Source organism: Cupressus sempervirens, chromosome 9 (genome assembly GCF_028749045.1).
Source record: "Cupressus sempervirens isolate cs-2001-9-10 chromosome 9, ASM2874904v1, whole genome shotgun sequence".
In the NCBI taxonomy this organism is placed as follows: domain Eukaryota; kingdom Viridiplantae; phylum Streptophyta; class Pinopsida; order Cupressales; family Cupressaceae; genus Cupressus; species Cupressus sempervirens.
The window spans coordinates 726089709-726233887 of NC_143126.1; positions in this window are offsets into that span (position 1 = coordinate 726089709).

Consider the following 144179-nt stretch of genomic DNA (forward strand, 5'->3'; position numbering starts at 1 on the left):
AGATAAGATAAGGATTGACAACTAAGCACCTTATCGAACATTCTAGATGAATGGATAAGAATGACAAAGTGTCATGTGTGTAGAAGATTCCTATGTTGTAGACAACATGCACTTAAAGAGGTGCAAACCCATGTGATGTCATCATGACAACTCACAAGAGTGCACATACTCCTAGGTGACTAATAAAGAAATAATAATAAAATGAATTAACCTAAGTAAACTTAAGTAAGTGTAAATAGTAAATACTTATTTACACCAATAGAACTTAAGAAATAGTACAAAATCTTCTTTTATAGTATAAGCATAACTTAGATAGCTTCCACCCTAAGATAAAATTCAACCACTGCATTCAAATTTATAAAGAATAATTATTGGAAAAAATGGAAAAGATCTGATCATAGTACAAATCTAGACATGAGAAGATCACTTATCCACCAAAAAATCTTTGGGAGGACAAGAACAATGGGCATTAACCTTCTAATTGAGTAGATGGATCAACAGGCAGTTATGGAGTATTCTTTTGCACTTATCAGGCTTGGGGAATGATGAAAGTAGTTACAAGAGATTGAAAAGATCATATCTATAATTAAAGAGTTGCTTCCTCTATCATCAACTTGCCAAATTAGATGAAAAACATAGGTCAACTGTATTCAACTATCATTTTGTACATTTCTTGCTACCTGATTGGTTGGGAGTTCCTCTTTATCTAGCTTGTTGGGTGAACTCTTTACATGTTTTGGTAAATACTGAACTAATGATCCTACGAGGAACAATTATGGTCAAAACATTTTATATCACCTTTTGTTCATAACCTTGACTTCTACAATCTTATGATATCTAATACCTCATAGCATCAAGCCCATCCTTCATTCTCTTTATAATCCTTTAAAAGTAAAAAGATCCTATGATCTCATGATAGAATGTGGACCCTTAACACCCTTGGCATAAGGCTATGGTACCATTATTCTCCCCTTGTGATGTTACAGGCATGGTTGATTTGACCTTTATGATCTTACAATCATAGTCCATTGTGATACTGGTAGTTGTGGCAATAACCCTTGCAATCCTATGATCATAATTTGACTATCTTTTGTTGTGACTTTAGGAGGCATCCTTTTTTGTTCTTGTGACTATACGAATCTAAAATCATACAACCAACCTTTCCCTTCGTAACATCAACAACTTGGGAAGTCAATGTCATGATCCTAGAATCATTGACCCTTATGGTATTGGGAGACATCCTTGCGATACCTATGATCTTGTGATCACTTACTATTGTAACATTAGGCTAGACCTTTCTTTGGTTTATGATCTATCGACTATCTGCGATGTCATGACAACTTGGGCATTTGACCAATAGGAGACTAACAACATCTTATCATTGCTTGATTTTCCCAATGATCCTATGATACATGAGCTATCATAAGATTAGGACCATACCATCTTGTTAGACTCTGGAATTTAAAATATAATATGAAATTGAATCTTGTGACCATTGGGTGGGTTTAAAATGTTTTGAAATCAATCCTTGGAAGGAGGGAACTTTTTACCAATAATAATAGCTTGGTGAATATGTTTGAAATATATTCTTTTGTATTCACATATTCCAATTTTACTTCCTTGTCTTGCACCAATTCTCTCAAGAAATGTTACTTAATTGTAATGTACTTGGTTTTAGTATACATCATAATATTCTTGGAAATGTTAATTTCATTGGCCTTATCACATAAAATAATGACTCGATCCTTGATCTCTTCCTCCATACTTGCTAGCAAGTGTTTGAACCAAATAATATTTGAACAGTTGATTACTATAACAACATATTCTACTTCTACTATTGAATTAGAGATACACTTATTCTTCTTGCTTGTCCAAGATACTAGCCTCTTTCCAAGAAAGAATGCTCCATTATTAGTGCTCTTTCTATCATCAATGCTTCTTGCCCAATCAACATCAGTGAATGCTTTAAATTCAAAATTTACTCCTTTATTATACCATAATCCATAATCTTCAATACCTTTAGATACCTCATGATTCTTTTTATTGCCATCATGTTCTTTTCTTTTGGATTAGCAGAAAATCTTACCACCATTCCAATTGCTAATGCTACATCCGGTCTTGTATGCACCACATACTAAAGTTTACCAATAATTTATCTATATGTAGTCTTTTTACCTCTTTTGAATCATAATCTTTGGAAAGCTTATGTCTAGTAGACATAGGTAGTCCAACTAGTCTAGAATCTTCCATTCCAAACTTCTTTAGTATCTCCTTGATGTACTTTGATTGAGCAATATAGATACCATCCTTTTTCTATTGGATCTATAGGCCAACAAATAATTTTATTTCTCCAAACATTGACATCAAAAATTCATTACTCATTTCCTTTGAAAAAGATTTGCATAAATCATCATTTCTAGTAAATAATGTATCATCCACAAAAAATTATGCCAACACAATCTTCTTATCTAGTCCTTCTTTGATGTATAGGCTTCTTTTATCATTAGTTCTTCAAAAACCAATCTTTATGAGATTCTTATACAATCTCTCATACCAGGCTATTGGGGCTTGTTTGAGACCATACAAAGCTTTGTGTGGTCTTTAAACTATGTACCTTTTATAGCATATGCAAGGAATGTTCTAACACTTTCAAGTCTAGCAATAGCAGAAAAAGTTTATCCATAGCCAATACCTTCCTCTTGAGCATAACCCTTGCAAACTAGACTTGGCTTGTTCCTTGAGACTTCTCCATTCTCATTCAACTTATTTATGAATACCCATTTTGTGCCAATTACATTTTTATCCTTGGGTCTAGGAATAAGAGTCCAAGCCTTATTCCTTTCTATTTGATCAATTTCTTCATTCACAGCTTTAATCCAACTTTCATTTTCTAATGCATCTTTAACTATTTTAGGTTCAAATTTAGTAAGAAAATATGTACCTTTTAGTTTATTCCTTGTCATTGTACCAACTAACTAACCTCTAATGATTTTCTTAGGTGCATGATTCCTTATAACATATCCAACTAGTCTAGCCTCCTTCTTCTTGGATTCACTAGGTTCAACATGATTTTCTAAATCATGATCAGGTCCCACTAATTTTGACTCGAGTCTGTCAAACTGTGACTTGGTTTTTACTTGATGAAACTTGGGTATTTTTGACTATGAATCAGGTCTTTCTGATGACTCAAGTTGCACTCGCTACAACTCAGGCTAAACTAGAGATTTTGGGAACTTGGGTGGTGAATAATGCCGACTTCCAATTTTTTAATTTCAGGCTCATAGTAAACAAAGTTTCTATAGTCTTCAAGTTCTCTTCTACTTTTTTCTTCACTCTTTTCTACAAACTCATCAATCTTCACATATGTACTTTCTATAACTTTATGAGTAGATAGATTCAAACATTTGTATGCTTTACTCTTATCAGAATATCCAAAAAATATGCCTTCACCACTTTTCACATCAAATTTTCCTTTTCTTGACTCCTTTAGAATATAAAATTTACTTCAAAATACTTTGAAGTAACACACATTAGGTTTATAACCATATCATAATTCAAAAGGTGATTGATTGGAATCTTTTTTCAACTAAACTCGGTTGAAGGTATGAAATATAGTGCTGATTTCTTCCTTCCATTATTTGAGAGAAATGTTCTTTTCTATCATTAGGACCCTTGCACAATCCATGATTGATCTATTTCTTATTTCAACTATGACATTCCAATGAGGTGTACTAGGTGCAAATAACTATCTTTTAATTCCTCTTTCATTGTAAAATCCATTAGAAATAAATTATCCTCCTCTGTCTGATCTCAAACATTTTAGTTTCTTCCCTGTTTCTTTCCCCACTCTTGCCAGATACCATTTGAACTTTTGAAAAGTTTCAAATTTATCACTCAGGTACATAACAATCATCATTCTAGAATAATCATCAAAGAATAAAATAAAATACATATCTCCTATGTAGCTTTCTATGGAAATAGCTCCATAAAGGTTTGTATGAAACATCTTTAGAATGGTAGTTCTTTCTTTTAAAACATGTCTTTCCCATCTTCCAAATTTAATAGTTCTTGCACATGCGCATGTTAGGTTTCTTGAGTTTTGGAATGCCTCTAACCATTTTTTTCTTGCTTATGTTGACAGGATTATCAAATTTCACATGACATAACCTTTTATGCCTTAACCAACTTTCTTATACTTGAGATAGGAAACATGAAATTTCATTTAGATCTAGGTATAATAAGTTACCTTTTTTTTGTTTTCCAGTCCCAACTAGATTATCATCTCCTCCATAGATGGCTTTCATCTAGATCCACATCTCATAAGCAGTATTGTAGTTTGACTTCATCAAATATAGCATAGTTGAGAGTTGAAGCAATATCAATCATGATGATGTTATGATTCTTCTTTTCTGTAATTTATTTAATAGTCCTAGTTCTAGTAGGTACAACATACTTGGTGTTGAGATAGTTTAGACTTGAATCACCAATTTTTTCCAAATAAAATTTCACAAGTTCTTGCCATGCATTGAAGTTATCTCTATTCAGCTTAGGAATCTCCCTTCTGTAAGACATCTTGATGTTTAGCTTAGGTCATTGAAACCTTCTCTACAAGCACCAAAAGCTCCAATAACAATTGTTGGAAATATAAGAGGAGTAATTGAGAGGGCAAGGGTAAATCAGTTACCAAAAAATAAATTCTAAATCCCTTAGATGTCAATGCAAACAAAACCAAACTCTACTGAAATTGAAAATACTGCTATAACTCAGTTAGTATTGAATCACTTGGAAAACACTAAGAATTATTGTAACTTAGTAAGAAATGGAATATTACTTTTAAAAATGTTTAATGTGATTAAGGTTAATTAAATTAGTTGCAAAAACATAAAACTAATAACATGAACACATATGGCACCATGATTTAACATGGAAACCCAAACTGGGAAAAACCACCAATTGCAACTAGTTACTATTTTTTACTGTTTTGAAGTGAGCGTTGTTAGGAGACAATCTTGTTAAAAGGTTACAAAAAAAACTATTAGGTGTGATCCTATTAAAGGATTTAATCACCCTATTAGGAGTGGCCTTGGTAGAGGTCTTAGACACTTCAATTAGAAATGCCACCTTGTTAGAGGATTTGGAAAATAGCTATTAAGATAACTCTATTAAGAGATTTGATACATTGCTACAATTGTTAGATAGTAACAATGATATGACCTGATTGTTGATGCAACTGTATTTCTGATCTTGGATCTTTGTTTTGGCTCAAATACTTGATCCTCCTTGATCAAAATGTTAAATGTAGCTTGGTAGACTTAGGATACTCTTCCAATTTTCTTCCTTGGTTTATCTTTTCATTCCCATACCTCTCTCTTTCAAATCCATAGCTTGACCTTATATCTTTTTCCTTGTCAAGTCAGCTTGAATATACCTTCAAATATTCAATATTCATCCCTTAATTTGGATATAATTACCAAATAAATCCATCAAACTAAATATGATGATTCAAGAAAGCCCTTCATTAGTTGACCCATCTCAGTCAACACTAACTTAGAAAATACTTTCTTTATACTTCCTTTGGTAACTGAGTGAGTCCAGTTAACATTGGTTCCATGCCAACTTCTCTTTGGTGCCTGAGTGAACTTAGTAGATACTATCTTCCTGCAAACTTCCTTTTTTTTCCTGAGTGAAGGTCAACACATACTATCTCTAAACTTGGTTTACTCTAGAATTATCAACAGACACTAGAAACTATCTTCATCACCCGAGTGAGCTCGACAGACATTGACTAGCAAAGACTTGACATTTTGTGTAATAGACACTGACTAGCAAAGAATTGACATTTTTTGTAACTTAAACACATCAATTTTCCACAATCCATCATGTATAGAAACAATTTATGGAAGAGATTGTGATAGAGTTTTTGTGTCAATGTTTTAGATCACACTTTATGATCCCTGATTAGGACAAAAGAGAGCTAAAGGATGAGTAAGAATAGATTGCAGACCATGGTGGGGGTGAAGGGGTCAAAAAGAAGGGGGATGACCAAGGGTTCAAAGATTAAGGTCAAGGAGGGAGGAGATGACAAAAATGATAGAGAAAATAGATCTAAAGTACCAAAGACAATATACATTTGAAAAATTATTTTCAACAATCCCATAGGGAAATATCCTTGAAAAATTCACATTGAAAAATAAAAATTGCACTACAATAATGTTGCCGGTGAATAATCTCATAATTTTCTTTTATTAATAGTCAAAATATGCTCTAACGAATTCTTTCTTGTGTGAAGTCACAAAATTAGGACAATGCTACTTCAATATTCAAGAAATTGTGAGATCAGATTGCTAAAAAATGATGAGCTTTGAAATTGCGAAATCAAACAAGTGAAACTATGGTTGATGTGGAATCAGAAAGCTAACATTTGATAGTTAGGAAAATTTTCAAATTGGTCAAGCATGATTATTTTGCTTCTAAAATTGCAAAATTAGAACCTTTATTTTACCACTTGTCTAATACTCTAAAATTTTGGATCTTTGCTATCTTGCAAATTTCTCTTATTTGAAACAACAAAAAAAATATTAAATAACAACTCTGCCTATTCCAAATATTTGAAAATGAGAAATGGCTTATTTTGAAGAATATTTTTTTTGAATGTCCATCATAGGGAACATGAACAAGAAGCCAAAGACTTGGTGCAAGAAAAATAACTTCTCACTAGGACCCTTTCAAAGATGAGAGTTGGGAAAGTGGACATGACATATAGGTATATGATAGATGAAATAGGCTACTACATAGTCCTCTTGAGTAGCATCATGGGGCTCTCGATGGAAAGACATTTGGAGACTTGGAGGGTCCACTTTATAGAGACTATTAAGAATAGGGGCCTATAGATTGACTGGGGTACCGTTATTAGCAACTCCATGTATGAGAAAATTATCTCAATGAAATTAGACACCCAGTTCTACATGACCTCCTATGTGGTCTAGGTTTTGGTAGCTTGGAAAAAAATATGTCTAGGATTGGAAAAGAGGGGCTATCTTATGTGGTGTACCCCTAGCTAGTATGAAAGAATATTCTTGATAAGTGCCTAGAATATAGAATGGTAAATGATACTTTATTTTCACCATAATTTAGTTCTTAGAAGGGGATTATTCCAAGAGAATATCAGTGGAGGGTGCCTCAACAATAAAATATATGGGTGCATGCTTTATTTAGTTCAATACAATAACAAATTATCGAGTAGGTGGGACCCTTTTGTACCTAAAGAAGCTTCTACCATATTTTTTTGGATATACTCATATTTTTGGAGATTGCTAGACAATTGGCTTCAACCTATGATTGTATACATATGATACACAAGAAGACATGGGTATGGCCCATCACATAGGGCCCTTTGAGGTGAAGAGAAAAAAATACATTGCCACCTACAAAATTGAATGAGACCAATACCCTTTAGATGATTATCTGATGCCCCACCCATACTTTAACAACATTGGGATGATCAAAATTTTTTTGGGAAAGGAGTTCATTCTTGATGTAATTTTGAAGATCATTGGATCAACTATGCAGATGACTATGATGTTTGAATCAAGAACTATAGTAGGAGGAGTCTGTCACCAATAGAAAGGGCACTCAACTTGATTATACCATTAAAGGTATGGGATAAAGAAAGAACTAATGTACTAGACCCCCTTGTTGCTGTAAATACATATTTACTAGTTATACTTACTTAAGTTTACTTAGGTTAATGCATATATTTTATTATTTGTTACTCACCTAGGAGTATGCGTACTCTTGTGAGTTGTCATGTTGACAACACAAGAGTTTGCACTCTAATTATGCACATGTTGTCTATGCTTAGGAGTTAGCACATTAATTTGAGCACATAGTGTCTACAACATTCTAGACAACTCATCATGCTTATCTTCTTATTGTGGAAGATATGTGCTTAGTTGTCATGCTTATCTCCTAGTTCCTTCTAGACACATTTTAGATGCATCTAAGAGGCCTTTATATATAGGCTCTCCTAGTGTGTATGTACATGCTTATATTCTTCTGATAATAGTGAGCATTATCATATTGATCATACTCTTTGGTTTGCTATGTGCTTGTGCTTGTGCTCCTTGATCTTCGATGAATTTTGCTGTGAGGTAAATTCTTACATGGTATCAGAGCTTGGGGAGATTATCATCACTAGTCATTTGATACCATAGTTGCTTCCACACCTTGACCTAAATTTGGAGAATCTGCAAAAATTGGGAGCATCTAGAGCCAGATCTAACCTCACTATTGTATTTGAAATGTTGATTCGGTCAAGATCGACTATAAATTTGCCTATGTTGGGTTGATTGTGAGGCAAATTTTCTTTTTGCAAACTTGCATCTGAAGGCATCGATTTGCAAACTGGGTATGATCTAATTTGATCTACAAATTTATTTCATATCTCAATTTAATTTTCTCTCTACAATTTATGTTTTGAATTGGGTATTTTTAGATTTTGTTTCAATTTTTTTTTTTTGCAGAACTGGGCTATCAGATCTTGGCCCTACAATTTGGGCGAATATATTTCCATGGGCTTTGTACAAATTTTAGGTAACTTTTTAGTCAAGGTCAACATCATAAACTGATAGCATGAATTATCGGTGAGCCCACCAATCCACTAGCAGGTAGCTCACTCAATATTGGTGAGCTCACTTTTGGTTTATACCAAGTAGGAGTTTATTTTTAAATAGCACTTGAAGCACTCACCCATGCATGTGGGATTTTATTTGTAAAAAATGACATCATCAAAAAGGATTTCAGCTACACTATCAAAGTCTAGCACCCAAATTTTTTTTACCACCAACAATTGATAAGAAAAAAATTGGCACATGCAAAGTTTCGCATGGAAAATATAAATTCTTGCTCACTATTTCTCTCCGGCATCACAGTTAAGAGTTTTTTGGCTATGTGACAAATCTCTAATCCAACGTAGTACTTTCGATCACATGCTTTTACATTTCAAAAAACCTTTGACAGTCACTATAGCTCATCTATGTAACAATAAATCCCAGACACATGGTTAGATACTTGCCTCCATGTGACCAAATTCAATGACAACACATGGAAAAAGTCTGTATTAGTTAGCATAGCCATACTCCCTGCTGTTAGCCATGTTAGATCCAACATCAACCCTAAATGGTTAGCACCATATCAAACACATAGGTGGACACATATTTTTTACTATACCTGTCCATACATTTTGGTCGTATGATTCCATACTGATGACATCATGTTGAAATCATCACAGGCTTGGAGGATGCTAATGTCATCAATTTACATGCCTAAATTTGATGGCCATCTGACCATCATTCTAGGGAAAATTTGAACTACTATTATGGCTGTATGACTGTCAAATTTAACCTCATCTTTTGCTGATGCAACTCGTCTCTAGATTGATTTTTGGTTTTTGTAGTCCAACTTTGGGAGCCCATATCTCACTCATCCAGACTCCAAATTAGGTGCATTTTTTTTAAATTTTGGCTTGAATTTCCCAAAAATTTTAGTGGTACAATTTTTTTTTTGGTTTTGGTGCATGGATTTGTCAGAAATTGCATCTTTTGGTGACTAAACCTATCCAATCCTACATATTGCAACTTCAATTGCTCAGTACGGGCACCTATGGACTCAAAATTAGGTTCTATTTTTTTGAAAGTGCATTATTTTTTGTCTACTTTCTAGATCTGCAACTATATTGTAGGGTTATTTGACAAAAGTATCACTTTCAAAAATAGGGCATTTATTTTCTTTGTATTGCTTCAAAATTTTATCTCATTGTAAAGTTCCATAATTTTAATCTTTCAAGAAGTTGTAACAAGAAAAATTAAAAGTCCAAGAAGGCCAAAACTGGCAAGTGGCCATTATGATCACACTACTTATAAAGTGCCAAAAGCATCTCTTTTGGGGGAGGGGGTTCTTGATTTAGTGAAAAGAGGTGATGTTCTTGGTGTTGTGTTTCTTCTTTTCTACATCATGGAGAATTTTAAATTTCCTAAATTAACTCCACATAACTATGCTACATGGTCCATCAAAATGTGGCATCATTTAATGCACAATGGAGTTTCTCAATATGTAGATGGTACCCTTCCTAAACTAATAGGTGCTAATGTATCAAAAAGTGAAATTTTAGATTGGGTGACTATGGATAGGAAAGCCCTAGGTGATATATGTTTTGGGGTTGATGACAAGATCATGTATCAAATCAAGAAGTCTTCTACATCCAAGGAAGCTTGGGATACCCTTAAGAACCTATATGATAAAGTGTCTGAAGAGGATATTTTCAAAATTGAATATGAGCTATCTCCTTAGATCATAAGTCATCTAATTCTATACAAGATTTCATCATCAAGGTGAATGAACTAAGGAAAAAGCTTACTGATTGTGGAAATCCTATCAAAGATGACAGGTTGATCTATCTGATTCATAATAAGCTGCAATTGGAGTATTTCACATTTGTTTCTTCTTATATAACCTCAAAGACTGCATTAGGGTCTACCTATTAGAAAGTCTCCTTTGAATGCTATGCTATACTATTGGATGCTGAAGAAAATAAGTTGAAATCAATGGGTATTCTCTCTTCACCTAAGTCTAAAGAATTGATGGCCAACAATGAGGGTTCTTCAAATTCAACTAGTTAGCCTTCGAACAAAGGAAAGGGTAAGAATCAGAAGTGGAAGAAGAACAAATTAGAGGATGAAAAAAAGACAACACCACAATCCAATCAATAAGGAAAATCTTCCTCAAATTCCAACAAGAAGGGGGACAATAATAAGGAGAAAAAAAAGTGTGCCTATTGTAAGAAATTGGGTCATGAAGAACATGAGTGTTATCTTAAAAAGATTGATGAGTTGAACAACATCATGAATAAACATAATGTTCCATTACCTATTACTTATAAGGATAAAGGGTCCTCTTCAAATTCAAAGGGCAAAGGAAAGCACTCATGGCTAATTCAAATTCTTCTAAGGAATGGATACTTGATTTAGGTACCTCATATCACATGGGTTCTTCAAGAGAGGATTTTTCTTCATTGAACTAGTCAAAGGTACCACACATCTTCATAGGAGATAATACCAAAATGGAAGGTTAAGGAAAAGGAAATATTTAAATGGAAAATGGAGAGTTCCAAGATGTTCTCTATATTCGAAACCTAAGTTCTAATCTCCTTTCAATCTACCAAATCACTCACCTCAGAGATGGACATAGAGTTGAGTTCCTTCCAGACTCAGTACAAGTGCACAGTCTAAAAGATGACTCCTTGGTTGTAGTGGGTAAAGTGAATGATGAAAAAGGGTTTTAATCTTTCTCCCATTTTGTGCCCAAGTCTTCTTCAAAGGCATTCTTATCACAATCCAATTCCAACATCAAATTATGGCATGAGCAATATGGACATCTTTCCTTCTACTACCTTCAAAAACTCAACACAAGTAGAATGGTCAAAGGTCTACCCCAAATCAACTTTTCCCATGGTGAATGTTCAATAGGAATAGTGGATATTCATCAAAAGGGAAGTTACAAAAAGGGAAGTCTTCAAGAGAACTAGTTGTTCTACAGATGGTTCACATGGTATCAACAGGACCTTTTGTAGTTACAATAGTCAGCCAGGGTTGCTACATACTTGCTTTCATCGATGACTTTTCCAAATACACTTGGGTCTATTTTCTACATCATAAGAATGAAGTGTTGGACATGTTTCTAGCCTTCAAGACTCATGTAGAATACAAATCCCAAAAATCCATCAAAGTTCTCCACATGGATAATGAGAGTAGATATGTGAACAAAAGACTAAAAGACTTTTGCAAACTCGAGGGCATTAATCTTCATAATCTAGCACCATTCATTCTCATAAGATAGATGTTGCAAATTTGAGGATTCACTCTCTTAAGTCTATGGCAAGTTGCATGATAAAGGCCAAGTCTCTAGATCCATCATTAGAATTTGAAGCAATCTTCAGTGCCACTCACATTCTTAATCAATCTCCACATCTAGCCTTAGATTGAAAGCCTCCTTTTGAGGCATGGTGCAGTAAAAAAGCAAATGTGACACACTTTAGAGGCTTCAGTTGTCTTGCATGGGAAAATAGATCTTCCAGCGGATGCAAGGCACACTCACCTCAGCCTTGTACTTTCATTGGTTATGAAGACAGTGTGAAGGCATATAGACTCATGGATCCCAAGACACATTAGATTTTTATGGAGAAGGATGTGCACTTTGAGGAAAATTCACCCAGCTTGTCCTCTAATCCTCTCCACACATCATATCATGTGGAAATTAATAGTGACACCGATGATTATGCCTCAACAAATTTAGATGCATGGGTTTCTATCGACAATTACAGCAAGAGGTCACTACATCAGTATTCTCCACATTTATATATTACCTTGGCGATAGGTCTAGCATAGAAGGGTACATCCACTCTTCCAAGTCCAGTTTTAGTGACAGATTTGGGGAACAATATTGATGATCTTCCTCTTCTTAATGTAGCAACAACTTCTTTAGTTGTCATGAGGGCCCCATTTGACCCTCTTGTTCATTCTCTACATGATCAATCATCACAAGTTGAAGTGAGTGTGGATACTTATGATCAATAGTCGTAGAAGGCTTCTTCATCAGTTGCAGAGATAGATAGCTCTTTGAGATAGGTTCTTCAGCTAGTTGAGTAGGTTTTAGAGACATCACTTATCCATGAGATTCTTTCCATGAATAGTGGAAGTGTCTCATTTGTATCTTTGGAATTGTTTCTTCCTAAGGGGAGGAACACTATTTTGTAGTATTGGATCAACTTCTTCATCAGAGCTATCACTTGTTGACATTCTTCTTTGGGCAGAGCCTTTCCTATCTCTTTTCCTCTTCTTATCATTCTCTTATCTATATACTAGATGTTTTTTGTAATGGGGGGGTCTTGATTAATCCATCCATCCATAAATCATGTGTGTTTCATCTCTCTTTTTTGGGGGAGAGTTTTTCCAATGACGTTTTCCCTCTTTCTCTGCTTTATGAGAGATTTGCATTTGCATTATGTACATGGGTACCTAACATGGCCTAGTAGCTGAGACCAATTTTGCATTTTATCCTAGATCATGTAAATTTAAGGACATTCCCCTAAGTTGCACATGGGGGTGTGGGGTGTTGGTGTAAATAAGAATTTACTATTTACACTTTATTAAGTTTACTTAGAGTAATGCATATATTTTATTATTTATTACTCACCTAGGAGTATGCATACTCTTGTGATTGTCATGTTGACAACACAAGAGTTTGAACTCTAATTATGCACATGTTGTATACACTTAGGAGTTAGCACATTATTTGTGCAAATGGTGTCTACAACATTCTAGACACCTCATCATGCTTATCTTCTTATTATGGAAGATATGTGCTTAGTTGTCATGCTTATCTCCTACTTCCTTCTAGACACATTCTAGATGCATCTTAGAGGCCTTTATATATAGGCTCTCCTAGTGTGTATGTACATGATTATATGCTTTTGATAATATTTAGCATTATCATATTGATCATACTCTTTGGTCTATTGTGTGCTTGTGCTTGTGCACCTTTATCTTGGGTGAATTTTTCTCTAAGGAAAATTCTTACACCCCTTTACAATAGGGATAGGATCTTTGGGCACCCCATAATGAATGAAAAGATTGGTAGATGAGAGAATTATGACATCTTACATCATGCAAGGAATTTTATTCAGCTTACAAAAGACTAGATTAAGATGACTTTCTACTTGGAGCTAGTACCTAATGTGCTAACTCTATTGACACCGGATTCAATACAAGCCAATATTTTTTAAAAAAAAGTATGGATGTACATTTCACACAACATATGAGGATCACAAAGATCACAATGGAAGACAACTACAATCTTGGCAAGCAATGAATCTCCACACCCTACTACCAAACTAACACACACAAATGGAAACAAAGACCAAATATGATAATTGAACAAAGAATCTTAGATCTATCAAAACATAGAAAATTAAGCAACCCAAAGGGTACTTAAAAGAAAAAATTGCATTCCTAAAAAACTAGTATAGATGCCTCCTATTTTTCATGCGAGGACAACAAATGACATAATTTTTCCTAAGGAAGTACAATGCACCACATGAGAATCGAACTTTCATGCAAGGACATGCACCAAACAGTGCAAGGAAGTACTTGGCTTAGTAGACCAAACACCCATAACTAGTGTGGAGTTTCACATGAGGAAGTATTAAGAACTACATGAGAAAACTTAGCACACCATATGAAATTTTGTATTTTGATGTGAGAAAGTACAATTTCATGCAAGCGTACAAATTAGCAAGCCAGGAAACATTAAGGTAAAAAGGTAGGCAATGAATTTCCACCACATTGGGGAGTACCAGATCCACAAATCAAGGCTTAGACACTCAAATAACTTAACTACCGTAGACACCTAAAATTGTCCAAATCCCTTTTCCTAACCAATTAAATAAATATTTATTATTTATTTAATTTCCCTACCTTTAATTAAATAAAGTTACATTTATTTAATTACATTTTTGTTACCTTGATTTAAATAAACTAAGGTTTATTTAAATCCTAACCCATTCACTTTAATTAAGTATTTTGTTTACTTAATTCATCCTTTCCTAATCCCACTTGGAATTAAATATTAAATTTAATCTTATTTGAGCACATGGCTCCTAACTTTAACCCTCACCTAACCTCACTTTCCTAAACTAACCCATCTTTCTAACATAGGTCAATCCACTTACCCACCAATTAATCCTAGTTTCTCATCTAATCACATCCTTAATCATTTGCACAATCCTAATCAAAGGATTAGCAAAGCCTAGTCACATGTGACATGTGACTCTTACACACTTGTCTCCCTTCACATGTAAACCAAATGTGTCTCACATGTGTGAGGAAACATGATCTTCCACACCTCTTACACATGTCATTGAACCATCACTTTCAAAGATGTCTCACACATGTCTGAAAAAATTTGAGTCTCCAACCCTCTTACACCTATCATAGACATGTCACATCAAAGGTTGCTCACACATGTGTGAGCATCTTTCTCCCTTTTGAATTGGTCAAAAACCCTAATCCACATGGAGTGTACTTGGCCTCCACCTCATGGACACCTCATTGATCCTGAGAGATCCTAGCCATTCATCTTGCATTGAATCTCAACCATCCATTGCATCTCTCTTCCTATTAAAGGAGAGCCCTCTCCTCATTTCCTAAAGCACCATCTACCTCATTATTATGCTGCTGAATTTGTGAGCAACCACATCCCATAATGTGAAATCATCAATCACTTGGTGATTTCATGAGTTTTGCATTAGTAGTTTGTGTCATTGTGATTTCATGTTATGTTTTTTATATGTTTATCTTGCATATTTTGAGGTTTGCATGATCATGTAGGAATATGCATTAGTTGCTTAGTGTTATTTCCTTGATTACATTTTTATGCAATACAACTACAAGATGAAAACTACATCTTACCATTTGAAATATAGTAGTAAAAGAACATACTCAAAGCAACATCGTAATGTACATAAGAAAAATCATAATGTACAAGAATAAAAAAACTCATGCATGGTTCTTCCCAATCATAATAGCATCATGAGTCCTTGAAGTTCCTAGCCATCCCCTATGCATTACATCCCAAACTTTTGACTAGATTGTTGGAGCTATCTTATGAGGACGTCACTACTAAAACATATTGCATCATAAGAATAAGGAAACATATCATGCTAAAAAGTAAAGCATTAGATATTCCAACTAATAAAAATCATCATCAAATCATATGCTAAACATCATAATACTAGAATGCGTCAAATAAAATAACATCATCTAAACATGATATCTAATCACTCCAATGAAAACATAAATCACAAGATAACATAGTCCAAAACCCAAAGTACTAAGTGAAACAACAAGCAATGGTAACATTGGGATAATAGACCTCTGTACACCAATTCTCAGTAGTGGTGAAGGTAGCTATGCCTCCCAACCACATGGAACCTATAGGTCCACTCCTACCATGCCGATGGAGATAATGATCTAACAACAAACACACAAAAAGAAAATGTCCATGGCTAACACTTGTACTAGACAATAATGATGACTCAAACCAAGAATATGAGAGAATGCAAGTACAATAGGTCCTGGTTAGACAGCCTATGGGTAACTATGTAGGGACTCTAGTAGAGAGGTGGTGAACATGCTAACAAACCATACCCTTTAGTACTCTCATGGGAGGCTAACATGTTGTTTCCCCGACTAAAATACAAGGACTATGAATCATTGACCATACCCCTTGACATGAATTTCTTATCTTATTTAATTTTTTATTAATTAATTAAGATATTACTTATTAGAAACTCCTTAATGCCAACCTAGGCTAGGAAACCATGGTTGCAAGAGAAGCCCCTCCACCTTCCTTACCTTACATACCCATACTCATCACACGATGAGTGCCCATAAGAATACATATTTCCAACCCAACCCCACATGAACATAACTCCATCGAAATAGAAATGGGAGATCGGGGCTCATAAGTCACTTGACAAATGCACAAGTACATGCTCATGTGTGGTGCACCACCATCACAAAGATAAAAAAAAATGTCTGGATGAAAATACAATGCAAAGAAAACATTCAACCAAAAATAGACTTGGGAGGAAAGATGTGAAACACATCCTAATGCAACATAAAGTGCAACACTAATCTGACTGAGATCCTACAGATGATCCAAGTCCATAATCAATAACATGCCAAGAAAACCTAAGAAAATTGGATGACACAAAAATTGAGGTAAAAAATCCAAAACTCAAAAACATAAAAAATAAAACCCATTTGGTCTTTGCACACAAAAGCCATCAAAATCAAACAAAATTTAAATTCAAATACTGTATGTAAAAATGTCTAGCATAATGGTGCAAAACCCAAACCTTCATCTCAAAAATAATAAAAATCTTCATACCTGACCAACTGGGTAGAACTAGCAAATAGAAATAGAGGGGAACACTAGTTCTCAGCCTCGTAACAAACAACTACCAGAAACATAACTAGAAATTGAGTTAAAACATGAAAATGGGAGAGCCCTACTTGACAAAAAAAGGGGCAGATATAGGAAACAACATAATAAAATAAATAACCTATAGAAGATGCCAAAAATCACAACACAATAAGGTCTCCCTAAGGTGGATCCAACAAGACTAACCTCACGATGATCCCACACCCATAGCTCTCACAAGAAACAAAAATGTAATCCTCCAGAAGAGGATTTGGAAAAAGCTCTAAAATTCTCAATTTTAATAAGTAAGAAGTGAGGAATTAATTTCCTCTTTCAATACTTATTTATTTTTTGAGTGAATAATCAATTAGATCAAAAAACCAGAAGGACTAGTTAGACCCTGAGTCAACCCAAAAAAAAAAGGCTATTGCTAGTAATAGGAATTCATCTATAGAAAAGCTACCAAAAAAAATAAAAATAAAAATTAAAGCCCAAAAACCCAAAAATCATAGAATTTCCTCAACAAGCTTCATGACAATGCGAACCTCTAAATGCACAGATACATTCATGGGTCTAGTCATATAATAAAAATGATTTTGGATCTAATCAAATCTTTGGAAGGTTTAATTAAATAATTAAATAAGATACATTGACCATACATGGATGACATTGGTAAAACATGAACAACTAAATCACTATCTCCAGGTGCCATTGCTAGGGATGTAAGTCCTCCACACTAAAACACATGATCAAGTGTAATTACATATAATAACATAGCCAAAATAATAAATGAATTAAATACCCTATTTAACCATTTATTCAATTCTACTAAAATAATCCATTTACATCACTCACTTTCGCATAGAGCATAGTGAAGAAAAAATGAGTAAATAACCATAGCATTAAATCCAACACAACAAACATAATTGGAGATATGTCCAAATGATAGATAACCATGTATCATCCTAAAATATGCTATCATCTCAAAATGGAATAAATATGTAAATATGATCAACTGCACAACATAGCAGTCTAGCATCTATGATACTAAAATCAAAGTATGTCATTCGACCATCAGGTCATTTCAAAATATAAATAACATGAGTTCAAGTATCTCTTAGATCAAAATAAACTAGCTATAGTTGTAAACATGAGAGACACTATAATCAATATTGTATACAACAATAAGCAAGAGGTGGTCTACTTTTGTAGTGATAGGGTAAAGGGGAAGAAGAAAAAAAAGTTTACAGAGGAAGATGAGGCTTAGCCTAAAGAGGACCCAATACAAAACGAGGCATCCCCATCAGTGCCAAAGAAAGCTAGAACTAAAATGGTAGTGGTGTGGGTGATGAGGTTGAAACCAAGGAAGAAAAGAACTCCTTCACCCTAGATTATAGAGACCATACATGAGGAAGAGAATGAAGAGCAGGAGGGGTGGACATAGTCCATAAAAGGGAATAGTTAAGATGTGTTTGATCTTTTAGAGTTTGATTTTATGTTTGTAGGGAAAAATTTGGAGGGATGGGTAATAAAATATACAATGCATTAAAAATCATTGGGAAAGGATTGGAATCAACTACCTCCACTACCACAAGGTCCATTAGGCATACCTCCTCAACCTTTGATGAATCCTTCATCACAAAATCCTCCACTAGAGCAAGATGACACTCCAATTCTTCCTTTGATCATAGAGTTAGCTATCCAAATAGTAGAAGGGGTTGAGATTGTGAAACTACATATGGATGAAGTTTTAGAGGAAGGGAGATTTTTTGGAGAAAGAGAGAAGACACCACCAATGGTAGAGTCAGGGCCATCTCCTCCAAGAAACACAACAAGCACCCCAATAGCGAAATGACTACAAGTAGAAAAGACCCCAAAGAGAAGAGATAAGGGTAAAGGACCAATTCTAGACATGACCTTGTCATTTGGTCCATATGTGTCTCCTAAGGGTACTACTTTGACATGGCTGAATTGAGAAGTATTGACTCATTTAAGGAGGTATGTTGAATATAGCAAAGATGATGGATTTAGAGCATTGATCAAGGTAGGAAGATCACCAAATCTATCCAAGGAAATCCTAAGCATGTGACCTTTACCATGAAGAATAAAAATGATGATTTGATAATGCATATTAACATCCCTCCTCCACTAAAAAATTTAGAATACATCACTATAAAAGATTACTAAATGCAAGATGTGGTATTGGGGAAGGCCATCAAAGACACAACTAATGTTTTGACTAGCACTAGACTCATGCAAGTATTTCAATACTTGGATCAGGATAAGGTAGAAATTTTGAAATTGAGGAAATAGAGTGATCTATTATAAGAGTACATAAATGAGATAGTATGTCCTATTGATGTTGATCATCCTAAGACCACCTTAGCAGCTACCCTTGTGAAATAAGCTCTAGCCCTGACATAAAGTGATTCATTTTTGGATGCATGAAAGAGATGGTGTCATAGCTTTGAGGATAGGGGTGTGTATATAATTGAGGAAAATATTAACCTACAACACAATATACTTAAGAATCATGAGAGGTTAGTTACTGTGGTTGACCAAGATTTTGGGTTAATGGATAGAGTGGCCACTTGGACCAATGACTTGGAAGCATTATATACCAATAAGGGTCAAAGACACTATATGTTTTTAGATATATATCATGCAAAGTTATTCGCTAAAATAGATGATTGGATATAAAAGATAAAAGCTAGCAATAGGGTCATGATCAAAGTTTATGATGATATTAAGAATATGAGGAAGAGGAATCTCAACCATTTTTGGAAGCAAACAAATATTACAACACCACCAAATTGGATATTTTTGGATTCTATTCTAGGTTACAATTTTTCTCAGCTCAAATGGTTGTACGCCAATTTTGAGTAATATTTGAAGCAATGTCCTCCGAAGATGATATTAGTCACATCTTTATGATTGAGGAGACACTAAAAGAGTTGGGATCCAAGCTATAGGATTTTGCAAAAATTAGGCAAGAGGTTAGTGAGTACCACCAGGAAGTAAGGACTAAATATGAGTCTTTATATTTTCTAGATACTCAAGAGATTAAGGCCATTATTTAAATGCTAAAAGTAGAACATCTAGACATAATTTTGGTAGAAGGGCTAGAAAGCCCAAATGCTAGAAAATGAAAATTTGAGGCTTAGACAAATTTTACCAATGTTGGTCATATCACCTGAACCACCTCACAATAGGTGTTGCATAGTCATGCACTAGACTTGGCTTAGGAATAATTGATTCAAGCTAAGGACTAATTTTTCCCTACCATGACGTGCATTTAGATTGTCAACCTAGGGATGTATACTTGAAATGGTCGGCACAGTATGTGCACTAGGTACCTTGATGAGTCATTATGCTTGTGCTGTAGGAAAGTAAAAAATGCAAAGGAAGGAAACTACACTACTACTGTAGAAAGGAAACTACTAAATCTATGAATGTTGAAAACACAATGACAAGATGACAGAGATTCCATCTTGACTCATCCATTAGACTATTCTCACAAATGCTGCAGGAACGTTCATGAAATGTGATGCTACAGGAAGGAATTAACTAGCTATGTCGTACTTAAAATACTGCTAATGCTTAGTAAAATGAATCTATTCTATCCTAATATAATCCACCTTCCAAGTGGGCCCCCTTGGTTGGCTTCTCTAATCTACCAACACAGGATAGAAACTAAAGAGAACTAATTCATTTTATTAATTAGTCATTACATAATTCGGAATTATAAAACACAACTGCAACAAACTGTGAATCAGTGTTTTCTCTTACTTGATAAAACTTATCAAAATCAAAAATTGAAAACTAAAAACTTTTACACACAGGAGTCGATCCTGACATATATAGGGAATCTACTCTTTATTACATAACAGAAAAGTAACTATCCTAAGTTAAGTCCGCAGGAGAGAATATAGGAGAACAACTGAAAGCGGAAAGGAAGGATAACAGAATTGAGGAGGGAGCAATGAAGTTGCAACATCCACTTGTTACAACGTAAATGCAGAGAAGGCAATGGCTCGTAAAAACTCCTCCTTATTCACTACCATGTTTCCTGGAGTGGTTATAACTTTCTTTTCGTGGTTGTTCCTTGATGCTCATTTCTCCTTGAATGTTGTCGGCAACCAACTTCTAGATTCTTCCACTCATCCTTTAATCCTTATCATCAGGTTAGTTATGATATAAAACATATTTGCAAATAAACATCCATCAAACTAAATTCAAGCATAAGAATGCACATTTGATTATTTATATGAAATACTGCATATTAGATATAATTTAGGCAAAGGATGACATAGTTTTTCTACCCCATAAATCATCAAAGGTTTATCAAACATAAGCTTATAAGTGTTAAAACAAGGATGAACAGAGTATCATAAAGTATCTTAAACATAACAAAATAAAGGCATTTTTTTAGACTCATCATCACCTATAAAGGTGCATAGATGCACTAGGTGTGTAGTTTGTAAGGTGTACAAGTGTGTTGATAGTTTTGGGATAGTTGTGCTAGCATCAACAATTAATTACTAGTTTCATTTTTTAGTTTTAAAAGTAGTAAAAATGTATTTTAGCGGTAGTTTAACTAGTAGAGACACACAGTGAAGCTCAAGATTGTATCTAAAGAAGTTTTAGAGACTCCTAGATCATCCCAAGTCTTCTCTTCTTATTTGGGAGTTTCTAAGTCATATAAAGGTTCATGAACCATGTAATTAATATAATAAAGAGTGCATGCCTACTTAGCATGTAGTTAGGAGTATGTTTCTACCTAATTTTCTTAAAATTAGTGTTTTTAGTATGCTTTTTGCAAGGAAAGATACCAAGATCCAAAAATTTCATTAAGGATGGGGTTTCCTATAATACATAGATGTAATATGTATTCAATGTCGATATTTTGATTCAATAAATACTATTGGTGCTCTCACTTTGTTTGTAGTGTTTCTTGCTAGAATGTGTGCTTCATTTATGAATTTTATGTTCATGGGTAGCAGTGGAGCTAATGGTTTTATTGTTTCTAAGTTCTTGTATTATTTATTAGTTCTGGTGTTTGTCATATTTTCTAAAATTTCCTCAGTTATGGAAAATTGAAGAAAGGTGTTGGAAACTACAATTGAAATAATTGTTATGTTGTCATTGATGTCAAACCTTATTGGTGAGACATTTTTCTATCTGATCTAAGTGTCATATCTATATAATTGATGAAGAGAATTTTAGAAGTTGGTTATAACAAAAATATCTAGAGGAAAGGTTGAGTTATGAAGTGGAAACTATAAATTTACACTTGATTAGTTGGACTTTGATAAGATAAAGTAATTGTCTAAATCATGTTTCAAGTAGAGAAGAGAATTACACTAAAGCCTTGAAGAAGAGATCAAAGATAGACCAAATGCATAGGCATGACCAAGAAACAAAGTATAAGATTAAGGAACTTTAAGTATATGCTGAGTGATGCTAGTATCAACTAAACCACAATAAGTTGTGAGAAAAAATAGTGTTGAACGAGCATCAATATTGACATAGTGACAATATATGTGCCAATAAAGAAATCTAGTTACAACCAAGAAACCTAGTAATGACCAAGTGTTGGAACATAGTGTTGGCCAATGAATAACATTTTGACAATTTATGAGAAATCATAATTTCTAGTTGACAGAGTTGATTTCTTGGAATATAGAAAGCATGTTGAAGATAAGGATGGATGATCGAGAACAAAAAATTCAAGGGAAACTTTGTTTGCACATTTCTAAAGGATTCAAGGAGAATTTTCTAGAATTGAAAGAAGAAATAGAATGATGCAAGGATTTGATGAATCTAACCTAAACCTAAGATCTATGGTGGCATCTAAGTGGCAAAAGATTAGAACTACCTATTTAAGGAGGTACAAGGGCTAACTTTCAATAGGATTAAAGGTTGGAGTAGTAGTTGATGCTATTGACTAGTGAACTTAACTAGAAGGTTGAGAATAGTTGAGAAGAGGAGAAGTGTGATTGCTTGAAGGGTTGCAAAGTGAATTAGAGACTAAGATGACAATGAAGGCTAGATAGTGAATCAACTTGTGAGACAATCTGAGATCAATATTTGTAAAGTGGGTTATACTTGACAAATGAAAACTTGCTATTTCTTTCTCAGCATTGTATCAGTATTTGAAATCATTTAATCAACGTTGATCTAATAGTCATATGTAATCCTTTAGTCAAGGTGTAATTCTAGTGGAATGTTTTGAAGTCCTCTAACAAGGCCCCTCCTAATAGGGTGATTAAATCCTTTAACAAGGTCAAATTTAACAATGTATTTTGTATTGAACAAACTTTCCCACTCTAACCCACTCTACAACTTCCCCACTCCCTCCTTGATTTGATCTTTAAACTACTATGGCCCTAGAGGGCCCATTCAATCTTGATGCCTTGGTGTGCCCAAACCTACACATGGTTCTAGAACTCTATAGAGAAGATTTTCCTGCATTGTTTGTAGCATTGGTTCAGGCATCCACCTCTAAACCCCCCTTATCAAGTTCTAGAGTTGACTCTACTTGTATTGATGCTAGGTCCATTGAGTCTATTACTCCCCCAAAGATGGGTGGAAGAATGTAATTATGGAGGAATAGGTGGGAAACACCAAGATTGAAACTTCCAAGGTCACCTATAGAGCTACAAGACCAAAAATCACTTTCCTAGACAGTGTTGTAGATAATGCTACTACCTCCCTCAAACATTGTATTGTGGGTAGGTTTATATCCTTTAGGCCTTTGGTTGAGATGATGAGGAATTGGTTCATCTAGAAATGGAAGGTCAAGGAAAGTGTTAGTGTTTTGGCAATGCCTAATGATCTCTTCTACTTTCATTTCACTTCTGTGGAGGACTTGGTGGTCATCCTGTCTAGGACCAAGTACTATGGTAAACACTGGTTAGCACTAGAAAAATGGCACCCTTGCTTTGATGTCACTTAGAAGCTTTAGAGCTTGGCCTTTGTTTGGGTCCACCTACCTAGACTACCACTAGAGTTCTAAAATGAAAAGATCCTAAGATATATTGGAAACACTTTTGGACATTTTGTCATTGTTGACCAGGTAACTCTTCTTAAATTTAGATTTTTTTTTCCTAGATTATGTGTGAATGTCACCATTAATTTGACTATCTTGACCACAGCCACATTGTCCACTAAATGAGGGAAAATGATCCAACTGATAGAATATGAGAGTGTAAGATTGTATTGCCAAGATTGTGGTTGCTTTGGACATGTGCTGTCAGCTTTCTTTCCATTTATTTAAATGATAAACAAAAAGTGGATTCACAAAATTTTTTTGAGGACTTTGTCTTGTTTGGGGAACCTTCATCCTCTCCTAAGAAATTAGAAGTCAAAATTATCAAAACTTCTCCTGGCAGTAAGAAAGTTGAGGAGGACAAGAGGGAAGGTAAGGTGGAAGAAACTATTAAGATGCCTAAGGTGATGATTTTGGAAGCTAAGGAAGGCGTAGAGATGGAGGAATATCCATTTAGGAGAGAGATTGAAAACCTTTTGAAATCCCTAGTAATGGGAGAAGTTAACACTAACTAGGCACTATAGGAGAGTGAAATTGGTCTCCTTAAGATGGCCACCTAGGGAGTGATACCTTTAGGTAAGGATTGTTGAGGAGGGCAAGTGATTTCAATAGTGATACTATTGGTGTCCTCAAGCTCAACCTCTAGGAGATGGACCATGATGTTGGTAAAACCTGTAAAGAACCCAATACTAGATATAAGAATAGGAGAAGTTCTAAAATAGAGAAACCTAATGAGTTGGGTCAATGGGGGATGTTTACCTTGAAGAGGCTAAAATTGAGGTCTCTAGAGGAGGTTGTAGCCAAGGCAATGAAAAGCTTTGAGGAGTTTAAGGGAAGTTTGGCCCTCTTGGCTCCTTCCCTCAAATGAGTGTTATGGGAGAATGGGAGTACCCCAAGAGGAAAACTAGGGGGGCAAGAAACTAGATGTGGGTGTGACAACTATCAAAGGCTGCCTAAACAATAGGACAAATAGGACTAAATAGGAAACATAGGAAGTGGGTAGTGGAAGACAACTTACACTAGAGACAATCAAGAAAGGTAAAAAATAAAATTCCTTTCATGGAATTTTAGGGGGCTAAACATTACCTAGAAATAGTAAAATGATTTACTGTATCCTCATCCAAGAAATAAAGATGACAAACAAAATTTTTAATAAGGTGACTTAGAAACTCTAGCTTGGGGTGAGTTTCTTCCATTTAGAAGTTGACGGGGCCTCGAGGTGCCTTGAAATCATGTGGAACCCCAGTGTCCTAATGGGTAGGAAAGTTCTTAAAGAGAAGAACTTCACGATTTTTGAGTTTAGTAATGATAGAATGGTGCAGAATCTCGTAAATATTTATGCCTTGAATACTAGGGTAGAAAGAGGTGTACTATGGGATAGGATTGGAAGAGAGATGGGAGTCCTAAAGAAAAAAAGTATTATATATATGGGAGACTTTAACACCCCCTTGTACCCCTCAAAAAAGCTTGGGGGATAACCAAATTCTAAAAAATATGCAGGAACTGTTAGTGTTCATAAACACTAATGACCTCCTAGATGTGGATCTACAAGGACATTATTTTACTTGGTCCAACAATAGGAAGGGTTAGGACTTGATTTAAGTTAGGTTGGGCTAGCTACTTGTCTTGGGAGGCCCCACATAATCCCCTCCTCCCTAATGAATCTCTCAAGGACTATTTTAGACCACTGCTCGATCTTGTTCAATTGTGTGAATGATCTGGTGAGTGGACCTAAAAACTTTAGGTATGAAATTATGTGGTAATCTCACCTAGACTTCAAAAATTAAATGGAAGAAAGGTGGAATATAAGAGTGGATGGGATAGCTATGTTCTAACTAATGCAAAAATTGGAGAATGTAAGAAATAATGCTAGGGAATGAGTTAAAAGATCCTTTCAGGATGTGTATAAAATAAAGTAGGATATTGGGGAGGATCTTTAAAGGTTGTAAACTATCATGTCAGTAGGGGGTGACACTAAAGCAACCATGCTAGAGGAAGATATCTATAGAAGGAAGTGGAAGGAAACTAATCTCAAGGAGTAGATTTTCTAGAAGCAAAGGTCCCATATTGATTGGTCGAATGAAGGTGACATAAACACCTCTTTTTTTCCATAGATGTACTTGAAAACATAAAAAATGCAACACTATTACCTCCCTGGTGGAGGATGGTATAAGGAATTTGTTAGAGTAGGAGGAAATGGGTAGGCTTGCTATGGACTTCTTCACGAATACTTATAAAAAAAAGGACAGAAGGTGCAACAATGTAATAAGGAGAAGTATGCTCAATAATATCCCAAAAGTGTTGGGGATGGAGGAAAATGATAAGTTGAGGGAGAAAGTATCATAAGAGGAAGTGAAGAATGTAGTTTTCTCTATGAAATCCTTCAAGGCCTCAGTCTTGGATGGATTCCTGCCAATCTTCTTCCAAATTTTTTGGGAAGTGATAAAAAATGAGCTAATTTGGACCATTAGAGACATCATTAGAACTAAGAAATTGCTAAAAAGGATCAATAAAACCTTCTTAGTTCTCGTGCCTAAAATTAAATCCCCCAAAACTTAAAGTGATTTTAGGTTGATCAACCTATGCAATACCATTTATAAAGTGTTTTCCAATGTGCTGGTCAACATAATTAAATCCTTCTTGGATAAGGTTATTGGCAACCCTTATAAGGGGTTCATCCTAGGTTGAAAAATTATGGATGCTATGATTTCCACCCATGGATCATCCACTCTATGGGGAAAAGTAAAATTTTGGGCATGATTCCAAAATTAGACATATCTAAAGCTTATGACAGAGTCAATTGCATCTTCCTTTATGAATTTCTAGAACAAGTTGGGTTCAAAAGGGATATTTTGAACCTAATAAAAACTATGGTGGAAACCACTCAATTTGAGGTTCTGCTCAATGGCATCCCTTGGAAAAACTATGAGGTGAGTAGAGGTTTAAGAGAGGGGGCCCATCTTTCCCCTTACCTCTTTATCATGGTGGTTGAAGTGTTAGGGAGAGTAGTCTATAGATTAGATGTGTTGGGTGACTTAAAAGGTATTTAACTTGCTACCACACTAATGCTTGAGGTTATCTAACAATTTTTGGATGATACATTCCTCTTAAGTGAGTCCTTAGTACACAAAGCTAAAGCATGGAGGAACATCCTCTCCAACTATGAGAATCACTCAGATTAGAAAAATTAGTCTAGCTAAAATAAAGATATATATTTTTTAACAACCCTAAGGTTTTGTAGGTGAAGATAAAAAAATATCCTTGGTTTTCAATTAGAGAACCTCCTAGGCACATACCTCAGGCTACCTCTAACCATGGAAGAGGTCTAAGAAAATTATAGAATGCTGTCCTTGAGAGAATGAATAAGAAGATTTTTGGGTAGAAGGGAAAGTTACTTAGCAATGCAAGAAAACTACTAATCCTAGGTGCAATAATCTAGGGAATTCCCAACTACTTTCTCTCAATTTTCAAGATCAACCAACACATGGTGGACAAACTTGAAAGAGTGCAAAGGAAATTACTTAGTATGGCATATAGGAGAAGTATAAATGGAGTCTAGTGAATTGGGGGAATATGTGCAAACCAAAGGATAAAGTGGGACTGGGTATAAGAAGAATAACTGATATGAACTAGGCTATACTCACAAAAGTTGGGTGAAGACTAGTAAAAAATGAAACTGGTTGGGGAAGAATTATGAATGCTAAGTACCTTGCCAACACTCACTTTAGATGTAACCTCCTCAATAATGATCTGCCTAGGGGGTCTAAGATCTAGAATACCATCCTCAAAAATAGGGCCCTTCTGAGAAAAGGTGTGAGATGGCTGGTTGGGAATGGGAAAAGAATAAGATTTTAGGGGGAAAATTTCTCAGTCATACAAAATTTATTGACCTTTAGGAACCTCTAAAAAGAATGACGGGTATGAGGTTGGTGGACTATATTATGATCATGGGAAATGAAAAGATCATGGGAAATGGAAAGACTTATCCTCTTTGGATATACCAAATAGTGAGGACTCCTTGATCAAAGAGTTGGAGGACCTAATTTTCCACTATGTACTTCCTATGCATGATTAAAAGGATTAGTTGGTGTGGGACAGGTGGATGAATGGTTGGTTCTTAGTCAAGTCTTCCTACTAGTTCAACTTCAAAAATGATCAGACCATGATGAATTGGAGAAAGATTTGGATTAGTTAGTTACTACAAAAAGTAAACATCTTTTGGTGGATGACGATGCATGGAAAAAACCTCAAAACTAATAACCTTCAAAAGAAAGGCTTACCAATCACCAACATATGTTATCTATGCAAGAAGGAAGAGGAATGCATAATCTACTTCTTTCTAGAATGCCCCTATATCCTTATGGTTTGGTCCTACATTTGGAAAAATTCTCAATTATTTGGGTCATGAATAGAGGACTAGAGCAATTTATGGAGAACTAGAGCTGCCCATTCTACCATCCCCACCTTAGAATCCTTTGGATTCTCCTCTGCCCAAATGTTCGCTAGGGCATTTGGAAGGAGAGAAACAACTGGGTCTTTTGTGAGGAGGAAAGGTGTGAGGAGATTATCAGAGAGATTTTGGGAAAGCTCATTATTGAGAATGTTATTGCAACTAAAGTCAGATTGCCACAAGAACCCCTGAGTAAGAAAGATGAGGATATTGCTAAGAGATGGAATATTCTTCCCAATTTCCATAAATTTGACAACTCAAAGGTGGTTGCTAAAATAAATACATATTGGAACCCCCCACTGGACCCACTGTCAAATTAAATTTTGATGGGGCAACATGTAAGGGGCTTGTGGTAATAGGTGGTGTGCTATGAGACAAAAAAGGTGATATGCTGGTTGCCTACTTAGGAAGTTTGTGTCAAGGAACCAACAATGTGGCAAAAGCCACCACCTTACTTTAGGGGCTAAAAATTGCAGTGGAAATGAAAGTCAAAAGAATTTCCATTGAGGGGGACTCTAAACTCATCATTGATTTGGTTCAAGGCCAATCTCAACTTGGTTGGACACTGAGGCATGTCCTGGGGGCATATGGCATTATCTTACAAAACTAGATTATGATTTAAAAAACACTTATAAGGAAGGCAATGTGGTGGAAGATGCCTTGGCAGGGTGTGGTTTTGATTTTATTAACAATAAAAGTTGGAAGAATACATAATCGCTACCCAAGAATGTGCATTCCCTCATTTGTATGGAAAAGACCTTGCTAAATTAGGTTAAATGACTATCCAACATTGGAAAATGGACATTTTCTATAGAATTTCTATTATTAGGATAACTGAGGTTGCCAGGTGATAAGATATCTCACAAAGGGAAATAATACTAATTACATCATGAAATGGAATGAAAAAGGTGAATTAATAAACAATATGTGCTTTAAAATTAACACCATTATTGAGTGGTGTTATGTCATTATTAAGGGGAAAGATCACATTAATACCAAGACCAAATCATTATGGTATTAAATGTAGAATCCTCACACTCCCCATAATGATACCACTAACTAGCCTATACATTGAATCCATAGGCTTGTGAAGAACAAAAAATGAAAGCTTTTATCCACCAGCTATTCTATTTTTAGGCCCACCTTGGCAATTTTCTAGGTACAAAGGAGAATTATCGAGATTCAAGAAGGAGATTTGGTTGAGGAGAAAGCTATTGGAGGACTTTCCAAGAGGTAGGCCACTTGGATTATGCTTAAAGAAGGAGGGTTTGTCCCCTACATGTAGGCCATGGTGTGGTATGATGAAAATTGTTTGCAATAGTTTGTCACAACCTAGAAGGATAGGTGGGTAACCATTAATGAAATTTATTTTTAGTTGAATGAAGAATCTATTACTATGGAAATAGGTTTAGATATGAAGGGTAGGAAATGGTAGAAAATCATAAAGGTGGTGGATGAGTTGAGCCTATCCAGTTTCTTTAGAGAGAATGAGGCTCCTAATTGGTACCAGGGAGGATTTAAGAGAGACAAACTTTTGAAGCCCTAGGATGATGTCTATTTGATGATAATGAAGTATTTGACACTGGAGGGTAGACACTATGTGTATTACTTTAATCATTTCCCTCTACTTAACCATTTTCACAATAGGGAATTTGGTAGTATTCCTTTATTCCTATTACATACCCTTGAGGACACTATCATTGATGTTAGAGAAAAGAAGAAAAAAGGGGCCAATTTCACCGTTCTCCACCAAGGGCTCATGTTCCACCTCTTCCAATTTCACTTGGTCCTCTTCCCTCCTCATGTGATTTCTATCGATAAAATCCTTCCCTCTAGCCCCCCCCATGTTTGGAATTTACTAATGGTATCCAAGGCCCTACTCCTCAGCCCTCTCCTAGCCAAACAATTGCTAAGGGAAGAATTTTTTTTTTTTGACCATTGAGTCAGAGCCTAATAAAAGAGTTAAAATGGACAAGAGGGTGGAGGTTGAATTGGTGACTCAAATGAGCAAATTTTTGGGAGTAGAAGGAGGTCAAGAAGAGTTACTAAGACCTAGGGTCGATACAAACAAATGGCTAGTCACTCTCAAGAAGAGGAGGAGGATGATACCAACTATGAGGACTGACAAGAATTTGGGGGATTTTATGGATAAGGGGAAAGAGGGGACAAATAAAGATGTTGAGAAATGGGATGATACCCTTGATGGTACCTAGGACTTTAAGGAAGACAATACTACTAAGGACCCCTCCCCTAACCCTACACATGTCTCTGATATTATCACCCTGCATTCCACTATCAACAAGGAGCACCCTAATACCACCAATGCCTCCCTTGACATTATTTCCTACCCGGTTGGTAAAGAGGGCTAGGAGAACCTAAAAGGCCATGCTAACATTTTTTATGTGCAAATTAAGTGGAACCCCTTGGAGAATTGTGTTGTGATATCTGAATAAGAGGTTTATTTGGTGTAGTTTCCCTCTCGATTATTTCTATGAGAGTTTGGGGGCAGCGCCCCCCAAGATAGGGTCAAGGGGCAACACACTTGTGGGGGATTTTGGGGGCAGCCCCCCTGAAGCAAAAAATGACCTTATATTGTAAAAGGCATTAGCTACTATTTTTTTTATTATTCTAGCCCTAATTTTGTAAGTGACAAAAAGCTTGTATAAAAAGGATTAGGGTTAGGGATTTTTATAATGTGTGTTGAAAATATTGGTTCTTGTGGCAGTATTGAAATATAAGGAATTATTGATTGTAATCACGAGATAATAATAGTATTGGAATTGTTGTTGGTTGAAATAGCCTAGGGATTAGGTGAACCACATTAAATCTTGGTGTCTTGTGTTCTCTTCTATGCAATCTATTATTTTTTTATATTGGTTATCTTTGCGTATAACTATCATTTCTATCTAAGATTAACCCTAACAAGTGGTATCAAAGCTAGAAGATAGTCATTTTATTTATTTATTTTATTTTAAATTTTTTTAGCAATACCATCATCATTTTTTTAGTGATCCTCTATAGGAGGGTCTCACAGTTAAGTGGGAGTCTCACAATTAAGTGGGAGAAATGGTAGACAAGAATAAGCTAAGGGTTGCCAAGTTTAATGGGTAGAACTTTTAGTTATGGAATATGAAAATGGAGGACTATCTCTATCAGAAGGATTTATGGAAGCCACTGGAAGGAAAAAATAAAATCCAGGGAACTATGAAAAATGAGGAATGAGAGATTTTAGATAGAAAGACACTTGGAGCCATTCGATTATGCTTGGCACCATGAGTGACATTTAACATTATAAAAGTGAAGACAATGGAAGAGTTGATCGAAACCCTAGAGATATTATATGAAAATCCCTCTACTTCAAATAAGGTATTTCTCATGAAGTTTTTATTTAGTATGAAAATGATAGAAGATAGATTTGTTGCAGATCATTTAGATGAGTTTAATACTATTACTAGTTGGTTATCTTCTGTGGGTATTAATTTTGATGAAGAAATTAGGGCTCTCTTGATTTTGTGTTCTTTGCTTGAAATCTAGAATGATTTGGTAATGACTATGAGTAATTCTATTTCTGGATCTAATACCCTAAAATATGATTATTTGATTGGTGTTATTTTGAGAGAGGAAACTCCTAGGAAATCCTTATATGGATCTACATCAAGAAGTGGTTTGAATGCATAAAGCAAAGATAGAATGACCAAGAGAGGAAATAATTCTAAAAATTATGGAAAATCAAGAGAAAAGTCAAAGGGGAAGAGGTCTCAATCCAGAGGACTAAGATATTGCTAGTACTCTAGTAAAATAGGGCATAAAAGGAAAGATTACTAGACTCAAAAGAAAAATGAAAGAAATAAACTAGAAGGGAACAAAGAGGTGAATGTGGTAAGTAAAAAATTTGAAGAGAATGCTTTGCTTTTATCTTTAGAAAGTATTGATGATTCATGGGTTTTATATTCTAGTGCTTAATTTCATGCTACACATCATAGAGGTTAATTTTAATGATTATTTCTAGGGGATTTTGGGCTTGCTTATTTGGAGGATAATGAAACTTGTCAGATTGTTGGAAAAGTAAAAGTTAAGATTAAGTTGTAGAATGAGAATAATTGGCTACTACAAGAGGTAAGACATGTTCCAAGGATGAGCATGAATTTAATTTTAGTAGGGAAACTTAGTGATGAGGGTTGTGTAATTACTTTTAATAATAAAATTTGGAAGGTAAAATGTATGAAAATAGTCACCTTATATCTTTGTACAGGTAATATTTTCCCTTCTACTTTGATTGTTTCATAGGAAAGTGAATGTTCAAGAACAATTTCTATAGTTGAGTAGGGAGAACAAATAGCTACTATAGATTCTAATATAGCACTATGGCACAATAGACTTGGGCACATGAGTGAAAAAGGTATAAAAGTACTTCATTCAAAGCAAGTATTACCAGGCCTAAAATGTGTCAATATAGATTTTTGTGAAATTTGGGTGTATAGAAAACAAAATAAAGTAAGCTTTGTGAAGATTAGGAAGGAGAATAAAAGTGAGAAATTAGAGCTTGTGCATACAAATATATGGGGACCAGATCAGATATCTTCCCTTGGTGGCTCTCATTATTATGTTACATTTATTGATGATGTAACTAGAAAAGTATGGGTTTATTTCCTTAGAAATCTGATGTATTTCAAACTTTTAAAAATGGAAATGCTTGGTTGAAAATGAGACTGGAAGGAAATTAAAATATCTCAAATCTAATAATGGTGGTGAGTATTTCAATCATGAATTTATGATTATTGGTCCACTAATGGTATTCATAGATAGAAAACCATTCCAAGGACTGTACAGGAAAATGGAGTCGCTGAACACATGAACATGACTATAATGGAGCATGCAAGAAGCATGAGGTTACATGCAAGGTTGCCTTTAAACATGTGGGTAGAGGCTATCAATACTAATATATATATTTGATTAATAGAGGCCCCTCTACTACTTTGAGCTATGGTATTCTAGAGGAAGCATGGACTGGTAAGAAGGTGAGATATTCTTTTCTCAAAACCTTCAATTGTGAAGAATTTTCTCATATAGATTTTGAAAATAGAACCAAGCTAGAAGCTAAGTCAAAGAAATGTGTATTCTTTGGATATGATATTAATAAATTTGGTTATAGGCTTTGGGATTTTGAAAATCATAAAATTGTACAAAGCATGGATGTCATATTCAATGAATTTTTTTACAAAGATTTGTTGCAGCAACATGAGAAGAAAGAAGATGATTATGTAGTCCTAGATGATACTCCAAAGTTTGGTGTTCTAACAATTTCTCATGATTTGCAACAACCACAACAATAAATACCACACACCCCAATGAATATTAGATGGTCAACAAGGATAAGTAGACCTCTAGAAATATTTTCTGCTTCCCTTTATTCTATTTTACTTACTAATGCTAGTGAACTTGAATGTTATGATGAAGCTGTACAGGTGGATACTAATATTCAGTTAGGGTTTGCAATGAAATATGAAATGGACTCTTCGTTTAAAAATAAGACTTGGGATTTATGCAATTTTCTTGCAAGTAAAAGGGCTTATAGAATAAGTGGGTTTATAGGTTGAAAGAAGAGGATGGATGTAAGCAAAGATTTAAATCTAGGTTAGTGGTAAAAGGATTTGTACAAGAAAAAAGCATTGATTTTGATGAGATAGTTTCTTCTGTTGTTAAAATGACTTCTATTCAAACTTTTTAAAGTATTGTGGCTACTGAATATTTACATTTGGAGCAGCTTGATGTTAAAACAACCTTCCTTTATAGTGATTTGGATGAAGATATATATATGACACAACCATAGGTATTTGATGTCAAAGTAAGGAGAACTTAGTGTGCAAATTAAAGAAAAGTTTATATGGCTTGAAGCAAGCACCTCGATAATGGTATTTGAAATTTGATAGGTTTGTGCATGAGCATGGATATAGTAGGTGTCACTTAGATCATTGTGTTTATTTTAAGAGGTTGGGCAATGAAAAATACATTATTTTATGTTTAAATGTTGATGATATGGTTGTAGTTGGGTCTAACATGGATTAGATTAAGGGGCTAAAATTCTAGTTAGAACATGCATTTTCTATGAAGGATTTGGGGGCAGCAAAACAAATCCTTTATATGAATATTTTTAGAGATAGAAAGAACAAGAAATTGACTTTATCTTAGGCTAATTATATTGAGAAGCTGTTGCAACTTCTCTATGGAGAATGCTAAAGCTATCAGTACAACTTTACCTAGTCATTTAAATTTGAGTAAGGATATGTGTCCAAAGACATAAGAAGAGGAGGATAAGATGTTTAAGGTACCTTATGCTTCAACTGTAGGAAGCTTGATGTATTCTATAGTATGTACAAGGCTAGATAATGCACATGCAATGGGAGTCATTAGCAAGTATATGAGTAATCCAAGAATTAAGCATTGAATGTAGTTAAATGGATTCTTAGATATTTGAAAGGAACATCTAGTAAGTATTTACACTTTGGGGGCTACTCTACTAATTTATAGAGAATTGTTGAAGCAAGGCTTATCAATACTAGATGGAATACTATAGGTTATGTATTTATTGTTGGTGGGGCAAAAATGAGCTAGGTTTCTAGGTTGTAGAAGGTTAATTCTTTATCCACTATAGATGCAGAGTATGCTACTACTACAAAGGCAGCCAAGGAGATGATATGGTTTTAGTTCTTCATAGAAGAGTTGTGATACCCATAGTGGGATAATTATATGTTTATAGATAGCCAGAGTGCTACTCATCTTGCAAAGAATTCAGCTCTATATTCCAAGTTGTGATACTATTTCATTCAGTCAATTTTGGATGATGGATAGTTAAAGCTAGACAAGATACATACAAATGATGATCTAGCAGATATGTTTACTAAGGTAGTAATAAAAGAAAAGCTAAAATCCTCTTTAGCTTTGGTTGGTCTTCTAGACTAAATAGAATAAATACATAGTAGTGTCTAGGGTGGTTTTATATATTCTAGTGAGAGCTACAGGTTTAGCAGTGCTATGATCCATCTCAAAGTGGGAGGTTATTATTGTGGAGTCTAATTAGTCTCCAAGTGGGAGATTGTTGTGATGTGAAGCCTAATTAGACTCAAAGGTTTATTCATTGTAGTTCCCCTCCAAATTATTTTTATAGGTGTATGGGGGCAACATCCCCAAGATGAGGTCAAAGGGCAATGCCCTTGCAGGGGTTTTCCTGATGTAACGCCCAGCCAAGGGATCCAAAAGAATTAACCTAAAGTTTTACTAAGTTTGCCAAACATTTTATTTTTAAACAAGAAATATAAATCATACACATCAAATACATAGTAGCAAAAGCAATAACATAGGATTAACTATAAGCATACATAATAGGTTACATTTCTTAAGGATTTCAAGATGTTTAGTCACATTTAAATTTAATTAATACTAAGTCTAAATAATACCACATCCACATGAAAGAATAATTAAAAGTTCAAAGTCCATTTAAATAATATAAATTTGTTTTGAATTCCTCTTGGAAAATGAAATTCGAAATGCTTAATCATCCAATGTATATGTCATAGGGTATGGAAGGCTAAAAGAATATACATATATAAAATAGAATTATATGAGCCTCCTCAGATCCATGATACAATTACAACACAATAAATAAAATCATCTAGCATAAAAGATATAAACATCCATTATAAAATATAACCATCGATCATAATGATACATAGATAGAATGAAAGGAAATGCAGACAACAAAGCTCCAACCATAGTATTAATGGACGAATCTCAATGGTAAGAGTGAAAAAAAAGTACTACCACTTGACCACATGGAACCTAAATGGCCCACTCCCACCATGCTGAGGAGATAGTCTCAAGTTACAAATAGGATATCAAATCACATAAAAAAAAAATTTTTTAAGTCCAAGAAATCCTAAAAGTATACTAACTCAAATGTTCCAAAATAGATCAACATCTAGAGACCTAGAGGCACACAAAGACACATGGGAAATCTACTATATAAGTGGGCAAGTGTCATCACATGAATTGCACTTGGAGTTACCAGAGCATCCTCTTAATACCTTTGGGTCCCTAGTGATTCCTATGTAGCCACTAGTATCCTCTCATATTGACAAGGCATACTATAGAATGCAAGGTTGCAACCAAGCGTTCTCTCTACTCCTATCGTAGTCTATACTAGCACTCAAGGAATGGGCAAGAACATACAAGAGTCTTATTAGGTTCATTCTAATCCTATTTAGTGTAATATTTTCACTTATTAAACAACTTACAATGAGTTACCCTGGAAACCACTTAGGGCCCCAACCCCCATTGCAAGCCACTTCCCAACACTGTATATAGGTAACCTACCCTAAGCTCCTAAATAAAAGAACAAATCAATAATCATATAAAGATCACCTCAGTCATACACAAGTGACTAGAAAGAATAAAAAGATAATTCACAATAATCACATTAGTTCTCTATGAGCAACTGGAAAGCATCCCAAGATAAATCACAATATCCATAAGTTCTCAATGAGTAACCAGAAAGTATCCCAATAATATAGATCAATGAATCATAATGGTTAAGTCAAACATGTCAGAACATGACATCACCAAGATCAAAGCAAACACTTCAGTCCCATCAAGGCAACTAGAAAGTAACCCAAGTATAAATGATTGAGACTCAAAAATGGTTAAGTCAAGTATCTCATAAACATACACCTCAACTTCACACAAGGAAAGTGGAAAACAATAACAAACAACAAATACATCCCATCATAGAGAATACTTAATCACATTACCATGGTTGGGTTTAAAAAGATTGAGATTACACATTATAACATCACAATCACATAATGATGCAGGGGCATCTGAGGGCCAAGGCTATTGACTCGGATGTGGGTTTTGGTCAAGATTTACTTCTGGGGTTCATAACTTTTGACTCAGATGTGGGTTTTAGCTGAAATTTTATAGGTAGTTTTAGTAGAAAGAGTTATTTGGATTGCCAATAGAGATCGACTTGATAGCTAGTTGTTTCGACATGTTTTTGGGAGCCTAAAAACTCATCTTGACTTCTGAAATTGGCTTTTAGTGGTTTTTCCAATTTTTTTAGAATTTTGTTTTTGTAATAAATCCAAAATCATATCTTTGATTTTGGAAATTTTTCTTGCCTTAGTTGGGGGCTTTTCCTCAAAAAAATTAGGATCCATAGGATGAGTTTTAAAAATTACCAAAAATGGAAATTTCCATTTTCTCAAAAATCTACCAAATATGGTGCTTTTTAGAATTGTAATAAGTAGGTGTTTATTTTGATTGTAGTGGTAGAGTAGAGTTGCAGAATGTTAACGAACAATTGATATTATTTTGAAACAATTTCTTTGTGTCAAATTTTGAATTTCTTTAATGATATTGGGATTAAATAATTTGGTATCAGAGTAGTAAGATGGCTGGGAGAGGAAGAGGAAAAGGAGGCGTGATGCCAATGCAAAGATTGATACTAGATATGCAAAGGGAGATTGAATGACCCAATGAGTAGCCAAATAATCAAGAAATACAAAGAGGAAATGAATCTGATGAAGAGGGAGAAAATGAAGATGAGAGACTGGGGAAAATGAGCTATGAAGATAGAGTTCTTAGAGCTTTAGAAGGAAGGAGTGAAGAAATAAATATTGATGTTTCAAACTATGCTAGTAGTCTTAAGCGAGAAGAACCAATAGACTGGCTGAACACGATGGGAATTTTTTTGAATGGAAGCCCATGACAAAAGAAAAGAAGATGAAGTTTGCATGCACAAAGCTAAAAGGGCATGCAATGATATGGTGGAATCACCTCCAAAAGGAATGAGATGGGAATTTTTTTTGAATGGAAGCCCATGACAGAAGAAAAGAAGATGAAGTTTGCATGCACAAAGCTAAAAGGGCATGCAATGATATGGTGGAATCACCTCTAATCTACCAAATAGAGTTCTTTTTTGAATTGTAATAAGTAGGTGTTTATTTTGATTGTAGTGGTAGAGTAGAGTTGTAGAATGTTAATGAAAAATTGATATTATTCTAAAACAATTTTTTTGTGTCAAATTCTGAATTTCTTGAATGATATTGGGGTTACATCATTTGGTATTAGAGTAGTAAGATGGCTGGGAGAGGAAGAGGAAGAGGAGGCATCATGCTAATGCAAAGATTGATACTAGATATGCAAAGGGAGATTGAATGACTCAATGAGTAGCTAGATAATCAAGAAATACAACTTAGAGGAAATGAATCTTATGAAGAGGGAGAAAATAAAGATGAGAGACTGGGGAAAATGAGGTACAAAGATAGAGTTCTTAGAGCTTTAGAAGGAAGGAGTGAAGAAATAAAAATTGATGTTTCAGACTATGTTGGTAGTCTTAAGCCAAAAGGACTAATAGACTGGTTGAACAAGATGGGAATTTTTTTTGAATGGAAGCCCATGACAGAAGAAAAGAAGATGAAGTTTGCATGCACAAAGCTAAAAGGGCATGCAATGATATGGTGGAATCACATCCAAAAGGAATGAGTTAGAAATAACAAGGAGAAGATTAAGACATGGATCAAGATGGAGAAAAAGTTGAGAGAAAAATTCTTACCGCTAGATTATTCACAAACCCTCTTTTGCAGATTCCAAAATTTAAAGCAAAACTTGTCTTCAGTGCAAGACTATACAAATGAGTTCTACAAGCTATCCATGCACATAAAGCATCAAGAAAGTAACGAGCAGATGGCTGCTAGATATGTTAATGGCTTGAAATTCTCTATTCAAGATTAACTAAGCATGTATCATGTTAATAGTATGGAGGAAGCCTACCAATTAGCTCTAAAGGCTGAAGAAAAGTAGAATAGGCAATATAACCAAAGGGATAGAGGTGGTCAAAGGGATACATCAACTCCATTTTCGGGAGGTTCTAATAATGGTTGGAGAGAGAGAGTTTTCAATGCTCTAATTTTTTTATAGATGCTAGGCATGATCCTCCAAATCAAGAAAGAGGAAGGGGGTTTCAGTGGGCTTGAGGCTATGGAAGTGGAAGAGGTTGGGAAAACTAGAGAAGGCCTTTTACTTATTTTAGGTGCAGAGAAGAAGGCCATAGGGCTTTTGAATGTTCTAATTTCAACATGAAAGATAGAAAACAAGAAGGGCCATCCAGAGTGAACCTAGCCCAAGCTGACAATGAATCTAAACAAGAACCACCTCCAGATATGGGAGAAAGTCTCATGATGAGAAGGAAAATTATTATTCCAGCCAAGGAGGATGTAGAGGAGAAGGGCATTGACGATTCATGGCTCAGGACCAAAATATTTTGGACAAGGTGTACCTTAGGGGAAAAGGTATGTCAAGTAATGTTGATGGAGGTAGTTGTGAGAATATGGTTTTTAAAGAAATGGTAGATAAACTAAATCTCTAGTGTGAAAAGCACCCTCGTCCTTATCAAATTGCATGGTTTAAAAAGGGAAGTAAAGTCACAGTAGATAAGAGATGCCTTTTTGAATTTTCCATAGGGAATGTCTACAAGGTTGAGGTATGGTGTGATGTGATTCCAATGGATGCATGCCATGTCCTCTTGGGTCGTCCTTAGTAGTATGAGCAGAAGGTTGTTTATAATGGGGAAAATAATACTTGCACCTTCTGGAAGGATGGATCTAAGGTAGTATTATTACCTCTCAAGGGTGATGGAAAAATAGAACATATGTTGTCTGAAAAGGAACTTGTCAAGGAGATGAAAGTGACAGGGTGTTGTCATGCATTGGTAGTATAAAAGGGGAGACTTGACTATACCACCAGAAGTAGTTACAATGTTGGAAGAATATTTAGGTGTCATTCTAGAGGAGCTACTTGATGGAATTTCCCCAAAATGAGATATCCAACATCATATTGATCTTATTCTAGGATCAAGTCTCCCCAATCAAGCGACATATAGAATGAGTCCCACACAACATGTGGAACTAGACAAACAAGTCACTAAGCTCATACAAAAGGGCTTAGTAAAAGAAAGTGTGAGCCCCTGTGCTATCCCAACATTATTAACTCCAAAGAAAGATGGAACATGGAGGATGTGCACAGATAGTAGAACTGTCAATAAAATATTCATCAGATATTATTTTCCTATCCCACATTTGGATGAAATTCTAGATGTTCTTGCTAGAGTGAAGTATTTCTCTAAGATTGATCTATGAAGTGGGTACCATCAGATCTACATCTAAGAGGGGGATAAGCAAAAAATAGCTTTCAAGACTAGGGATGGTTTGTATGAATGGAAGGTTATGCCTTTTGGTTTATCCAACAAACCTAGTACTTTTATGAGACTCATGAACACTGTGTTACGTCCCTACATTGGTAAGTTTGTAGTGGTTTATTTTGATGACATACTAATTTTTAGTAAGGGAAGGGAAGACTATCTGTAGCACTTGAGGATAATATTGGGGGTATTGAGGAGAGAAAAAATCTATGCTAATTTAAAGAAGTGTAGGTTCATGCAAGAAAGCTTGGTTTTTTTAGGATTTGTCATTTGTATAGATGGTGTCAAGATGGATCCAGAGAAAGTTTGAGCCTTTCTTGAATGGCCTAGTCCATGTAGTACCATCAAGGTGAGAAGTTTCCATGACTTGGCTACTTTCTATAGAAATTTTATTTGTAATTTCAGTAGCATTGTAGCACCTGTGATAGATTGCACTAAGGGTTGAGAGTTCTCATGGGCCAAAGAGGCTGAAGAGAGTTTCCAATACCTAAAGAAGAAGGTCACTGAAGCTCCATTACTAGTACTACCAGATTTTGACAAAGTGTTTGAAGTAGACTATGATGCCTCACATGTGGGCATCGATGTTGTACTTAGCCAAGAAGGTAAAACCATTGCATTTTTTAGTGAAAAATTGAACGATCCATGGAAGAAGTATTCTACATATGATATAGAATTCTATGCAATTGTGCAAGCTTTGAGGCACTCGAAGCATTATCTAGTACCCAAAGAATTTGTGTTGTTTATAGACTATATTGCTCTAAAATACTTGAACACACAAAAGAAATTGAACACTAGACATACAAAGTGGGTCTCTTTCCTACAAGGGTATACCTTTTTTGTAAAGCATAAATCAGGGAAACAAAATCAAGTTGTAGATGCCTTAAGTAGGCAAGTTGTTCTTCTGAATATCATGGAAATAGAGGTGGTTGGCTTTGATGCAATCAAAGACTTGTATGAATTTGATAATGACTTTTGGGAAGTTGTTGATCAGTTGAAGAATCTAGTACCTTGACATGCAGTTAGTATTCAAGGTGATTATCTACTGCAAGATGGTTATTTATTCAAGAGAAAGCAGCTATGTGTTCCTATAGGCTTAATGTGGAAAAATATTATTCAGGAATTTCATAGTAGTGGTATGGTTGGGCATTTGGGGAAGGATAAAATAATAGCTTTGGTGGAAGATAAGTACTATTGGCCAAAGATGAAGCGAGACATCACTAGGTTTGTGGAGAGGTGTTGAATTTGTCAAATAGCCAAAGGGTACTCCCAAAACATTGGATTGCACATGCCATTGCCAGTACTAGTTAGATCATGGACAGACTTGAGTATGAATTTTGTATTGGGATTGCCACATACACAGTGAGGTAATGAATCTATTTTTGTAGTTGTGGATAGATTCTCAAAAATGGTTCATTCCATCACTTGTAAGAAAACTAGTGATGCCACTAGGGTGGTTGAGTTATTCTTTTCTAAAATAGTCAGATTGCATGGGGTTCCAAAAACAATCACCTTTGACTAGGATACTAAGTTCTTGAGTCATTTTTGGTGGACGTTATGGAAGAAAATGGGAACAAAATTACAGTTTAGTAGTGCTTACCATCCATAAATAGATGGACAAACAGAAGTTGTCAGTCATAGTTTGGGTAATCTGTTGCTATGTATTATTGGAGAGAAGCCCAAACAATGGGATTTGGCATTGCCTCAAGTAGAATTTTCTTATAACAACTCAGTGAACAAGTCAACTAGTAAGTCACCATTTCAAGTTGTTTATGGACATAACCCTCAGGGTGTTCTCGATTTGGTGCAGCTTCCTTTAGGTGACAGAGTTAGTGATGATGGAGAAGCCTTTGCAAAGTAGCTCCACTAGTTGCAAGAAAATATAAGACAAAATTTGGAGGACAACAATGAGCAATACAAAGCTTTTATAGATGCTACTTGAAGGTATTAGGTTTTTAATGCGGGGGATCTAGTGATGGTTTATCTTAGAAAGGAGAGGTTTCCTACTGGGACTTATCATTAATTGAAATATAAGAAAATTGTTCCTTACAAGATTTTGAAGAAAATTAATGATAATACATATGAGGTAGAGCTCCCAAGTGGTCTTGATATAGCTCTTGTGTTTAATATTTTAGGTTTGTATACTTTCCATGGTGATGATACCTCTATTGAAAAAGAGGATGAGGTAGATTGGACACACACCATACCCATCAAAAAGAGAGAAAATGTTGCATAGATTCTAGACAAGAAGACTATTTAGACTCGCCAAGGTGACTACAACAGATATCTTGTGCAGTGGGAAGGGTTGGCACTGACAGATACCACTTGGATTACACAATGGGAGTTGCAGAAGTTGGATAAGCATAAAAGGAAGCAGTTTGAGGACTAGAACTCATAGGAGCTTCATTCTTTTCAAGTAGTAGAGAATAATGCAGGGGCATCTGAGGGTCAAGGCTGTTGACTCAAATGTGGGTTTCAGTCAAGATTTACTTTCGGGGGTCATAACTTTTGACTCGGATGTGAGTTTTGGCTAAATTTTTATAGGTAGTTGCAATAGAAGGAGTTGTTCGGATTGCTAATAGAGCTCAACTCAATAGGTGGCTGTTTCAACATTCTTTTGGGAGCCTAAAAACTCATCTTGACCTCTGAAATTGGCTTGTAGTGTTTTTTCCAATTTTTTTAGAATTTTGTTTTTGTAATAAATCCGAAATCGTATATTTGATTTCATTGATTAGTTGGCAATTCATCTTGCCTTAGCTGGGGGATTTTCCTAGGAAAAATCGAGATTCATAGGATGAGTTTTAAAAATTACCAAAAATGAAAATTTCTATTTTTCTCGAAAATCTACCAAATATGGTAATTTTCAGAATTGTAATAAGTAGGTGTTTGTTTTCATTGTAGAGGCAAAGTAGAGTTGCAGAATGTTAATGAATAATTGATATTATTCTAAAACAATTTCCTTGTGTCAAATTTTTTCTTTAATGATATTGGGGTTACATCACATAACTCCCAAGCCTCTGGTAAACATCCTAAACTGGTCAACAATCTAGTCAACCCAAACTCCAAAACATAAACAATATACAAACAACTGTGTTGGTGGTATTTTTGTTTAATCTTGAATACAAATAGTGTTAGTTCACAGTAAAGTTCCAATTTTCATTTTAGTGTGAGTTTTCAAATTTAAAGGGGTACATCTTACTCCATATAGTTTAACCCATTTTCCATATTTGAAATAAAAATCCAATTACCCAACTTGATTTAAATCAATTTTCTAAAATGATCTAAAGGCAAGTTACTTAATAAAATAAATAAGTAATTCCAATCTAAACAATATTATTAAAATAGTATTAAAATAAATCTACAATTTTCATTTAACTACATTCATCATTAATTAAATTTAATTAAACTATTTTAAAAATAAATAAATAAATTAATGATTATTAAACTAAAAACTTATATTAATATCTCAACAATTATTAGTTATTATTAATAATTAATAAAATTATCAATAATTTTATTAATTAAAATTTAACTATATTTAAATACATTATTACTTAAATTAATAAATAATAATAAAACTTATCAATATTATTAAATAATAATAAAGTTTAAATTATAAGACTTATTAATAAAATATTATTAAATAATATTAATTTAATATTAAAATCTATTATTTATACTATTAATAAAATTACCAATAATATTAAACTTTTAAATAAATATTAAAAATAATAATTGAAAATTATTTTATATATAAAAATAACTATTAGCAAATTTTAATAATTTAAAAACTTTAAAAACTTTAAATCATACACCTATATATTAATAGGCCGTTGACTTTGTAATTCTATCGTGCAGCCCACTAGCCCCACAACCCCCATCATAGTACATTGTAAATATGCAGCATAGGCATGTTGACTGATACAGGTAAGTGGGGGGGGGGGGGGGGGGGGGGGCGGGGGGTGGGTGGGGGACAAACCCCCTGCCCAGACTATTATATCATTTAAAAAAAAAAAAAAAAAAATTGTTTGTTTAAATAAAATTAAATGTTGTTTTCAAATTTATTTATTGTTTATTAAAAACTTTACAACAATCCTTTTAAATTATACAAATATATTTTATTTTATTTCTAATAAAATTTATCTTTCCAAGTTAATTTCTTTCCTTCAACTAACAAAGTTTGTTTATATATATATATATATATATAAATATATATAACAATTGCCAATTAATCTGATAGAAAAATTATAACCAACCACTTGAATTTTCAACCTAGATTTTTTTTTTTTTTTTTTTTTTTCAATTTCAAATCTTTCCCAAATTATTTGGTAGGAAGATTCAATTAACATTCAAATTTCTAAATTAAATTTTCTTTTAAATCTCAAACCCTTCCCGTTTTAATTACAATTTTCTTTTACCTACAAACGAGGGTTTCAAATTGAGTTTTCCCTTGATCTCTTTGCACACAAAAGGAATCAACATGCATATTAGGATTTTTCAAAAATTACAAGATCGAAGGATTCGTTGCAATGATATACAAACACTCAGATTCATAGTCATGAAGAAGACATAATTATTTAAATAACGTAATTAATTGTGCAATTTAAATCATAAGAATCTACCTGGATTTTGATGATAAAATTGCAATACTCAAGAGATTAATGAGAGAATTTGCTTCTATCCAAGAACTTCTCTTAAATTTTTTCTAGAATTTCCCCTTTTGAAATTCACTTCCAAAATTTACTTCCAAAATTTGCGTCCAAATTCTAGTCCCTCTCGAAAATGAACCCCCAATTGGTGATAAGGAGGTTTCTCCTCAAATCAAGGCACTAATTGTGTGTTCACCCAAGACAACTACTTGCTCACAAGACTCAACTTTAAATTAACTTTTCTTAGTCTTTCTTTTATCTTTTCCATGCATGTCAAATGAATTATTAAATAACTTTATTTAATTTCCACTTGACTTCACTTTTTAATTAATTTATTAAATTAAATCCCATGCGCACTTTATGCAATTAAAATGTCTTTATTAAATTCACTTGTTTTATCTTTTAAATTAATTTCTTATATTTTAATCTCATGTATACATCATGCAAACTTAAAACTTTTATTAAATTACTATATTTTTCACTTTTATTTATTTTTGAAACTTAACTAATAAAATATTTAGTAACTTGAATACTAATATTATTTAGCATTTAGTTAAAAATGAACTTTAAATATATTATTATTAAATTAAATAAACATTATCATGTTTTAAATTTATACTTATAACTTTTATCTTCAAATTTAATTCTTTTTGTTTAATATAATTAAATATTAAAATATCATAATAATTTTCTATTAAATTAAATCATTAATTTAATCTTTTAATTTGACTTAATTAATAGAAAATTCACCAAAGACTCATAAAAAAAAAAATGAAAACCTATCATAGAAAAACACTACAAAATCAAACTAAAGGGTTATAATCATGAATTAATGTCATTCAATGCATTCAGAGGGTACACAACTTTGATACTTGTCCTAATTTTTTAGGACAAATGGCTTAAAAGTTTAGGATTTGGACTTAAGAATTTATCTTCCCTCTCTTACCATTGAGATAATGCGATAGGGTATGCTCATCCTGGCAATTTAGGGAAGTGATACCTAGTACCTACAAACTGCATAAAATCCATGCATGTACAGAAACAATATTCTAAGCTAAATAGGCAATGAAAGGAAGTGGTGCATTGTGTAGATCCCGACTAGCAGGTGACTACAACTTCCTTCCTTAAACTACCATACATAAAGAAAAGAAACACACACACAATACACATGCAGTATGAGGTAAGTATCCATAAGAAAACACATATGATAGTCCATCTAACTAATCATCATCAATCACTAAAAAACACTATAATAATAACAATCATGCATACATGAAATATGGAGTGCCAAGTAATCTCATTATAAAATCAACTGAATCTAAAATAATAACTGATAATCTCAAAACAACACTACTAATCAGCAACATAAAACTAGCCTAAAAGAGTTTGGCAATGATAACAAAAATGCAACTTAGGGGCAAGCACTACATCCACCCCCCCAGACTTAGGCTTACTTCTGGATGCCTACAAGAATAACAACTCTAAAGGACTCACTATATGGGTCTCATTGGACCCTTCCCCTTTGTAGGAAGATATGACTCCACTGAGAACACTACATCAATAATATTTGAGATAACCAGGTGCTATAATGACCATAAAACATACTACTTTCAGTCACTTAGATCAATATGATTTTGGTTTAATAGTTAACTAAAAACCATATTGATCCAAAATTAATTCTTTTAACAAATACTAAAATAGATCCCCTAAAAGATTCTAAACAAAGGATCAAGATGCCTAATCCATCGAAACACATACAAGATGCTATAACAACCATACAACATACTACCGCAAAGCATAGATAAAAGACACATGTATTGAAAACAACATAAGTTTAATTTTCAATTTTACCTGTATTTAGGTTTACTTATAGTTTTAGTTTTGAAGTCTAAGTGTTGAAGTATGATAAATATACAACTAAAAGTTTAAGTTCTATTTTAGTTTTAACTAGTTCAAGTTTTAGTTTGAAAGAGATACACATAATAGTTTAAAATTTTCATTTTGTTCAACTAGTTAACACTAGTGACATTCTAATATACCCAAAGCTCTCAATATAGAAACTTGGGCTATGATACCAGATATAATGCCTCACCAAGGGATCCAAAAGAATTAACCTAAAGTTTTACTAAGTTTGCCAAACATTTTTTATTTTTAAGTAAGAAATATAAATCATACACATCAAACACATAGTAGTGGAAGCAATAACATGCGATCAACTATAAGCATACATAACATATTACATTTCTTAAGGATCCCAAGACATTGAGTCACATTTGAATTTAATTAATTCTAAGTCTAAAAAATACTACATCCACATGAAAGAATAATTAAAAGTCCAAAGTTCATTTAAATAATATACATTTGTTTTGAGTGCACTTGGCAAATGAATTTTGGAATGCTCAATCATCCACTGTACATGTCACAAGGTATGAAAGGCTAAAAGAATATACATATATAAAATAGAATTACATCGGCCTTCACAAATCCATGATACAAGTACAACACAAAGATAAAATCATCCACCATAAAAGATATAAACATCCATCATAAAATATAACCATCCATAATAATGATACATAGATAGAATGAAAGGAAATGTAGACAAGGAAGCTCCAACCATAGTATCAATGGATGGATCTCAAAGGTAAGAGTGAAAAAAAAGCACTACCAATCGATTGCATGGAACCTGAATGGCCCACTCCCACCATGCTAAGGAGATAGTCTCAAGTCCTAAATAGGATATCAAATCACATAACACAAATAATCTCTAAGTCCAGGAAATTCTAAAAGTATACTAACTCAAAAGTTTCAAAATAGATCAACATCTAGACCCAGAGGCACACAAAGACACGTAGAAAATTTACTATGTAAGTAGGCAAGTGTCATCGCACAAATTATGCTCGGAGTTACTTGAGCAGTCTCTTAAGACCCCTAGGTCCTTAGTGATTCCTATGTGGCCACTAGTATCCTCTTGTACTAACAAGACATACTATGGAATGCAAGGTCGCAAGCAAGTGTTCTCTCTATTCCTATCCTAGTCTGTACTAGCACTCAAGGCATGGACAAGAACACACAAGACTTTTATTAGGCTCATTTTAATCTCATTTAGTGTAATGTTTTCACTTATTAAACAACTTATAATGAGTTACCCTGAGAACCACTTAGGGCCTCGACCCCCATTATAAGCCACTTCCCAACACTACATATAGATAACCTACCCTAAGCTCAATAAAAGCACAAATCAATAATCATATAAAGATCACCTCAGTCATACACAAGCGACTAGAAAGCATCAAAAGATAATTCACAATAATCACATCAGTTCTCTATGAGCAACTAGAAAGCATCCCAAGATAAATCACAATATCCATCAGTTCTCAATGAGAAACTGGAAAGTATACCAATAATACTGATCAATGACTCATAATGGTTAAGTCAAACATGTCACAACATGACATCACCATGATCAAAGGAAACACTTCAGTCCTACTAAAGTGGTTGGAAAGTAACTCAAGTATAACTAATCGAGACTCAAAAATGGTTAAGTCAGGTATCTCATAAACACATACCTCAACTTCATACAAGGAAACTAGAAAGCAATAACAAACAATAAATATATTCCATCATAGAGCATACTTAATCACATTACCATGATTGAGTTTAAAAAGATCGAGATCAAACATTATAACATCACAATCACATAACTCCCAAGCCTATGGTAAACGTCTTAAACTGGTCAAAAATCTAGTCAACCCAAACCCTAAAACACAAACAATATACAAACTACTATTTTGGTCATATTTTGGTTTAGTCTTGAATACACATAGTCTCAGTTCACAACAAAGTTCCAATTTTCATTTCAGTGTGAGTTTTCAAATTTAAAGGGGTACATCTTATTCCATATAGTTTAACCCATTTTCCATATTTGAATAAAAGGCTAATTACCCAACTCAATTTAAATCAATTTTCTAAAATGATCTAAAGGCAAGTTATTAAAATAAACAAGTAATCTAAACAATATTATTAAAATAATATTAAAATAAATCTATAATTTTCATTTAACTACATTCATCATTAATAAATTTAATTAAACTATTTTTTAAATTAAATTAATTAATGATTATCAAACTATAAACTTATATTAATATCTCAACAATTATTAGTTATTAATAATTAATAAAATTATCAATAATTTTATTAATTAAAATTTAACTATATTTAAATACATTATTATTTAAATTAATAAATAATAATAAAACTTATCAATATTATTAGATAATAATAAAGTTTACATTATAAAACTTATTAATAAAATATTATTAAATAATATTAAAATCTATTAATTATATTATTAATAAAAATTACCAATAATATTAAACTTTTTAATAAATATTAAAAATAATAATTAAAAATTAATTTATATATAAAAATAACTATTAACAATTTTTAATAATTTAAAAACTTAAAAAACTTTAAATCATACACCTATATATTAATAGGCCGTCGACTTTATAATTCAGCCGTGCAGCCCACTGCCCCCCACCCTCATTCCAGTACACTGTGAATATGCAACACAAGCTTGTCGACAGAAACAAGTAAGTGGGGGGGGTGGGGGTGGGTTAAACCCCCTCCCCAAACTATTATGTATTTTTATATATTTTTATTCTTTAAATTTTTTTTGATTAAATAAAATTAAATGTTGTTTTAAAATTTTATTTATTGTTTATTAAAAACTTTAAAACAATCCTTTTAAATAATAAAAATATATTTTAATTTTTTTTCTAATAAAATTTATCTTTCCAAGTCAATTTCTTTCCTTCCACTAACAAAGTTAATTTTTACATTAAATTTTCTTTTAAATCTCAAACCCTTCTCGTTTTAATTACAATTTCCTTTTACCTATGGACGAGGGTTTCAAATTGAGTTTTCCCTTGATCTCTTTGCACACAGAAGGAATCAACATGCATATCAGGATTTTCCAAAAATTACAAGATTGAAAGATTCGTTGCAATGATATACAAACACTTAGATTCATAGTCACAAAGCAGACATAATTATTTAAATAATGTAATTAATTGTGCAATTTAAATCATAAGAAACTACTTGGATTCTTATGCTAAAATTGCAATGCCTAGGAGATTCATGAGAGAATTCACTTCTATCCAAGAACTTCACTTTAACTTTTTTCCAGAATTTCCCCTTTCGAAATTCGCTTCCAAAATTTACATGGAAATTTTGCATCCAAATTCTTGTCCCTCTCAAAAATGAACCCTTAATTGGTGATAAGGAGTTCTCTCCTCAAATCGGGGCACTAATTGTGCATTCACCTGAAAGGACTCCTTGCTCACAAGACTCAACTTTAAATTAACTTTTCTTATTCTTTCTTTTATCTTTTCCATGCATGTCAAATGAATTATTAAATAACTTTATTTAATTTCCACTTAACTTCACTTTTTAATTAATTAATTAAATTAAATTCCATGCACACTTTATGCAATTAAAATGTCTTTATTAAATTTACTTGTTTTATCTTTTTAATTAATTTCTTATATTTTAATCTCATGCATACATCATGCAAACTTAAAACTTTTATTAAATTAATATCTTTTTCACTTTTTATATATTTTTTAAACTTAATTAACTTTAATAATAATATTATTTAGCATTTATTTAAAAATGAACTCTAAATATATTATTATTAAATTAAATAAATATTATCACGTTCTAAATTTATACTTTTAACATTTATCTTCAAATTTATTTCTTTTTATTTAATATAATTAAAAATTAAAATATCATAATAATTTTCTATTAAATTAAATCATTGATTTAATCTTTTAATCTGACTTAATTAATAAAAAACTCACCAAAGACTCATAAAACAAAATATGAAAATTCATCATAGAAAAACACATACAAAATCAAACTAAAGGGTTATAATCATGAATTAATGTCATTCGACACATTTGGAGGGTACACAACTCGGATATTTGTCCTAATTTTTGAGGACAAATGGCTTAAAGGTTTCAGATTTGGACTTAAGAATTTATTTCCCCTCTCTTACCACTCAGATAATGCAATAGGGTATGCTCATCCTGGCAATTCAGGGAAGTCAATACTGGTACTTACAACCTGCATAAAATCTATGTATGTACAAACACAATATTCTAAGCTAAACAGGAAATGGTAGGAAGTGGTGCATCATGTAGATCTCAACTAATAGGTGACTATGACTCCCTTCCTTAACCATATCGGAAACACCATACATTAAGAAAACAAACATGCACACTCTACACATGCAGTATGGGGTAAGTATTTGTAAGAAAACACATATGATAATCCATCTAACTAATCATCATCAATCACTAAAAAAGACTGTAATAATCATCACACATACATGAAACATAGAGTGACAAGTAATCTTATCATAAAATCAACTGAATCTACAATAATAACTGATAATCTCAAAAAAACACTACTAATCATCAACACAAAATTGGCCTTAAGGAGTTCAACAATGATAACAAAAATGCAACTTAGGGGCAAGCACTACACCTAAAGCCAAAAATGACCTTATATTGTAAAAGATGTCAACTATTATTTTTCTATTATTCTAGCCCTAATTTTGTAAGTGGCAAAAAGCTTGTATAAAAAGGTTTGGTGTTATGGATTTTCATAATGTGTGATGTGAAAATTAGTTCTTGTAGTGGTATTGAGTTGTAAGGGATTACAGATTGTAATCACTGGATTAATATTGGATTGTTATTGGTGGATGTAGCTAGGGATTGAGTGGACCATGTTAAATCTTTGTGTCTTATGTTCTCTTATGTGCTATCTATTATTTTCTTATATTGGTTATATTTGAATGTAACTATTATTTCTGTCTGAGGTTAACCTTAACAAATTGTAGTAGGACCCTAAAGATGGAAATCAAAGAGAATGAACCTATTACCTATAAGGAACACAAGGAGCTGATGGATAGGTGCATGGCGGTGGAAGAGAGATTCAACCTTTCCTTCAAGTTCACTCTCAAAGTGATGCACATGACAGCTACCACTCCTTAGCTATTGGCTAATAACTTGGAGGAGGAGACCTTGGAAAGGAAGACATGAAGCTTTTTATAGCTTCCTTGTTGATGACTAGGAAAGGTTCTCATGGATGGGAAGGGAAAGAAAAATGAGGCTAGTTAATAGCTTTATGGTTTTTGTTATTTTTTGGTACTCTTCTAGTCTCTTCCCATCTACTATTGATGCTTTTGTTTTTAAGATGAACTTCTTTATAGGATGTAGGTGGTGCAATGCGATGACCACCTACATGTAAATTTTTAACTTGTTAAACTCTAATGGTTTTAAAAGTAGGAATACTAGTAACTCTATAAACTAGTATACTATTTATGTTATTTTTGATATGAACCATTAGGATTACTATTTGGTTGTGTGCTAGTTACTAGCTAGTTTTGTGCTAGTTTCCAACATGTTCTTGATGGTTCTTCCACCACTATTTCAAAGGGCCAACCCCCTAGTTTGTGGCTACTTTTTTTATCAAAAAAATGTGTTTTGTAACCTTTAACAAGGCTGTCTCCTAATAGAGCTCACTTTAGAAGAGTGAAAAATTGGCGACATGTTATTGGTATTATTTTACAAATTGGGTTTCTACATTAAATCCTAGTGTCAAACTTGTGTGGGTGTTATTTGTGATGATTTACTATTAATGTTTACATTCTACAAGTCTATTATGTTTAAGATGGTGAACTGCTAGTTGATGTTACTAAGAGTTGCATACAGAGATTGAGATATGAAATGTTAAGATCTAAATTTGTTTAAGTATTTTTTTTCAATTGGTACATCTAGATCTCGAATAAGTAATTGAACCCTCTCTCAGTTATTCTATACATTCTAACAAAAGGAACAACTTCAAGATCTTGTCTAAGAATTTGTCTCATGTGCATGCACTTTCTATCACTAGATGATTTGACAAATTGTAAAAGATTCTTCAATTTTCATCACTTCATTTGATGATTTTATCAATGGAGTTATCATGCATGCCTCATCTGCACCATCATCATAATACTCTATTAAGTCTACAATGTTGAAGATAAGAGAAATGTGAATTCCATCTGGTAACTCCACCTCACCTGCATTTCTTGAGTCATGTTTCTTTAGAATTTTGCAAGGGCCAAATTTCTTCATCTTTAGCTTGTTGTAAGTACCTACTGGAAATCTTCTTTTTCTTAAGTGTACCATGACTAAATCTCGTACTTGGAACTCCTTATGTCTTCTCTTTTGATCAGCCCTAGCTTTATACTATTGATTCATCTAGGTAATGTGTGCCTAGACCTCCTCATATAGGCCCTTGATATTTTCAGCAAACTCTTCTGCTTTAGCACTTGTCCTCTCCCCTTGCTCTATCTTCCTCAATTCTGGTGCAGTCCTTGGGGACACAACCCAGCACAAAATGGACACAACAAGAAAGGGGAAATTTTATTTATTATGTAAATATGCTATTACATGCAGTATAGAGAAAATGGACTTCAAAAGATGCTCTATGGGCTTACAATAGTATAAATCAGGAGATAATTTCTTCTTCTAGCTCCTCTCAAACTCCACTCCGAACTGCCTTTTACAATGCCAAAAATGTTCTTAAATAGACTCCAAAGGGTTAAGGATTAGGAATACATTCTAGAAAGTGCTAGTTGGCATTTTCCAACCAAATAGAAGGCTCCAGAAGTTGCATTAGGAGTTGGCATGAAATTAGAAGAGTCCAAAAATGGTCATTGAACTTTTGGAAGGCATAACTTTTGAACCATAGCTCCGATTGATGAGCTGTTTACATTTCTAGAAAGCTCTCAAAGTGCTCTATAGCCCTATGGACCAGCTTTTCTCATCCCCCATCTTTTAGCCCTATAAGAGGTCATTTAATACCCCTAACCTAACTTTGGAGCATTCTTAAGAGGTCTCCAGAAACTAAAAAAATGCAATAACTTTCAAACCGTGGAGGCTTTTGACCTGATTCTTTTTTTAGAATTCTCTAAATTAAAATTACAATCATCTAACCAATTTAAACTTTCTAGTTCACCAAAATGATGGCTCACTTACATACTCCTATTTTTTAGGCATTTTCACGTATCCTAATGTGCTCAAATATTCTAACCTAGAACACTAATAGTGGAACTAAGAGAGTTGGAACCTTTATTTGACCCAAATGGGTATCCAAAAATAAAAACACACAAAAAAAAAACTAAGTCTAAGTACATTTTTTTGGGTGACACAGGATTACCCTTATACCTCTGGATGCTCCTGCATTAGACACCCAGGGTAGATTGAAAAGTGACCCTGTCACTCTATGGATGGTAGAGGAAATCCCAAATGGGAAACCTTAGCTGCTGATATCTAGGTTGAGTCTTCGATCAGTCAGCCTTTCCACTTAACCAAATACTCCTCATACTACCTATTTCTGGTACTCCTACCCACATGATGATCTAGAATGTCTTCTATCTCCTCCTTCTTAGAAGCAAGAATCAGACATGGCTCTAACATTAGCTCCTCATCTGCACCATCATCATGATACTTTGTTAAGTCTACAATGTTGAAGATAGGAGAAATATGAATTCCATCTGGTAACTCCACCTCATATGCATTTCATAAGTCATGTTTCTTCAAAATTTTGCAGGGGCCAAATTTCTTCATCTTTAGCTTGTTGTAAGTACCTACTGGAAATCTTTCTTTTCTTAAGTGTACCATGACTAGATCCCCTACTTGGAACTCCTTATGTCTTCTCCTTTGATCAGCCCTAGCTTTATACTGTTGATTCATCTTGGTAATGTGTTCCTAGACCTCCTCATGTAGGCACTTGATATGTTCAGTAAACTCTTCTGCTTTAGCACTTGTCCTCTCCCCTTGCTCTATCTTCCTCAATTCTAGTGTAGTCCTTGGGCTATTTCCATATACAATTTGGAATGGTGATCTACTAGTACTTCTATTTATAGAGTTATTGTAAGAAAATTCTGCCTGTGGTAGAATCAAATCCCATCCGTTCGGTTTATCCCCAACTAAACATCTCAGCAAATTTCTTAGACTTCCATTTACCACTTCTATTTGACAAACAGTCTGCGGGTGATGTGTGGAACTGAATTTCAAGTCTATTCTCAACTTCTTCCATAATGTCCTCTAGAAATACCCCACAAATTTAGTATCTCTATTAGAAACTATACTCCTTGGGAGACCATGTAGTCTCACTACCTCTTTGAAAAACAAGTTTGCAATATGGACAACATCATGAGTTTTGTGGCAAAGAATGAAAGGTGCCATTTTGGAGAACCTATCAACCACCACAAATACTAAGTCATTACCCCTTTGTGTCCTTAGCAATCCAAGAACAAAATCCATACTTATGTCCTCCCATGGCTTTGATGGAACAGGCAATGGCTGATATAGTCTAGTATTGTGACTAAATCCCTTGGCCACTTGACAAACCTGACAACTTTGTACAAACTTCTTCATATCCTGTGATATCTGAGGCAAAAAATAATGTTCTCTAAGAATAGCAATGGTCTTGTCTCGACCAAAATTTCCTACCATCCCTCCACTGTGCTTCTTTTTAATCAGATTTTCCCTCATGGAACTCCTTGGAATGCATAATTGATTGCCCTTGAACAACATACCATCCTGAATCAAATAGTCTAGCCACTTGGTTCTATCTACAACAATAGGCTCTTTACAAGCTTTCCATGCTTCAGCAAAATCAGGATCCTTAGGGTACATATTCTTGAGTTCATCAAACCCAACTACTTCAACCTACATTACTGTAAGCTACAACTGCCTCCTGCTTAATGTATCTGCAACCCTGTTAGATTTTCCACTTCTATGCTTCAACACAAATGTATAGCTCTGCAAGAACTCTACCCACTTCATACGCCTTTGATTCAATTTACCTTGGCTATTTAGGTACTGTAATGCTTGGTGATTAGTATATAAAACAAATTCCTTTGGTAATAAATAATGTCTCCATTTCTTTAAGGCCTGAACTATTGCATAGAACTCTTGATCATAAACAAAATACTTCTTCTTTGCATCATTCAATTTTTCACTAAAATATGCAATAGGCTTACCTTCTTGGCTCAATATAGCTCCAATAGCACTACCACTAACATCACAATCTACTTGGAACACCTTTCTAAAATTTGGAAGTGCCAATAGAGGTTGTTCTATCACCTTCTTCTTCAACAATTCAAAAGTTCTTGCAGCTACTGCAGTCCACTTGAACTCTTTTCTATCCCCTCTTATTGTGTCAGTCAGGGGTGCACATATGCCACTGAAATTCTTAATGAATTTCCTGTAGAAACTAACCAGTCCATGAAATGATCTCACCTTAGTAGCAAACCTTGGGGTAGGCCATTCCAAGATGGATTTTACCTTCTTTGGATCTATTTTAAGACCTTTAGGTGATATAAAAAACCCCAAGTAGACTAACTCCTTTTTTTGCAAAGATACACTTCTTCAGATTAATTAAAAGTTTCTCTTCCCTTAACCTTTCAAGGACACTACAAATATGAAATAAATGTTCTTCCAAAGTCTTGCTGAAAATTAAAATATCATCCAAATAAACAATAACAAATTTTACCAAGAACTTCTTAAGTACCTCATTCATAAGCCACATGAAGGTGCTTGGGTCGTTCGTCAATCCAAAGGGCATGACTAACCACTCATAAAGACCCTCCTTGGTCTTGAAGGAAATTTTACACTAATCTCCTTCTCGTATCCATATATGATGATAGCCACTCTTGACATCTATCTTTGTGAAGTACTGAGCTCCACTCAAATAGTCCATAATATCATCCATCCTTGGCAAAGGAAATCGATACTTGATGGTTATCCTATTTATAGCTCGAGAGTCTGTACACATTATCCACTCTCCATCCTTCTTTGGTGCCAGTACTGTAGGTACTACACATAGACTCAGGCTCTCCTGAATCAAACCCTTCCTCAATAGCTCCTGAACTTTTCTATTTAGCTCCTCAGTTTTAGTAGGAGTCATCCTGTGAGTAGCCTTGTTAGGCAAACTAGCTCCTGTGATTAAATCTATCTGATGACTAATTTGCCTTATTGATGACAATCCTTCTAGAACATTATTAGAGATGACATCTCCAAACTCACTCAATAAATTTGAAACTTCAAATGGTATTTCACTACTACCTTCCTTGTCTTTTCTAGGAATCAAAGCATAACACATGCTGATGTTTCATGCCATCTAAAAACATCCTTCCATCAACAAGACGAATCCTAGCACTGCTACATACCTTTTTTCCTTCCTTTTTCATGGGCTTCAGTTTGTGGCAAACTCCATCCTTTGTTGGAGAGTATGTGTTTGCATGACCATCATGTACTGCATGCCTGTCAAACTACCATGATCTACCCAATAATAGATGGCAAACATCCATTGGAATAATATCAAAGAGAACTTCATAATGGTAAGTCCCAATTTTGAACTTTACTAAACATTGTTCACTTACTAGGACCTTATCATCATCCTTCACCCAAGCAATCTGATAGAGCTGGGGGTGTTTCTCCCTCTTGAGCTTCAGCTTAGAGACCATCTCCTCTGATACCAAGTTATCAGTGGTACCACCATCAATGATCACATCACAACATTTATCCTCACACTTGCACCTGGTACAGAATAGACTCCTCCTTTTTCCTAGTTCAATCTCACCACTTAGTAGGACCCTATCATTTACTAAAGTCTCTCCTCTTTTTGCATCCTCTGAATGTGATGACTATGCATCCTCATCCACATGGGCAACCCTAGGTTGGCCTTCAGTTATCCTATCTGTCCTTCCTTGACGTTGAGGGCATTCAAAGTCATGATGACCTTCTTCATTGCAATAGAAATAGGTACCATGGAAGCCTCCTCTTCCTTGTCCACATCCTCTACCTCTTCCTCTCATATTTCTAAAGTCTTGAACATGGGAGCGGTTGAAACCCTCATTCCTCTTGTTCCTGCTAGTACCCACATCTTCATTTTTCATTTGGGTCTCATTTCAACCTCCACATGACCTACCACTGCTCCTTCCTCCTTGACCACACCCTCTTTGTCTCCCTTCAAACTTTTTGTTTAGCTTTTCTTCAACTCGTAGTGCAAACTGGTATGCTTCTTCAACATTGGTCATTATTACCAGACTTAATTCCTCCTGGATGCTATGTTGCAACCCACTAATATAATGAGCAACCTTCTCCTTATTTTCTTCTAAATGCATTTCTCGAATAAGAAGTTGGTAAAACTCCTTCATATATTCTTGGACTGTTCTTCTTTCTTGCTTCAACCCATGCATCTTCTTAAATAGATCAAGCTTGTAGTCAACAAGAATGAACTGCTTCTTCAATTTGTCCACCATACGATCGCACCTTGTGATCTTATCCTTTCCTCTTCTATTTCTTTCCAATTGAACCTCTTGCCACTAGATCTTGGCATGGCCTTTCAGTTTGGCCTTTGCAAACTTAACCCTATCTGGATCCCTGATACCCTCATATTCAAACTACTCTACCAGTTGATTGATCCAGTCAATCAACTCATCCGATTTCAAATTTCTTGAAAATACACCCACATCAATTGTAGGTGTTTACCCAAACTTAGCAATGGCCCTAAAAAGCATTTCCTCTTCCTGATTCAGAACTTCCCTATCAACTTCTCCTTTTGGTCCAAATTCTTCTTCATTATTGTCCTCACTTTTGTCACCTGCAACAACATTTGCTCCCCTATGAAGCTCCTCTTGCAATGCTTGGACTTGCCTTTGGAGGGCTCTAACCTCCTCAAGATTAATAGCTCTGGCCCTTCCACCATGCTCTCTTCATGGAGGCATCTTCAAACCCACAACCACACAGTCTTGGTGCAAACTGCCTCACCTCAGGAAAACCCGCTCTGATAAAACTTGATGGAGACACAACCCAACACAAAATGGACACAACAGGAAAGGAGAAATTTTATTTATTATGTAAATATGCTATTACATGTAGTATAGATAAAATGGACTTCAAAACATGCCCTATGGGCTTATAATAGTATAAATCAGGAGATAATTTCTTCTCCCAACTCCTTCTCTCAAACTCCACTCTGAACTGCCTTTTATAATGCCAAAAATGTCCTTAAATAGACCCCAAAGGGTTAAGGATTAGGAATACATTCTAGAAAGTGCTAGTTGGCATCCATCGACCAAATAGAAGGTTCCAAAATCTGCATTAGAAGTCGGTGCAAAACTAGAAGAATCCAGAAACGGGAACCAAACTTTTGGGAGGCATAACTTTTGAACCGTAGGTCCGATTGACGAACCATTTACATTTCTGGAAAGCTCTCAAAGTGCTCTATAGCCCTATGGATAAACTTTCAACATAACCAAATTTTTTTCCCTATTCAAGGTCATTTAATGCCCTTAACCTAACTTTGAAGCATTCTTAGGAGGTCTCCAAAAATCAAAAAACTGCAATAACTTTCAAACTGTGGAGACTTTTGACCTGATTATTTTTCTAGAATGCTCTAAATTATAATTAAAATCATCTAACCAATTTAAACCTTCAAGTTCACCAAAATGATGGCTCACTTACATACTCCTACTTTTTTGGCATTTTCACGTATCCCAAGGTGCTCAAATACTCTAACCTAGAACACTGATAGTGGAACTGTGAGAGTTGAAACCTTTATTTGACCCAAATGGTTATCCAAAAATGAAAACACATGTAACAAAAACTAAGTCTAAGTACTTTTTTTTTGGGTGACACAGGATTGCCCTTATACCTCTGGATGCTCCTGCATCAGACACCCAGGGTAGATTGAAAAGTGATCTTGTCACTTTATGGATGGTAGAGGAAATCCCAAATGGGAAACCTCAGCTACTGATATCCAGGTTGAGTCCTCAATTGGTCAGCCTTTCCACTTAACCAAATACTCTTTATACTACCTATTTCTGGTACTCCTGCCCACACGATGATCTAGAATGTCTTCTATCTCCTCCTTCTTAGAAGTAGGAATCAGACATTGCTTTAACATCAGCTCCTCATCTACACCATCATCATGACACTCTGTTAAGTCTGCAATGTTGAAGATAGGAGAAATGTGAATTCCATCTAGTAACTCCACCTCATATGCATTTCCTAAGTCATGTTTCTTCAAAATTTTGTAGGGGCCAATTTTTTTCATCTTTAGCTTGTTGTAAGTACCTACTAGAAATCTTTCTTTTCTTAAGTGTACCATGACTAGATCTCCTACTTGGAACTCCTTATGTCTTCTCCTTTGATCAGCCCTAGCTTTATACTATTGATTCATCTTGGTAATGCGTTCTTAGAAATCCTCATGTAGGCACTTGATATGTTCAAAAAACTCTTCTACTTCAACACTTATCCTTTCCCCTTGCTCCATCTTCCTCAATTCTGGTGTAGTCCTTGGGCTACTTTCATATACAATTTAGAATGGTGATTTTTCAATACTCCTATTTATAGAGTTATTGTAAGCAAATTTCACTTGTGGTAGAATCAAATCCCATCCCTTGGGCTTATCTCCAACTAAACATCTCAGAAAATTGCCTAGACTTCTGTTTACCACTTCTATTTGACTGTTAGTCTGCGGGTGATGTGTGGAACTAAATTTTAAGTCCATTCTCAACTTATTCCACAATGGCCTCTAGAAATACCCCACAAATTTAGTATCTCTGTCAGAGACTATACTCCTTGGGAGACCATGTAGTCTCATACCTCTCTGAAAAACAAGTCTGCAATATGGATAGCATCATGAGTTTTGTGGCAAGGAATGAAATGTGCCATTTTGGAGAACCTATCAACCACCACAAATACTAAGTCATTACCCCTTTGTGTCCTCGGCAATCCAAGAACAAAATCCATACTTATGTCCTCCCATGGCTTTGATGGAATAGGTAATGGTTGATATAGTCTAGTATTGTGACTAGATCCCTTAGCCACTTGACAAACCTGACAACTTTGTACAAACCTTTTCAAATCCTGTGATATCTGAGGCCAAAAATAATGTTATTTGAGAATGGCAATGGTCTTGTCTCAACCAAAATGTCCTACCATCCCTCCACTATTCTTCTCCTTAATCAAATTTTCTCTCATGGAACTCCTTGGAATACATAATTGACTGCCCTTGGACAACATACCATCTTGAATCAAATAGTCTAGCCACTTGGTTTTGTCTACAACAATGGGCTCTTTACAAGCTGTTGGTCTGACTTTTTCTGCAGTAAAAAATTTTCAGTTAAACCATAGAAAAGTCAGATGTTCTATGTCTAAGTGAAGTATAAGGTTTTGGATAAACCATCTATAAGAAATATTCGCCATGTAAGCCTTACATTCATCCCTATTTATAAATGGTTGGGCGCGAAAATTTTTAAAATTCAAAAGAAGCGAATATGCTTCCGTATTCCTTTTCCTTTCTCTCGGGTTACCTTTTTCACTGTTTGTCCCAACCGTCAGATTTGATTAGATCTACCGCTGGCGTTATCTCGCTATTGAAAGTTGCATGCTCATTAAGTATAGCGAGATAGCGAGTGTCGAGTTTTTAAGTGGTGGGACCATGAAGTGAACGTGCGGTGATCGAAGATTTGCTATTTAATTGCTTTATTGTGCAGGTACACTTAGCAATTCGCCATAAAAAGGGGGAGAAGGACCCACTAGAATATCTGACATCAGAGCCAGAATGTTGATGTTTCTGGAAGTTCTCGCCACTTCGCTATCGGAAAATTCAGGCACTTCACCGTTAGCGAAGTAGCGAGGCCACGTGAAAATCTTAAAATGATGACATTGCATCTTGCTTGTGTCATAATTACACCAGGTGGCATGACCTGTCATAAATACTATTGTGAGAATCAGTTTTAATTAACAGAAGTAATTACTGGGTACCCCCTTGCTTTTTCCGGCACGGAATCCTTTAAAGTGCCGAAGCTCGCTACCTCGCTATCGGAAAATTGAGGTGCTTCACCGTTAGCGAGTTAGCGAGGCCCCGTAAAATGGTAAAAGATCGGCAAGATCTATGATGACGTGTAATGATAGGTGACTGATAAATTTTGACATGTGCTAGCTATGTAGAGATCCGATTCTCATTAATGCCTACCTGACTAAATGTACAAGAAATCTAGAACGTCAGTTTGAAGTGAATCAACGGAGCTCGCTATCTCGTTATGAAGAGTCGCAAGGAAGATAATTATAGCGACATAGCGAGATGGGCCCACCACCTTCTTTCTTAAGAAGTCCTGTAGCGTATCGTTCGATCATTTCTTGGTCCGATCAACGGTTGTCGCCGTCTCGTTATGGCAAGGTGCTAGCTCTTTATGCATAACGAAGTAGCGACATGCTGACACGTGTTCTCCGTCGTCAGTGGTTTTAAAGGTAAGCGCCATCAAAAGAAAGAATTATGTATGTGGCAAGCTCTCATTGTGTAATATAACTGACATGGATGGTATAACTCCTAGTTGTTCTCTTTGTACCGCATGATCGTAGGATCTTTGAAGATCAACGGTGCAGTTTTAAATAAAAAATGTAGTGCCACTCTCTGTATTAATTATACAAGAAAGCTTCGTCCGTGAGAAAAAATAGAGTATAATACAGAGAGATTGCATCATTTTCATTTCACGCGAGAAAAGATTTGAAGCCATTCTTGTGCAGAAGCTATTACTGAAAGAAAAGCGTGCCAAGGTTGATAAGAAATTGTCAAGTTATCTGTTCGCTGAAATTTTGCAGGAATACAGAGGAGAATTGAGATAGAATTCAAGTAAGTAAAACTGCCATCATCTTTGTGAGCTTTTAAGTTGTAAAGAGGATAGCCCAAGATGCCTCCTAAGAAGGGATTTACAGGAGCAGTAAACTACCTGGATAGAAATGTGCATGATGATTTGCTTGAGTTACTTCCTGAGTCCACTGTAGAAATGGTGCAAGTTAAGAGGTTAACCTCACTCAATCCTAGGCTTAGGGTAGCTGATGGATTGTATGATAAGGGTAATTGGGTCCGGGATGCTCAAACTGCTCAAACTGGTTTGAGTTTATTCAAGAAATGGTTTGCAGAGAGAAAGTTATATGCCCCTCATGCCAACATTTGGAATTTTGATCTTGGGAAGCTTGTTGTTCCCAGCGTGTTTATGGATTTTGACCTGCTTGAAGCCATAGCAAAAAACTATGACCAAGCCACTAAGGTAGTGAGGAGAATAGATGGTGAGGCTTTAGTTACCATCAGTCCCGAGGAGATTAGGAAGGTATTCAGTCTGGGACCCCTCACCATGTATCATGTGCCCATTAATCTGATAGATTTAGAAAAAGAATATATATCCAAGAGGGATGTAGTTAGATAGGGTGCACTGAAAGCCCACATAGGCCGGATTGGAGGCCTCCCAACCATAACATCATCTTCTAAAGAGCCCTTCAAGAAATCATGTTTTAATGCCAGGGCAGTCGAGATATATAGGACCCTGTGCAGAGTCTTTGGAGAGGGCGAAGAAGACTTTATTCCGGTGAGCTTCATGTATATGATCACCCAAATCTCTTCTTTTGGTGTGGAAATAATTTTTGATTTTGCATCTTACTTGGCAAATGAGATCCATCATGGATTGGTGGGGATTGCACAGGGCAAGGTGGAAAAGGTTTGGGGTCAGTATTCCTTACTGATGCATATGTTTCTTTTTAAAGGGGCCACTTATTTTGGTAAAGAAATGGTTTTAAATAGAGAACAAGAAGGGGAAGCACTACCAGTCCAATTATGGAGTGCAGACATGACCTGGGAAGCATAAAATGCTAGCTTCGTTAGATTTGATAGGCACTTTGCCTCTAAACTAAGGTGCCTCTTATTGAGTGATAATCCCAGAATCCCTAAGGCATTAATGCACCTTGTCAGGCCTATGGACAAAACCCATAATCTAAAAGTGTCACATAATTGGGGAGATATTATCCCATATTCAGTCTCAATGGTCATCAGGGTCTATGGTTTCAAAGGAACACCCCATGTGTTACCCTATCAGGTACCCTTGAAGGTAGGGATAGCTGAATTTTTGTGGCAGTTGGGAGGAGTGGAGGAGGCCTTTTTGCACAAAAGGGGGACAGGATCAATTTTTCCTACTTGTACTATAGCCCACCAATTTGTGATAACTAAAGAAGGGTGGGCCTTTCTCCATAAATTTTTGGATCAATACAAAATGGCAGTGTCTCACTCTCATTTTTGTGATACAGAAGGTTTCTTTAACTCTGCCCTTAGATTGAGAATCAAGCTGCGTCCAGTTCAGCATGAGTTCTATTTTCCAGAAGATGTAATAAGAAATGAATATTCTCTCCATGAGCAAGAAATAAAGAAAGAAAAATGGAGAGTCTATTCAAAAGTTTTGGAATTCATTAATTGTTTTGATAAAAATTTCAGTCCTCTTAGTAATGCTGCAAACAATGCAGATAAAGTACATAAGCTCATGAGTAATTTCTCTGAGATAATGGAGGTAATGAATGAGAAGAAACAACATTTTATTAATTCTTTTCCAGATAAAGCCAGAGAAATTATGAGAAAATTGGGTTTCACTCCCAACATTGGAGTAGGTCCACTGGTGGTACGGAAGAAAACAGGATATACTATTGTCCGACAGCAGGTGCCCGTTGTGCATAAAGAAAAATAGATTGTTGGATCTTCCAGCACTGTCCTAGAAGAAAGACCCCCTAAACCTTCCCCCAAAAGAAGGAGAATAATAAGGGAGGAAGAATCCCCTGATGAAAGTGGCTCACCTTCTCAAACCCCAATAAGAGTTGAGGAAGAACAACTCACCAATGAGCAATTTGAACAAATGGGGTCACAAGGAGAAATTTTTGTTACAGAAGCAGAGATTGATGAAGGGAACCCTCAGGAAACCCCTGTACCAAGTTTTGAATTAACTACAGCAGATTTTAGAGGAAGGGAATTGGACCCTATTTTGGAACAAGCCAGTCAGCATTTTTTGTCTGATAACAATTTTGTAAGATCTAGGGCTTTCCATCAGTTTGCGTGGAGAGTAAACATGCACATTTTTGAGCAAAGGTGCAATAATATGAGAGCAGAACATCCAGAAATGGATGAGACCTCCATTCAAAATCTAATAAAGGAACAAATGGTTCAAGAGTTCCAAAATATAACCCCTAATGAGGGAAGATAGATGGTAAAAAATGCTAATGTTTTATTATTGCCCAATTGGGACATTGCTGACGCATTAGTTTTTAATTCTGTTTCAAATAATTTAGGACTCCAGGATCCGAATAAAGAGGAATTCTTGGGTACAACATTCAGAAATGATCAAGCTACCCTTGTTATGTGGTCCCTGAGAAGAGGATCCAGAGTTACTTCATCACAGCCTGATGACTCAGGATTGACAGGGAGTATCATTGTAAGAAGAGTTGCTGACACTTCAAATGTACAGGCAGCCCACATGAATGTGGATTACTCTAAATTTTCCCTGGCTACTGCGGAAAGAGAAGAGAGGGAAATGATGGATATGCATAATAAATATGAAGTAGTGGTGGAAGCCTATAATCAAGAGGTGAAGAGGAGAATTGAGTTAGAAAACAGGATATCTCAATTGGGAAAGGTACTTGGAAAGAGAAAAGTGGGAGAATCCAGTACATTGAGAATTGCATATCCCCCACAGTCATCTGTGGGATTAACCCCTATTATTGAGATACCTGACACCCCTGAAAGACCCCAATTCTATACTGCAGAGGAGTTTGAAGCAGAAAAAACCAAATTACATGACTGGCAGATAGAATTTAGAAATCAGCAGGAAGAGAAATGGAAGCAGGGTGTGACATACTTGAGGGATAAAATACAATGGTCAGATTTTTATGACCAGCTGACCAGGATTGTAACCCTCATAGATGAGTTAAATAAAGGAAAGAATGGACTAGACTCTCTTGCACAGAAGTGGAGATAGAGGAATAATGATGTTACAATTGTTTGTATCTCTGCAGTTCAAATGCCTTATCATTAGGTTGAAAGAATTTTTGATTTATTAAATCAATTAGATAATTTTGAAAATAAAAGAGATTCTTTACAGAGGAAATTGACACTCTGTTTTTCAAGATATCTTGCTAAAAAATTCACCCTATTTCCTTGTGCCTTAGAAACTATTGATATAGTAAAGGAAAAGGACAAATGGAAAAAGGAAATGGATGAATTATTTGATAATAGAATAACAAACATCATCAGTGAGACTGACTGTTGGTTTTGGGCAAAGACAAATGAAGAGCTGGTAAAAGATACAATTGTATTATGCTGATATAAGAAAAGAATTCGATGAATTAGAAGAAAATGCCAATTCTTTAATAAAGATACAAAGAGAAACCCTAAGTTTTGATTGGCCAGATGATGATACTTTCAACAGATGGAAAGATCAGTTTAGTGAACAGATGTCAGGAGAAGATGATGAGGAAGATGTAAGAGTAATAGTTACTCTTGTAGTCAGCAATGATGACATAGAAAATCCCCAGGTTAAAGTGATTTTGCATGTAACAGAAGATGATACATCACTTGCAGACCTTATGGATATGTACTCTGAAGATGAGGAATGATTGCGAGAACAGATCATAACAACCAAGAAGTATAACAGAAAGGGACCCGCCAAGAAGTGCTGTTGTAATCAACCTTTCTGTTATTCTTGTTTTTTGTTTTTCAAAAGAAGGACACCTGTCACCTACTGTAGCCTGAAGCTTGTTGCATCTCACATTATTTAAGTGAGATCCCAAGGCTAAAGAGAGGGTCCAAATTTGGTTTTCACTAAGTGTTGTGCTTAGTTCTTTTTTGGTCCAAACATTTTTGGAAAGAAATTTATAGTATGCTTTTTTTGTCAAAATTTCTGAGATATGGATGAATGTAGAAAGAACTGTGCTTCTTCTCTGAAGGTTTTTCTGGGTCTTTTGTAAAGGATATATCATTTTCAAAGGAAATGAATACAAGTTATGAACTGTCCCCATATCTGTTCTTCTCTGAATTTTGTGTCCTTTTTAATACTGAGCTACCTTGATGTTGTGTGAGTAAAGGCTTATGCAATTGATTGCAATTTAGTAAGACTGTACATCCATTTGTTATTGCTGTTAATTCAAGGGATTAAGTAAAGGCTTTGATGAATGTGATGAGGTTGCTTGGGTGTTAATAAGGATTTTTGAATGATAAATTCTGGTAAGAATTGCTAATGAAAATTCGTTGCAAGGCAACAAATTAGATCTAAGAATTTACTTGACTCTGAATTCCCAATGGATTAGGCAGTGATCGAGAGTATTTCAGCCAAAAGAGAAGTATATTATAACTAGCTTTTTCAAAATACATCATAAAATCAATTTTCATTTATCTTTCGTGTAAGATTTTCAAAGTTGGCCAGCACTTGCCTGCCTAGATTGTTTTAGCTTCATTTAGCCATTGTTGTTGGAAACATCTACAGAGCTATAGAAGATTTCTTGGCCATATCTGTTCAAGGGATGTGTTTATCTGTTATTTACCTATATGTTTAAGGATTTGGAGATGAGAATCAAAATGAAACTAAGAATAATTCTCATATAATTATTCCATCTTTGAACCATCCTCGGGTGCACTCACCCTGGTTTTACAGAGCCAAAAGAGTAGAAAACCGTCTAAGGTTTTATTGAAGTTGGGTCCTAATACTTTGCATATGCAAGTGATAATGAGAATTGGCTATTCTTTAGGTTGTGTATGTACTGATATCTAGGTACTAAGCCTTTTGTCGCCTAGTAGTTTTAGTACTGGTAACATCAAAATAAAACACCAACAAAATGGCGACTCTGCTGGGGAATCTTTAGTGTCAAAACTTGAGAATCTAAAGAAGATATAAACCCAAGTACCATTGCTACACACTGACACATCCAGCTTATCCGAGTGTCTTATCTAACAAGAAAGAGTTGCAGTCTCACAACATCAGTGATTGATCTCTTTGTGCCGTATTTTTTTTCCCGCTCGTGTATTGTTTTCTTTTTGTCAGTAAGGAGTGTTATTATATTTTCCCGAAAAAGGGTGGTGACTCAGTCAAGGTTTTGAAGCTAGTGCTTATTGTAACAAAAGAAGAATATGGCTGACAAGAGAAAAAACACAAGGGCTTACATGAGAGCCAATCCCGATGTATCAATGTATACTGATTTACCCCAAGGTGGTAGGAAGAACCAAAATAAGAAAAGGATAGATCCAAATCCTACTTGGAAGCCTAGAGGTAATGCCTCTGTAAATTCCCATTATCAACCGATAATAGCAAGAGAATCATCTTCGCTTAGTTCTGAATCCGAAAATACAAGACTTTTAGGAGGTATTTTCAGTACCCCATTACTAGATCAGAGAGTTTTTCAAGATAAAGATGTATCTACTATGGGAATTGCTTCACCCAGACTAGGGCCTGTAGCAGATATAAATTGTAGGCTAGGATTCAGGAGTTCATCTGATAACCTTTTTAATCCCAGAGTAGCCCCATATATGGAACCGAACCTTATAGATCTAGATGATCCTGCTGATTTCGAGGCAACCTCTGCTGATTCTAAAGAAGTGCAATCTGAAATAGGATTTTTGAAGAAATGGATTGCTGAGGAAGAAGCTAAGCGCATCCGTCTTGAAAAGGAAAGGGAGCGAACCACTTTGGATGCAATAATAGAAAGAGATACTCTGCTAAGAAGGATGACTGCTTTGAAAGAGCAAAATAAAAAATTAGAAGAGAATATCCCCACTCTCCATCAGGACGTCTTTGGAAATATTGATAATCTAAGAGCTAAAGTTCAACAACAGGAAAAACTCCTAAATCAAAGACAAGAACCAATTATTGCTCAAGTTCAAGCTTATAAACCCATTCAAGTTAATGCAATAGAGCCCACTGGAACAGTTCCAGATAAAGGGAAAGGCAAGGCTGTAGGAATCCAAATAAATGAGCCTCAAGCTATACCGAGCAAACCTATACAACCCTCCATATCAAAATTAGATCTAGAACTAGAGAAGGCTCGAAAGGAGAAGGAAGACCTTGCAAAAGAACTTGAGAAGGTTGAAAATGAAGCTCAACCCGCAGAAACCAGAAGGAAAATCCAATTCATAAAGTCTAATTCTGCATTGAATTCATGGCCTAGTTTGTCTATCCCACCTACAAATCCTGCACCAGTTAATGCTCCCATAATCCCGACTCAGAAAGCACCTCAATCTGCTCCTACCTCATCTTCCAATATTGGCACTCAAGTCCCATTTGTCCCACCACAGCTATCCCAAGCTACTCTCCTAACTCAAGCTAATGCAGCTAGTACCTCTAACGTTCCTGGTTTCCAGAAGAAGCCTATATACCTCAAAAAATATAGACAAATATCATTTGCCGGTATTCCTGGTGCCCCCCATCCCATATCTTTTGATTTAAGGGATAAAGTGGTGAAGTTTTCTGGAAATAATGCTGTTACTGGTGAAGAACATTTGAGAATTTTCATTGACATGCTCAATGATTATGAAGTTGAACATGAGGACATGGTGATGAAATTATTTGTGCATTCACTCACAGAGGATGCAAGGGATTGGTTCAGGAGGTTGCCTGATGATAGTATTACTTCATGGAGTGATTTGGAGAAATTGTTCAAGGAACAATATGGGGACAATACCAATGCAGGATTCATGTTGAATGAGTTCAACAATATCAAGAAGAATCCAAATGAATCCACATTTGATTTCAATGTGAGATTTCAGAAAGGGATGTACAAACTATTTCAATTTATGCGGTTAAATGAAGACGTCTGTCTTACAACCTACTTCAATGCCTTTGATAGCAAGATGGCCTACCAACTGAGAGATAAGGATCCTAAAACTCTGAGAGATGCCTATAGAGTTGCAGTGAATATAGAAAATAATAGAAAGGCCTCTGGCAAATTAGGGAGGAGGGATGATCCTAAGCTTTTCAACCCTAAGAATAATAATAAAAGGGAAGGTGACAAAACTCCCATAGGAAAAAGGCCTGAAGAACCTACTATAGGCCATGTTTTAGAAATGCTTAAGAAAATGAATCCCACTAATTTCAATAAGACAAATGTTACTGAGAGAGCCCCTGTGAATAACAACAATTTCAATAGACAACCTAGGATGCAGAATTACCCTTACACCACCCAATGGAAGGATGGTAAACCAGTTCCTAACCAGATCCAAAATATGAAAGATAAGGGTACCCCAGACCCCCTGCAAAGGAATACTGTAAATATGAATGATGATGTGCCTTGGTGCATTATATGCCAATCACCTCATTCTGCTGATTATTGTGCTGTTGCCCAGTCATTCGCCCAAGCTCAAGGAGCGCAAGCAGAAGAAGAAATAGAAGAAAAAAACCATGATGATATAAGCTGCAATATGGCGAATACATCTGATGATTTGATAGATTTTGATTCAGAAGAACCTGAGAACGATGTTACCAGCCAGAGAATTGCCTACCAGTTACATCATCAGCAAATATTTTCAGATGATGAGAAGAATGATACAGATAAGGTATGCAATACATTTTTTGAAGTAGGTTTCACAAACCTAAGAATCCCCTCCAAGGAGGAAATTGATAGAATTACAGCCGAAATGATTTCACAAGTCCACAATAATTACAATTTGAGAAATAGAGCAATAAGTAATGAGGCAGGAAGGCCATCTAGTATGTTCATCAAAGACACTACTCATAAGACAGATGATCAACACAAGAAAGTCAGTATAGATGTGTCTAAGATCAAGGAGAACAAGGGTCAGAAATGGGAACCAAAAAAGAAGGTTCAATTTCAGAAAGTTGAAGCAACAAAGACCATAGTGCAACCAGAGAAATCAGAACCGGATGTTGTCAAACTGAAAGTGGTGCCCACTACTCAAAAGACTCCGATCCCAGGTACTATTGTAAAACCTACTGTGGTTGAACCTGTTGATATGATTGCCATGTTATCTCAAATTACTGTGAAAGTACCCTTGTCTGAGCTCTTTAGAATAGAAGAGCATAAAAATAAGGCTTTGTCATGGTTGGGTGGAATAGCAAACAACAATAGTATTGATAATCAAGCTGTAGCCCAACAGACCCCATTAATAATAGAGGACAATGGTATTATATCCCAGATTCCTCAGATGTTCTTAGATGATTCATCAGTTGCGTTCATACAAGATATTGATCCTTTTTTCCTTAGTTTAATCATAAAAGGGAAAACCTTGAAAAATTGTATGATAGATTCTGGAGCTTCCAACACTATAATGCCTTTTAAAGTAATGGAAGCCCTAGGATTGAAGGTGGATACTAAGCAAGGTAGATGCCGAGGGATGGATGCTAGAGAGGTCCCAGTAATAGGTACTATAAATGCCTTACCATTTAAACTGGCTGCATTTCCTGAGGTGGAATTAACCATGTCTGTCCTTGTAGTGGATATACCCCCACATTACGGGATGCTACTTTCCAGAAAATGGAGTGCTGCCATGGGGGGAAGCCTACAATGTGACCTTACTTATGCCACTTTCCATATAGGGGACAAAGCTATCAGGGTAAATAGGGAACCAAGGGTTAACCATATCTTAGGTGAAGAAATTGACAAAGATACCACCTATTTCCTAGACACGGGGATTAATACTTTCAGGGCTGAATTAATTATTCAGGAAGTGGAAAACTTACCTGATATCATTGAAAATGAGGTTGAATGTTGCATGAATTCACCAAAACTGTGGACAATGTTCTTTGATTGGGCTAGTTCTAAAGAGGGTGCAGGGGCAGGTGTAGTCTTTGTGTCCCCTGAAAATAACACCTTCAAGTATTCATTCACCTTGAAGTTTGCTTGCACAAATAACATTGCTGAATATGAAGCATTGCTACTAGGTCTCAAAGTGGCCACACATCACAAAATTAAGAAATTGTGTGTCATAGGGGATTCTGAATTGATCATCTCTCAGATTAAAGGAACATACTCCTCAAAAAATAGGAGATTAAAACAATATAGAAATGCGGTCTGGGATCAAATAGAATTCTTTGATGCATTTGGGATCTCATGGAGAGATAGAACCCAGAATAAAATGGCTAATCTTCTGGCCAATGTAGCTATCAAACCAAAAGAAATATTATTTGCAGGAATCTCCCAGATTGAGATTCAAAACAGACCTTCTATACCTGACAACATTGACAATTGGCAGGTGTTTGAAGATGACAAAGATATCACAAATTTTTTGCTAAATGAAGACAAATACCATGGGCAGGAGATGGACTGCAACGGACTGATTGAAACCATAAATGGGAAGGAAACCATTTTTGGTCAAGAAATCATGCAATTAAAAACAAATAAGATGCCTAAGGGGTTGGTAGTCTTGGAGAACATTTTTGATAACCAAGACAGAGTAAGATCGAAAATAAAGGACCCCAAACCGTAGGAGCTAGAAGAAGTGAATTTGGGAACGAATGAAATCCCTAAAAAGGTTTACATCGGCCAAGATCTGCCAGTTCAAATCAAAAAAGTATTGATTGACCTACTTAGAAAGTACAGGCATGTTTTTGCTTGGTCATATGATGACCTTAAAGCTTATAGGGAGGACCTTTTCCAGCATGTCATACCTTTGAAAGAAAATGTAAAACCCTTTAGGCAAATGCAGAGGCCAATCAATCCCACCCTTGCCCCAAAAATGTAGGAAGAACTAACAAAACTGAGAGATGGTGGAATAATCAAACCATTAGGCATTCCACTTGGGTTTCAAACCTTGTTCCTGTAAGAAAAAAGAATGGAGATATTAGGCTTTGTGTGGATTTTAGAAATCTAAACATTGCATCTCTAAAAGATAATTATGGCTTACCTAATATGGAAGCCATGTTGCAACAAGTGACCGGCTCTGAATTAATGTCAATGATGGATGGCTTTTCTGGATATAATCAAGTTCTGGTAAAAGAAAATGAATAGTTCAAAACAGCCTTCACAGCCCCTTGGGGAACGTATGTGTATGTGAGGATGCCTTTTGGCTTGATTAATGCAGGAGCTACTTTCCAAAGAGCCATGGATGTAGCATTTCATGAATATATTGACAAATTTATGGTTGTGTACCAGGATGATCTTACAGCGTATTCTAACAAGGCTGAAGATCACTGCAAACATTTGGAATTTTTTTTTATAAAAGCCCTGGAATATGGGGTAAAGTTATTAGGACACATTGTGTCCAAGGATGGGGTAAAAATAGACCCAGAAAGGGTAATAGCTATTGATAAAGTCCCTAAACCTAAAAACGTGAAAGGTATACAGTCCTTTTTTGGCCAGGTTAATTTTCTGAGGAGGTTTGTTACAAATTTTGCTGAAATCAGTAGACCCATTTCAAAAATGCTCAAGAAAGGAGCTGTTATAGATTGGAATGGTGAACCTTCACAGGCATTCCAGGATATAAAGACTGCGATAAAAAATGCTCCAGTGTTGAAGACCCCAGATTATACAAAACCCATGCATATCTTTTCTTTTGCATCATTCCATACTGTGGTTGTAGTTTTATTACAGAAAAACCAAGAAGGGTATGAATAGCCTATTGCCTTTTTTAGCAAATCCCTGCAGCATGCTGAACTGAACTATGAAATAAATGAAAAACAAGCATATGCTTTGGTAAAGGCTGTAAAAGCATTCAGAAGTTATTTGGTAGGTGCTACTATTATTGCCTTTGTACCTAGTGCTGCAGTTAAAGATATTTTCTCTCAGCAGGAAGTGTCAGGAAGGAGATGCAGATGGATCAATAGAATCCAAGAATTCAACATTGATATGCAGATAACTAAGTTAGTTAGAGGTCAAGGTTTGGCCAAACTTATGGCCGAAACTAACCTGGAAGCTAATCAGATAAACCTAGTAAATGATGATTTCAGAACTGATTTATGCGACATGGACCCGTGTGACTGGTACATTAATGTTATACATTATTTGCAACACATGGAAGTTCCTCCCCATCTGCCTGATAATGAAAAAAGGAATATTAAATTGCAAGCCATCAGGTATGTAATTGTTCAAAATAACTTATGGTGGAGAAAATTTGAAGGAGTTCTGTTGAAATGTGTTGACAGAGAAAGGGCAAAAGAGATTTTGAAAGAAATGCATGCTGGAGTATGTGGAGGACATTACATGGCCAAAACTACTGCGCATAAGATAATGAGAGCTGGTTTCTAGTGGCCCACTTTGTTCAAAGATGCTCAAATTATGGTTAAAAAATGTGATCCTTGTCAGAGATTTGCTGGGAAGCTGAAATTCTCAGGGAATACTCCACTGAAGCCAGTTGAAACTAAAGCACCTTTTCAACAATGGGGTCTGGACTTCATAGGAGAAATTTTTCCCAAGTCCAGTACTGGCTATTCTTGGATTCTGGTTGCTACTGACTACTTTACAAAATGGGTAGAGGCTATCCCTACCAGAAATGCAACGAGTAAAGTAGTAAATAATTTCTTATTGAATAATATCATTTCCAGATTTGGATGTCCACAAAAAGTTGTCACAGATAATGCTATGTGTTTTAGGTCTGAGGAATTCATAAAGTTTTGTGATAAATATGGAATGACAAGAACAACGTCTGCCCCATATCATCCACAAGGGAATGGACAAGCTGAGTCCACAAATAAAAGCCTGTTGAAAATCATTAAGAGAACCTTGGACGATAATAAAAGGGCATGGGATTCCAAGTTACAGTTGGCAATATGGGCTGACAGAGTAACTGTAAAGAAGGCAATTGGGGTGGCTCCATTTGATTTAGTGTATGGAATTCAAGCTAGAATGCCCCAGAACAATTTGATGGGATTATACAATTACATCCAGTCATATGATGAAGATACTACTGATGAAATGAAAGAAAGAATGAATGAACTGGTAGGATTGACCGAAGCCAGAAGAGAAGCATCTCTGAGAAATCAAAAATTGTAGTTACAAGTCAAAACACTCTATGATAAAAGAACTGTAAACAGGAAATTTGAAAATGGAGACCTAGTCTTAATGTGGAACGCCAGAATTGAAGATAAAGGAAAACATGGCAAATTTGACCCCATTTGGTTAGGCCCATATCTCATTGAGAATACTTGAGGTGAAGATTCCTACATAATCAAAAATGTATTTGATAATATTCTTGAATTTCCAGTTCATGGACAGTTCTTGAAGAGGTATTTTTCTTGAAAAAATACTTAGTTTCTTCCATGAACATTAGTTTTAGGTTTTCCTGGCGTCCTGTTTTCTGTAAATCCTTGTGCAGTCTGAGTTTTTGTTTTTGTGTGTTGCTCTGTGCTCTCTGAAGAAGTTGTCATTTCCCGGATGTGTGGTCTGCTCTCCCATAGATTCTGAATCCTTGCATAGACTCAAGTAGTCTATCATCCCCAGACAGAGCCACTGTTGGTCTGACTTTTTCTGCAGTAAAAAATTTTCAGTTAAACCATAGAAAAGTCAGATGTTCTATGTCTAAGTGAAGTATAAGGTTTTGGATAAACCATCTATAAGAAATATTCGCCATGTAAGCCTTACATTCATCCCTATTTATAAATGGTTGGGCGAGAAAATTTTCAAAATTCAAAAGAAGCGAATATGCTTCCGTATTCCTTTTCCTTTCTCCCGGGTTACCTTTCTTACTGTTTGTCCCAACCGTCAGATCCGATTAGATCTACCGCTAGCGTTATCTCGCTATTGAAAGTTGCATGCTCATTAAGTATAGCGAGATAGCGAGTGTCGAGTTTTTAAGCGGTGGAACCATGAAGTGAACGTGCGGCGATCGGAGATTTGCTATTTAATTTCTTTATTGTGCAGGTACACTTAGCAATTCGCCATAAAAAGGGGGAGAAGGACCCACTAGAATATCTGACATCAGAGCCAGAATGTTGATGTTTCCGAAAGTTCTCGCCACTTCGCTATCGGAAAATTCAGGCACTTCACCGTTAGCGAAGTAGCGAGGCCACGTGAAAATCTTAAAATGATGACATTGCATCTTGCTTGTGTCATAATTACACCAGGTGGCATGACCTGTCATAAATACTATTGTCAGAATCAGTTTTAATTAACAGAAGTAATTACTGGGTACCCCCTTGCTTTTTCCGGCACAGAATCCTTTAAAGTGCCGAAGCTCGCTACCTCGCTATCGGAAAATTGAGGTGCTTCACCGTTAGCGAGTTAGCGAGGCCCCATAAAATGGTAAAAGATCGGCAAGATCTATGATGACATGTAATGATAGGTGACTGATAAATTTTGACATGTGCTAGCTATGTAGAGATCCGATTCTCATTAATGCCTACCTGACTAAATGTACAAGAAATTTGGAACGTCAGTTTGAAGTGAATCAACGGAGCTTGCTATCTCGTTATGAAGAGTCGCAAGGAAGATAATTACAGCGACATAGCAAGATGGGCCCACCACCTTCTTTCTTAAGAAGTCCTGTAGCGTATCGTTCGATCATTTCTTGGTCCGATCAACGGTTGTGGCCATCTCGTTATGGCAAGGTGCTAGCTCTTTATGCATAACGAAGTAGCGACATGCTGACACGTGTTCTCTGTCGTCAGTGGTTTTAAAGGTAAGCGCCATCAAAAGAAAGAATTATGTATGTGGCAAGCTCTCATTGGGTAATATAACTGACATGGCAAGTATAACTCCTAGTTGTTCTCTTTGTACCGCATGATCGTAGGATCTTTGAAGATCAACGACGCAGTTTTAAATAAAAAATGTAGTGCCACTCTCTGTATTAATTAGACAAGAAAGCTTCGTCCGTGAGAAAAAACAAAGTATAATACAGAGAGATTGCATCATTTTCATTTCACGCGAGAAAAGATTTGAAGCCATTCTTGTGCAGAAGCTATTACTGAAAGAAAAGCGTGCCAAGGTTGATAAGAAATTGTCAAGTTATCTGTTTGCTGAAATTTTGCAGGAATACAGAGGAGAATTGAGACAGAATTCAAGTAAGTAAAACTGCCATCATCTTTGTGAGCTTTTAAGTTTTAAAGAGGATAGCCCAAGATGCCTCCTAAGAAGGGATTTACAGGAGCAGTAAACTACCTGGATAGAAATGTGCATGATGATTTGCTTGAGTTACTTCCTGAGTCCACTGTAGAAACGGTGCAAGTTAAGAGGTTAACCTCACTCAATCCTAGGCTTAGGGTAGCTGATGGATTGTATGATAAGGGTAATTGGGTCCGGGATGCTCAAACTGCTCAAACTGGTTTGAGTTTATTCAAGAAATGGTTTGCAGAGAGAAAGTTATATGCCCCTCATGCCAACATTTGGAATTTTGATCTTGGGAAGCTTGTTGTTCCCAGCGTGTTTATGGATTTTGACCTACTTGAAGCCATAGCAAAAAACTATGACCAAGCCACTAAGGTAGTGAGGAGAATAGATGGTGAGGCTTTAGTTACCATCAGTCCCGAGGAGATTAGGAAGGTATTCAGTCTGGGACCCCTCACCATGTATCATGTGCCCATTAATCTGATAGATTTAGAAAAAGAATATATATCCAAGAGGGATGTAGTTAGACAGGGTGCACTGAAAGCCCACATAGGCCGGATTGGAGGCCTCCCAACCATAACATCATCTTCTAAAGAGCCCTTCAAGAAATCATGTTTTAATGCCAGGGCAGTCAAGATATATAGGACCCTGTGCAGAGTCTTCGGAGAGGGCGAAGAAGACTTTATTCCGATGAGCTTCATGTATATGATCACCCAAATCTCTTCTTTTGGTGTGGAAATAATTTTTGATTTTGCATCTTACTTGGCAAATGAGATCCATCATGGATTGGTGGGGATTGCATAGGGCAAGGTGGAAAAGGTTTGGGGTCAGTATTCCTTACTGATGCATATGTTTCTTTTTAAAGGGGCCACTTATTTTGGTAAAGAAATGGTTTTAAATAGAGAACAAGAAGGGGAATCACTACCAGTCCAATTATGGAGTGCAGACATGACCTGGGAAGCAGAAAATGCTAGCTTCGTTAGATTTGATAGGCACTTTGCCTCTAAACTAAGGTGCCTCTTATTGAGTGATAATCCCAGAATCCCTAAGGCATTAATGCACCTTGTCAGGCCTATGGACAAAACCCATAATCTAAAAGTGTCACATAATTGGGGAGATATTATCCCATATTCAGTCTCAATGGTCATCAGGGTCTATGGTTTCAAAGGAACACCCCATGTGTTACCCTATCAGGTACCCTTGAAGGTAGGGATAGCTGAATTTTTGTGGCAGTTGGGAGGAGTGGAGGAGGCCTTTTTGCACAAAAGGGGGACAGGATCAATTTTTCCTACTTGTACTATAGCCCACCAATTTGTGATAACTAAAGAAGGGTGGGCCTTTCTCCATAAATTTTTGGATCAATACAAAATGGCAGTGTCTCACTCTCGTTTTTGTGATACAGAAGGTTTCTTTAACTCTGCCCTTAGATTGAGAATCAAGCTGCGTCCAGTTCAGCATGAGTTCTATTTTCCAGAAGATGTAATAAGAAATGAATATTCTCTCCATGAGCAAGAAATAAAGAAAGAAAAATGGAGAGTCTATTCAAAAGTTTTGGAATTCATTAATTGTTTTGATAAAAATTTCAGTCCTCTTAGTAATGCTGCAAACAATGCAGATAAAGTACATAAGCTCATGAGTAATTTCTCTGAGATAATGGAGGTAATGAATGAGAAGAAATAGCATTTTATTAATTCTTTTCCAGATAAAGCCAGAGAAATTATGAGAAAATTGGGTTTCACTCCAAACATTGGAGTAGGTCCACTGGTGGTACGGAAGAAAATAGGATATACTATTGTCCGACAGCAGGTGCCCGTTGTGCATAAAGAAAAACAGATTGTTGGATCTTCCAGCACTGTCCTAGAAGAAAGACCCCCTGAACCTTCCCCCAAAAGAAGGAGAATAATAAGGGAGGAAGAATACCCTGATGAAAGTGGCTCACCTTCTCAAACCCCAATAAGAGTTGAGGAAGAACAACTCACCAATGAGCAATTTGAACAAATGGGGTCACAAGGAGAAATTTTTGTTACACAAGCAGAGATTGATGAAGGGAATCCTCAGGAAACCCCTGTACCAAGTTTTGAATTAACTACAGTAGATTTCAGAGGAAGGGAATTGGACCCTATTTTGGAACAAGCCAGTCAGCATTTTTTGTCTGATAACAATTTTGTAAGATCTAGGGCTTTCCATCAGTTTGCGTGGAGAGTAAACATGCACATTTTTGAGCAAAGGTGCAATAATATGAGAGCAGAACATCCAGAAATGGATGAGACCTCCATTCAAAATCTAATAAAGGAACAAATGGTTCAAGAGTTCCAAAATATAACCCCTGATGAGGGAAGACAGATGGTAAAAAATGCTAATGTTTTATTATTGCCCAATTGGGACATTGCTGACGCATTAGTTTTTAATTCTATTTCAAATAATTTAGGACTCCAGGATCCGAATAAAGAGTTATTCCTGGGTACAACATTCAGCAATGATCAAGCTGCCCTTGTTATGTGGTCCCTGAGAAGAGGATCCAGAGTTACTTCATCACAGCCTGATGACTCAGGATTGACAGGGAGTATCATTGTAAGAAGAGTTGCTGACACTTCAAATGTACAGGCAGCCCACATGAATGTGGATTACTCTAAATTTTCCCTGGCTACTGCGGAAAGAGAAGAGAGGGAAATGATGGATATGCATAATAAATATGAAGTAGTGGTGGAAGCCTATAATCAAGAGGTGAAGAGGAGAATTGAGTTAGAAAACAAGATATCTCAATTGGAAAAGGTACTTGGAAAGAGAAAAGTGGGAGAATCCAATACATTGAGAATTGCATATCCCCCACAGTCATCTGTGGGATTAACCCCTATTATTGAGATACCTAACACCCCTGAAAGACCCCAATTCTATACTGCAGAGGAGTTTGAAGCAGAAAAAACCAAATTACATGACTGGCAGATAGAATTTAGAAATCAACAGGAAGAGAAATGGAAGCAGGGTGTGACATACTTGAGGGATAAAATACAATGGTCAGATTTTTATGACCAGCTGACCAGGATTGTAACCCTCATAGATGAGTTAAATAAAGGAAAGAATGGACTAGACTCTCTTGCACAGAAGTGGAGACAGAGGAATAATGATGTTACAATTGTTTGTATCTCTGCAGTTCAAATGCCTTATCATCAGGTTGAAAGAATTTTTGATTTATTAAATCAATTAGATAATTTTAAAAATAAAAGAGATTCTTTACAGAGGAAATTGACACTCTGTTTTTCAAGATATCTTGCTAAAAAATTCACCCTATTTCCTTGTGCCTTAGAAACTGTTGATACAGTAAAGGAAAAGGACAAATGGAAAAAGGAAATGGATGAATTATTTGATAACAGAATAACAAACATCATCAGTGAGACTGGCTATTGGTTTTGGGCAAAGACAAATGAAGAGCTGGTAAAGATACAATTGTATTATGCTGATATAAGAAAAGAATTCGATGATTTAGAAGAAAATGCCAATTCTTTAATAAAGATACAAAGAGAAACCCTAAGTTTTGATTGGCCAGATGATGATACTTTCAACAGATGGAAAGATCAGTTTAGTGAATAGATGTCAGGAGAAGATGATGAGGAAGATGTAAGAGTAATAGTTACTCTTGTAGTCAGCAATGATGACATAGAAAATCCCCAGGTTAAAGTGATTTTGCATGTAACAGAAGATGATACATCACTTGCAGACCTTATGGATATGTACTCTGAAGATGAGGAATGATTGCGAGAATAGATCATAACAACCAAGAAGTATAACAGAAAGGGACCCGCCAAGAAGTGCTATTGTAATCAACCTTTCTGTTATTCTTGTTTTTTGTTTTTCAAAAGAAGGACACCTGTCACCTACTATAGCCTGAAGCTTGTTGCATCTCACATTATTTAAGTGAGATCCCAAGGCTAAAGAGAGGGTCCGAATTTGGTTTTCACTAAGTGTTGTGCTTAGTTCTTTTTTGGTCCAAACATTTTTGGAAAGAAATTTATAGTATGCTTTTTCTGTCAAAATTTTTGAGATATGGATGAATGTAGAAAGAACTGTGCTTCTTCTCTGAAGGTTTTTCTGGGTCTTTTGTAAAGGATATATCATTTTCAAAGGAAATGAATACAAGTTATGAACTGTCCCCATATATGTTCTTCTCTGAATTTTGTCTCCTTTTTAATACTGAGCTACCTTGATGTTGTGTGAGTAAAGGCTTATGCAATTGATTGCAATTTAGTAAGACTGTACATCCATTTGTTATTGCTATTAATTCAAGGGATTAAGTAAAGGCTTTGATGAATGTGATGAGGTTGCTTGGGTGTTAATAAGGATTTTTGAATGATAAATTCTGGTAAGAATTGCTGATGAAAATTCGTTGCAAGGCAACAAATTAGATCTAAGAATTTACTTGACTCTGAATTCCCAATGGATTAGGCAGTGATCGAGAGTATTTCAGCCAAAAGAGAAGTATATTATAACTAGATTTTTCAAAATACATCATAAAATCAATTTTCATTTATCTTTCCTGTAAGATTTTCAAAGTTGGCCAGCACTTGCCTGCCTAGATTGTTTTAGCTTCATTTAGCCATTGTTGTTGGAAACATCTGCAGAGCTATAGAAGATTTCTTGGCCATATCTATTCAAGGGATGTGTTTATCTGTTATTTACCTATATGTTTAAGGATTTAGAGATGAGAATCAAAATGAAACTAAGAATAATTCTCATATAATTATTCCATCTTTGAACCATCCCCAGGTGCACCCGCCCTGGTTTTACAGAGCCAAAAGAGTAGAAAACCGTCTAAGGTTTTATTGAAGTTGGGTCCTAATACTTTGCATATGCAAGTGATAATGAGAATTGGCTATTCTTTAGGTTGTGTATGTACTGATATCTAGGTACTAAGCCTTTTGTCTCCTAGTAGTTTCAGTACTGGTAACATCAAAATAAAACACCAACACAAGCTTTCCATGCTTCAGCAAAATCAGGATCCTCAGGGTACATATTCTTGAGTTCATCAAACCCAACTACTTCAACCTACATTAATGTGAGCAACAACTGCCTCCTCCTTAAATCATTTGCAACCCTGTTAGATTTTCCACTTCTATGCTTCAACACAAATGTATAGCTCTGCAAGAAGTCTACCCACTTCATATGCCTCTGGTTCAATTTACCTTCGCTATTTAGGTATTGTAATGCCTGGTGATTAGTATATAAAACAAATTTCTTTAGTAATAAATAATGTCTCCATTTATTTAAGGCATGAACTATTGCATAGAATTCTTGATCATAAACAGAATACTTCTTCTTCACATCATTCAATTTTTCACTAAAATATGCAATAGGCTTACCTTCTTGGCTCAATACAGCTCCAATAACACTGCCACTAGCATCACAATCCACCTAGAACACCTTTCTAAAATTTGGAAGTGCCAATATAGGTTGTTCTATCACCTTCTTCTACAGCAATTCAAAACTTCTTGTAGCTACTGCAGTCCACTTGAACTCTTTTCTATCCCCTCTTATTGTGTCAGTCAGGGGTGCACATATGCCACTGAAATTCTTAATGAATTTCATGTAGAAACTAACCAGTCCATGAAATGATCTCACCTCAGTAGCAGACCTTAGGGTAGGCCATTCCACGATGGCTTTTACCTTCTTTGGATCCATTTTAAGACCTTTAGGTGATATAACAAACCCCAAGTAGACTAACTCCCTTTTTGCAAAGATACACTTCTTCAGATTAATTAACAATTTCTCTTCCCTTAACCTTTCAAGGACACTACGAATATGCAATAAATTTTCTTCCAAAGTCTTGCTGAAAATTAAAATATCATCCAAATAAACAATAACAAATTTTCCCAAGAACTTCTTAAGTACCTCATTCATAAGCCGCATGAAGGTGCTTGGGGCGTTCGTCAATCCAAAGGGCATGAGTAACCACTCATAAGGATGCTCCTTGGTCTTGAAGGAATTTTTCCACTCATCTCCTTCTCGTATCCATATCTAATGATAGCCACTTTTGAGATCTATCTTTGTGAAGTACTGAGCTCCACTCAAACAGTCCATAATATCATCCATCTTTGGCAAAGGAAATCGATACTTGATGGTTATCTTGTTTATAGCTCAAGAGTCTGTAAACATTCTCCACTCTCCATCCTTCTTTGGTGCCAATATTACAGGTACTGCAGATGGACTTAGCTCTCCTGAATCAACCCTTTCCTTAATAACTCCTGAACCTGTCTATTTAGCTCCTCAATTACAATAGGAGTCATCCTGTGAGCAACCTTGTTAGGCAAACTAGCTCCTGTGATTAAATCTATCTGATGATTGATTTTCCTTACCGATGGCAATCCTTCTAGAACATTATCAGAGATGATATCTCCAAATTCACCTAGTAAATCTAAAACTTCAAGTGGTATTGATCTACTACCTTCTTTACCTTTCCTAGCAATCAAAGCATATTACATATGCTGATGTTTCATGCCATCTAAAAACTTCCTTCCATCAACAAGACAAGTCTTAGCACTGCTACTTACCTTTTTGTCTTCCTTTTTCATGGGCTTTAGTTTGTGGTGAACTCCATCCTTTGTTAGAGAGTATGTGATTGCATGACCATCATGTACTGCATGCCTATCAAACTGCTATGGTCTACCCAAAAATAGATGGCAAACATCCATTGGAATAATATAACAGAGAACTTCATCATGGTAAGTCCCAATTTTGAACTTCACTAAACACTGTTCACTTACTAGGACCTTATGATCATCCTTCACCCAAGAAATTCGATAGGGCTGGGGGTATTTCTCCCTCTTGAGCTTCAGCTTAGAGACCATCTCCTCTGATACCAAGTTATCAATTTTACCACCATCAATGATCACATCATAAAATTTATCCTCACACTTGCACCTAGTACGGAATAAACTCCTCCTGTGTCCTAGTTCAATCTTACCACTTAGTAGGACCCTTTCATTTAGTAAAGTCTCTCCTCTTTTTGCATCCTCTAAATGTTATAATTGTGCATCCTCATCCACATGGGTAACCCTAGCTTGGCCTTCAACTCTCCTATCTATCCTTCCTTGATGTTGAGGGAATTCAAAGGCTCAATGACCTTCTTCATTGCAATGGAAATAGGTACCATGGAAGCCTCCTATTCCTTGTCCATGTCCTCTACCTCTTTCTCTGTGATTTCCAAAGTCTTGATCATGGGAGCAGTTCAAATCCTCATTCCTCTGGTTCCTGCTAGTACCCACATCTTCATTTTTCTTTTGGGTCTCATTTCGTCCTCTAGATGACCTACCACTACCCCTTCCTCCTTGACCATGCCCTCTTTGTCTCCCTTCAAACCTTTTATTTAGCTTTTCTTCAACTCATAGTGCAAACTGATATGCTTCTTCAACACTGGTCATTCTCACCAGACTTAATTCCTCCTAGATGCTAGGTCACAACCCACTGATATAACGAGCAACCTTCTCATTATTTGCTTCTGCATGCCCTGCTCTAATTAGAAGTCAGTAAAACTCAAACATATATTCCTTGACTGATCTTCTTACTTGCTTTAACCCATGCATCTTCTTAAGCAGATCAAGCTCATAGTCAACAGGAATGAACTGCTTCTTCAATTTGTCCACCATGCGATCCCACCTTATTATCTTATCCTTTCCTCTTCTATTTCTTTCCAATTGAACCTCTTGCCACCAAATCTTGGCATGGCCTTTTAGTTTGGCCTTAGCAAACTTAACCCTATCCGTATTCCTGATATCCTCATATTCAAAGTACTCTTCTAGTTCATTGATCCAGTTGATCAACTCATCTAATTTTAGATTTCCTAAAAATATGCCCACATCAATTGTAGGTCTTTTCCCAAACTTAGCAATGGCCCTAAAAAGCCTTTCCTCTTCCTGATTCAGAACTTCCCCATCAACTTCCCCTTCTGGTCCAAATTCTTCTTCATTATCATCCTCACTTTTGTCATGTGCAGCAACATTTTCTCTCCTACGGAGCTCCTCCTGCAATGCTTGGACTTGCCTTTGGAGGGCTCTACCCTCCTCAGGATTAATAGCTCTAGCCCTTCCACCATGCTCTCTTCATGAAGGCATCTTCAAACCCACAACCACATAGTCCTGGTGCAAACTACCTCACAGTTGGCACTTTTTCTACACACTCAAGAAAACTCGCTCTGATACCACTTGAAGTCTCAGATTTACTTGGTGAATTTGGAGATATCATCTCTTATAATGTTCCAAAAGGATTGCCATCGGTAAGGCAAATCAGTCATCAAATAGATTTAATCCTAGGAGCTAGTTTGCCTAACAAAGCTGCTCACAGGATGACTTCTACTAAAACTGAGGAGCTAAATAGACAAGTTTAGGAGCTATTGAGGAAGGGTTTGATTCAGGAGAGCCTAAGTCCATGTGCAATACCTATAGTACTGGCACTAAAGAAGGATGGAGAGTGGAGAATGTGTATAGACTCTCAAGCTATAAATAGGATAACCATCAAGTTTCAGTTTCCTTTGCCAAGGATGGATGATATTATGGACTATTTGAGTGGAGCTCAGTACTTCACAAAGATAGATCTCAAGAGTGGCTATCATTAGATATGGATATGAGAAAGAGATGAGTGGAAAACTACCTTCAAGACCAAGGAGGGTCTTTATGAGTGGTTAGTCATGCCCTTTGGATTGATGAACGCCCCAAGCACCTTCATGCGCCTTATGAATGAGGTACTTAAGAAGTTCTAGGGAAAATTTGTTATTGTTTACTTGGATGATATTTTAATTTTCAGCAAGACTTTGGAAAAAAATTTATTTCATATTCGTAGTGTCCTTGAAAGTTTAAGGGAAGAGAAATTGTTAATTAATCTGAGGAAGTGTATCTTTGCAAAAAGGGAGTTATCTACTTAGGGTTTGTTATATAACCTGAAGGTCTTAAAATGGATCCAGAGAAGGTAAAAGCCATCTTGGAATGGCCTACCCCAAGGTTTGCTACTAAGGTCAGATCATTTCATGGACTGGTTTTTTCTATAGGAAATTCATTAAGAATTTTAGTGGCATATGTGCACCCCTGACTGACACAATAAGAGGGAATAGAAAAGAGTTCAAGTGGACTACAACAGCTATGAGAAGTTTTGAAATTTTGAAGAAGAAGGTGATAGAACAACTTGTATTGACACTTCCATATTTTAGAAAGGTGTTCTAGGTGGATTGTGATGCTAGTGGCAGTGCTGTTAGAGTTGTATTGAGCCAAGAAGGTAAGCCTATTGAATATTTTAGTGAAAAATTGAATGATGCGAAGAAGAAGTATTCTGTTTATGATCAAGAGTTCTATGCAATATTTCAGGCCTTAAAGAAATGGAGACATTATTTATTACCAAAGGAATTTTTTTTATATACTGATCACTAGGCATTATAGTACCTAAATAGCCAAGGTAAATTGAACTAGAGGCATATGAAGTGGGTAGAGTTCTTGCAGAGCTATAAATTTGTGTTGAAGCATAGAAGTGGAAAATCTAATAGGGTTGCAGATGCCTTAAGGAGGAGGCAATTGTTGCTTACAGTAATGCAGGTTGAAGTAGTTGGGTTTGATGAACTCAAGAATCTATACCCTAAGGATCCTAATTTTGCTGAAGCATGGAAAGCTTGTAAAGAGCCTGTTGCTGTAGACAGAACCAAATGGCTAGAATATTTGATTCAGGATGGTATGTTGTTCAAGGGCAGTCAATTATGCATTCCAAGGAGTTCCATGAGGGAAAATCTAATTAATAAGAAGCACAGTGGAGGGATGGCAGGACATTTTGCTCGAGACAAGACCATTTCCATTCTCAGAGAACATTATTTTTGGCCTCAGATATCATAGGATGTGAAGAAGTTTGTACAAAGTTGTCAGGTTTGTCAAGTGGCCAAGGGATTTAGTCACAATACTAGACTATATCAGCCATTACCTATTCCATCAAAGCCATGGGAGGACATAAGTATGGATTTTATTCTTGGATTGCCAAGGACACAAAGGGGTAATGACTTAGTATTTGTGGTGGTTGATAGGTTCTCCAAAATGGCACATTTCATTCCTTGCCACAAAACTCATGATGTTGTCCATATTGTAGACTTGTTTTTCAAAGAGGTAGTGAGACTACATGGTCTCCCAAGGAGTATAGTCTCTAACAGAGATACTAAATTTGTGGGGTATTTCTAGAGGACATTGTGGAAGTAGTTGAGAATGGACTTGAAATTCAGTTCCACATATCACTTGCAGACTGATGGTCAAACAAAAGTGGTAAATAGAAGTCTAAGAAATTTGCTGAGATGTTTAGTTGGGTATAAGCCAAAGGGATGGGATTTTATTCTACCACAAGTAAAATTTTCTTACAATAACTCTATAAATAGGAGTACTGGAAAATCACCATTCCAAATTGTATATGGAAGTAGCCCAAGGACTGCACCAAAATTGAGGAAGACGAAGCAACGAGAAATGACAAGTGCTAAAGCAGAAGAGTTTGCTGAACATATGAAGTGCCTACATGAGGATGTCTAGGCACACATTACCAAGATGAATCAATAGTATAAAGCTAGGACTGATCAAAGGAGAAGACATAAGGAGTTCCAAGTAGGATATCTAGTCATGGTACACTTAAGAAAAGAAATATTTCCAGTAGGTACTTACAACAAGCTAAAGATGAAGAAATTTGGCCCGTGCAAAATTCTGAAGAAACATGACTTAGGAAATGCATATGAGGTGGATTTACCAGATGGAATTCACATTTCTCCTATCTTCAACATTGCAAACTTAATAGAGTATCATGATGATGGTGCAGATGAGGAGCTGATGTTAGAGCCATGTCCAATTCTTGCTTCTAAGAAGGAGATAGATGACATTCTAGGTCATCATGTGGGTAGGAGTACCAAAAATAGGAAGTATGAGGAGTATTTTTTTAAGTGGAAAGGTTGATCAATCGAGGACTTAACCTAGATATCAGCAGCTAAGGTTTCCCATTTGATTTCCTCTACCATCCATAAAGTGACAGGGTCACTTTTCAATCTACCCTGGGTGTCTGATGCAGGAACATCCAGAGGTATAAGGGCAATCATGTGTTACCCAAAAAAATGTACTTAGACTTAGTCTCTATTTTATGTGTTTTCATTTTTGGATACCCATTTGGGTCAAATAAAGGTTCCAACTCTCATAGTTCCACTATCAGTGTTCTAGGTTAGAATATTTGAGCACCTTGGGATACGTAAAAATGCTTAAAAAATAGGAGTATGTAATTGGGCCATCATTTTGGTGAAATATAAGGTGTAAATTGGTTAGATGATTGTAATTGTAATTTAGAGCATTCCAAAAAAAGAATCAAGTCAAAAGTCACCACAGTTTGAAAGTTATTACAGTTTTTCAATTTTTGGAGTCCTTCTAAGAATGCTTCAAAGTCAAGTTAGGGGTATTAAATGACCTTTTATAGTTCTAAAAAATGGAGGACAAGTGAAGCTGATCCATAGGGCTATAGAGTGCTTCAAGAGCTTTCCAAAAATGTAAACAGTTCGTCAATCGGAGCTACGGTTCAAAAGTTATGCCTCCCAAAAGTTCGGTTATCATTTCTGGAGTCTTCTAATTTCGTGCCGACTCCTAATGCAACTTCTTGAGCCTTCTATTTGGTCAGTGGATGCCAAATAGCACTTTGTAGAATGTATTCCTAATACTTAACCCTTCAAGGTTTATTTAAGAACATTTCTAGCATTATAAAAGGCAGTTCGGAGTGGAGTTTGAGAGAAGGTATTGGGAGAAGAATTTATCTCCAGATTTATGCTATTGTAAGCCCATAGGGCATGTGTAGAAGTCTATTTCCTCTGTACTGAATGTATTAGCATATTTTCATAGTTAGTAAAATTTTCCCTTTCCTATTGTGTCCATTTTGTGTTGGGTTGTGTCCCCATCAAGTGTTCTGATGCAAGAGCATCTTGCATGGGAAAATTATTTATTAGAAAAAAAAAATTGTGTGAGGAGAGAGAAAGTGACGAAAATAGGAACAAAAATAGTTAAAAATAGAAAATAGGAAAAAAATGAGAAAAAGAGAAATTCCTATTTTCAATGTGCATAGGTGGCGTGAATTTAAAAAAAGAAAAGAAAAAAGTTGGCATTCCATTTATCAAGGTGTGTAGGTGGAATTCTAAAAGGTTTTGGATAAATCATATATTTAATATTTTTTGGGTTCTTAGTTGTATTTGGGTGGGAATTTAATATTTATTTGAAGGTAGTTGTATTTACCTTTTATCTCACATTGGTTGTGTTTGTAATGTCTTAGGTTAGAAGATCCTATTTAAGCAAGGCTTATTATCATTTGTAATCAAGTTCAAGAAATAGAAGCTCTTCGAATGTAATCTCTTGTAAGGAAGCTCTCAAGGTGTAGTGAACAAGCTCTTTTGTTGTAAGCTCTTCTAGTTGAAAGCCCTTAGTGAGGAAGCTCACTTATATTATAAGAGTTTGGAGTTTTTTTTTCCATTTGGAGAATATTGTAATGAATTTCAAGTATTAATTGATGCTTTATGAAGCATTTTTGTCATCTCTTTGTCTCCATCTTGTTGTGATCTTGGTTGTGAGTTTGTAAGGGTGGTGTTGGCCCTTCATCAATGGTATTAGAGCGGGAGTTCCTGAGCATGCAGACAGATCGCCGAATGTGAGGCAGTTTGCACTAGGACTTTGAGTTGGGTGAAGTTTGTCAAGAAGTTCTTGATTGTGTAGACAGACCGCTGACTGTGAGGCAGTTTGCACTAGGTTCTTGTGTTGCACTAGATTTTTCTTCTAAAGACTTGATTATGGAGCAGAGAAAGAAGAAGATGACTTTTGTGATTGGATGGATTTTGAGGATTCCTCGACTTGAGAAAATTAGAGAAAGGAATGAACAATCATTGCTAGTTGATTTGAAAAAGCAAGTGAATGAATTAGAAGTCGAGTTGCAGAAATGAAGAGTGCATTACCAAATAAGGGATGTTGATGATTCCTTGGATGCAGAAAAGAAAGAAGATCTAGTGCAGTATTAGACATGTGGTACAAAAGAAGAGCAAGAGGATGAAAAAGAAATTATTTGTGAACCTAAAGTTGAAGAAGATGAAAGAGAAGAGGAAGAGCATGAAGATGAAAAGATATACAAATCTGAAATAGATAAAGATGATTTGAAGATTGCAACAATGGAGGAAAAGTATAGTGCCTTCGTTGGAGATCAAGCAAGTAGATTAGTTACATGTATTGTTGACAACATGAAAGAGGCAAGCAAAGATGAAGATGTCAATGAGGTAAATTCTTATGAATCATGGGATGTTGTCTTTGATATGAGTTTAAAAGATATTGATGATGATTTGCATGAGGATCTTGCTAGTCATGTATGGTATGCAAAAGAAAATTGGTATGGTGTTGCTGGGTTTATTACATGTGTGATTAATTCAACAAGATTGGATGAGGATGAGATTTATACTTGGGTAGAGTTCATTGTGAAGGAGTATTTTCAGCAACAAACACTTGTTCCAGCTAGGTGTTGGAAAAAAAGAAAGAAGGAAATATATCAACACCAGATACTTGTTCCAGCTATGTGTTGGAGGAAGAGAAAAAAAAAAGAAATGTCAACAGTGGCTACTTTATTTTTTGACTCCATATTCATAAAATTTTTCCTACCATGGGAGTCAGATGCAGGAGTATCATGCATCAACAAACAAAAAAAATAAAAATAAAATGTGAAAGATTTGCATGTTGGTTTTCTTGTCCCTATTGAGGTGGAAGCTTGTGGTGAAGATGAAGATGGTTATATATCTTTCTTTTGGCATCAAAGTGTGGGACACACTTTTCTATCTACTAGGGGAGTCTAATGCAGGAGCATCTTGAATGAGAAAATTATTTATTAGAAAAAAAATAATAACAAAAAATTGTGGAGTAGAGAGAAAGTGACGAAAATAGGAAGAAAAATAATTAAAAATAGAAAATAGGAAAAAAATGAGAAAAATAGAAATTCCTATTTTCAATGTGCATAGGTGGCATGAATTAAAAAAATAAAAATTAAAAAAAATAAAATAAAAATAGTTGGCATTCCATTTATCAAGGTGTGTAGGTGGAATTCTAGAAGGTTTTGGATAAATCATGTATTTAATATTTGTTGAGTGCTTAGTTGTATTTGGGTGGGAATTTAATATTTATTTAAAGGTAGTTGTATTTACCTTTTATTCCACATTGGTTGTGTTTGTAATGTCTTGGGTTAGAAGTGCCTATTTAAGCAAGGCTTATTATCATTTGTAATCAAGTTCAGGAAATAGAAGCTCTTCAAATGTAATCTCTTGTAAGGAAGCTCTCAAGGTATAGTGAACATGATCTTTTGTTGTAAGTTCTTCTAATTGGAAGCCCTTAGTGAGGAAGCTCACTTATATTATAAGAGTTTGGAGTTTTTTTCCATTTGGAGAATATTGTAATGAATTTCAAGTATTAATGGATTCTTTATGAAGCATTTTTGTCATCTCTTTGTCTCCATCTTGTTGTGATCTTGGTTGTGAGTTTGTAAGGGTGGTGTTGGCCCTTCATCAAGTTGAGGGCACACTTATTCTAATTTCATTAGTTTATTCTTGACCCCTTTCTAAAATGTAGTTCAAAAATGCATTGTGGCTATCACTTATGTGTTGAAGTTGATGTAATATCAACACCACAACTCCAAAGAATCGCTTACATGCAAACACCTGTCACAAAATGAGAAGAAAAAATCTATGGAGGTAAGAATTGTCAAATCCATAAATGAGACACTCTTGATGAGCAAAAAGAAAGATTGCTATTATCAAAAGGAATCAATAAATTACAAAGAGATCAATCCTTATTAAAGGAGATCGAAACCAAAAAGGGTAACCTAAAGCCTAAAAAAGCTAGGTTGCACATTATAATTAATATAAAATATTGGTTATATGCACCTAAGAGATAGCTTAAGAAAATTAGAGTAATAGGAAACTTATTTAATTAAATCAAAGTGATTTAATTAATAAGTGTAAAAAATTAATCACTCTAACACCCCCCCTTAAACAAAGCTTAGGAGGTAAGCTAACCTAGGACAACTATGAAAGCAGAAAAATGGGTCCTAAAAACAAGGCCTAATGAGTTACCCAATCACAAAAAATATCTATGAAACAAAGCAATAGAGAAAACCACATGGAAAAAACCCTACTCCAAAAAGAGATAACAAAGAATGCTCTAGAAGATAGGAAAAAAGAGTGACCATGAAGAGACCCATTGAAGCATGAAGAAGCCATAAACTCTATCAAAAATAAGCTACTAATTTGTAGAACCTTAAAGTAGGAATGAAAAGAAGAGTGTCTATATGGTAGATGATCCATCTCACTGAAATGCATAGGTATCTAGCCACTGCAATTGCCTAGTACATAGGATCAAATACTAAATACATAGCTCACTCCAACAAACTAAGGAAGCATTAGAAACAATAGAAGAACACCCCCCCCCCCCCAATGCAGATAAGGGTGAGGTGATAGGCAACTGAGAAAGTGGGTCAAAAACTCCTACAACATAGGAACTAGGCACATCGAGAGTGAGGTACAAACACCTATAAAGGCATGTGTCACCAACACTCATGGGACTAATCTCATGGAAGGGACACTCACTTGAAAAAAAAAGAGGCCACTAAAAGAAAATCAACTATCCTCCCATGACACTTTATAATATAGTGTGAGTACAATAAATCACAGTGATGAAAAGGATCCTGAAACACATGGGGTGGCACTTTATCTCAGTGGATTTGCATAAAAATTCTTACAAATGATATCAACAATGATCAAAAGAGAGATAAGACTGGTACAATAGAAAGTAAAAGTCACGATGAATCATCTAAAGCAACAAAATTGATCCTCAGCTCTCATACCATGTTGAAGTTGATGAAAGCTCAACACCACAACTCCCAAGAGTCACCTACATGTAAACACTCTTCTCATCTATGGATATGGCAATTCTTGCCTCCGTAGCTTTTTGCCTCTCTTTCTATGAAAAGTGTTTGTATGCAGGTGATTCTTGAGAATTTCAATTTTAGTTATTTCTTTTAATTTTTTTGTTACCCTAACTCTATTATTTTCTTTTGAACACATGGTTAGAATAGGAATTCATATAGCTGCATTGTGGAACTTCCATTCATTAATAAATCTGAAAATACAAAAATACATAAAGTTTGTGATCAACTTCTTTCAAAAGTTCTTTTAGATTTTACAGCTACCAATAAAGGCCTTCTTGTGAACATTTACATGTATCTTCAATTGAGCTACCCAATAGGTTGAAAAACAACTATCTAGAACCTTGGAGTTTCTTAATTTGATCACCTTTTCAAGAGATAAATTTGTATGGATTTGTGCCATTATCACCATGTAAAATAACTGCTCAAGTGAAGTGACACTATAAGGAGGGTTAAATTCTATAATTTTTAAACTCTCAAGTTCTACTACCTTTTTATAGGTGCGCTAGTGTGCCATGCTCTAGGTGCACAAGTGCACAACACCAGAGTTGTACAAAATGGAAAATATTAATCCGTAATCTCCCTTTCAATGAGCATTGAGGGTCTAGCCCAAGTCACATGAATTATTGGAACTTGACCATTTTTGCAAGCTTTGTAGTGAAAAATGGATACAAAAGGTCCTCCCATTGATGCCAAAAAATCCATCATCATCATTTTCCATGACACACCCTATTACTTCCATTCACACCATTTATAAAACTCATTGCAACCATAAAGTCAAACACCACCACTTCCACCCATGGATTTCTTTGTAAATGCTCAAGATTTATCAATAAAGTTGCTAGCTCCATTTCATGACCTCTCTAACAATCCTAAGAACTCTTGTTTAAAGATCATCTATGGTTAGATGTGAACAAAAAAATATTGCATCAAAGTTTTTTAAAAAAAATGCAATAGAAATAAAATTCAACATGAAGATGTGGTCATCAATCTACTCCCATACACTTTGGGAGAAGTTGTGTTCAATTGTTACATGAATTTATTGCTGGTGTCCATTCAAAATTGGGAAGTTTTTGAGAAGTTATTCTCAAATCAGTTCAAGACATTCATCAACCTAGCTATTTTGCATGACCAGTTGTTGTTGACAAAAAGTGATCTAGTAGAAATTATCTCCTATTTTAACCATTATTTTCATATGTCATACCGATGATTAGAATCTCCTTACACATGCCACTAGAAGCTACAATATAGATCTACCTAAATTATATAGATCAACTAACCTCCATCTTCCTAGGAATTCTCCTTGCTATAAATATTGACACTTTGGAAAAGGTCTTTGAAGAAGAGATTACATTCACTAAATAAGCTAATCCTAATGGTGGAGGGAATATGATGGTTCTAGCTAGCATTGCCATAATGGTTTTACCTTATCCAATAGGAGTGCTAATAATACCTAACCAATTTTCCCCTTTTAATCTGGTATCAATACAATAGGTACCTAATGTTTTGACCCCCACCATAACTTATCTAAGGTATGAGCCTTTGAAAGGAGTAATTTTTGAATAAAAGGTTGCACCAACTGTTAAGATAGAGAACAACATGAAAACCAGATTGGAATAGATGAGGCAGACGATATCCTAGATAACAAGCTTACTTATCTTTGATATCACTTGGGTAAAACACAAATTTCCAATGATCTAATGCAGCCCCAAAGAATAATATTTATGGGAACAATCGATAAAAGAATTTTAATTCATATGGGATTAATGTTGTGGGAAAGAATTTCAACCAATCAATTCACAATAACGAGCTTTCTAGTTATTGAGTGTTCTTTTTGCACAATGCCAATGACATAAATCCTTACAAATTTCTCTCTTTAAAAGCTGATTAATGTAACCAAATCCAAGGTTTCATATGGTTGTTTACCAACCCACTAGGTAGCTCAATTGAAGATAAATGTGAATATTCACAAGGAGGCCTTTGTTGGTATCTTTAATCTGTAAAAATATCTAAAGACATGCAACCACAAGCTAATGCATTTTTTTATTTTTCTAACTTTAATGATCAATGCAAATTTTAACTATAAAAATATATGAATGCCTATTTAACCATGTGTTCAAAAGAAAGTAACAGAGTTAGGGTAGTGAGAAGTTAACGTAAATTTTTGAAAATGAAATTTCTAGTGGACATAAGTCATAGCCACAACACATCTGCAAATTGAATCTTTGAAAGAGATCAATAATAAAACCAATGAAATTAGGAGCAACACATCCTCAACTCCACTGATGCAATCATCAAAGGGAACAATGAAAATTGTAGGATGTTACACTTTCATCAAATTGTATAGCCATGAAAGTGTGCATACATGAGACAAATCACTATGCAAGAACTTGAAGGTGATCCTTTCTCCATTTCATCACAACAAAAGAATTTGTTAGAAAATGACAAACACCATAACTAATTGATTGTAAAATCATTTACATACAATAAAAAAAACTGGCTCTATTGTTGTTCATGAAAACAAAATTCATCAAGGAAACATTCATTCTAGTAAGAAACACTATACACAAAATGAGAGCACCAATAACATACTTTATTGCATCAAAATATAGATCTTGAGTACATATTACATCCTTGTCTTTATACAAAATCCTAGCTTTAATGAAAATTTAAAATCTAGGACTTTTTCCTTTCAAAAAGCATGCTAAAATCAATGATTTTAAGAAAGTTATGTACAAATAGACTATTAACTAGGTGCTTTGTAGGGAAACACTCTTTATTTTATTAATTACATAGTCTATGGACCTTTAGATGTCTCAAAAAATAATAAAGAAGGAGAATATAAGAAGAAAGGATAATGTAGATGATCTGGGAGTCTCTGGTAGTTCTTTAGATGAAAAGTCAGACTCAACTATGTGCCTCTATAAGTTAAATTGCCACCAAAATCCATTTTCAGTGCATGAAACAATAAAAGAATGGAACTAGAAGGTAACTATTGACACCAATGCAATTGATCCAAAACTACTGGCACACCTTGCCAAAATGGCCCACCTTTTCACTAATGCACATGTGCATTAGCCCACATTTAGAGGTAATAAGACCAAAATTGGCAAAAATTGTCTAACTCACCAAATTTCAATTTCCAACATTTGGGTTTTGTCACCCTTCTACCAAAATGATGTTTGGATGTGCCACCTTAAAATTTTCGATGATGCTAGTGATTTCTTGGGTATTCAAAAAGCTTAAGGACTCATACTCTTTTCTCACCTCCCAGTAATATTCACTAAATTTTTGCCCGATCCTTACAAAATCCTCTAGTTTGGAATCTAACTCTTTAAGTGCCTTATCATTCCTCAAAATGCACCTTAATCCATCTTCTGAGGATGTTGTTCTAAATAAATTTCAAAATTGTTATACACTTACTTCAACTGAGCGCAATTTAGTCCTAGGGTCATCTTCTCAAATCTCAAAGCTGGCCTCACTATAATATTTTTTAGCTTTCAAAATTGATCAAGGGCCCTCTTCCTTACATCTTGGATACCTTCATATAGACCAATAAAACCCTATTACTAATTGCTATCTTTTCTATCCAATTACCCACTTTATCCAACTCTTTTGTCAAATATATATCTAGTAGTATTCAATATTTTTGTTCCTTGATAGATAACTTGCTTCTAAGTTGTTGGTCTAAGTGGCCACTTCGTCCATTAGCCCAAAATATTGGTCCACTATTATAACCAACCTATCAACATTATTTTATATACCTATAAATGAGTTTATATTTGACTCAATAATGTTTATCCCTCTATCTTCAAAATTGTGATGCCATCTTTTGCATGCCTTCAAAAAATGAGTCACCCTTTTTAATGGTCAGAGCTTGTTTGTTGAGGGAAGCTGACAAAGTGATCTTTTAATGGTCTAGTTATAATGAGACAATTACCTCCTTCACATATCACCATAATAGATTGTTCTATTTTCTTAATTCACAAATTTTTTCCTTAGCTTGATCCAAGTGTTGGAACACTTGCTTGAGGCCTGTAGTAGTCAAAATTTTGGTTGTATATCAAGTGGCCTTTCCCAATACTACCTCCTTTACTTTATACTATTTGGGGGTAGTTTCATCCATATCTCTATGAGGAGGGGGAATAGCTACGTGGCCTATTAGTCATTTCTTTGATTCATCATAATGAAGGCTCATTGTTAAGGATCACCCTAAATGGGTGTTGGTGTTCTCACTACCTTCATTAAGGCTTTCAATCCTTCTACCTCCATGTACTCCACATACCTCCTGTAGAAAGTTAATATCTATCATTTCAACCATGATATATTAATAGCCATTGGAGACATGTATTGACCTAATGATGAAGTCATTTATGAAGCTAGCCCTTTGCCCCTATCACTCCTCTACTTGGTCTTCTCTATTCACGGTGACTATAATACTAGAGTAGTTTTTATGGACTTTGGGGGAGTAGATATTGATTCTTACACGTGTTATTTTCTCTCTTTTTATGGAAATTTTTCCTTCTTCCAAGACCTCATTGATTTTTAATTGCTTGAAGTCATCCCCTCCTATTGTCTGGATTTTAAAATCCATGTTGGAAGGTAATAGTGGAGTGGCTTCCTATCTTGATAGAGGAGGAGGGGGTGATTGTGGATTCTCGAGTGGCAAAAGAGGTATATCCACTAGACCTTGTGGAAGTGGAGGCAATTGGTTCCAATATTCACCAATGAATCTTTGCATGAAGTATCAATTATTACTCTTCCCTCTAGATGAGTCCTTAAGGGCATGAAATCAATATCTAAGAGATCAAAGACATTAGAGCCATCTTGCTCCATAGAATTGGTGCACCTCTCTTATTCCTAGTCTGTAGACTCTTCAAACTAAATTGGTTGTCTTTGGGTGTTTGAGAATGTGTGCATCATGATCCTTTGCCTCTCTCCTTTTTTGAACCTTTCTAATTGGGTCGTCTTATTCAAAGAGATATATTGAATCACTTGTCCTTGCTCTTCATCCTCCCCCTTGGGTATTGTTTCTTGAATTTGAGGAGACATAGTGACCTTCTTCTTCAACTTAATCCTTTTTACTACTACCACCACCATTTTGGTTCTAGCCTTCTTCAACATTGATGTCGAGGCTTCTATTTGAGCTTGAGCTTCCTTAGTCTAAGCCTCTTCTGGCTAGACTTCTTCCTCTTCTTCTCTTGACCCTATCACTATGGAAGTATGCAAATTTATTGTGATGTGTATTCACTAACCCTCTCAAAATTAGAAATATGATCATCTCTAATCTTTGTCTTGGCTTGTTGTAGAGGACCAAAAACATACTCTAGTCTATTAGAAGATTACCAGAAGATTGAAAATACATTTACTAATGCAATGAGATTGGTGAGAAATTGAAAAAAAAACAATAAATAAAAATTGACCCTAAAATAGTTTTGGCACACTAGTGCACCTTGCACACCTAGCACAACTACATAGGTGCACAAGGTGCGCATGGTTCATCTTAAGGTTTGGCAAATATTTACCTTACACACAAGTGCATGTGTGCTTCCTCCAATACACAACTAGGATAAATGATGCCTTGTGTTATATGGGAGTGCAAGTAGTGCACATGCCACACCATGAATACCTATGAGGGTTCCCATGGGTGAATATGTACCCCAAGCTTACCATGGTTGCTCTAGCACAATGAGTATAGGTTATCAGGTGCAAAGGTGTGACACTCTAGGAGACAATACAAATGAATGGAAGAAGGGGATTTCCCCCCCATTTATAAGTGCTAGTTCAAAATTATGCACCTAGTGCACCATCATATGGTGTGCTAGTGTGGTAGTGCACCTATGCACATAATGGACCTAGGCTGAGCACATTTTGCACATCCTAGAATGGTGTGAATGTGTGCCTAGTACACATGTACACAATTTTGACCCTTAAAGATAAAGCATAACTTCTAACCACTTGATTCTAGGTAACACCAACTAACTTGACTTTGAAAAAGAACTATAGGGTGGACAACTATCTAAGGCATCTAGAAGGATACCCTATTTTGAAGAAAAAATTCCCCTACGCCAAAAGTGAAAAAATGGGGGTCCAAATTTTTGAATTGAAAATAAGATGTGTGTTTTGAAGCCACAACACTAGGAAAAATTGGTAATGGAACGCTCAACCAAAAAATGAAACCATCCTCCTTGATACCAAAAATAATGTTCAATTTTCTAAAATCAATTATGTAGAGATGATCTAGAATGTGCTAGTTGACAATAATTCATTTTTTAAAGGAAATTAGGAATGAGTCAACATTCACATGATGCTAACAATGCACCTCCCCACTAGCTCAATAGGATCTTATCACAATCCTATAGTACCCCAATGTATGCAAATATGGAAGATCTTTCCAATGCAAAATTTGTGTTCCCATCCAACTAAGAGGTTGAGCTTGAATTTGCTGAAATGTTCTCTTTTAGCAATGATAGTTAGAACACTTACAATATGCATAGTTGAAAGGAATACATGACTCCTAGAATTCCTCTAGGATTGCAACCTACTCCTCCCAATCCATAAGAAAGAAATAATTTTATGTTTACATACACACTTATTTAGACATATCATTCCTAGGCATAAGGAACTATTCCCACCTTTAAAAAAATCCCTCTTGATCAATCAAGAAGTATAGTGCAATAGAAGAGAAGAAAATGATGAAGGTAAATATCTTGATGTACACATACCATAAAATTATCCTAGCTAAAGAGAATCCCTTCTAAAGATACCAATTGTGATATTAACACCACTAAAGAAACACCCACCATGTTCAAACAAAAGACATAAGTTCCTCCTTTTCTACTAGGTATCTGAATCTTCATAAAAATATATTCATAACTACCTCATTGATTGAGGCACTTCATGCAATGCCACACCGCTTTCAATATCTCAAATTTTTGGAGTCACTTCACAAAACACTAATATAGTGATCCAACTTGATAAGATAGAAGTAAAAATCATCATAGTGATTAAAGATGTATGTATTTAGTTGACCATAGATCCTAGGATCTAGGACATCATTGATATCCATGTAGCAGACATCCCCAAGACATACAACATGCTCCTAAGAAGAGAATGAACTAGATGCATTAGAGGGCAGTTCTCCATAGGTTTCACCCAACTATGGTTACCATGGAAAGGAGTGAACAACCAAGTCAAGATTGATGTTGAGCCTAAGATAAAGAAGATGATCACATAATACAATGCCCCTAATGAAGTTTTGTTCCTTTAGTCAGACTTGGGATCCTATAGAGTGATGATACATGATGTTCTTTAGACATAAAGAATTGATGAAAACCCTACCATAGGATTGCAAGAGTCTCCCCCACCATATGAAATTATCACTCAATTTAATGAAAACATGATTTCAAAATTATAGTGCCTTGGAGAAGATGACGATCCAAATACCTTACTCCTTAGATTTTGTAGATTGCATTGTGCAAGCCATTATGAGTTTGTGTGTCTGAGTTTGCCCAAGTATTGACTCACCTATTTCAGTAAAAAAATATAAAGTTAGGCAAAAAATCAATAATAGATGACCAAGTGACAAATGGTATCCAATTAAATATTATAAGTGGAAAAAATAGCGATGTTCTTCAAGAGAAGCCTACTGCTATAGATGACGTCCTTGCCAAAGAAAGTGAAGAGGATCTTGATGGTTCATATAGTGATACATCCTTAGATTAAAAAGCCCTAGAATATCCTCCTAAGGGGTTAGTCATGGTCTATAAAAGGTGAGTCTTTATAAAAGGTCAAGTTTAAGTTTGAATAATTGTGCATCCTGAATCCCAAACTTCCAAGATCACTGAATTGATTGAAAAAATTCATGAGAAAAAAAGGGAAAAGTTGCTCCCATGTTAGAGGTAACTAGTAGAAATGGACCAAATCAAGGAAAGATGAAATGTATCCCCAATAAGAGGTCTTTAAAATACCAAGTGAAAGAAAAGGTTAGGAAAAATAAACACAGGTCCAAATCCTTAAGGAAGAAGCATTTTTGGACTCTCAGGTTTGATGACTACAAGTGTAGGCAATGAGATGAAGCTAGAATCAAGTTAATTAATCCCAAAGGAAAATGCTCCTACAATTTGTTTCTCTATATATCACATTCACCAAAAAAATGGAAGAGTATGAGTTCTAGTGTGAGGACTCCTATATGCCCTTGAAAATAATGTCAAAGCCCTTGTAGTGGAGGGACATTCTCAATTGGAAATTTGACAAGTCAAGGCAATCTATTCCTATAATGAAAAGAGGTTGATGACATATCACAAGTGATTTTGGGAATTGATGGAGGAATTCAATGTAGTGAATGTAAAATCTACTCCTAGAAGGAGGAAGATAGTTGCTGATGCATTAGCTATATTGGCTAGTCTATTGTTACATATTGAAAAAACAAACCTCAAAAGGTTTTTTGTAAAACTTTTGGTTACCCTTCAATCCTTGATAATATCACAAAATTAAAGGTCTTACATGATGATAAACACATCCTTGAGTTCATCTTGTGCAATGGTTTATTTAAAGGAAAAATAATTGATGACAAATTTGAAGGAGATCTAAAAGACCAAGAAGAAGTAGAAGATCAAGATGACATCCTGAACTTGAAAACTAACATAGTCCCCAAAGGGATGGTGGAGTTCAAACACATATTTGATCATGATGAATAATTACACTAGAAGAGAATTCTCGAGGAGAAGGGAAATGACAATTGTGACTCTTGCAACTTGGGCACTGAGGACAACCATAAAATGATCAACATTCAAAAAACATGTATCACTGAGGAAAGAGATGAAATGTTATGCCTTCTCACCATGTACATGGATGTCATATATTAGAGTTACGAGGAGCTCAAAAGTTATGATCCCAACATAATTACACATAATATCCTTCCAAATCCTAATGCTAAACCTTTCTACAAAAGGAAAAGGCTAATGAACCACTAAAAATGAAAGAGGTCCAAAAATTGTTGGATGCTAAGATTATTTTCTCAGTTTGATAGTCCACTTGGTTTTCCAATCCAACACTCATAAGAAAGAAGTGAACAAATTAGGTTGTGTGGAAATATGAATTGAGTATCCCAGAAAAATAATTACTCATTGATCTCACTTAATGAAGCATTACAAATTGTGAATGGATGCAAGATGATGTCATTCTTGGATGGGTACTTTGGATGCAACCAAGTGATGATGGATGAGGAGGATACACCAAAGACAACATTCATGACTGAATAGGGAACATTCACATATAGGTAGATGCACTTAGACCTCATCAATGTATGGGCCAAATTTCAAAGAGCCATGCATGAAGCCTTCAAAATCATGCTAGCATCTATCCAGGAATCAAACATACAAATCTTACTAAGGATCATTAAAAGAAAAAAAAAGTCTTTTCTTGGTAAGATTTAGATTATTGATGACTAGATAAACCTTCCTAAAAATTCTTCCTTGATACAACTCATGGTTAAATAGAGTACAAGTGCATAATCATTTACATGTATGATCTTATAATTTTCTCAAAAGAGAGAAGCAATCACATTGCTAACCTAAAATAGGTGCTAAAATGATGCATAAAACATGACATCTCCCTCAATCCTAAGAAATGTTCTTTTGGAGTTACAAAGGGAAAGTTCCTAGACCACATAATTTATAAACCTAGAATCTCCATTGACCTCAAGTAAGTGGAAGTGATACTCAAGTTGTTGCCACCCAACAACTATAAGGAGTTAAAGTATTTCTTTAGGAAGATCAAATTTGTGTGGAAGTTCATCACTAGTTTTGATAAAATCATACACCCTCTCAACAATTGACTTAAGAAAGGGATAATGATCAAATGGACATGTGAAGTCAAGAAATAGTTTGAAGACATCAAGGTGGATATTTCTATCACCCCAGTGCTTTTCAGCCTAGACTATCAAGAATAGTTCAAAGTCTACTCTTTTTCTTCAAAGAATTCATACTTGGGAATTCATAACTAAATTCTCCTAACCTGGAAAAATAATTTTTAACACTGGTAAATAAATCAAGAAGTTCTACCATTATATACTAAAAAGTAAGATGTATTCCATTGCACTTGACCCCATAGTTAAGTCATTACTGATGTAGAATGAGCTAGGAGAAGGAGAGGGAAATGATAGATATCTTATAGGATTTTGACTTGGAAATTCAACCAATGAAGCTATTAAGATGAAAAGGGTTAACCAAGATGATGACCAACAATAAAAAATAGGGCGTAATATCTTATTTATACATAAAAAAAGGGGTCATAACAAATTCTTGGTATCAAGACATCATTTATTACCTCCTCTAGAACTAATTCACTCATGGAATAAAGAGATCCCAATACAAAGGTATAAAGATTAATATGATTCCTATATGATCGAGGATGAAAAGATCTACAAGAGGAACTATGAAGGAATATACCTAAGGTATCTAAGCCATAAGAAAGCCAACTAAGTGTTAGAGTAGTATCATGATAGATATGGCATAGAATGAGGTTATATATCATTATATTTTGAGGTCCAAATATTATTGACCCTAAAATAACTTTGGCATACTAGTGTACCTTGCACACTTAACACAAAAATGTAGCTTCACAATGTGTGCATAATGTACCTCAAGGTCTAGAAGAGGTTTATCTTGCACACATGCACATGTGCACTTCCTTCTAGGATACATAACTAGGATAGAGGATGCCTTGTGTTGCATGGGAGAATAATTAGTACACATCTCACACCATGCACACCTATGAGGGTCCCCATGTACATATGTGCACCCCAATCTTACCTTGGTTGATCAAGAAGAGGAAGCACATGTTATTGGGTGCAAAGGTTTAGTACTATAGGGGACAATGCAAATGACTAGGATAAGGGTGGTCCACCCCCTATTTATAAGTTTTGGTTGCAAATTGAGCACCTAGTGTACCTTGATAGGGTGTGCTAGTGTGGTAGTGAACCTATGCACATAATGAACATATGTTGGTCCAAACAAATTTGACACACCCTAGAATGGTGCACATGTATTCCTAGTATGCATGTGCACATTTTATACACTTAATGATAAAACATAACTTCTGACCACTACCATGGAGCACTCACTCAAACAATGGAAGAATCCCTCTTGTTACCAACACTAATGTTCAATTTTCTAGAATCAATCAAGTAGACATGAACCAAAATGTGCCAATTGACAACCATGCATTTTTTTGGAGGAAATTAAGAATGAGTCAACATTCACATGATGCTAACAATGTGTCTCCCCTCTAGTTCAATACAAAGTTATCAGAATCCTATGGTACCCCAATGCATGAAGAGATGGAAGTTCTTGCCAATGAAGAATTTGTGTTCCCATCCACCTAAGAGGATGATGCTGAACCTACTTAAATATTCTCTTTTAGAAATGATAATCACATAACAATCTATGTAGTTGAAAGGAACATAATAACCTGATGGAATTCCTTCAGGATTGTAGCCTACTCATCCCAATCCACAAGAAACCAATAATTCTATGTCTACATGCACACTTATTTAGACATCGCATTCTAAGGCCAAAGGAACTATTCCCACCTTATTGAAAATTCCTACTTGATCAACCAAGAAGTACAATGCAATTGAAGAGCTGAAAAGGATGAAGGAAAATACCTTGATCTATGACATGCTACAAAGTTATCCTAGCCAAAGAGAATCGCTTCTGAAGACACTTGATCGTAATAAGGCATCATCTAGTGTCACCACCTAGAAAGTGACCAATCTTGATATTCATGTCATTGAAGCTATGCTCACCATGTTCAAAGATAAGACACAAGTTCCTCCTTTTCTACTGAGTATCTTAATCTTTAGAAAAAATCTTTATAACTGCCTCATTGATTGAGGAACTTCATGCAATGTCATGCCCCTTTTAGTATCCCAAATGTTAGGAGTCACTTCATAATGCACTAATCAAGTGGTGATCCAACTTGATAAGACAAAAGAAAAAGTCATTAAAGTGCTGAAAGATGTATGCAATCAGTTGACCACTGATCCTAGGATCCAAGACATCATTGATATCCATGTAGCAGACATCCCCAAGACATACAAAATGCTCCTAAGAAGGGAATGGACAATGAGTAAACAAATAGATCAAGATTGATACTGAGCCTAACCTAAAGAAGATGATCACATAATGATGATCAGACTTGGGATCCTATAGAGTGATAATGCTTAATGTGATTTAGATAGAAATATCTAACAAAAAACCTATCACATCATTACAAGAGTCTCCCCCACCATATGAAATTAATACTCAATTTAATGATAGTATGGTCACCAACTTATAATGATCAGGTTGACTAGTCTTTTCTTGGTTTGGTGCTCTAGGCCTTTAGTTTTGATCAGAAAGTTTGTAAAATTATCTCTCAACTTGTTTCTACTTCTTCTCTTGCTATTTTGGTTAATGCTGATCCTTTAGATTTTTTTTAAACCTATGAGAGGCCTTAGAGAGGGAAATCCACTCTCGCCTATTCTTTTCATTATCTTGGCTGAATGAATTGGAAGGTTAATTGAGAAAAATAAGATAGAAGGAAGGCTTAAAGGGTTAAAATCTTCCTCTAAGTGTGATCTCTTTTCCCATCAACAATTTTTCGATGATACTATTATGGTGGGGGAGGCTTCTATTAAGGAGGCAAATGCTATGCAGGAGATCATTGATATGCATACAAGAGGGTCAGGGTAGCTTATAAATTAGGATAAGAGCTCGATCTTCTTTGTTAATACCCTAGAGGATAGATAGAGAAAAATTGTAAGGATCCTTGGTTTTGGAGTGGGAAAGCTTCCTTCCACTTATCTTGGGCTCCCTTTGGGCTCTACACCTCCTAACTCCTTCTGGAATGGGATAATTGATAGGTTCAGAAAAAACCTATTAGGTTGGAAAAGTGGTTCTCTTAGCCAAGTAGCTAAATGTCAAATGGTCAAATCTACTCTACAGAACCTGCCTATGTATGCTTTGATTCTTTTTGGGATTCTAGTTAATTTTGTAGAGAAAATGGAAAAAATTTAGAGGGACTTTTTAAGGACTGGCCTTGAAGGGAGAAAAAGGTATCCTCTTGTTGCTTTGATAAATGTTTATCTTCCAAAGAGCTATGGTGGTTTAGGTATAAGGAAATTAACCCATCTTAATAATTCTCTTTTGGCAAAGAAGATATGACATATTTTTAATAGCACTAGAGAATGAAGAGATATCTTGGTTAATAAATACATTAGAAGGTGTTCACTTCAGTTTGTTCTTAATAATGAGGACATTCCTAAAGGGTTGGTCATATGAAATGGTATTCTGAAGGCCAGGGATCTAGCTAAGGCCAAAGTTACCTAGAAATTGGGTAATGAAAAGGAAATCCAATTCTTGTCTAATAATTGGTTATTTTAAGGTCCCCTAATTAACAACCCTATTTTTGAAGTTTTGGCTAATGTATGTATAAGATAATTTGGGTTGAAAGTAAGCAATTACAAGAATGGCCAAGGATGGAGAGATCTTTCTCTCATTTTTGAGGATCTCAAGCCGATTATGACAATGTCAAACTCTATGGTCTTAAGAAACAATAAAGATGCAGTTATTTGGAGGGATAATCCTAATAGTAGTTATTCTATTACCTTAGGCTATAATTCTCTTTGGACCCTAAAGGAGAAATCCCTTTGGGAAAAAACTTGGTTACCTAGTCTTATTCCTAAGATCAATATCTTTTATTGGTTAGCCCTTCAAAATAAAATTCTCACCCAGGATAACCTAATTAAAAGAGGGCATATCATGCCTAATAGATGTATATTATGTAAAAACCAACTGGAATCAGGTAATCACTTGTTCATTCATTTTTCTTACTCAAGGGAGGTATGAGATTTATTAACTCAAGATTCAGGGATTAGCTATTGTGTGCTAGATAATCTTTTGGAATTTTTTAGTCAATGGAAAAGTATGTTCAAATCTTCTATTTTGCAGGAATTTAGCACCTAGATTTTGCCTCATCATTTCTATAGTATTCAGAAGGAAAGTAACAACATAAATTTTCAAAGAAAGAGAGGATCTGACTATTGTTCTTGGGAAAAGGATTTATAAAAACATCAAGGAAAATTACCAGGCAAGGAAGAGGGAGATATTGAAGTTGGAGGAAAAAATATGGAGAAAGATAAGGATAGGAGGATAAAAAGATAGGAAGTTAAATGGCTTCTTCCCCCTGAGGGATGGCATAAAGCCAATTTCAATGGTGCCTCTAAGGGAAACCTAAGTGCACCAGGTTGTGGTGGAATCATAAGAAATAAATTTGGTGAAGGATTGGCAACTTTTTCTCTTCCTTTGGGATTCCAAACCAATCATTTTGCTGAAGTTAGTGTAGCATGCCAAGCAGTAAAGCTAGCCTTTGATTTGTGTATTACTAAACTTTTCTTAGAAGGGGACTCCAAAAATATCACTAATTCTATTAATCATATAACTTAACCTTCTTGGTCAATTTCCAATTTAGTTGAAGAGACCCATTCTATCCTTGTTAAATTTGAAAGTCTCCACGTCACACATGCATTTAGGGAAGCTAACCCTATGGCAGATTGGTTTGCCAACAAAGTTGTGAGATCAAACAAGTTATTGACATGGCAATTGGGAAGGAATATTTCTATGGAAGACAAGAGTCTCATTGATTTGGAAAAAATCTAGGGGTGTACGGTGGAGATCTAATCACAATTATGTTTATTTATGGATATTGGGGTATGAGTATGAGTAATAAAGGAATTTTTGGAAAATGTAAGAAGCTAAGGTTATCAGTGTCTTTATGACATGTTTCATTGGTCAAAATTTTCATAAGCTACTTGTTTTTTCGTAAGGCAAATGAAATTGGAAATCATCATAGGAACAGAGCCCAAATTTTTCATACAATTATGAAGGGGTTGCAGAGCTCAGAGTATATGAGAATTGTAGGAGAAGAGAGTGTAGAGATGTGGGAGAACATAGTAGGAAGGAGCTAGTGGGGGAAGTAGATAAATGAAGAAACAAGGGAAAAGTATGGGAAAAGCTAGAAAAGGGAGGAATTGCAAATTACATTGCAAAACTTCATGGGTTCGATCTAGAGGTCACTAATAGCATGGTGAATTCATGGAAGGATGGCAAGGTTAAGGTGAATGGTGTTACTTTTTTGGTCATTGAGGAAATTGTTGCTACCATTTCTAAAATTTCAGTGGAGGGTTTTAAATTTTTTAGAGACAAGAAACTTTCAACTAATGTTGCGAAGTATTTTGTGAAAAGTTTAGAAGAGATGAATGACCTAGTTAAATGCAAGATGTTCTATGAAATGGATTCCATCAAGAAACTCTGGAAGTATGTCTTATGTGCTGTCATTGAATACATAACTTTGGATTCTAGGTTTGATTGAGTAAGAACCCATCATTTTGTTCTTTTAAAACATTTCTATCATGGAAGAAAAATTTATTTTCCTTACTATTTATTTACCTCTATGAGTAAGGAAATCTCTAGCTTTAAGAAGAAACCTACTATCAATCCTGCTTTGCATGAGGGATTGTTATTGCTAATACATGAGCATTTCAAATCTCGAGCAATAAGAAACAATCCCTCACATGATGTAGATGCTGACAATGGTAGCATAGCTATTCTTCTAATTCTAATGACATTTAGAGTATTAGCTTAGAGGGGGAGGGGAATACTTCATCTGGAAAGAAAATTAAAGGAAAGGAAATGAAGTCACCCTCCTCTTTAACCCCTAGCAAAAAGAGTTCAAGGGGTTATGGACAAAAAAATATTGGACAAGATGAAAAGGAGTATAATAAGGATGAGGAGGACATGGTTTTTGATGAAGTGGGTAAGGAGAAAAAGGAAGAAAAATTGGAATATCTTGTAGGGAAGAAATAGAAGAGGGAAATTGGTATTGATGTAGAGAGGGTTTTGAATTAGGGGCCAGATGTGTCTTCTCTTTGACTCTCCCCTATCCATCCCCAAATTCAACTTGAGGAGAAAGAAAAGGAGAATATTGGTGGTGATGGGGGAGATGTGGTTGTAAAGGAAAGGAGAAAAGATTGGAAGAATTTCAATGTCAGGATGGCAAAGATGGGGATTGTAAGAGAGATCATGAACCCCCAGATTTTGGGTGCTAATCAAGATCAACCCCAATTTGAAGATCTCATTGACCCAAAAATTGTGGCTATCATTGATAATGCAAGGGAGATGGGGATGAATTTATTGAATAATACTAATAACAACATGATCAATAAATTTAGATCAATCAAGTGGCTCTATCACGAGCTAGAAGCGTTCAAGGAGAAGATAGCTCAAATGGAGAGTAATAAGAAAGATCTAGGTCAAGAGAACTAGAAGGACCAGGAGGATAGATTCAGCCTGGATGAGAGGAGAATTCAAAATTTTGAAAACTACAATCATAGCTTGGAGAACTAGTTGATATCTCTTCTATATTCAATCAATGACAACATTCTGTCCTTGACAGGTGTGCTAAAAGTTAGAGGCCTGTTGGATGAGGATGATGATAAGGACAAAGGTAGAGCCAAAACTGATGAGGATGTGGCTATTGATATCACCTTTACTAGTATGGATTAGGATGCATAGAAGACCCATGAGTAGATGATAGAGGATACCCACAATTCATACGAAGCTGCTTAAACCATGCAAGAGCTCGAGTGGAAGATTGAAGAGTAGTTCTCTTGTTTTATCTTCTTGTTATTCTACTATTTGCTATTTTTGTTGGCCTTTCCTAGTTCTAGTTTTCCCACTGGGTGTTTTACTAGCCTTTCCTATGGCCTTTATTTTTGGCTGGGCTTTACGCTTATTATCAGCCATGAGACCTATTTTTTTTTGGCTTGGCTTTAATTTCTTATTATTAGCCATGTTATTGTAGTTATTTTTGGGTTTTAGGGTCCGTATAAGACTTGTTTATCTTATTGAGAAGATGAGGATCTAAATATAATACTCCTTTGTAGATTTTGTATCTTGCATTGCACAAAGCATTTTGATTTTGAGTTTCTGAGTTGCCAAGATGTTGTTTCTCAAGTATTGACTCACCTATTTCATTCCACAAACAAAAATTTAGGTAAGCACTCTATGATTGATGACCGAGAAATAAATGGTATTCAGTAGAATATTGCAAATGACAAAAATAGTCAGGTTCTTCAAGAGAAGCCTAATGCTATAAATAATGTCCTTGCCAAAGAAAATGAAGAAGATCTTGATGGTTCATATAGTGATACATCCTCATATTATGGAGCTCTAGCCACTCCTTATGAGGGTATAGTCATGGTCTATAAAAGGTGACACTTTATGAAAGGTCAATGTCAGGTCTTAGTAGTCATGCATTGCAAACCCCAAACTTACAAGACCACCAAATTAATTGAATAAATTCAAGAGAAATAAATGGAAAAATTTGTTCCCATATCAAAGGTAACTACTAGCAATGGACCAAATCAAGGAAAGATGCAATGGGTCCCCAAGAAGAGGTCTTTCAAAGAACAAGTGGAAGAAAATGTCAGAACAAATAAACACAAGTCCAATGCACTCAAGGAAGAAACCATTTGGACTCTTAGGTTTAATGGTTGCAAGTGTAAGAAAGGAGCCAAAGCTAGAATTGAGGTAGTTAGTCCTAAAGGAAAATATTTCTATTTTTCCTATCCCTATAGTTCATATGAAAAAACAAGATGGAAGAATATGAGGTTCTAGTGTGAGGAATCCGTTTTACACTTGAAAATAATGTCAAAGCCCTTATAATGGAGGAATATTCTCAACTTGTAATTTGAAAAGTCAAAGAAATATATTCATGCAATGATAAGAGGTTGATGGCCTATAAAAAGTGAGTTTGGGACTTTATAGAGGACTTCAAAGTGTTGAACATAAAATCTATCCCTAGAAGGAGGAATATAATTTCTAATGCATTGGCTATCTCAACAAGTGCTTTGCAACCTATTGAAAAGACAAAAATTGAAAGGTTTTTTTGTCAAACTTAAAGATGTCCCATCAATCCTTGATAATATCACAAACTTCCATGTCTTCCATGATGATCGACACATCCTAAAGTTCATCATGTGTAATGGTTTATTCAAATGAGAAATAATTGATGACAAACCCAAAGGAGATCCAAAAGACTGAGAAGAAGAAGAAGATCCAGATGACATCCTAAACGTGAAAACTAATACCATCCCCAAAGGGATGGTGGAGTTGGGAAACATATTTGATCACGATGAATCAAAACCCTATAAGAGAATCCTTGTAGAGAAAGGAAATGGAAAATGTGAGTCTTACAACTTGGGCACCAATGAAAACCTCAAAATGATCAACATTGGAAAAAGATGTACCACTAAGGAAAGGGATGCAATGCTATGACTTTTCATTGAGTATGGGGATGCAATTTCTTAGAGCTATGAGGAGCTCTAAACTTATGATCCCAACATAATTGCACATAATATCCCTCTAAATCCTAATGCTAAACCTTTTTGCAAAAGGAAAAGACCAGTGAACCCAATCATTGAACAACTAAAAATGAAAGAGGTCCAAAGAATTTTAGATGCCAAGATCATTTTATCAATTTGATACTCCACTTATTTTTCTAGTCTGGTACTCATAAGAAAGAAGTAGATAAATTTAGTTCTTCATTGACTTTAGAAGTATAAATATAGCATCTCAGAAAGATAATTACTCATTGAATTCACTTGATGAAGTATTATAGATTATGAATGGATGAAAGATGATGTCATTCTTGGATGAGTACTTTAGATACAACCAAGTGATGATGGATGAGGAGGATAGACTACAAAAAAAATTCACTACCAAGTGTGGGGAACATCTACATATAAGGAGATTCCCTTTGACCTCATCAATGCATTGACCACATTTCAAAGAGCCATGGATGAAGCCTTCAAAACTATACTAGCATCTATCCAAGCTTCAAACATTCAAATCTTACTGAGGATGAGTCTTTTCTTAGTATGAGTTAGATTATTGATGATAAGATAAACTTTCCTAACTCCTCTTCCTTGATACAACTAATGGTTGAATAGAGTACAAGTGCATCATCATTTACATGTATGATCTTATATTTTTCTCAAAATAGAGAAGCAATCATATTGCTAACATAAAATAGGTAGGCAACCAATGCACAAAACATGACATATCCCTCTATCCCAAGAAATGTTCATTTGGGGTTACAAAGGAGAAGCTCCTTGGCAACATCATTTAAAAAAAAATTTGGTTTGAGAAAAAGGTTTTACCCATGATCATACCAAGATCACTTGTTGGCATGTGAGTTTCTCTAAAGTTCACTAAAAGAGAAACACATGAGACATCTAAAAGATGAGGGTTCAAGAAAGACTAAACACGACCTCTTAGTTGTAGAGTCAAAACATAATCAAGAGGGTATAAAAGAAAGAAAAGAAAAAGGTAAAATGAGAAACAATGTCACAAAGGGGACCCATCAAAAAATAAAGTAGGTCAGACAAGGTCAGCACTGCCTAATCACTACCTTGCTAAAACAAAATTAAAGTTTAAGGAAGAATCAAGTGGAAACACAAAAAATTTGAGAAGTTGACAAGAGATCAATGAAACTTGGAAGGAGAAAAAGTGATGTCTCATTAAAAACCTTCTGAGAAATTTTTTAGATCTGGCTTATAGTCATTGGAAGTCTACTTATAGGAAATTTTTGAAACTCTTGTTGGTTAGTGAAGGCCTTCCCTAAAATTGCTAAATACCTATGGTGACAAGTGCACAAGAAAGGTGACACAATTTAAGACACCAAAACACATACTGAGTGTGAAGGTCAAAGGTTTTATTTTTGAGCTAAGGTTTTTGAACAACCTCTTGTTATACCAAGAAATAAGTCCTATTTTGTTGCATGTCTAAAGATATATTTCTGATAAAGAAATTCCCTAGTCATTTCTTCCTTTCATTGGGGATATCTGTTGTGGCTTCACAATACATGCCCCATTTTTTGAGTAAAAAATGGGGACCCCCTCTTTTCTTTAGTATAGGGTAACCAACTCTCCATAATAGGGAATATTTTTAAGTGTCTTGGAGAATAGGCTTCCTATAGTCTTATGCTATAAGTCTAATCATTGAACATCATTCAAGATCAAGAGGTTAGAAATTAGTTTTTCTACTAAGGTCTGAAAAAGCACACAGACACACTAAAGCACATAGACACACTAGTGCACTTGAAGATCCTGATAAGGTGCACTAGGTACACTAGATAAGACATCTCCCCTTTGAGTGAATTGGAACACTAAGAAAACCTATGCACCCTAATAGGGTGTGCCAAGTGCACCCTTCCCATAGTAGCACCTATAAATAGATAACCCACCATTTACTGCACTCATTCACACTCTTGTTTTCTTGATCACTACACTTCTGCACTTAGGAATTTGTACTAATTTTAGCCATGCTAAACCACACCAAGATAACCAAGGTAAACTAGATGTGCATATTCACACCTCCAAAGGTGTGCAAGGTGTGATATGTATGCCACCCATATTTTATACTACTTGGTCAAAGCAATAATAAACTCCATCTTATGCATGCTGTGCACCTCATGCATGTGTATAACTATGCCAATTGCACACAACACCCATATTTCCTCTTGTAAGTGCACTATGCATAGATCACCAACTTGCATAGGTGTACTTGGTGTGCTAGATGTTCTTGTATGCCAAAATTACTCTTTTTTCAAATTTTTTCTATTCTGTCATTTTATTTTGTGTCAAACCTAGTTGTTAAGTGTCTTTTTTGATCTCGTAGTTGCATTATAATGATGTTTTTCTTTTGTGTAGGTAAAAAATTATATCCTCATCATCATCTACAATAGAAGATATTATGCCCAAGCCATTTACCTTTAAATTTCAAGGTGCACCAAGGAAGTCCCAAATTTTTGACAAGTGTTTAGAAGTCTGTGACACAAAATTTAGACACATAGATTGGAATGTATTCCTAGTCCTATGCAACAAGCTATAACAGAGACCAGATATGATCCCATCATTGGTTCTTGGTGGGTTAGTAAATGCAGCCTCACATCCTATGAACCAACAATCCTCTAAGCTGATTATGGCACTAGCTCATTGCTACATACCCAAGGAGAAAGTTGAAAATAGTATTATTGGGGAAATTTTCCTCAATATTTGATCAAAAGATATTGAGAAGGTCTTTCACCTTCTAGTCATTGATGATAATCAAAAGATAACGTATGATATAGTAGACTAATGGTAGTAGGAATATGAATGAGAGGCCAAAGACTTGGTGGAAGAGAAATAACTTCTATCTAGGAACCCTCCTAACAAAAGAGATGAGAAAGAGGACATAACCTATGGATATATGATATATGACATAGGCTACTATGTAGTCCTTTTGAATAGAGTCATGGGGCTCTAGATAACAAGTCATTTGGAGACTTGGATGTTGCACTTTATAGAGACCCTTAAGAAGAGGGGCCCATAGATTGACTAGGGTATCATTATCAAAAAATTCTTAGATGAACAACTCATCTTAGTGAAATTAGACCCCTAGTTCTACATGAGCTCCTATGTGGTCTACTTGTTGTCAACCCACCCAAAAAAACTATCCAAGATTGTTGAAGAGGGTTAATATGCAAGATCCCAATGCATGACACTATGTGGTGTAACTCCTATTGGTATGAAATAAGATTTTAGATAAGAGCCTAGAATAAAAAATGGTAAACAATGATTTAATTTTAACCATAGTCTAATTCAAGCTTGAAGAGGATTATGCAAAGAAAATATCAGTGGACGCTGCCTCTAGAATAACATAGATGGGTGCATACTTCATTCACTTCAATAAAATCACATCCATCCAAGTATTTTGGATGCTCTTGTACCCAAAGAAGCTTCCACACTATCTATTAAATACACTTGTATTGTTGGAGATAATCGTACAATTAGCTTCAACTTATGATAGAGTGCGAAAGATGCATAAGAAGACATGGGTATAGACCATCACCATAGGGCTCTTCAAGATGAAACAGAAGCAAGACATTACCACTTAAAAAATTAAATATGACCAATACTCTTTAGATGATTATCTGATATAGTGCCCCTACTTTGAAAATATTGAGATGTTCTAGCATCTTACAGGAAAGGAATTCATACTTGATGCAGTTATTGAAGATCATTAGATGAACTTTGTAGATGAATATGATGTTCAAATCAAGAAATATTGTAGGATGAGCCTGTCACTAGTAAAAAGGGAACTCAACTTGAGTATACCCTTAAAGATATTAAATAAAGATATCTCTAATGTACTAGAACCCTTTTAGAATAGGGATAGGATCTTTGAGTGCCCCATAATTAATGTAAAGATTGGTAGAGAAGAGAATGATGAGAATCAGAATTGGGTGAGGTATGTCATTCCAATTACAAAAAGGTTGATTAAGAAACCTTTCCACTTGGATCTAGTACCTAATGCACAAACCCTACAAGAACCTACTAGGCCCAATAAGGGAAAAGGGATCAAGGTTATAGTCTCCACATATCTGGAGAAGTCCCTAGTTAAACCAAAGACTATATACAAGCACACAAAAGAGGTGGTCCACTTGCACAGTGAAAGGGTATAGGGGAAGAAGAAAAGAAAGTCTAATGAGGAAGAGGGGGCTCAACTTGAAGAGGCTCCAATATAAGGAGAGGCATCCATGTCAGTTCCAAAGAAGGATAGAACCAAAATGGTGGTGGTTAGGGTGAAGAGGAAAAAATCAAAGAAGAAAATCACTCCTTCACCCTAGATTGTGGATACCATACTCGAGGTAGAGAATGAAGAGAAGGAAAGGTGGATTAAGTCTATATAAGGGTACATGTAAGAAGTGTTTGATCTTTTTTATTTTGGCTTCATGCCCATAGGGAATCATTTGGAGGAAGGGGTAATAAAGGATACACTATGTCAGGAACCTTTGGGCAAAATTTGGAATCAATTGCCTTAACTTTCACAAGGGCCATTGGGCTACCTCCTCTACCTTTGTGGGATTTTTTTTTGCCACCTCCACCTCCATTAGAGAAGGATGAAACTCCTTTCCTTCCTATATTCATAGAGTTTTAGATCCAAATAGTAGAAGGGGATGACTTTGTGCAATTTCATATAGATGAAGTATCAGAGGAAGGGAATATTGCTGGAGAAAGAGAACACACCACTTGCGGTAGAGTCAAGGTGATCTTCTCCTAGGATTGTAATGACCACCCCAATAGTGGAAGAACCATTAGTACTAAAGACATGGGTACTACTCTAGCATGGTTGGAATGAGAAGTATTGACTTGTCAAATTAGGTATGTGAAATATAGCAAAGAGGAGGGATTAAGAAAACTAACAGAGGTAGTAAGATCACCAAAGCTAATCCAAAGAGATCCCAAGAAACTAACCTTCATTATGAAGAATAAGAATGATGATTTGATTATGCATATTTCCATACCTTCTCTACTAACAAAAATATAAGATATCTCTACCAAACATTACCAAATATAGGGTGTGGTATTAGGGAAGACGACCAAAGACATGACCAAATTTTGGAGCACAATGGGCCTGAAGAAAGTGTTTCAACACTTGGATCAGGATGATCTTGAAATTTTTAAATTGAGGAAACATAATAACCTATTGCAATAGTAGATAAAGGAGATGGTAGCTCCTATTGACCCTGATCATCTTGAGACTAGCTTATAGTTGCTGTCAAGAAATGAGCTCTAACCTTGGCACAAAGTGATTCATTTTTTGACACATGCAAGAGATGGCATCATAGTTTTGAGGATAGAGGTCTGTAGATAATTGAAGAAAATATGAACCTAATACAAAATACACTAAAGAATGCTAATAGGTTAGTTACAAGGGTTGAATAATATTGTGGGTTGATGGATGAAGTTTCCACTTTGAAGCATTGTGATCCATCAAGCGTCATAGATACCAAATGTTTTTAAATGTATGTACATGATTGGATAGAAAATATAATAGATGGAAATAGGGTCATGATTGAAGTTCATAAGATATTTAGGTTATTACTAAGAGGACTCTTAACCAATTTTGGAAGCTGACAAATATTACAACATTGCTTGATTGGAGATTTTTGCAGATGATTCTAGGTTATAATTGTGCTGAACTAAAACAATTATATAGTAGTTTTGAGCATCGTTTAAATAAATGTCTTCTAAAGATGACTTTGGGATAATCTTCAAGATTAAGGAAACACTAAAGGATTTGGGATCCAACATAAAGGATTTTGCAGAAATTAGTCAAGAGGTTAGTGAATACTACCATGAAGGAAGGACTAAATATGAGTCTCTATATTTTTTGAATACTCCAAAGATTACCATTGTTATCAAAAAGTTCAAAGTGACACATCAAGACATCATTTTGGTATAAGGACAAGAAAAACCAAATGTTGGAAACTGAAATTTTGAGGCTTATAGAAATTTTAACAATGTTGGTTCTATAGCCTCTAAAAGTGCACTGGTACTAAGTGCAAAGGGGTGCATGTGCACTAAAATTTTTGTGACACTTGTGGTAGTGTATATTAGAGAAATTAGATATTTCCTAATTAACTCTTGTTTGCTTAAGCTAAACTTTAGGCATCTAATAATTAATTCTTCTATTAATTATTATGATGCAACCTAGGTTAGACCATTTTTGGGTATTGATCTCCTTTATAAGGATGATCTCTCTTTGTAATTATAAGTCAATTCATTTTTTATAATAGAAATTATTCTTTGTACTCATCAATAATGTCTCATCTATGGATCTGGCAATTCCAGCCTCCATAGCTTTTTGCTTCTCTCTTTATGTGATAGGTGTTTGCATGTAGGTGATTCTTGGGAGTTGTGGGGTTAATCTTTAATCAACATAAACATCAGCATGGTATCAGAGATCCAAATATTCATGCTTTTGTTTTATTCTTGAGAGATTTGACATCAATTTTTAGATTTGTTGATTTTAGAGGATTTTACATGGCGGGGGGAGGGGATCTATTTGTTAGAACACTTTGATCCCAAATAGACATCATTATTGAGCTCAGAGCACTCAAAAACCCCCATTTCCATATAAAATACATCTCATTTAGATCCTATTGAAATTTGAGGCAAAATATTTTTACCCCTAGGCCATATTGACATGGCATGCAAATTGAAGAGATTGTTACTTTTTATTTATTTTATCAAAAAATTGTCACAATTTTTATTGGATTTGAGGCGCTTTTTTTTTTTTTTGGGTGGAGTGACTCTTTCTAGACCTACGTTGAAAAAATTAGAGTTGGAATTGAACCTTCGATTGGATTGGTTTTCATTGGGTGAAAATTAAGGGAAACCGTGTTCTTCCTTTGGGTAAGAAGGTTCTTTGTGTGCCTATGAATTCACACTAATCAAAACTTGGTTCAATTCATGGGAGACATTTGGCAGTGAAATTTTAGAGAAGGCATTTTTTACTAGGCACACAACCCACCATGCCTTAGTAGTCGATTATACATTGCCTTCTTTTTGGATGTGACATTTCCAATATTTGGTTCTTTTTTTTGGGCCTAAATTCTTTGGGACCATGTTTGATCACAGGCTCCTATCATTGGGTAAATTTTGGGTGTTTTTGAATTTTAAGGCCTAACATTTTGGGTTTTCCTCCACCTTGAGGTTTGTATTCTCACTGTTTCCAGTTCTTATTGGCCATGCACCCCTATGCCCATGGTCTTGATTTTTGACAACACTCTATTTTTTTGTAGATTAAGTGTATAGAGTGCATTAACAGGAGCCCCCATTGAATTAAACCCCTATCATTGGGCCCCAGTGGGATCTAATGAAGGCTTATCATGTCGTGTGCTTGGGATCCAAGTTTTTGGCACTATTCTTTGGAGATGTAAGACTGCCCAAGTTTATTTTTGGGCTCAACAATATTTTATTGTTGTGTCATGTCAACACTCTTTGGAGGATGCATAGACTGTCCACTAAAGATTGTTCCTTAATAATGAGACCCACACCTATACCCATTTCCTTTCCACTAGGCCTCTATGTTCACTTTCTTAGCATCTTTTTACATGCACCATGCCTGAGATTTTTCTTTTAGACACACATTGTTTGTGATTTTTCATCACTCCTAATGCACTTGGGACTCCCACACATGTTCCATGTCAATTGTAATTGATGCACTCAATTGGAATTTATGCCTATCTTCCCTCCACAAAACTAGTGCATATTTCTGTGAGTTGAATTTTATTTTGGGAATAGTTTTTGTGGGTGGTTTTTGGGAGATTGGAGCCAACTATATAGTGGTGGCATGGATATGTCAGTGGCATTCTTTTTTGGAGTCTCGTCCATGATTCATAGACCCCAAGTTGGTCAACACAATTGGTTTGGGCATTATACTATGGTTTAGATATTTATGGTGTATGGCATTTATTTTATGTTTTCCATTGACATGTATGGTAATTTTCCTATAAGTAGGTTTGAATTATTTTCAAACAAAAGTTTATTTGGATTTTTTTTCCAAACATGTTCATGCTTTGGCCACCAAATTTTTCATTTGGCACCGACTCTTTTACCGATAACATTTTTTTTCATATGTTGTCTTGTTTTCGATGACTAATTTTTTTCGGTAGGGGTCATTTTATGGCTTTTCTTGCCTTGACAACCATTTGAATGTCAAAATTTTGCTCCTCATTTTTTGACATCAACATTGCATCAGCAAACATATCACCTCTTTAGGCTTTGTTTGGACCTACCTTCACATTTTTTCTCATATCTCGAGCATACAAACTCTATTTTCCAAAAATAAGATATGACTAGAAAGATGGTTATGAGCCCATCACGGTAATATAGTTAATTTTTAGTTTTGATGTTTTTTAAATGGACTTTTCTACTATCAAAGTTAGAGGTATAGTTTTGCACTTTGGGAGACATAACTTGAGCATCTGATCTCTAATTTGGAAATTCTTTATATTATTGGTAAGGTAATTTTGAGCTCTTTTAAGTGACACTGATTATTTTTGTAGATTCTACTCTAGGAATATTCTACTTAGTCTTTTTTATTTTTGCATTCTAGTAGATATGTTGGTTTTTTCAGGTCGAAGGATCAATTTTCTTTCTTAAAATGATTTGTCATGACTTACACTATCTATTGTATTAGTGTTATGTCTCTTTTAGTCTATTTAGACATCATTTGCATGCATTCTTGCAAAAAAACTAAGATAAAGTGCCATATTCCATTTGTATTTTCATTTTAGTTGTTATTTGCCTTTTTTTCTTTCTATTTTGAGCAATGTCATCTAAGTACACTCATGCAAATTACTATATTCTTGGGAATCATCATATCTTGTGCTTTATTATACATGCACTACCAATGATTAAAGTGCCATGAGAGGTTGATATTTTTTCATTTTTTCCATCTTCCTTTGTCTAGTGAGCTTCCCTTATATGGCATTAGCCTCATTATGTGTCTAAGATTTATCACCTCAGTACACACATATGTATTCTTTTGTGCATCTTGATTGTGGTTCCTTGACATGATCATTTTTTTTGGAACACTTTTCTATTTTCTTGTCACCTCACCCTTGTCTGCATTAAGGGGTTCTTCTATTATTTCTCATGCTTCCTTGATTCAATGGAGTGACTTATGTATTCAAATTTTGTTCCTATGTGCTAGGCAGATGAAGTGGATTAGTACCTATGCTTCTTTTTGTTCCTACTTTGGATGCAACCTTCCATCTTCCATTAATCAACTCTTTAAGCTTTGGCATTTCATGCCATTTGTATCTTTTAGTTTAGTTGTTTGCCTTTGCATGTCTCCTAATTCAACGCAGATTATAGTCTTCTCTACCCAGTTAGGTTCTATTTCAGTGGAGGTTCTTCAGATCAATAATTACTTTTGACAGAGCTTTGTATCTTCTACATGCTACAGTGGTGTTTACATGATCATCTTTTGTTCCTATATTCTAGGACATTCCTTAGTTTGCAAGCTTCTTCAGTCCTTCACTAGTTTCATTCAGCATTATTTCCATCTCTTTTTGGAGTAGGATTTTTCCCATGTGGTTTTCCCCATTTCTCTTCTTTCTTAGATATTTAGCTATGCTTGGGTACCTCATTAGGCCTTGTTTTCTAGGATCCAAATCTTCTTTCTATAGTAGTTTCTAAGATTTTAGCTACTCCCTAAGTTTATCTTAAGGGGGGTGTTAGAGTAATTAGATATTTCTTAATTAACTCTAGTTTTCTTAAGCTAAACTTTAAGCATCTAATAAATAATTCTTTTATTCATTATTATGATGCAACCTAAGTTAGACCTTTTTTAGGTTTTGATCTCCTTAATAAGGATGATATCTATTTGTAAATATAAGAAAATTCATTTTTGATAATAGAAATTTCTCTTTTTTCTCATCAAGAATGTCTCATCTATGGATCTGGAAATTCCAGGTTGTATAGCTTTATGTGATAGGTCTTTGCATGTAGGTGATTCTTGGGAGTTGTGGGGTTGATCTTTCATCAACTTCAATAGTGCCGATAGTTAACTATTAGTTCTATTTTTGAGCATTTTGTGCACCTAAAATTCATTTTGTTGACAAATTAACTAGTAGAGACACATAGTGAAGCTCAAGCTCATATCTAAAGAAATGTCAAAGACTCTCAAACCATCCCAAACCTTCTCTTCTTATTCTTTAAGAGCCATGTAAAGGTCCATGTATGATGTAATTATTAAAATAAAGAGTTTAGACATACTTAGCACAAAGTTAGGAGTCTTTTTGTACATAATTTTCTTAAAATTAGTGTTTTAGCATGCTTTTTGCAATGAAAAATCCCAAGATCCTAAAATTGCATTAAGGATGTGGTTTCCTATAAATAAAACTATGTAATATGTATTCAAGGTCAATATTTTGATGTAATAAAGTATGTTATTGGTACTTTCATTCTGTGTGTAGTGTTTCTTCTAGAATGTGCATTTCCTTTATGAATTTTGTGTTCATGAATACTAGTGGAGTGAATGGTTTTATTATGTTTTAATTCTTGTGTAATCTATTAGTTTTGATGTTTGTCATATTTTCTACAAATTCCCCTATTATGATGAATTGGAGAAAAAATCACCTTCAAGTTCTTGCATAATAACTAGTTGATCTAGGGGCCTCTTCATAACATTCCTAAATATGAAAGATGGGCTTGTATTTGTATCCAGAGGTATGGAAGATATGTTAGTGATTACATACATGGCCAGGGTTGGAGGGACCTTTCTTCATGATGCAAGAGCATAGAGTTTGGATTTTTGTGGAAATATGATTTTCATGGTTAGGAATGTGTTGGAATCACATTGGAGAACCTTTCCCAATGATTTCATAGAGATTGGATTGAATTGAAGTTTGAACAATTTTTATCTTGTTGCTAAAATTGTATTTTTCTAGTTTTTGGGTGCCTATTTTAGAGTGAATAACTAATTATCCTTAATATATGAGAGGTTGCACACTTTAGTAATTTAATAGGGCCTAGGGTAATTCCTTGTGTCAAGTGCACAAGTTATAACTCTTTATAGGTTGGGAGATATGACAATTCTCCTATAGTATCAATTTTTGGCAGACTGCATGATAATTTTATGTGGGTGAATTTCAGAGTAGATACACACTTTTTCTTAAGGAATCAACCTTTGCACATTTAAAAGTTTGAATAGGACCTAGATTAATATCTACAATTTGAAGAGTGACTTATAATTCAACTAGAGCTAGGAGATATTGCGATTTTACTCAGATATCAATTTTTGGACATTCAATTGTTGTTGTAGGCCGACTTATGACATTTAATCTATGTATTTGTATTTATTTGTGTTATGGGATGACTTGTGGCTTATACTGGTATAATTAGGGGTCTTGTGGAGTCTTTTAGTCATTATGGAGTTGATGTGGAATGAAGGATAGATGCAAATTTGAAAAGCAGAGCTAGGGTTGCAACTAGAAAACAAGGAGATTGCTCGGTAGGCTTGCGAGCACGAGTTTAGATTTTCTTGGTGGTTTTCTTCTAGATTGCTGTTATGTTACAGATTTGGACTAGGTGAGATTGGATTTAATTTGGATCTTCTAGAACTAGTTTTTTAATTTCTATTTTGTATTTGGCCCTAACCTGTAAGGCCTTATAGCCAGGCATATTGCATGTAATCAGTTATATCTATGAATATATTATTGTAATTTGGTATCAGATCTTGCATTATTGTTTCTTTCTATTGTGTTTTCACTACGTGGTTGTATCATTGGAGGCTAGGCCATCTCCTTTGGGGATACTCCTACCTTGCATTGCATTAGATGATATTAGAGCACAATTGTTCCTGAGTGTGTAGACAACTCACCGAAGTTGAGGTAGCTTTCCTTAGGACTTGGGTTGGAGAAATAGATTTGAATTGATCTTGATTTGATGGTTGATTTTCTTTCTGAAGTCCTAGATCACTTTGTTATGAGGTGGTAGCATATAGTTCTAACTTGCAATTATAGAGGGCTTGCAAATGGATTAATGGATGCAAAGATGGAAGAAAAATCTTGTTGAGACATTATTGTAGAGAGTTTGTGGATTGCAAACCCATGGTCCTAAACTTGTGATGTGGTTCCTAATTGTTCATGTGAGGTGGCATGTTATGATCTAACTTGCAAACAATTTGGGTTTGTCACAAGGAGTCTGGGAAGGATTTGTTGTAGAGGATTTGTGAAAATCTTGGAAGATGGCTATGAGAGGATTAGACCCTAAGATGATTGAAAATATCCATGAGGTGGTGGAGAGGAACTTTTCTAAGATGTCTACTTGGTTTGAAGCTAGTTTTTTTGATTGATTTAAGGATGGGGTAAGGAAAGCATTTCATAGATGTTTGTGGAGTTGGAGTATACTACTACAAAAGAGAGTTGTTTGGCCAGTTAAGAATCTTATTCATGAGAGAAGATGGCATAGCAAGGTTGAGGTGGAGGAGGTTGGTTTTGTTGATCAGTTTGTGGAATCTAATACAGAACTTGTAGAGAAGCTAAAGGTTGTTGTTGAAGATATTCCTATCCTTATTGATGCTAAGATAGAGGTTGGTTTTTGTGATTAGTCAGTTGGATCTAACATGGGAATTTCAAAGCAGTTGGTCATGGATGATTTGTTTGATGTTGGTGGTGAGTTGTATGTCGTAGAGCATCTTGTTGTGAGCAATGAGATTTCTGGTGTTGTGAGTTTGGCATGTGTTGATGGAGATGTACATATTGCTACTGATATGGAGTTTTTTTCTGCTGATATGGAGTTTGTTACTGCTGATGTAGAGTTTTTTGCTGCTGATGTGATGTTTTTTCTTACTGGTATGGATTCACCAGTTGCTAATGTGGATGAGGATTTGTTGATGAAGCATTATGTTCATTTTGTTCTTAGTTGTGAGCATGCTTATTGGGTTGCAATTATGTATCTAATTCTAATTTTTTAGTAGATGGAGCATAGATGGTTTATTTTCAAATTTTTTCTATTGACTTTGAGGAAGTGGAAGCCTTTGGTAAAGATGAAGTTAGTTGCAGATCTTGCTTTGGGCATCAAAGTATGGGACACACTTTTCTATTTACTTGGGGAGTTTGATCCAGGAGCATTGAGTTTGGATTTTTGTGGAGCTATGATTTTCATGGTAGGGATGTGTTGGAGACACCTTGGAGAACCTTTCCTCATGATTTTATAGAGATTGTATGGATTGAATTGAAGTTTGAACAATTTTTATCTTGTTGCTAAGACTATTTTTTTGGTTTATGGGTTCTTGTTGTAGAGTGCATAACTAATTGTCCTTAATGAATGAGAGGATGCACACTTAAAGGTTATAAGAGGTCCTAGAGTTTTTCCTTGATTCAAGTGCACAAATTCTAGCACTTTACAGGTTGGCAGATATGGAAATTCTCTTACAGTATCAATTTTTGGTAGACTACACGATAGTTTTCTATAGGTGGATTTCAGAGTGGATGCACCCTTTTTCTTAAGGAATAAACTTTTGTACATTTTAGTTTTTGAAGAGGACCTAGAGTACTATCTATATTTTGAAGTGTGAGTTATAATTCAATTGGATTTAGGAGATATTGTGATTTTACTTGGATATCAATTTTTGGACATTTAATTGTTGTTGCAAGCCGACTTGTGGCATTTAATTTATGTATTTATATTTATTTGTGTTCTAGGCTGACTTGTGGCTTAGATTGGTATAAATAGGGGTCTTGTGGAGTCTTTTAGTCATTATGGATTTGAGATGGAATGAAGGGAAAATGCAAATTTGAAGAGTAGAGCTAGGGTTATGGCTGGAAAATAAGGAGATTGCTTGGTAGGCTTGCGAACACAAGTTTAGATTTCCTTGGTGGTTTTCTTCTAGATTGTTATTATGTTATAGATCTAGACTAGCTGAGATTGGTTGTAAGTTGGATCTTGTAGAACTAGTTTTGTAATTACTATTTTTTATTTGGCCGTAACACAAAAGGCCTTATAGCCAGACATATTACGTGTCATCAGTTATATCTATGAATATATTATTGTAATTTGGTATCAGATCTTGCATTATTATTTATTTCTATTGTTTTTCCACTATGTGGTTGTATTGCTAGGGGCTAGGACATCTCCTTCAAGGATACTCCTTCCTTACACTGCATCACTTTAATATCTGGGGACCTAAAATGTTTGATGACTATTCTCCACTCTGTGGTTTTGAATGAGGATCAGGATCAACTTGTTAGGTAGAATACTTCTAATGGAATCTATTTGGTGGCTTTGGGGTACCATGCTATTATGAGGTAGGATTCAAGACCAAATTGGGAGAAGGCTTGCTTCCTTGGCCTTATTCATAAAATCAAAATTTTCTTCTAGTTTTTACTCCAAAACAAGATCCTAACTATACACAATCTTAGTAAAAGGGGTCTTCAAATTCCTAATAGATGTGTCCTTTGCAAGAACCAAGCTGAGTTTGTGGATCACCTGTTTATACATTGCTCCTTCAGTAGAGAGGTGTGGTCTATTTTTGATCAAGATTTTGGATGAGCTGGTGTGCTTCTATCTTGACCATTGAACTCTTCAAGTAGTGGGATGCCTCTCGAAAGGGATTAGGGCTCCAAGCAATAAGTAAATGGGCTTTGCCTCATTTTAAATAGGGAATTTTGAAGGAATGCAATAATCATATCTTTAGGGATGCTAGCCTTCTTGCCAATATTGTTTCTAGTAAAAGTCAAAATGCCCTTTTGGAAAATTATATGTTTAATAAGGGATCTAATATGTTCATGGGTGAAATTTGAAGTAGTAATGATACTCAAAAAAGAAGAAAGGAATGTCACTAGTCTTTACCCCCATAGGGTTGGTATAAAGCCAACTTTATATGAGTAGCTAAAGGTAACCCAAGAGCTATAGGTAGTGGAGGAGTGATCAGAAACTACCATGGGTATGGTATAGTAGTGGTTACTTTCCCTCTAGGACACCAAACTAATCACTATGTTAAGACTTGTGCAACTCTTCAAACAACCAAATTGGAAAAAGAGGTAGGGGTTAAAAGCCTATGGCTTGAGGGGGATTCAAATAATATCATTAAATGCCTAAGGGGTGAATACCCCCCATCTTGGAGTATAAAGAATATTACTTTCCTTCAAGAGGGTCTATGTGACACATGTTTACCATGAGGCTAATGCAATTGTAGACTAGATGGACAATGACGTGGCTAGAAGGAACACATTAGATAGATGGCCAAGTGGTGAGTGGATTCTGGTAGTCACTAAAATTTTAATTTAGATTGAGAGAATCTAGGGGAGGACAGGAAACGTAAAGTGTAATAATGGAAGTTAATGTTGGCAATCTTTCTTTTAAAGTAATGATGGCTCAGCATGGGCTGAAAAAAATATTACTTTCCTTCAAGAGGGTCTATGTGACACATGTTTACCATGAGGCTAATGCAATTGTAGACTAGATGGACAATGACGTGGCTAGAAGGAACACATTAGATAGATGGCCAAGTGGTGAGTGGATTCTGGTAGTCACTAAAATTTTAATTTAGATTGAGAGAATCTAGGGGAGGACAGGAAACGTAAAGTGTAATAATGGAAGTTAATGTTGGCAATCTTTCTTTTAAAGTAATGATGGCTCAGCATGGGCTGAAACAAAGTTATCATAGTTAGGGGATTTTGTGGCATTCTTTCTAGGTGATTGGTAATTTTTTTACAATTTCTTTACCGAGGGAAAAGGCAAGTACAATTTTTTTGAGAAAAACCAGTGTTCGACTCTTCACACTTGGAGGACATAGAGTAGTTGTTCTAATTTCTACAATAGTATGGTGGGGGAAAGGCATCATAGAGAGTTAGAGGGTGAAACAGAGAAGTGGAAGAGGAGATCAAAGGTGTGGGAGAAGCTAAGGGAAGGCAGCATCATGAGCTTCATAAAGAAGCTTCATGGCTAGGATCTTAAGATAACATACCTTATGGTAAAGTCATGGAAAGATGGGAAGGTAAAGATAGATGGTATTGATTTCCAGGTCATTGAAGGGGTCATAGAAGAGGTCATAGGTTCTCATAATCAAGGCATAAAATTATTTAGGGATAAGAAAAAATTCTTGAATTCTATGAAATACTTTGATAAGGATGCCAAGGAGATGAAGGAATTAGTGAAGACTAGTGCATACTATGAACCTACATTAAAAAAAATTGTGGAGATTTATTTTAAGGTCGACTATCTCTTACATAATGCTTGATACTAGATATGATAGAATACATAGCCATCATTTTGTTATCCTAAACCACTTTAGGTATAGAACAAAAATATCCATCCCATTCTACCTTTTCTTCTCTATAAACAAAAATGTCATGGGTTTTAAGAAGAAAGTTTATGCTAACCTAGCCTTCTGTGAGGTATGTTGTTACTTATATATGAACATTTTAAGACTCAAACCCATGGAAGAGCTGTATCCCATAAGGTAGAGCCCTTAGAGGATACACAAAGCTCTTAACTTCCTTCTAATATAGAGGATAGTGCAAGACTACATTTAGATGACAAAGAGAAGGTGGCCAAAATTATGAAGGACATGGGTGGGAAGAAGAATAAGAAGACTAGGAAAGGACTAGAGGGAAGGATTAAGCCTAAGGCCAACTTAGCAAAGGATTACAATGAAGAGGAAAAGGGGATGGAAATGAATGAGGAGGGTAATGTGAAAGAGGTGGGCACAAGTAAGGCATAGGAAAGCAGGAAGGAGACAACCCAACCAAAAGGAGCATGGGTGGAGATAAGGAAGTAGAGAAGGCACATAGTAAGGGAAAGGAGACCAATCTCAAAGCTCAAGAGGAGGGTAAATAGGAGTATGGTTTGGAAAATGCCACATGTACTCTTGGCACAAAGGGTAGGAAAATTGAATGTAGGAACTTTGAAACAAACATAGTGAAAATGGGTTTGGTGAGAAAACATATCCATCTAGAGGTATTGGAGGGAGACAATGTTAGAATTTAGTTGGAGGAACTCATCGACCTGGCTTTGGTGATTCTTAGCAATAATTTGAGAAAAATGGGGATGAACCTCCTAAAAAATTCTCGCAATAGTATGGTGGACAATTTTTGGTCTATTAAGTCAATTTTACATAAAATAAAAGAGATAAAGATCAAAATGCAGGGGTAGGAAAGGATAGAAGGGGGGACAAGACCATTAGAATAAGAAAGATAGATGTTAGGGTTCTTGAGATAGAAAAAAGGATGGAAAGGATGGAAAGCTCTCTCCATAGCTTAGATAACTAGAGCCTCAACATTATCAAAGGATTAAATGACAATATAATTCAGCTACACTTGATGTTGGAGGAAAGAAATAGGGGGAACGAGGAAAAGGAAAAAGAGGAAATTAGGGTTGTAGATGAAGATGACTTCCTATAGGATGAGAGCTTGAGAAAAAGAAGGAGATTGGACAAGAGGAAGAGGGGAAAAGAGGAGTCTCCAGATGATATTCATTTGAAGACTATCATGGTAGAGACCATAGGAGATCTAGAGCTCAAGACTATGTATTTGGTCAAAGATACGGTGCCCTGATTGGTGTTCCTAGTTTTTTGTCTGTCCCCTAGCTTTTGGTGGTTTTTGTCTACCTATTCCTCTTTGTGGCTATTTTTTATTTTATTTAGTTCTATGGCTTGGTTTGGCCTATTTTTTTATGTTGCTTCCTGCAAGCTTTGGACTTTAAGTAGTATATTGTTGTTAATTGGTGAGTTTTAGGCACCATTGTAAGAAACCTATTTTACTTGATCAAAAGCAATTTTTGTTATGTGTGATGACATGAGGAAATAGATGTATTTTTGACCCTTTTTGTGGACATTTTTTTATATTATGCCAAACTTTGTCATCCTTTAAATATAGTATTTTGTACTTTTTGATATGAACATACATCATAGAAATGATAATCAGAGTTATGTCTAAGAAAGGGGGTTCATCTTGTTGATAAAAATCTTTCCTCATGAATCTTTGGCATGGGTAGATCTTCCTACAGCCAAAGAGATTGCATAGACTATTAATTGAATAATAAAGCTTTTTCTTTATAAATTGATAAATATAAATTAATGTTTGTAGGAAGTCTTGTGTGCATTGAATGATGATTGTAGGTATCCAAGCCAAGTTAGAATCGATCAAAACAACTCAAGTGAAGGACTAGCAATGTGGAATCATGAGCATTAAAGATGTGTCATGGCACCATTGCAGCTGAAAATGTAGCAACAAATCTAGAAGGGGCCTATTTAGTGCAATAATAAGGGACTTTTTTAGTGGAATAGAAAGGAACCTATTCAAATAGAATACAAGGGATTTGGTGAAATGGTTGAGCAGGAAAGAAAACATCTAGGTGATCAGTTAAACATACAAGGAATTATTGCACAGTGCCTAGATTCCTAGTAGTTATTAAAGTCAACAACATAGTAGATCTAGCATCTACCAAGATATGTATTTATGGGAATTCAAGGAGATATCTAATGCCTTTATGTTGCATGTTTTGCAAGAGTTTTGAGCTGTAATGAACTATCCTTTATGAGGAAGTCACGATTGTAGGAATCTATTATTCCCTTCCTTTTTAAATAAGACCTTGTCTATATCTAAAAGGTCAAGTAGTAAGTAGATTACTAGAGTTATCAGAAATTCTATTGTTTCCAAGAAAGTGTAATATTATCTATTGAATAAATACACAAGTTTACTAAGTTTTCACACCTTTGTCTAAGTTAATCTTTTCTTCATTCTTACATGGGGGCTTATGCAAAAGGTGGAGTTTACTTTAGCAATTAGAAGTTAAACTCAATTTTCTAAGTTAAGTTTAGAACTGCTATTCCTGTAGCCACTAGGAATAGAACCAATCACTGTTCCTACAACAGTAGGTGCATAGATGTATGGTTAAGAAATTAGTATTTCTTTTCAAGCATTTGATAGTTGTCATTCATTCTAATAAACTAGATTTCCTTAATGGTTATTTAATTCAAAGTAGTAGTGACTTTTAGGAGAGACTAGAGCATATACTTTGTAGACATCATCTCAAGTTCATGCTCCTAGATTGATACTTAATGAAGAACAACATAGTACCTTGGTAGTAAAGGATGTCCAATCCTTCAACTAAAAAGGTGTTATATTGGCTCTACATTTTTAACACTATTTTTGGGGATGGTTTTTGTCTAGTGTTCACTATCGAGTCACCTAGTTAGTTTTATTCTTTAGTATTTTGCATACATAGGAGAAGAGACCACCTTGGAAGATTTCTTCCCAAATTCAATCAGGAAGATTCCTTTCATCCTAATCCTGAAGAAGAAGAAAGATAAGAAGAAGAACTCTTTGAGAATGTGTTTGCAAGAGTACCTGATCAAGTATAATCACTAGCCACATCTTAAGAATCCCTTCATTTAAATGATCTTTTTGCTAAGCCATAATATCAAGATAATCCATTATCTCTAATTATTTACCAACTACCATTAAGAAATCCACAAATGGCAGCTGCTTAGCCTACCTTTCCCTTTCGAATCCCCCTCAGTAGGGTAATCAAAATTTGAAAAATATACCCTCAACTACCTTGCCAAAGTTCTATGGCATTATTACTAAAGACCCAGAAACCTTTCTTTTTGAGTTTGATATTCTTTGTCGAAGTTATGATTACACCATAGATGCCCATGAAATGAAACTATTTCCATCAACTCTCAAATAAGCTACCTTAAGATGGTTTATGAGTCTAGGTGCCAATGCTATAGTAGATTGGCCAACTATGAGTAATTTGTTCCTTAATAAATATAAGGAATATTGTAGGGGCCATGACCTCAAAATGTCACAAAATAAGTATGAAACCTTGGAGGACTATGCTACACGATTCATGTTCAACCTACAGTGTAATATGCAGAATCAACAAAACAAGGAGTCTCAAAAAACATGGACTGAAATCCAAAATATTTGCTTGAATTATTCTAGAGCAACAATTAAAAAAAGATGAGGTGTGAGAGACTTACTCCAAAAATCTCGTGGTGTAGGAGTATCCAAGATAGAGCTGTCAAACCTCTTATCAAATTTCAAGCAAGACATCATTAATGATGTCTCTACACAACTGGACACCATGCAAGCATGAAGGAAGAAATAGGATGTTGACATTAATTTAGCAAAATATTTCCCTTACTACAAAGAGAAGAAAAGCAACTGCCAGTGTAAGCCCATTGCTAGTCTGGAGTCACATCACATGCCTACTAAATTCAAGGTAATTGATGAAGATAGACAAGTCCTCTATGTTGCTCAAGGAAGGCCTTGGGCTCGAAAATCAGGTATTTCTCAAGACCCACTTCATAATTATAGTGGTAATAGTCAATGGAAACAACAACAATATAATGGTTATAGTAATTATAATAATTGGCAATAACTTTAGCAAGGATGGTAGTAGCCTAACCAGGGTTGGCAGCAACCTCAACAAGGTTGGCACCAATCCCAAAATTGGCAATAGTAGTAACCCCAATAAGCCTTGATGCAACCCCCTCAACAAAAAGCCTTAATGCATCCTATAGCCAATACAACTCCTCCAACATAGCCATAGTCAGGGATTTTTTTAGTGGCTATTATTCACCAATTGGCTAATATGTGCCGATTGGGCTATAGAAATTGGCTATAAAAACACCATATACTAGTTGACTGGTTCACCCAAATTTTATAAAATACTCATATAGTGGTCAGAACATTCACCACTATTATTATGCACTTTTAGTTTGGTAGTTAGGTTCTTCGCCCATATTTCTCTTTAATGTTTACTCTTATTCACCACAAAATTATTTGAGTGTCTCTTTTGACGATCATCATTCACCAAATTCCCATTTTCCTATGTGAATTTTTTCTTTAATGAGTGACACTGTACTCCATAGACAACTTACCTTGATATGTGTCAACATTCCGATGACTACCTCGACAATTCTTCTTCTTTCAAGAAATGTTGGCCGAAATTAAACCTCAACCATTGATCTTAGATCATCAGACGGTCTGAGTTCTCAAATAATACATTTAACATAATTACATTTCAAAACATAATTTGCCATCAATATTAATAATTTTATTAAAAACAAAAATTATAATTGCCATTATTTTATAAAAATTATCTAAACTATTAAAAAATTCCCCACCAAATGTCCATCGATTGACGCATAATTCACCGACACTATTAATTTATTTTCACCCAAATGACATGTGATTCACCACAATTTTATAAATTTTGGGAGTTGGGGGTTCCTTATAGTTATCCCTGGCCATAGTTGCCTATGCCCAATCACAATAATGCAAAGCCTTCAACTTAGCAACAAAGTTATTCCATCACCCTAAATGATATTCATTTAAGGTCTAGGACAAAACTTACATCACATTAGCATCCCATTATAATCAAATTTAATGATACACCTATTGAGTTAATTTAATAGCTTTTGACCACTATCTCTCCTATAGCAAGCAAGCCACCATTTCCTAATAGGCTAATAGAGTAAGCTTTGCTAGTTGAAACCCAAACTACACTTGAACAACTCAAGCAAATGATAGTAAAAATTCTATTGCTCGATGCAACAAAGGAAGTACCCTTATATACCAAAGCTATGAAAGAAGCTTGTACCAAAAACTTAGGGAGGAGAAAGAAGGACCTAAAGAATATCCATGTCCTTGGCCATCTTTCCAACCTTATGCTTGACAACCTTAAGATACCCAAGTATGCAGACCTTGAAAGTCTAGTAGTAACACGTGCCATACAAGGAATACAAGTGCAAAATGCACTAGTAGACTTAGGAGAACCCATCAGTGTAATGACTAGGGAAGTCATGTCCAAACTACATATCATTGGTCTTAGGGAAACACCAACAATCTTGCAATTAACAGATAGTTCAACCATCATTCCCATGGTATGTTGCAAGATGTCACTATTACACTAAATTCATGGGATTATCTAGTTTATTTTTCTATACTCTCTCCAAAAACAAGTACTAGAGGATATCCTATCATTCTAGGATGACCGTTATTAGCCATAGAAGATGTTTATATGGCATGGCGATCAGGGAAAATGACCATTTTAGATTGGATGAACACTAAAAAATTAACCTTGTATTCTCCTAGTCAATCTTCACTGCAGGATGATCAAGTTGTCTGGCCAAATTTAGGTGATTCTAATATGGATATAAATTCTATTAAATAGTTGATGATGATCTCAAGAGACTCATTTTTAAGCACTAAAGAAGTAGATGAAGTCATTTCTTTCATCATATTGAATGAGTATGGCATACAACCTGAGACATGTTTTGGTGAAGCCTATATTTTACAAAAAATTCTACCATTACCTTGTGAACTCCACTATTCTAAGTTTGCACAACTTTTACACTCACTTCTACCACATGAAATAGACTCATCACCAATTGCTCAAATTTTAATGGCTAAAAAAGTAGATAAAATAGAAATTTCCCTAGGGAGAGAGTTAAACATGAGTACATACTTATCTCAAGCACAACATAAAGACATCCTGCAACTATTACAAAAAAACCAAGATGCTTTTTCTTGGGATTATATAGATATGAAAGGTTTGGACCCTACATTTTGTACTCATAGGATCTATATAAGTCCTAATTGCAAATTGATAAGACAACCTCAACGTAGGATAAACCCAACATTACGAGATATTGTCAAAAATGAACTCCAAAAGTTACTCAATGCTGGCTTTATATATCCTATTTTAGATAGTTAATGGGTTTCACCATTAGTTATAATTCTAAAAAAAGGAGGAAAATGGTGAGTCTATATAGATTATAGAGAACTCAATTTAGCTACCAAGAAAGACCATTTTCCACTACCATTTGTAGATCAGGTTCTTGACAATATTGCAGGAAAGAAGTTCTTTTCCTTCTAGGATGGGTTCAGTGGTTACAATAAAATCCAAATAGCACCAAAGGATCAAGACATGACCACATTCACATGTCCATGGGGAACATTTTCTTACTCTATCCTACCATTTGGTTTGTGCAAAACACCTGCAACTTTTCAAAGAGTTGTTATTAGCATTTTTTCTAATATATCTGTAGACTATTTGGAGGCATATATGGATGACTTCACCACATATGGATAGACCTTTGAAGAAGCTAAAGAAAAATTGAATTTTTTTTTTTGTAAAGATGTAAAGACTATAACCTATCCTTAAATAGTGAAAATTGTTTTATGGTGATGTAGGAAGGTGTGGTATTAGGACACTTTGTTTCCCCCAAAGGAATTAGTAGATCTAGTAAAGATAGAGGTCATATGTACATTGGTTGTGCTAGCTAAGTTGAAAGATATCAAAAGTTTTCTAGGACATGTAGGGTATTATCAAAATTTTATCAAGGACTTTAATCAATTTGTGACTCATCTGTATAACCTACTTGAAAAAGATGCAGAGTTCGTATGGAATTCTGATTGCACAAAAGCCTTCCTACAACTTAAGGAAGCCCTCTCAATAGCACTAGTTATCTAAGGACCAAATTGGGAGCTACCTTTTCATATACATACTAATTCCTTATATCATGCCATTGGAGTAGTGGTTAGCCAAAAAATGGAATTAGTGGAACATGCAATTTACTATATCAATAAAAATATAAAAGGAACTGAGTATAATTACACTATGATTGAAAAAGAATTTCTTGCTATAATTTATGCTTTGAACAAATTTTGACATTATGTTACAAGTTACTAGATATTTGTACATACAGATCATTCCACCATCAAATATCTGATGAATAAAATAGTAATCTCTAGATGATTGGCTCCGTGGTTACTACTGATGCAAGAATTTGACATTACCATTATCGACAAACTAGCAGGTAAGGCAAATTTTGTAGCTGATTTCTTAGCTCATCTCCAAACACCTGATGATCCTGTAGCCATAGAAGATAGTTTTTCTAATGAGCATCTCTTTCTTTTGTCAGCACAAAACCCTTGGTATGCTAACATAGCCAACTACCTAACAACTCATAAAACACCTACACATTTCTCTACAAAGGAAAGATGGTTGCTGGTAGAGAAGAGTTTCAACTTTTCACGGATCTCTGGGTTCATGTTTTATACTAGACTAGATTAGGTAACATGAAGATGTCTTAGAAAGGATGAAACTTATGATGTTCTTCATGCTTGTCATGATGAACCCTATGGTGACCACTTTTCTCCCAAAAGAATTTTAATTAAGATCCTAAATACAGGCTACTACTGGTCCACACTTCACAAGGATGTAGCTCAATATACCAAGAGATGTGACAAATTCCATAGAATGAGTCGACCAACAAAAATAAATAAAATGTCCTTGCAACCACAGATAGTGATAGCACCATTTGACAAATGGGGATCAATTTTGTTGGCCCTATTGAGGCACCATCTAAAGGAAATAATTACATCTTAGTATGCACTAATTATATTACCAAATGGGAAGAAGCACAACTAATGAAGTACCCTCATGATAATAATGTTGCAAAGTTCCTATACGAATTCATCTTTACAAGGTTTGGCATTCCAAGAGAATTACAATCAGACCAAGGTTCTCAGTTTACATCTAATTTGAAAGTTGCTCTTATGGAGGAATACAAAATTAGGCATGGAAAATCTTCCCTGTATCATCTAGAGGCCAATGGACAGGTTGAGGTGACAAATAGAGAGCTGGAAAATATACTCACTAAAATAGTTTCCTTGCATAGGAAAGATTGGGCAGCTAGACTTCCTAAAGCCTTATGGGTATATAGAACATCATGGAAATCTACTACTAGGTTTACATCTTTTGATATCCTATATGGGAAGACAACTATTACGCCCATTAAATTTGAGCATAAAACTCTATGAATAACTTTGGAACTTGGTATTACTCTTCTTGCAGCATAGCAGGATCACATTTTGCATCTTAATGAGTTGGATGAATGGTGAAAGTTAACCCTTCACAATACAAAACTAATCCATAATAAGAGAAAGCTATGGCATGAAAAATTCATCAAAGATAGAGAGTTCTTTGTTGGTGATTGGTCACTCCTATATGACTCCAAATATCAGTACCACCAAGGGAAATTTCAAATCAAATGGCTTGGTCCATATGAAATTGTAACATTTTTTAACAATGGACCAGTTCAACTGAAAATAATTCATATGATTAAGTTCAAACTCCTAGTTAATGGGCATTGCCTAAAGCAATATCACAAACCAACAACTCAGGAGGAATTTCTTCAACAATTCAATACAAAAGAAATATCACTTCCTGCAACCACTTTGTTTGAGTCTTCCACTCAGACGCCTACAACCTATAAGAAAAAGTGATTGAAATGATAAAATATAATAAAATGAAATAGCATGAAATAATAGATTTAATCCAAGAGAGCAAGAAGAGTTTTACCATACAAATGATACAAGATCAATGGAGCAATACCAATGAGGAAGCAACACAAGAGAAAATGATTTGATAAGGGGAAAGAAAAGAAAACCCTTTATGAGTATTATGAATGGGGCAAATGCCTGAGAGAGAGAGAGAGAGAGAGAGAGAAGAAATGGAGCAAAATAGCTCATTTACAATAGCATCAAAAACTTGATGTGAATAATGGAGACTAGATAAAAATGAGAGAGAGAAGCACCTCTTTTAAAGAGACGAGAAAGGAGTTGCATGTCTTTTCATGTTAACTCCCATTTCTATGAATGCCACATTCATAAAAGGTGTGTACAAAGTTTCAAGTTCCTCTTGAAGAGGAATATCTATTTTCCTTATTAAAAGAAATACAAAAAAGAGTTGTCCTCACAAGTGGACAATAGGACAAGGATGAGGTGTCCTTTACATGTGGACTAGAAGAAAAATAAATAATACATAAGGGATACCTTGGTTTATCCCAATAAATAAATAAATACAACCAAGGAAATATTATTAATACCACCCCCCCTTTAATCTTTACTTGGGGAGATTACATCAAAGGGTATCAAACCCAAGTTCTTATGATGAAATTCAAATTTTTTTCTAGAAAAAAGTTTTGTCAAAATATCAGCAACTTGATCTTGACCCTTGCAATAGATGAGGGACAATTTATTTTCTTCAATGTGTTCTCTAATGAAGTGGCGGTGGAGAGAAATATGCTTTAACTTTGCATGGTAGATAGGATTCTTTGCCAAGGCTATTGCACTTTGATTATCACTATACAAAGGTGTAGGTTCTTGTTGAGGTAGACCCAAATCTTCAAGAATTCTTCTAAGCCATAGAGCTTCTTTAGATGCATAAGTATAACTTTTATATTCAGCTTCGGTAGAACATAGAGAAACAAAGGTGTCTTTCTTACTTTTCCAAGATATAGCACCCGAACCAACAAAGAAACAATAACCACAAGTAGATTTCTCATTGTTGGGATCTCCACCTAAATTAGAATCAGTAAATCCTTGTAAAGTAAAAGTAGAATTGGCATCATAAAATAAACCAAGATTAAGAGTTCCTTTGATATATCTTCATATTCTTTTAGCTACTTTAAAGTGTGTTTGTTGAGGTTTGGACATAAATCTTGAAACTAAACCAACACTATATGAAATATCGGGTCTAGTAAGGGTGAGATAATTTAAACTTCTTACAAGTTGTCTATAAGAGGTAGCATCAACAAAAGGAGTGTTTGTATCAACCTTTAACTTAGTTCCTAATTCACATGGAATAGAAACATGGTTAGAATCATTCATTTGAAACGTATCCAAAACATCTTGAGCATACTTTCTTTGAGAAAGAAAAATGCCCTTAGGTGTTTGACATATTTGCATTCCTAAAAAGTAATGTAAAATTTTTAAATCAGTCATTTGAAATTTTTGATTGAGTTGAAACTTAATATCAGAAATCAAGGTGTTAGAAATTGAAGTAAGAATCAAATCATCAACATATAGAATAATAATGATAATATTATCTTGAATATGTTTAATGTATAAGTTAGGATCATTTTTACTTCTATCAAAACTTTGGGAAATAAAAAAGTCATTAATTTTGGAATACCACTCTCTTGGAGATTGCTTTAAACTATAAATAGATTTCTTTAGTTTACATACTAAATGCTCATTACCTTCTTTGATAAAATCTAGTGGTTGAGCCATATAAATTTCTTCATGTAAATCACCATTTAAAAAGGCACTTTTAACATCCATTTGATGAATAGGCCAATTCATTTTTGAAGCTAAAGAAAGCACAATTTTTATAGTAGGTATTTTAGCAACTGGTGCAAAAGTTTCATTGTAATCTAAACCTTCAATTTGGAAAAATCCCCTAGCTACTAGTTTAGCTTTAAACTTACTAATTTCATTATTTGCATTGAGTTTGATTTTATTTAACCACTTGCATGAAACTAAATTCTTACCATGAGGCAAAGAGATTAAATCCCAAGTTTCAATAGAGATTAAAGTATCATATTCCTCTTGCATAGCTTTTTGCCAATGAGGTTGAATCTTAGCTTGTTCAAAAGTTTTAGGATCATTAGAGTTCATGAGAGAAGTCATCAAACTATAATTACAATAATTAATTCTCCTAGGTTTAAGTCCACCAAATCTAGTAAGATAATCATCTCTTTTATTAAGTAAACTTTGAACCCATTTAGATCTTCTCTTAGTAGTAATAGATTCATCACTAGAAAAAGAGTCATGATCTATAAATGCATCATTAGTATCAACATCATTACTAGAATTAGAAAAAATAGGAGGAATAAAAGAAGATACTTAAGGAGTAGGGTTTAGAGAAGGAGGTTGGTCCTCCACTACTACAATCTTACTTCCACTAAATTCATCATCTTGAACCTTGCAACAATCATGTACTTCATTTTCTGCAATACAAATATCTCTTGCAATTTTAACTTTGTTAGTAAGAGGATTATAGACTCTATAACTTTTAGTATTTTCATCATACCCAAAAAATATAAATGGAGAAGATTTAGCATCTAATTTATGCCTTTTTTGTTTGGGTGTATGAACATAAGCAATAGATCCAAATATCCTTAAGTGTTGTAAATTGGGCTTTCTACTTGACCAAGCTTCTTCAGGAGTTATATCCCTCAAAGCCTTAGTAGGAGTTCTATTAAGAATATAAATGGCACAAGACATAGCTTCAGCCCAAAACTTATAATCCATATTTTTTGCATGTAACATGCATCTAGCCATTTCCACAATAGTTCTATTCTTCCTTTCCGCTACACCATTTTGTTGTGGTGTATAAGGAATAGTAAGCTGATGTTTAATACCAAATGATCTTAATTAAGAATGAAAGACATTATTAACATATTCAGTGCCATTATCAGTTCGAAGAATCTTTATCTTAGAATCAGATTGCCTTTCTACTAACATATGAAATTTGAAAAATGTATCAAGTACTCGATCTTTATTATGTAAGAAATATATCCAAATTCTTCTAGTAAAATCATCAATAAGAGTAAGAGCATAACTTGAACCTTAAATGGAGATATTTTTCATAGGTCCTAAAATATCACCATGAATCGATTGTTACTTATGAGATGCCCTCCATCATGAACCATGGGGAAAGGGCTCTCGATGCATTTTTCCACTTATGCACCTAGTGCATGTAATCTTAGATGGAACAATATGAGGTAATCCTTCAACCATATGTGATTTTAGCATCAATGATATATAATCAGAATTAAAATGACCAAGCCTTTCATGCCACACATTAAAATCAATATTTTCTTGCAAAGAGTACCTTGAAGACGTAAACTCATAAAATTTGAATAAGTTATCATGACCCAACTTAGCATTAGCAACAATGGTATTAGTGCTAGCATCAATAATATAACACATGTCCTTATGAAATTCAACTTTACAATCTTGACATAATTTACCAACTGAAAGGAGATTGGTTTTCAAGTCAGGAACATAAAGAACATCATGTAACTTTCCATTTGGAACATTAACATCACCAAATTCTTCAACTTTGCAACTATGATTATTAGCTAATTGAATTGGAGTATTCGAAGGATCGGGTTGCAAAGAATCAAAAAATTCTTTATGAGATGTAACATGTTGAGAAATACCACTATCAACTATCCATTCTAATCGTTTAGAGGCATTGTAACTAATAGTAAAAGAACGACAAGATTGATTACCATGAAATTTTTGATTGATAGGTTGCTTATCATTTTGCTTTTTAAAACAACTATTAGTCAAATGACCATCTTTCCCACAATAAGTACAATGAGATTTCTTATTAGGACTATTATATTGATTAGGATGGTAATTATTACGATTTGTATTTTGATTCTTATTGTTGTTAAAAGAAGGTCTAGAATTAAATAGGTTGCTATTATTGTGACGATTATTAAAGTTATGATTGTTATGATTATTATTGAAATTTTGAGTATTAAAATTTTGATTTTTATTATTATTGAGAGCATGATTAGATGATTTAAGATTTTGATTTTGATTTTTAGACACAAATGCATGTTCATTAGATCTAAGAGTACCAAATTGCAATAACTTAGCTTCCTCTTGATGCAACAAATTTTGAAAAATACTATATGTTAATTGATTAGACAAAGTAGGAATAATGAGTTGAGAATGAACATTAGTAATAAATTGTTGAAATTGTCTAGGAAGACATTTCTTTAAAATAATGGTAATTAATCTAATATCAGTGAGAGTAATGCCTAATCCAATTAGTTGACTTTTAATATAATCAAATTTAAGTAAAAATTCATCCATAGATTTGAAATCAATATACCTTAAGTCTTCTAAATTGTCTTGCAATTGAATCTTGCATGATTAAGATGGCCTATCATATTTTTACTTTAAAATATCTCAAGCTTCGTGGGCATTAGTGCAATGAAAAATTAGAACATATAAATCTAGGTTAAGAGATATACCAATGAGGCCAAGTGCTTCCTCATTTTTAGTATTCCATGCATTGTTTTCATCTTGTGTAGTTGAGGTACCAGGAACTATAGAAGGGTCAGTAGCAACATCTAAAATATGCTTGAAACAGAATATAAATGAAAGATGAGTTTTTCAAGCATGATAGTTTGAGTTATTTAACTTGATTTCTGGAATTAAAGTCGACATGATTTAAAAATTACGTTTAAAATTTAAATAATAGAATTGAAATTAAAAAGTGAGACTTATTATCCACAAGAATGTTAAATAATTATTAAGAGATTTAGAGAGTCAAAATTAAAATTTAAAATGTTCCCCACAAAGCCACTAGTCAGATTGAAAAAACATGAAAAATAAAAATTTGAAAATATGAAAAAATGTGTTGCACATAGAGAACGATAAATTTTTTTTCAAACTCTATTTTCAATAAAATTTAAAAGGTTTTTTCATTTTTATGTCTTCTAAAGGTTGTGAAAATTTCAGCCAAACCTAGATCACGGATTGAGAGATATCATAAAAATATGATCTGCCATCTTAAAACTTGAAAAAACAAATACTACTGCACATATAGTACAATAACTTTTGCAATACTATTCTGATGCAAATGAAATTTAAAGAGTTTTTTTTATTTTTATATTTTCTATATTTTTTAAAAATTTCAACCAAACCTAGATCATATATTATGAGATATAAGAAAAATACAAACTGCTGTACTTTCCTTTCTAAAACAAAAAACAGAAAAAAAACTTGAATTTCAAAAACTTAAAAAATCTGCAATAGAAATAGGGTTATCTATACAATAAAAAAAATTAAAAATAAAGAATCTTTTGGTGGCAAGCCTTCCAAAGGAGGTTAGAAAAAATAAAAAATGAAGAACTCTTTGTCAGCAAGCCTTCCAAAAAGGGTTAGAATGAATAAAAAAGAAGAAAATCTGCAAAAGAATAAGATAAGACTTTCAATATTTTAAACTTCAAGATCTTCACAATATCAAGTTCTTCTAATGAAACCTTTACATAAGCTCAAAACAAGGATTAGTAGCTCTGATACCATGTAAGAAAAAGTGATTGAAATGATAAAATATAATAAAATGAAATAGTATGAAATAATAGATTTAATCCAAGAGAGCAAGAAGAGTTTTACCATACAAATGATACAAGATCAATGGAGCAATACCAATGAGGAAGCAACACAAGAGAAAATGATTTGATAAGGGGAAAGTAAAAAAAACCCCTTGTGAGTATTATGAATGAGGCAAATGCCTGAGAGAGAGAGAGAGAGAGAGAGAGAGAGAGAGAGAGAGAGAGAGAGAGAGAGAGAGAGAGAGAGAAATGGAGCAAAATAGCTCATTTACAATAGCATCAAAAAATTGATGAGAATAATGGAGAGTAGATGAAAATGAGAGAGAGAAGCACCTCTTTTAAAGAGATGAGAAAGGAGTTGCATGTCTTTGCATGTATAACTCCCATTTCTATGAATGCCACATTCATAAAAGGTGTGTGCAAAGTGTCAAGTTCCTCTTAAGGAGGAATATCTATTTTCCTTATTAAAAGAAATAAAAAAATGAGTTGTCCTCACAAGTGGACAATAGGGCAAGAATGACATGTCCTTTACATGTGGATTAGAGGACAAATAAATAATACATAAGGGATACCTTAGTTTATCCCAATAAATAAATGAATACAACCAAGGAAAGATTATTAATTCTAACACAACCCCTTGAATTTATTTCAAGGCCTTCATAATAAAATTTTGCATTTTATGTGAAATCTATTTCTTTTCCACCTCACTCAATCTCATCTTCTTGTCTTTCTATCATCACTCTACTTCATTAATTTCTATAGTACGATACTACTTAGAGCACCCTTCCTATCATGTATCAGGTCAGTTACACTTGACCCCTCTACATTTATTTAATTTATTATTTATTTAGAAAAATGTGTTATTTTGATTTTCAAAATTTTCAATCTCTAAGGTCTGGTGGGACCTAGTCTCTGATAGGTTGGGGGAGGGAAAATTGAAATCATAAATTGTAATCAAAGCCAACCTTAATTTGGCATGTAGGATGTATGGGGGAAAGAGCACCTAGCAATGAGTTGGTGACCCTTTGTACTTTTGAAGTGTGTGAGAAATAATTAAAAAAGCTAGCCATTAAACTATGATTTCACAAAGTGCATAACCCCTCATTCATATGACATCTATTTTGAGCACGATCTCTATTTTCATTATGTTTTGATGATTGAAATGCCATAATGAAGTACTAGAGAATGTGATGTTCGAAAGTGCTTAGAAGTGTTTAAAACTTGTTTCCTTTCCCAAATACCATTTTTAAACTAAAAACCCCTATAACTATTTTCACTCAAAATTTCAATCACCTATAGTGAACTCATTAGTTATAGAATTTTTCAAAAGATAACATGGGTGAGAGCCTCAGTGGCATGAACCAATGGATCACAGAGTCCTACTGGAAAACCCAACAACAATTGTCAAAGGCATCTAAATAGAGTTTATAGAATAGGTGGTGGTAGAGGGTACT